This window comes from Amphiura filiformis, chromosome 12, assembly GCF_039555335.1.
Source record: "Amphiura filiformis chromosome 12, Afil_fr2py, whole genome shotgun sequence".
Lineage (NCBI taxonomy): Eukaryota > Metazoa > Echinodermata > Ophiuroidea > Amphilepidida > Amphiuridae > Amphiura > Amphiura filiformis.
The window spans coordinates 62,588,695-62,720,220 of record NC_092639.1 but is presented as its reverse complement, the minus strand read 5'-3'; the positions used below and the strand labels follow the sequence as shown (position 1 = coordinate 62,720,220).

General features: G+C 36.7%; 3 protein-coding genes across 3 annotated transcripts; 1 reads left to right on the top strand and 2 right to left on the bottom strand.

Moving 5' to 3' along the window:
• Positions 1 to 9,914: 9,914 nt before the first annotated feature.
• On the bottom strand, positions 9,915 to 70,657 carry LOC140166994 (uncharacterized). The gene is made up of 46 exons (XM_072190475.1): positions 70,559 to 70,657; positions 63,066 to 63,117; positions 60,876 to 61,092; positions 57,300 to 57,553; positions 55,914 to 56,172; positions 52,279 to 52,508; positions 50,253 to 50,591; positions 49,070 to 49,228; positions 45,057 to 45,379; positions 43,066 to 43,207; positions 42,093 to 42,173; positions 39,809 to 40,027; positions 38,933 to 39,247; positions 37,670 to 37,815; positions 36,478 to 36,622; positions 35,471 to 35,779; positions 34,531 to 34,884; positions 33,777 to 34,067; positions 32,498 to 32,812; positions 31,911 to 32,103; positions 30,868 to 31,085; positions 30,123 to 30,419; positions 29,207 to 29,423; positions 28,045 to 28,241; positions 27,364 to 27,660; positions 26,526 to 26,813; positions 25,779 to 25,984; positions 25,338 to 25,520; positions 24,854 to 24,910; positions 24,124 to 24,235; positions 23,446 to 23,577; positions 23,227 to 23,314; positions 22,800 to 22,908; positions 21,237 to 21,331; positions 20,311 to 20,428; positions 19,447 to 19,550; positions 18,331 to 18,439; positions 17,615 to 17,716; positions 16,415 to 16,533; positions 15,900 to 15,966; positions 15,074 to 15,165; positions 14,547 to 14,715; positions 13,865 to 13,951; positions 12,718 to 13,311; positions 11,398 to 11,429; positions 9,915 to 10,074 (listed from the first exon to the last, which is right to left on the bottom strand). Exons 1-44 carry the CDS (start codon positions 70,655 to 70,657, stop codon positions 12,730 to 12,732), a joined length of 8,487 nt encoding a protein of 2,828 aa, XP_072046576.1. The 3' UTR covers positions 9,915 to 10,074; positions 11,398 to 11,429; positions 12,718 to 12,729.
• A 4,780-nt stretch (positions 70,658 to 75,437) lies between these two features.
• On the top strand, positions 75,438 to 77,406 carry LOC140165454 (uncharacterized). The gene has a single exon (XM_072188746.1). It carries the CDS (start codon positions 75,534 to 75,536, stop codon positions 77,118 to 77,120), a length of 1,587 nt encoding a protein of 528 aa, XP_072044847.1. The 5' UTR covers positions 75,438 to 75,533; the 3' UTR covers positions 77,121 to 77,406.
• A 20,054-nt stretch (positions 77,407 to 97,460) lies between these two features.
• Positions 97,461 to 104,337, bottom strand: LOC140166993 (uncharacterized). Its single transcript, XM_072190473.1, has 4 exons — positions 104,314 to 104,337; positions 102,927 to 103,259; positions 97,682 to 97,872; positions 97,461 to 97,524 (listed from the first exon to the last, which is right to left on the bottom strand). Exons 1-4 carry the CDS (start codon positions 104,335 to 104,337, stop codon positions 97,461 to 97,463), a joined length of 612 nt encoding a protein of 203 aa, XP_072046574.1.
• Between the last annotated feature and the right edge of the window lie 27,189 nt (positions 104,338 to 131,526).

The window sequence follows — 131,526 nt, the reverse complement described above, 5'->3', positions numbered from 1 at the left end:
ACGTATGTCTCTTTTTCTACATTGCTGGTAATAAAGTCATAATTGGCGGTCAAATCAAATTATCTCCAAGTCAATGAGGTCCAAGAACAGTGGCGTAGCTGCCGGGGGGGCAGGGGGGCAATTGCCCCCTGGCAAAAAATGCCTGTTTGGGCCCCCGCCCCCTAGCGCAAAGTAAAAAGAGGAAAAAGGAGAGAGAGAGAGGAAAAAAGGGAGGAGAGAGGGACAGGAGGGGAAAAATGGTACTATATGTAACTATATATATATATCAAAATGTGTTGCTTTTAGGGCGCTAGCGCCTATAATCCTTTTTTTTTTCTTCACTTTTTCAAATAACCGGAAAAAAATTGGGTCAACCTTTTCGGGCTGTTGAGGAAGGGCAGCAAAATGTTTGTTTGGTGGATTTGGGCCCCGCCCCATACAGGCTTGCCCCCCGGACAAAATCCCAGCTACGCCACTGTCCAAGAATGTCCTCTAATTATTATTGTTGGTTATACTCGTACATACCTAGACAAAATACAATGCAATTGTAACCAACCACTTGAACAGGATTTAGCCGAAGCAAACAAAGACTAGAGCTATTTAATGATTAGATTATTATCCTCTTTAGCAATAGGATTATTGATTGCTTTAAATGCTATCAAATGAGAAACATGTCGCGCCTAATTGAGACACCTATGAATACGACCTGTGCGAACATTTTGCACTGTATCTCAGAATACAATTTGCCGAGTTTGTCGTGGTGTTCACTCACATATGCTTCGCAAAAAACAGAACTACATTTTTGGAAATTACACACGCCTGGATACCATTAATTGCAGCTGTCCACTCAGAATTATTTTCTCTGATTTGAGGGAAAAAACAATTAAGTTGCCCACTCAGTAAAGTATCCTTATTTACCTCCCTGGCGCCACCTTGTATTGCCCTCGTAGAAAACGGTTTATACTGCGAAAATAAAATCACTGAGTGCATTAAACTTAGCGATCCCTCATTGGCGGTGATCCATCACTGGCGGTGTAGTAAACAAACTCACTGGCGGTGTAGTAAACAAACTCACTGGCGGTGTAGTAAACAAACTCACTGGCGGTGTAGTAAACAAACAACAACAGAAACAGCACATAATGACACAGCTAATAATGACATTGAGATGCGATAAACTAGGCCCTTCTATGTGTACACTAAACGGAAATAAATCTAAAAAGAACTGCATAAAACGTTGACTGGTATCCATACCATAACACAGACCTATGCTTAAAACCTGATGGTACAGCACAACCATGGCCGCTGGTAAGTTGAAAATTGTATCATTAAGGTATACAGATAACTTGTGATTCAAGTTAATGATGATTCTTAACATAAAATGCAACCACACAAGAGTACGAAAGCGTAAGTTAAGTATTATTACCAAGTATCATGTAATTTTGTACAATCATATAATATATGAACATATATAATACCTTTAATAAATACAGAGGGTACATGGATGAACAATAACTGTAGCAAGGGGGATACAAAATGGATGCAGACGCGTATGGCAAGCTAAGCGGCTCAGAACGTGGGACTAGCTACGCGCAGCTTCTTTCTCGTTACGTGCAGCTTATTAACCAATCAGATTCGCGGTTTTAAACACGTGGAGCTGATGTAAACATCCTCTCTCACAAATATTACGTTGTTAATTTTTGTAAATGAAAATATCTGTAGTCCTATATCAGCAAAAAATGGTATAAGTGCTATTAAAGTAATATCTGAACAGAATGATGATTGTTCTATATTTAGGGGCTATCATTTTCTTCGGAAGGGATCCCAAATATAGGGGTCATACTTTTTGGAAAGAAAAATAAGGGGGGGGGGGGTCATAAATTGATAATGACAAAATGTAGGGAGTCACAAGATGACTACAGATAGTGTGTTTATTGTATTCAAAAAGACTGATTTCAATACAATTTTAGCCTGTCTAGGGGGTACGGTGTATTTTTAAATTTGTTGTAAATTTAGGAACCCCCCCCCCCCCATCAAATTGATGACCCATTTTACTCTATCCATATTTACACAGTGGCAGGTGATATCGCTTTCCCTGCAATATCTTTACACAGCGCTTTACATCAGTAGTTGTTGTTGTTTGACCTTCATATCCCCTGCACCGCTAATACAGCCCGAGTATAAAGTTACTTGCTATTAAACACGGTGTAAACTTGGAAACACTAAATAAATATGCTTTGTGTCATTTTAGCCAGGCATTAGCAACATGTTCTCTTGACACGTGCTGGGATTTGGCCTCCTTTACCCGTTCGTTATCTATGCTAATTTCGTAAATTAATTACAAGATAATAATTGTGAAAGAGGATACCTATAACTATACTACGCGCAGCTAACGACCCAACCACGTGATTAAATTTGACTATTTTGATTGGTCAAACAGCTGCTCGTAACGAGAAAGAAGCTACGCGTAGCTGTTCCACGCTTTTGGCCCCCTTGGCTTGCCATAGACGCGAGTTGTAGTGTCATCGGAATATTACAACAAAATTAATAATGATATCAAGTACTACTATTTATAAATATCATGTAGGTGTAATAAATGAGGGTCCATAATTCCAAATATCAACCTTTGAATGACCCAAATCTCTAACAATAGATAAAAACTTGCTGTACTGTAGCTGTTGCCTATTACAGCTATTACAGGTGCAGGCTAGCTAGGCCTACATAAATTATATTTCTTAATTGCATATTTCTTAAGCAACTGCATGACTTATTGACACATTTGTGTGAAGATGGTAAGCTGTTCAAAAGGAATGTTCCTTCGATTATTATATCAATAACATTTTTTTTAAATCAAAGCAAAACGCTAGACAAAGTAATACACATTATATACAAAATATCGGTGCGAGAGGTCCCGGGTTCAATTTCCGCAGGACCAAACAAATCTGATCCGCTTTCATCATCCGGCTCATCTGGTAAAGGCGGGGCAGATGACCTTGATAAAAGACCTCGGATCTGATCAGGGTAATACGCCCGATTGTTAGCTACACTTGCCTGTCCTTTCAAAATGCACCAACCAGCTATCTACGGCGCCCCCCCTTCACCAGGTCACTTGTGCCTTGCCGATGTTTCGTCAGCTATTGCGGGTAATCAAATTTGAAGAGTAAAGAGGGCTCACATGTTAGGGTCATAAAAGGAAAAGCTGCCGAAAGCTCTCAGCATTTACATAATTTTTAAAAAGAGTAAAAGTCAAAAGGTGAAAAAATTTATATGAAGTACAATTATGTATAAGATTTGGATGTTGAGGGCCAGATCTCCACAAATCTTTTGCTATTTTATAGAGTTAGTTTATAACATTTATAATATAGAATTTGTGGAAACAAATTAAATGTTATATTTTAGAGCTTTTTACTTTTACCCACTTTCACTTTAGAATGCACAACAAAACACACTGTTTGTATAGGTTAACATAATTTGAATATCATAGCATAGTATGATTGAACAACGTTCTTGACTGATGTATATCCTGTTGCGAAGTCCACTGATGACTTGCGCAATATATATCCTTTGCGTACAAAATCCTCGCACAGATGATAATTTCTAAAACGGTGCTGCTTTCATCATTCACACACTTTCTTCGGGAAACAGCGATACATCTACTCTGTTTCTACTTACATTGACAGATGTTTTGTTTCATAAGCAAGACTTCAGCTATCAACAGACAAATATCATTACAAAGATGGGCTCTTTGGAGTACTCTGAATCTTTTTGCTGATTAATAGCACATTATCATGATTATTGGATATGGAAAGTGACTGGCTCACAGGTACCTTTATTTGAAGGCATAGCAGTGATCACATTACTTCGAAACACAACATTTCAAATAAACTCTGCCACGAAATCATGTTTACATTTTGTTATACTAAATAGATGGAAAGTCCTGATTCTACTAATACCGCACTACTTCACATCCACATTAAAGCAATGATGTGTGATTTGCATGAAGAATAGAATATTTAAATGGGTGGGGTTTTTTTTGAGAATTGAAATTAAGGGTGCACAACCAAGCATATAATAATTTGGTGGTGTGAAATCTGAAGCAACGGGTTTTTTTTTCACATAATGCAATAAAATGATAAAATTGTGTCATATGGGGATTTTTCGATCCACAAAATAGACCTGACTGACTTTGTTATTGTGATGCTAGGGGATTCCCATTTTAAATAGCTGCTAATGTAAACAACGTTAAATGATAAAATTGAATTACTCGGGGCATATTACAACGTAAGGACCAAAGTTGCATCGAAATCTAAAAATAGTACTAAATTGTGAGTTATTTTGCCTAAATTTACATACCTTAAAAAGCAAGAATTTCACCATTCATTTTCAAAGACACTATATTGTTTTACAAAATAACCAAACCTGGCAAGAAGTTGGGTTTGTGTTTTTATTTTGGCACACTGTAGAGGCTGAAATAATATTCTGATACTCTATTTGTTTTGTTTTGTAGAAGGTTACAAAACTTTCAGCAATGACGCCCCATCCATTCCACCCGGACCTCCTCCTCCATATTCATCGAATAGGTATATGGTCGAATCCAACGAAAAGTGTACACGGCATGTTCAGGGCCATAACTTAAAAGTATTAATCAATTGGCATTCGTTTTTGTATTGTGTTTATTCGCCTTGATCATACGCTTTGCGCCATATATAATAAGACCCCACAAAAAAAAAAACTTAGACACAGAGACCCCAAAACATGCTATTTTTACCAATTTTTTCAAAATATTTCTTAAAGTATTTTTAAAAACATCTAAATCAGTTATGAAAAGAAGTCATTGGATGGAATCTAAATTGATTTCCTGAAAGGTGTGTATTCAAAGATTGCCTGTTCAATTTTTCACATATTTGTACATAATTATGATTTTTTGTGATACTTTTTGAGTGGTATTTTTTACATTACCTACGAATACAATTTTTCATAGCACTAGATATATCTTTAAAAATGGAAATCACTAATAAATGCGCAATTGATACAAGCTTTGATATGTCCAATACTGAAATGCATTGCATTCGGACATCTTTATTATTGTGTTTAGCTGCCAGAAATTCTAAATGGCACAAAGGTAGGTTTGGTAAAAAATATGCATTACCTCCGAATACATGTTAAAAGCTGTGACATTTCCACAAAGTGAGAGAATAGTAAACAATAGTTAAGCAATAGGTGCAGGGTAATACACTCTTTATTTCTACCAAGTTTCAATAACCTGCGTTTAAATATTTCTGAGATGTCAACAATAAAAGCAAGTATTCGTAGGTAAATTTCGGTAACCGAATGTTACCTACGAATACACTTTGACATCATGACAGTATTGTGAAACACCGCCATTCATGCCAATGCCCATATTGGTACATAACGAAGGCCTGTGTGTTTGCTATCAAATCATATGTCAATGAAAGTTGCGAATTCACATACATGCCCACCATGCAAAACTGAATATGGCTTAATTGGTGAAAAATATGTACTGAAATAGACGACGGTCTGCTCATTTGAAAGAAAAATCAGATTCAAAGAAGATTAGAAGGGACAAATACTTGGATTTGTCAACTGTCATGTGTGCTTCATTTTAAATGTTTACCGACCTTCTGGTTTCTGAGTAATTTGTGTCCAAATTGATTTATTCGAAGGTAACTTTTGACGTTTTCGCTAAGGTTACCTACGAATACCATGGAAAAAACGACTGTTCTCATTGTCTCATGATCTAGACAACACATTGATGGACCCTGGTATAAAGCTAATTGTAGTTGCCCTCAAACGAAAGGCCACAAGACGTAACTGACTCCAAGATGGACTTCACAAGTCTGCAATAACGGTTTTAAGCGATTTGTGTGCAATTAAGCAAATTAAAGTCACTTTAGTGCCTTTGTTTCTTACTTCAATCCTCTTTAAACCGCTGTGAACCGACATTATTAATACATGATAGGGTCTAAAGTATCAATAAACGCACATAAAGAAAATAATACATTCAAAGTGCTTTATAAAATGAAGTTTTGATTGCGATATCCACCAAAAGTCTAATTCTTACCTACAAATACTGAAATGTTACTTACGAATACAGCATAATACATGACATGTGTAATGAAGTGTCCCTACCAATGGAAATTAATTGTCAAAAACTTTAAGCGGTACCCCAGGACACTATTATTACCCATATACGGATTCATTCAACAATTATTTATTATGTAAAATTGCTGATTAACCACTTGTATATCAAAATGAAGTGGTCAAAATCTTGCTAAAAGCATCAAAAATTTTTGATCTAAGGTAATAGCATTTATTCATTTGGACGTACCATCTGAAAGAGATCTAAAACTACCATTTTATTAATTCATTACCATAATAGCAAAATTTAAACCTATAAACTCAATATATATATTGTTAAATCGCTCATGTTACCTACGAATACCCGGGTTTCTTCACCTTTTCATTGTATAAAGCGTTAGGTGTATGCGTATAATTCCTAATATTCTTGAAAACATATATCATACTCGTTCTTATACAATGTGTAAATTGATTCATACTCATTTGATAAATAAAATACAGAAACTGACCTAAACTTCATTTTCAAAAATAAACTAGCATAAATTGACTAAGATCATATTGATCGCGTTATAAAAATAAAACAAATATTTTCTGGTTGAGTTAGCATTTTCCTGACACCCTGTGGTCTACATTACACGAAACAAGCGTTAATGGGAATATTCCATTTGTTTTAGGTTGATTGGTATTGCGATAGTGAAAGCATCCTAGTGGTATTCGTAGGTAACATTGGGTTTTGATATCACATTTACTATCACACGTCCTGGATTTATTTTTCAAGATTAGTAATGGCACTTTTGGTTCCTATAAGGCCAATATGTCATCAATCAATGGGCAAAAGGAAAAAATTGTGGAGACATTTTTATTTCGGACTTTTATTTTTGGCCCGTGGACACTTTTGGTTGGATTCGACCATATATTTCCACTTTGTCGTTACGAAAACAAACCACGCAAAATCGTTGGACTGTATAATGGAACCTTTTAGTTAAAAATATGATTGTGATTAAGGTCTCGGATAGCGACGTTTTTACGTATTTTTTATGGGACCTGAGAGCATATCAAGACACACCAAATTGCATTTTGAATACGAGGAATGTCCTTCTGATGTCAAATGTTTTTGAAATTCACGATATAATACAAATATTATGGCAAATCATTAAAAATTTACATTTTGACATTTAACAGTAAATTCTATAAATCTAACGATATGCACTGACGGTATTAGACCTGAGATTGGGTGATAAAAATGTCATTTGCTGAGGTTTTCAGCTATCTTTTATTTTTATTTGATCAAAATTGAACATTCCGAAAAACTGTCAACAGAAAATGCGAAAATAATCCATAATGAGTGTTATCCCATATTAATACATGAATTCTATTTCTTATGTATTTTATTGTTTTCAAGCAGTGATATTTTAGGCATCATTGAATACAAATTAATTACAGATCCAAAATGCACCAGTTAAACCAAACATAATGTTGCATTGAATATCAAAATGTTACAACAGTAAAACATAATCATTCTAATCATCAAAATTATGTTAATTAGCTAATTAATATTCATTATTACTTTAAAGTCAATTTTCTCGTATTTCATATTTTCACCAATTTTGGAATTGCTAAAAAAGCTACATACACTTTAATAATTTGCCATCAATTTTTAATAATTTGCCATAAAATTAGTTCATGAATTTCAAAAACAATCAAAATTATTTGATATCAGGAGAACATTCTTTGTATTCAGATGTGCTCTCAGGTCCCACAAAAATAATGTGCTAAGGTGGGTTACCGATATGGTAACAATATAATACACTTAGAATACTGACAATTACACATTTGAACGCATCACCTGGCGCTCGGCTATAAAGAATTAAGATAGGGCGTTGGCCAGTTGGTCCCTAAAGTTCATTTTAAAACTATTCTTTAGATTAAAAAAAGTAAAAAGGCATTATTCAAAATGTTTGTACCATAATGTTTGATGACATTATTGTTCTTATTATTTACATCGTAGTTTACTGATCGATTGGATGAAGGCGATTTAGATGGCGCTGAAAGGGCAGGAAGAGCATCCAAAATGTACAGCTATATGGCTCACTTTGTATTTCTCGTTATCACCGTGATTGCTACCATTGTCATCGTAGTCTGGGCACAAAACCAACCTGACATGTGAATTGTTGAATATCTAATAACATGTCTCAGAGCGATCGTCGTGACTTTTGGCTAGCATTGCTATTCATTTTACGTATACTGCGCCAAAAAAAATATCGTTACACTTGGAAAAATAATCACAATTTCATACCTGAACCATATTGGAATAAATTTGTTTTTGTAATAGATGCACTAACAAATCCTGCACATTATGACACCATATTGAATCCAATGTGACCTCCAGAAGTAAAGTTACAAGCAATTGAATAGACGAAGGTTCAGTTTTAAAAGTGACAAATTAGCCTATACAAGGCACAAAAAGATTCCAACAAGCGCAATAAAAAGACTACACAGTTTCTGCAGTGAAACTTTATTTAAAGCAGTATTTATTTCAGTTTTTTACTTCTCTGTACTTTTCATAACTTGCATATTATTTGTCAGCTCTTTTGTTTCAGTTTTATTTTGTTCCTTTTGTTTTAAATTAAAGGCACACATAAATTAGCCAATTACCACTCTCAAACCAAATGTCTAGTCCGTGGAGTTTTGAATAGGCCAGTGTGTCACTTTTAAAACTGGACTTTCGTCTAATCAAATGCTTGTAACTGCTTCTTGAAGTCAGATTGGATTCAATGGAGTGTCAAAATGTGCCGGATAGTGCATCTATTAAAAAAACAAATTTACCCCAATATGGTTCTGTTTTGAAATTGTGATTATTTTTCAAGTGTAAGGATACTTTCTTGGAGCAGTATATTACATGCATATGCAACGCTCTGCATGGTTTATTGTTCTATTGTGTCTGATTAGAGCGCTGACATATTGGAAAACGTTGCAAATCAATATTCATGAGTGTACATTCGACGTCCAATTTTCGAAATTGGGTGACTTGTGCTTGGCAGGTGTAAAATACATCTGACTGGGGTTTTTAATTACGTAACGCATAAAGGCATTGACATCACCGAATGGCTGCCTAGTGCTGTTATAGTGTTGTGTTTGGTTTCTATTACATTTATTTATGATTCCTTTCTTTTCCTTTCTCTGTACTTTTCTTGGCCTACACTTTATTACTCCCTCGCTCTCTCTTCCCTTCCCCCTTTTTTTTTTCTTTTTGCCCCCTCTCTCTCCCCTTCTCATTCCAATCATTTCTCTTCATCTTTCTATTTATTTATCTTTATTTATTTATCTTCATTTCTTCCTCTTTCTCTCTTCCTTCAGGCCTCCTCTCATTCTCCATATCCCTTCTCCCTATCTTCCTCCCTCATCCCTCCCAAGACATCTCACAGAGGAAGCTGCCTCCTCCCTCCCCCTTGGTACGCCACTGTTTCTATGCCAATCTCATTCTTAAAATTAAATGTCAATTTGTGCAGTATAAGACAAGTGTTATCATAATTTACTGCTTGAGCGAAGGTAGTAATACGTTTTGATAATTTTGAATAAAATCCTTGGATTTACAGTTTTAATCGTCATCAGTTCAGTCATTTAAAACCATTACAAAATATTGTTATATGTTAAATATTAACTCGCCGATTATTTAATCTTTATTCATTCAAATATTATATAACGAAAGAATAAAAAACATACGACTAAGACAACTTGAGCCAGTAATGGCGTTAACACACAATAAAAACATAAAAATTAAAAAACAACCAGACAGATTGGAGTGTAATGATATTTTTGATATACTACAACTTCACCGTACAAATATTAAAACTACTATTATTCGGGCGATTCATATTTTCGTGATTGGTAGAATAGTCAGTTTTATCAGTGAAACTGTTAATAATATTCATCTTCTGAATCATCTACAGCTCCCGGTAACGGTGTGGATATTCTTGGCGTGAATATTCTAGACTTTGCCTGCAAATAAAAGATAATACCAGTATTAAATAAATGATTTTAAAGAAGAAAATAATGATCTTAGACCTGTGGTTACACATCGCGGCGTATCGCTAGGTTTCTTTTCGTTCTGTTATGACTGCAGTGGCGACGGAAGCATTAACATTTAAGGGTGGTGGGGGACGAGCATATCTTGTTCCTGTTCGACTGGAAATTCTGTTGCGCGAGGAAATCGAGCAAAAATTGTAAATTTCAGACCATATTAGCCCCAAATGAGGTGTGTTTTGCTCTTGTGTGCACTTTTATTCTATTTTGGCCCCTTTGAATCATTTATTAGAAACTAATTGTAAGCCGATTCAAATATCAAGATTGCCGCCATTTTTAAGATGGCCGACCCAAAATTACAAATATTAATGTTAAGTATGTCATTTTTTGGCACCATCTTAACAAATGGCGGCCATCTTGGATTTTAATTTGGCTAATTAGATTTTAATTTGAACCCATAAGGAGTGTTTGTGCCAATTTTGTTGTTTGTACAGGGTGTCCCAGAATGATCTATACCGGAAAAGATGGAATTTTTTAGGTATGAAGGGCATGTTTATTGGTTATATTGTTTTGCATTTTAAGTTCTACATATATTTAGCTTTCTCAGATTTTTTTTAGATTTTAAAGATTGGACGTTTTTAGTAGAAGTTATAGAAGATTGCGTAAAAATGGTGAATTCTAAGTTTTGACAATGCAACCTATTTTGAAAATCTGTAAAATTACTAAGCGTTCAGCACCAAGTTATTTGGAAAAAGTTATGCAGGTATTTTAGTTGTGTCCCGTTCATATTTCCACTAAATATCCGATATCCATCTATTATTTATGATGTTACGAATCAGTTAAAGAATGAAAGTTGTTTGATTGACATTAAATGTACATAAAAAGATCCATGAGTTGATCAAGTGTGTTGTGCCATTTTTCAAGGGTATGCGAGTCGTTTGCGCTGAAAATGAACAGCAGGTTTTTCATCGATTTTACATTATTCCATGCCACGCCAAAACAAATAAAGGTAGCGTGCTGAAATTAACAGAATAAGTAGGAGACATGTCCAAGATTATAATACAGGTATCAAAAATAGATACACTGCCTGTCTTCTATTTTTAGTTATTTTTTGCAAACACGGTACAAATCATTCTGGGACACCCTGTATGACTTTGGGCTCGATTGTATCTCAACTCTGCAGAACTATATTGTTAGATAATACACATTATACTGCGGTTAGTAAGAAAATGCCGTCATTTACAAAAATAAAAGCCAACCTGTTTTTTTTCTGGTTTTTTTTTAGAAAAAAGTACTCACCGATTCCATTCGTGATCGAGCATGCACAGACACTAAAATGAATAGGATAATCAGAAAGGGAATTATATTAAGGGATCTAGAATGAGCGTTTATGGCGTTTCGACAGTATTTGTGGGACATGAGAGCACCTCATACGTATCGAATTGCATTCTGAATACTAAGCATGTCTTTCTGATATCAAATAATTTTAATTTTTTGAAATTCACGATATAATACAAATTTTATGACAAATTATTAAAATTTGATATTTTTCAAATTTTGAAATATAACAGTCCTCGAAATAAATTTTATAAATCTAATGATATATTCTTAAAGTGTATGTAGCTGGGAGGAAAAGCCGACGATCAATTGAAAATGTTGACCTTTTATATTGAAGATATGGATTTTTCCCCAAAAGACCTATTTTTTGTGTGTTTTGGGGAAAAAAATCCATATCTTCAATACGAAAGGTCAAAATTTTCAATTGATCGTCGGCTTTTCATCCCACCTACATACACTTTAAGTATAAATCATCAGATTTATAAAGTTTACTTCAAGTACTGTTAAATATCAAAAATATCAATCTTTAATGATTTGCCATAAAATGTGTATTACATTGCGAATTTCAAAAAATCAAAATTATTTGATATCAGAAGGACATTCTTCGTATTCAGAATGCAATTCGATATGTCTGATGTTCTCTAATGTCCCACAATAAATACTGTCCAAACGTTCATACCCCTTCCCTTAATGTTTTATGGAATGAGGGACTGTACTGATTTCAACGATAGTATTATAATAATAGTGCTGCACACTAAAAACAGCCGTCTGTCACCAGGCGATATTCAAATTTTCCCGGTACCGAAATTGCCTGTGGCAATGACGTCCCAGTAACACAAGAAAAGCCTGACGACAATTGAGCACAGATAACCATGGCGTCATTGCCACAACCAATTTCGGCGCGGGAATATGAGTTTCTTTTAAATAAAGCCATGTGATTCGTGCTTGATAATTGTTTTTCTAACATATAAGGCATAATGTTGTGATTGTCAGAGTGTTCCTTTAAATTACTATTGAGCTGTTCGCAGATGAACACAAACAAAATATAACCATGATAACGGCAATAGTTTTACATTTAAATATCTTGTGTTTTTGAGGCCTTCCGTCGCTTCCAAATTTAAGCGCCCCAAATGCGATCAGACCCAGGGAGGCACGTTGTCCTCTTGCATGAAATATTGGGACAAAATATACCAAGGTTGGCGCGTATTTGTCGCGGTATAATCATTTTAGTAGCAGGTAAGATACGCATCTTATCCCCACTGCCCCTCATTCAGTACGTACCATCATCGATATCTAGCACACTTCTAGACATGAGTGAGTTCTCGCGTCCCATTGTTTCATTTGTATTCTCCTCTTTATTGCTGCAGTATTCGCTTCTACATCAAAATCAGGCCCATCGTATAACAGGTCATCATACTCAAGATCATCGTCTTCTTCGGGCTTTTCATCGCTTATGCTGACTTGCGTCGGCGTTTTCCACAGGGTTTGAGCCGGACCTTTAAGTGGAATTTTTGCTGGGGTAATAGAAGGAGGTTCAGTTGGTGTATTATTGCGAGATTGCCTTGTTGTATTTCTCGGGGTGTGAGCCGGTGTGTCAAGCAGAATTTTGGTCGGGGTGTCAGTACGGGTTTGAGTAGGCGCTTGTCTTACGTTTTGAGTGGGCGTTTCAAGTTGGATTTTGTTTGGAGTGTTAGAAGCGGGCTCAGTTGGTGTATTAGTAGAAGTTTTGTTGTCATGGTGTTTTATTGGTGATTTTTCTGGTTCTTCATTCATTCTGGATGATCTTGAAGGAGTGGGTGACGGTGCAGCAGAATTAGTATTCATCTCATCACTGACCGGTTCACCAGCCATTTTGAATACAACTGTACCAAATGCCTAAATAGAAAAGAAAGCAATTTCGCATTACAACATCTGTGACAGTTTAACTTATGGAATAAACACAACCAGGGTTGGCATACTTGTAATACTTACACATGTTCCAACTTACATCTATGAGCAAACTGTCAAATTCGCCCTATTTGTAGTAAAACGGGACGATTTTCTGTTGGTCCGACATATTATCATAATTGTTCAGATTATGATAATATGTCGGAACAATCGCAAATCTTAGTCTCCTACGAAGCCAGTTTGGTTACGCTCTCCCCACACATGTGGAGGGAGCGTAACCAAACTGGCTGCAAAGGAGATGAACTCTGAGGCCGCACTCGGCGTTCTAATCCAAACAGTGCGAGATATTTCGAGTGATAGAGGAGAAGTTTATGATGTTGATTTTGGATTTTTGAAGAGATGGGCGTTCGAACGATCGACCCTCATGAATATGCAAATATTATCAGTGCATACACAGCACGGAAACTTTCCCTGTCGGTAGATGGTCTGTATTAATTAATGGTTTTGTTTTTGTAAACTAAATAGGAAGAAATGAACTCACCGTAACCATGGCTCCCTCCGGCACTGCGGTCTTTGCCAATTCTATTTTCTGGTCTTCTGCCTTCTTTTTTCTCCAAGCCATTCGAACCTTATTCAGAAAAAACCTTATGCGATTAATAAGCAAACTTTGTCTTGAATTATTTGAGAGCAAGTCCTACGTAGAAGTAATGAAAATATAACTATTACGAAGTTATTTGGAACACGCTCGGTATATTTGTATGATTGGTTTTCCAAGCTATTGTTCTTCCAAATATCTTAAAGAGGTACTTTGTGAAAGTATCAGAAACCTACATAGGATTAACACATAATGTGTGTATGCATAACCTTTCTTGCCGATTTGGTAGTTTGAAAAAGACATTGTACAATTTGTATTTTCTACTATCTGTCGACATACAGATATTACAACACATTGGCCTATGGGGCACTTCAATTCGTGCAATTGGGCGTAACTCGCAAATTCAAAAATTGGATGTAGTCTTTTTTTAGTCTATCTATTGAGCCATACCCGTGAAAGAGGATGCTACAATCACGACTACAGAAATAGATTTTACCTAAGTTTTTCTAAATTCATTATATTTTTGTGAATAGTAAAAAATAATTCAATTTCACGAAAATAATGTTTAAAATTATTTAACATAAACAATAAGTTACCTTTATTATTTTCTTCAATTCATTATAATTACCTCGGCATTCAGAATGCAATAAACTACGAAAATGAAAACACCTTGGAGAGAGTTGAAAATGGCAAATAAATAAATGAACATGATGGTTTCGCTATTTACAGCTATTAGTCCAAGAGTCCATGTGATACCAAAAATAGGGAGAAGTACTAACACGCCTTTCACACCAGATCTGTCAGGAAAACGAAACATTCTTAATACCAGTTATGCAATTTATATCTCTAGGTAAATGTACTTATATTTGTCACTAGCTACTACAAATGTACTCTTCAATGACCAATCGTACATAGGATAAGGAGCGATACCGTATAGCCTTTAAAAAACGTGAGTCCAGTTGAATAAATAACAACCTTCACAAACGTACTCTTGCCATAAATTGTCTCCCCATATACATAAAGCCAGTACAAAAAGTTGTGTCTAGATTTCCAATTCAAATGTCATTATTTGCCCAAACAACGATTAACCCATTATTCTTAAGATTACTTTTAATTTTGTAAAGTTTATTTAAATTAATCAGCTTGAAATCATACTTGACATGAGTGAAGTAATGGGCGTCAATTTCTTTAATCTCAGAAGATTGGATTATGACACGCACGATCAGTCCCAGAATCATCAGGTTTACCTAGGAATCATACAAAACAGTACAATAATTATACATGAATACGATAAGGATAATTCACTGAGTGCAGCTATAATGAAAGACAAAGATAAAGAGAATTTATCGCGTCTGACGTCATCTGTCAATCAAACTCGAGCACGGTTTGTTTACAAGTGTCGTGATGATGACTTGCTGAACGCGGATTTATAACCGGGCGCCTTATTGTTAATTTTGCACCTTTCGACATGCAGACCATCTCAAAAGTTAGGTCTTTATAGTAGGAAACTTTCTTAACCGAAGACACCATGTCCACGATGCCTAAAAAGCTGCTTTTTGCCTTGTAAAAGTATGTAATTTTTCGCCATTTGCTGCTATTCCTTTTCTCCGAGCAGCACCAGATAGATCGGTCTTCCTTTTACGCGCTGATTAACCTGTGTAAACCAATCAAGGATCGTGATTGACAGTGACATCAGACGCGATAAATTCTTTTTATCTCTGTCTTTAATTATAGTGCATTAGTAAGATGATCGCACGCGCAGTTGAGTTATTGCTTTTTAGGTCGTATAGATTGCAGCCCACTCCCAAGGTCACTACCCCCCCCCCCCCTCCCCCATTATAATTAAACTAAGAAGGGCAAAAAGAGTTTGTATCGGAAGAAAATGGAGCAACACCCAAAGCGGGATTTTTTTTTACTGAAGCAGTAAATGCGATATGTGCTACTTCTTTTGTTTCTTTATCAAAGTAAATGATTTACCTACCAAAACAAGAAACAATACAGGTGCTGCAAATGCCCAGATAAGTCCAGAATTTGTGTCCAGCCAACAGCTGAAGGAAATATATGTAAGTTTAAGTGTAAGAATCCAAGGTGAAATTTAGCAGTAAACACACACACCCCCGCGTGAGCGAATCCCAAACCGTCATCCTAAACTAAGGCAAAACTTACCATCCTCGCGAAAGTGCTTTCAAAACACATTTGGTTATCGAATGCATTATACCCGGTTATATGTACATCTACATACTTTAGTATGTGGAATCTAATTCATTGTACTCGTTTAATGTACGTCAACCTGTACGTGAGCGTCAATTTGATGTCATTCAAGCGTTAGTTACTGCAACATTACGTGACACTGCGCGTTCACGTATCGCGTCCACGTACGACAAACGCAATAATTTGTTGCCACACAAAGGCTATATTTGTTACCACACACATGCCACACACCAATTCGCCAAAAAAGTGCCTTATTTTTATCTAATTAAATTCAGCAATAAAAACCTGTTTTCGGATCCATAACCATCATAACCAGCGCCGAAGGATATTCCTGTTATGACCAGCGGCACACCCCAGCCAATTATCAGGTATGGCATCAATTGTTTATTTTCGGCTCCAAATACCTGGTCAAAAATTAGAATAATTAGCGTTAAGGCTAGTATCATTTTATGTTTTAAAATGTTGAAAATTAGAGAATCAACAATATTATTTTTTGTTTCTACTATCGTCCATCGTGTAATATTGAATAGACAGGTCCAGTATTTGAAGTACTGTATGCTGGCGTACCAACTACGATAAACCTACCTAATTCCTATCGTTTATTCTCGTTCTTAGTAAGTTAAATATCATGTTAATAACTAAAAACTATTTTATTTAGCAAAAATAAGTTTCCGTCATGAAAGCTTCACTTGCACGTGCGCGTGCGCGTATTTACGCATGAGGCATATGCCTATATAGCGATACATACTGTATACCAAGGCTAACCAAGATAAACCAAACTCACTGGCTAAGAATTCTATTACCTCTACGACCCATTCAAAACTGTGCACTGTGATTTGTTGAACCGCGTCACGTGAAAGACTTTTAATTACAATAAAGTGGCCAGGGCAACGAACTTTATGTTCTTCTTGCATAACAGCGCACAGCATAGCGCGATGCAGTATAAGTTCAGTTACATATTCTACGCAAAGCATTACGCTTGGTTATATTCAATATTTCCACAGTACTCGCTGTCTCTTACGCTTTGACTATGCGTACGCGCTCCGCCTTGAAGTAAATAACTTAAAATATTTGGGCAAAAAGTGGATATTTTCTCTTTAAATCGCACTATTTTGTGTTAATAGAACAGAAATAAAGGGTGCAGCATTATCCTTTACACGCAAATAATGTATTTTCGGCAGTTAAAAGTTTAAATAATGGGTATTTACGCTTTTACTGCCTCGAACACATTATTTGGGTGTAAAGGATAATGCATTGAGTTTATCATTCTGACAAACCCAGATAAGTACTATAAACCGTTCCTTTGTATTATGCTGACTGTAGAGGGCGCCATTATCGTTTGCAGTGAAAATACGTTTGTGGCATGGTAACCACCAGTGGTCGGCGATTCACGCAAGGCGCAGATTGTATAGGGACAGTGTAGGCCTATATAGTGTGATAATCCTAACGATATATTTTATAAAACACTTGTTTTCGCATGCATACCCTGAGAACCTTCAAATAAAGATGTACGCCCTCCACGAGCAACCATGCAAACACAGCTAGATAAGCGAGGTGAAGTAAAACTGCTACTACTTTACACGTTTTCTGTTTTGAAAATAAAAGAAAATATGTCATTTTACATGAAATTGTAATAATCTGTGTTCCCTATTTGAATAAAGAATTAGCTGCATGCATTTGACACTTTCGATGTGAAATCACTGAATGGGCCTTTATACTGGCGTAAGCACCAAGGCGTAAAAAATCGCTACCTCTCTTCCAGGACGTGTTGCGCCCTTGGGCAAGGCGCTTTGCTTCGCTTGCCTCACCCCACCAATGTGCAATGGGAAGCTGTTAGGGGTAGTCACAGTCGTTGTACTGATGAACCCTGCGCCATTTGCAGGCTGCAAATGTGGTTCCGACATATTCTAACGACGGCGGAATAAATGTAAAGCGCTTTGAGGCTGTTTTCGACATAAAGCGCTATAAAAAAAATGGCATAAAGCGCTATAATTATATCTACATTAATTTTATCTTATTGTCTCGAAGTCCCAATACATTCATCTCCGCGAACTCTGCACCGTTACATAATGTATCTACATTTATCTAGGCGGAATCTCTACCTCTGTCGAAAAAATGTGTTTTGGCGGCATAAGGGTGTGCTAGAATTAGTTAGGTCAGACCACACTCCACACCACATAGATACAGCTTGATGTTCTTACCTCATTTTCTGGATGCTCAACCCCAGCAAGAAATATGCATTGAACCAGAATAAGTGCGAATATTAAGTTTATGTGGACGAAGGTCGCCTCAGAGTATAACAAGTACCATCTGACAAAAATAATAAACAATATTTCTGCATTCAAATAGTTTATATATATAGATTTGTTTCAGTCATTGACAGCTTAAGTTGATTGCAATCAGTTCACAAGGAGAGATAAATAATTAAGCGAATAAAATTATTCAAAAGCAACATCAACATCGATAATTCACTAATGACTTCCAATAAAGAATCTTTTATCGGACACCATCTGATCAGGGATCCTCAGAACATTTCAGTCAAATAATGAAACTATCTGCCAACGTATTTATAACTGGAGATAAGTCGTAAATTGATGGTGTTGATGAACTAAAAATATCATTATTTAACTTAGCGATTTAGTTTAGCAATTTTATTTAGCAATTTCATGTAACTATTTAATTTAGCAATTCATTTGAAGATCGTTGAGATAATTATAATCATCACTATTCTGTTCAAATCACTATATTTCCAGAAAGACATTAATCTGGTTAATTATCATATAGATTGATAATATGAACAGCTCTTTTCAGAGATATCATAGTCATTATGTATATTCTGGTCCAGGATTGCTGAAGAAGTATTCCGATTAAAAGCTTGAATTTTTTATTTCCATCCAACGTTTTGGTTTAGGCTTATTGGTATATTTTTCAAACCATTTTTTACATGGCCCACCAAACAACTAACAATCATACATAGACCTAGGCCGATTTGATCACAATATATCATGCAAATATCCCGCTCTGAAAGTGCAAATTGCTATCCTCGGCGTTTGTACCACTAGCGCCGTAAAATGCCGAATTCAGCAGCCTTGTCTTGCGATAAGAAAAAATAAATAAAGTAATAGAAGTATGGACGTACTTTTATTCTTTCTTCATTTTGATGACCAACTTTTGTCTTTATCAGATTGTTTGCCATTTATCCGTTTCAGTAGCACATTCTATGCTTGTTTCAAAAATCTGAATTGTGATGAATTTTATGGTATTCTGGTACAGCAAATTGCTGAAGATACGGCAATATATCCAAATGATCTGATTACCTTAAATGGAAGAACACCCATAGGGTTAGGACTGACATAAGAAGTGATACTCCACACCCGATATATGCTATCAACAGAATTGATATTTCTTGCGTTTTTGAAACCTATATATAAAAATAGAAACGTGTATGACAAGAGTGGATAACAGAGTGAGTAATAATACAAATTGATAATATAATTTCGGTATTCTACAACTATTAATTGCTTTTTGACGAACATAGACGGTATTATATAGTCTTATTCCAAAAATTTAACAAACAAGCAGACCAACCCAGTCTCTTCACTAAAGTGCTAATATTAAGCACTGTACAACAGCCTTAAGGTACTACTATTGAGCACATTAGAGCAGTGATAGCTCTAATGTGCAGTATATTCAAGGTTTGTTAAGGTTACGCAATGTTTGTCAATTTAAACAAAAAAACAACATTGGTGTTTAAAAATATAACGTCCGCTAGTCCGGAAGGGCTGAGCTCGCCGACTTCCATAGTAAAGACTGGCAACTAATGGAGTTTCAATATCGAAGAGCCCTGCAGTCCATAAAACAAGGTGAATGAAATGGATGACAGGTTGTCTATAAATATGAATGAAATGAGTGACGGTCGTTTGTTTAAAATATTTAATGAGTGACGGTCTGTCTGTAACGAATTGGAATTCCTTTACAGGCAGCACTTTCATTCTTAAAGACAGCCCATCACCCATTTTATATTTTTACATTTTTATATTTACCCATCAATTTCCCTTCATCTTCAGGCCCCCCCCCCTCTCAATATTAAGAATTACTTAAGACTGTTGTACAGTGCTTAATATCAGCACTTAATAGTAGAGGCTAGTTGGCTAGACAGAAAGAATTGCACAATATTGTACCTGATGAGGCCATACATGCATAAGTAGTGCAAAGCTAGTAGAGTGATTGCAGTAACATGATGTATGATATGCCGAACTTTCGCCATCTACCTTCTCACACCCATACCTAGACCAATTCCTGAAATGTAAAATAGCAGCATAATTCATCATTATGTTAAATCGTGTGACTAATTACAGATTTATCAACTATAATTACTGGTAGAGATAAACTCGGAACGTCAATCAGACAAAATATGCCACACTTCCTGCGCATTTGATCAACTAATCACGGCACGTCTATGCCCTGACGTCAGACGTAACATTTCCGAGGTTATTTTTGCAGGCGATCATAAAAAAATATTTTCATTGGAGGTGTGCTTCTCTATGCTCTCATTCTTCATCATCAATAAAAGAGTATCAAATGCATATACAATTAACGAGTAACCAATCATATTGCTGACAATCAGCTCCCAAACTAAAACGGGTATAACCACATAATCAGCGGTACATCGATACATCTCAACCCTTCGGTACATAAGGTATATTGATGATGGCGAACATGATGCATGTTAAAACTGATAAGGGTTCAAATCCGCCGTCGATGGTGACGAATTCGAAAGCTTTTGAGCTCTTCTCGTTCCCAGCAAGCATCACGTTTGCCTATCAATCGCTATGCAACAAATGATGAGAATGGCGATGATACCATGTCATATAATAAATACTCATCATGGAAATATTTTATCGGCTGCTTTTGTTTCACATACTGACGTGGTAACTATAAACCATTTGTATTATACTGATTTCAGGGGGCAACGTTATCGAGCAGTTTAGAGTCATATTTCCCATGATCGCTCGGCGAACTCCGTAAGAAATATCAGGGCTTATATAGTGACGGTTTATAGTCAATTTGCATTCGTCAGTGTGTTGAAATCACAACACGTACTTACCCAGCTTCTTCATCCCAAAATACACAAATAGATTCTTTGATAAGAGTTCCTCCTGCAACATCGTCGTCCTCTGTTGGTATACGTGTTGTTACTTTCTGTCGTGATAGATCAAGAATTCATAATGTATAAATATATTTACATTTGTGAATGTTTCGAAGCATCTTTAAATACATATATACAGGGATTTAGGAGGTATGACTTAGGCCCTATATCCATTATCTCCTGCAATGAGGATATAGGATAGGATTATGAGAAGAGGTCCGATCACAGAATTAGAGAAGGAGAACCGGGACTCCCTATACCGCCACGTACAATTGCGCCGTCAGCTATGGGGAGAAAATTGGGGGTATTCGGGTCCTTGCCGACGGTGCGCGGAGATGAATGAAAACAATTCTGCGTCTCATCTGAAGCGTTTTGGTACTCGCGTGCAGGTCGCACCAATGCGTCTCTCAAATGCGCCCATCATCCATGTCGCGCTTGCATGACAACGAATACCTCGGGCGCATTCCGAGAGAAACCGAAAACCCACAATTTTTGCTCCAAGCCTGTATCAAGATGGCGGTCGAGTCCTGGTTCTCTGGTTTTAATTCTGTGGGTCCGATATCAATAATATACAAATATTGACTGCTATGAGGGGCATGGTTAAAATTATAGGCCCAAGGTGACATCAAAACCATGACTATGCCCCGAGGCGTAGCCGAGGGGCATAGTCATGGTTTTGAGATCACCGCGGGCTTATAATTTTAACCATACTCCGAATAAAAAGCAGTCAATATTTGTTTTATATACCAAATCTTAAGATTCTTGTCATCTGTTTGGTTAAAAGCATCGATTTTGGAAAGAGAAAGTAATAGTTTCAATGCGAACGGCACAGACGATGTCCGCGTAATTATAGCGCGCGAAAACATTAACGCGTGCGTAATATCATTTTACGCTGGGAACAAAGCACACGCAGAACTATGCCCGGTTTTGCGGGCATAGTCAAAACTATGCCCGCTCTTTTAACCAATAAGATGGCGAGAATCTTTAGATGAGGCATATAATAGGCACTATTAAACGGGTCTACCGAAGTTATTTGCTTTAGAGTGAAAATATAAACGAATTCTATCCAGACTGCATCTTCAGGCCGATTGATCTAAGACGATCAGTCGGCCTGAAGATGTACTTGGGGTTGAATACGACATGGAGCCACTCAAAACCAAGAATGTCGAATGATTTAATTTGCCACTTAATGTCAATGTTATTGTGTACCTTTTTAAGATTACAAAGTAATTTGATGTGCTGTATGCAAGAGTTAAAGATATAGAGGTTACATACAAGTGAAATACCGTAAAATTCCGTCTACAAGCATAAATATGCCTCTAAACGAGGTTTTTTTGACACAAGAGACAACAGGCAGACACTCTCAACAAAAACGTTATTTGGAGTTTGAACAACTATATTTCTGATAAAGGCGGCTGTACAAAGATGTATATTTGTAAGACCAATCTATTGCAATGTTTTTGAGAAGGGTATTGGCGTTTCATATCTTTCGTTAAAATAACCTTTAATACAATACTATACCTGTTTATGTTGTAGGTTGATGTAACATGGAACCGATAGTTTACTTTCATTGTACCACATCGTAAAAGATACAGTGTCACTGTTAAGTAAAAGCTCCACCGAATCATCGCTGTGCACGTGAAAAAACGTGAAAAAATCATAAGTCAAGGCAAACTATAAGAAATCAAAATTAGTCAAAATAAAGCAAAGTATATAATATTATTCCAATTTTTTGCAGAGTACTGAATGACAGTTTGCCACACCGTCCCTATAATACGCGATTCGCAGACCCGGAGTAGCAACGAGGAAAGACGAGACTTTTCATTGTAAATCGAATTAGTAACATTGCCCTCTGTGGACGAAATTATACAATAAGGGCGGGTTATTTGATTGTAACCAGTCATCTCCACGTAGCATACACCATAAATTTCTGATACTTGAGTATTACCTCTTTTTCTTGGTTTTTGTTGCTTCAGTTGTAGGCAATGAAGGCTCTATTCGTGCATGGCTTGCCACGAAATATGCTTCGACGCCACCTTATGGAAGTAGAGAAACACATATATTATTTATTCGATGAGTAGGATGATGATGAAGACGAAGATGAAGATGAAAATTTAGATGAAGTTTAGATCACGATCAACGAAGATGATAATAATGAGAACCTTACCAACAATATCAGGCATCAATTCCCAGTCAACGCTTAGTTTATCATCATATCCGTCGCTTGAATACGATGACTCCACGCGAAATTCGAAGTACTTGAGAACATCAGGTGAATTGACGTTACAAAAGTCAGATGCTAAGGAGATATTTAGAGAATAAAGGTATTGGTTTTAGCCACTGGAATGTATCTATCGTCTCATATAACACGGGCGACATCAATATTTTATGTAAAACAACGATAGATAGAAGCACGACAGCGGCTAAATACAATACCTTTATTCTCATTCTTAAACACTTCAATTCAAATAAAAATATCCTAAGTATTATAGATTTTAATCAAATTAAATCCTATAGTTTACAAGGAACCACCTAGGGCTTAGAATCGATCAGTCGATCAGTTGCTATGCGCCTCCGATTGGTTCAAATAGCGAGCACGCGTATCGCGTTGATGCTCACGGATTGACCCGTGTGATATCGTATCATCAGGAAGGTATATCCCGACTGTAGACAAGAGATCATCACAGCAGCACCATCTGCTGAAGCCGCAAGTCGATTAAGTGAAACCGTTCCTGGTAAGCGAAAAAATAATGCAGAATTGAAGTGTAACTCTTTATTCATCTTATTTTGCCTTATTTGGCCTCGTTACGTGATTTCTGTAAATCTTTTAACAAATATAACATACCATATTTTTTAAGTCCAGGACTTCTTGCAGTGAGGCAATTTCCTGTTGGCAGCTTCTTACTGTAACCATGTAATAATTCTGCAGATTTTGACAACGTTCGAAGATTGGTTTCCTACAGTATTAATGAAAAAAGAACAGAACATAAACGGAAGTATGGTTTCATCCTTGAGCCCTGTCGCTTTTCAAACGTTAGCATCGGTTTATATGTTGTAGGGTTCGTCACATACCTCCCATATAGCAAATGTTTGCTTTTGCTTACCAGCACAAGCCGGTACCCGAATTTTACACCTGGGTGGAGAGAGGGGAAAAGGGCAAAGGATCTTCCCAATGTGTAAAATGATGGCACCGTTAGGTTCGAACCCACAACATCACGACTTTGGGGCTTTCACTGAGCCCCATTTCCTTCTAAATAACCAACTTAGCATTTTAAATCATACATGGAATGACTTTAACTCTGTTTTAATAGTTACTTTTTTAATTGATAAGATTGTACAATAGAGGTTATCCATGTTCTATAAGCTGCATATCCTATCAGCGACCTTGTTTAGGATTTTCAAAAGAAGTACCTGCATGTGCAACCATGACTGTTTCAAAATAGCCCGCCAAAGTCATGCATGTAACTCCGAGGTCGTGCATTGAATGGGTTTGAATGAGGAATACTACGGGAATCAGCGTCTTTTGTTAGAAATCACGCATGAGTATAGTGGATAACCTCTATATATTTACTTACAACTGCATCTTGGTCTGATGGTACGTCCAGTAAAGTAGAAGATAATTTTGCTACTTCCTGAGAAATATATTGCGGAAGGAATGAAAACAAACTGATTCACCTTTTCGGTAAATCTTATAAGCCTTTGCGAGTCGACTTCAGATGTCGTCATTTGACGTCACGCCGATGCGCACATCGTTTAGTGAACATCGCTACTGCGCATTTCAAAGCCGGGAAAACGTAAAGTGCGCAGTAACGATGTGCGCATCGGCGTGAAAATATCACAGGTCTACCCGCAAAGGCTTATGGGATTTACTGAAAAGATCAACTGGTTAAAAGTAGAAGAAGCATAAGAACATATTTCAATATTTGATAATATGCCTATCAAGTAAAACTTATTTAATTATTTTAGAATAACATCAAAAAACAGTCCAAGTGTGTACAGCATATTGATCTGGATTCAAGTGCACATTAATACGGGATTTAGTGCCCCACTTGCGGATACCTCGGATGCGACTGCTGCTGCTTCAATGTCCCCTGATTCCAATATGGGAGCATCGTGGACGTAATTAAATACTTCGTCTATTTTGTCGGCTGTAAATAGTCCATCTTCTATCTCTTGCATAACAGCTCTGTTGGTTGACCTTAGGAAATTCGTATGCGTGATGCAAATGTTACGACCATTGACCTATTTGTGAGAATAGTGTTTAAAATGTGAAGTTAATCGATGGAAGAATATTGGATCATTGTTTGAACAAATGAGGCACATCGTATTATTATAGCTCGGGTTCGTGTTGCTCGGGCCGAGAATGGGCAACGGTACAAGGGTGCCATTCAGCGCCTCAAGTTTCAGGAAAATGATACTTTAAAATAAATTATATAGTTGTAATATGACTTTGTGTGTTGCTCCTTTCTTGTGAATCTTGATAAAAATCATTCCACCTACCCGAAATTCTAAATCGTCAATTCCATCAACATCCATGCAGGGACTGAGAGTAGTTGTCCTTTGCAATGTCGTCATCGTCGTTGTAGGTAAAGTTGTCGTTGGTAAAGTTGTTGTAGGTGGCGTGGTCGTGGGCCCAGGTAAAGTTGTTGGAAGTGGCGTGGTCGTTTGCTCAGTTGTCCTGCTCGCCATAGTTGTAGGAGTTGATGCTATGATGACATTAGCAAATATTAATTTACTTGGTGAGAAAAGTGTACAAATTAAACTCCAACACACTAGCCTACTTACTTTAATTTCGCATACCCGGAGCACTTTTTGCGTCTGCGTCATCAGCCGATGTTTTAACTCTTTTAACGATTTCTTGAAAACGGCTTTGGGGCCAACGTAATCAGATGACGTCACACTATGCAACGTTACCGAAGTTGGCAAATTTCTGTGTTCTTGGTGAGTTTTATGGTTTGATTAGGTTGTCACACACAGGATCCATTTATTTATTTATTTATTTATTTATTTATTGTGATATTTATTATATCAAAAGCACTCGGTTCATATCATTATTAAAATAAGCCTCAAATTTATAAGCCACAGATCTTTAATAGAGCTAGCTAATGTTTTACAATAAATCCTAACTGTTCGCTTCCTATTCCATAGTCAATAACTTGTGGTTTTGTATGTGTACGACTTTTATTGTCAAACGCGGAGCCCTTCGGGTTATTTTTGAAAATGAAATAAGGATTGCAAATATCTTACTACAGTTTTGAATCATCAGGCACTCTTCAGCGAACCCGACAGAATACTGTTCCTGCTCGCTCGCCCTGCAGAAGACATTCTCGCCCTCGTATCCAACAACTGTTAACCATGAAGACAGTGTATTCCCAGCTCTAGTTTCAGTTACCGTAAAGGAAACATCGTTGCTATCAGCATCTAGCCACGACTCGGCGGTGTACCACTTAATCACGGGGTTGAAATGCGCTGAAGCTTGACACAAAACTGTGGTTGTGTTTTGAAGACATGTAGTTGAAACGATGTCCACATTTACTGCGAAAAAAATCATTACAAGTCGGAATCATAAAGAATTAGGGACCAATATTGACAAGATCAGTTGTATGTATTTCTTTAATGATTATTTTTTATGATGTGTTGATTTTGTCCAGTTTGCCTATGGTCCCTGAAATCAAGATAGGCTGGTCGGCGATCGGATATTAAAGTGCAGTAATATCATCACACAAGGGTAAAAGAGTCTTCTTCATTCATTGGTCCGGTTGCCTGGCCCGCAGGTCAACTTGAATAAGACGTAATTGTTTGTATAATTTGTATTATTAATTGCGAATTTTAAAGAAGTACAAAGATGTAATTTTCTGCTACTTGTCAAACTTTGCTGATAATTTATCCCTTCTGCAATCAAGCAGCAACAATAGAATATACAAGAGAGATGGATATATGCCTACGGACAGATAAAAAGACTTCAAGATTAAAAAAACACGTACACATGGAAGAGTGTAAAAGAAAGAATGAATGAGTTTTAACATGGCGCAGAAGAAAGACAGAGAAAGGGGAAAATAGAAAAGCGTGCGGGAATTATTCTTACCCCAAGACACGTTGACAGACGCCATTGCATGAGCACCATTTGTTAGATTCGCATAGCATGTGTATGTTCCTATATCCTGCTCGCTGAAACTCTCCACAAGCAACGTACTTACGATGACCCCTTGATCAAAATACGCAACTGGTTCCGAACCCTGCTTACTGGTAATATCTTGGGAATCAAATGCTCTAAACTCCCAATGAATTGACGATGTACATGCTTTATTTAGTGTACAAGCGAGCTCCATTCTACCCCCAAGGGAAACTGCAGATGACTGTGAAGCTAGTCCAACGGATAGAACTTTGTAAAAAACAATTAAAGTGCTAATCATTAACAACATTTAGCATTACTATACAATATGATTTACATGGGTCTGGTCTGTGGATATTTCATGGATTCAAAAACTAACACGCAAATAAATCAGTTCATATCGCAAAAGCAAAATGCATCATAATCATTGGATTAAAGCACGTCATGAAACACAACTGCGTATAAGTGAATAAATAAACGTACATGCGCAATGACGTCTTTGCAAATCTTCAATTGTTTAAAAAAGTGTGATATATTGGTTAACTACTATTGTTAAAAACTTACTTGTTTAGTAGTGTTTGTTTTGGTGGATGGGTGTTTGTTTGTTTGTTTGTTTTTTGTTTAAGTATTATTAAACGCTTTGGAAGCACTCACCATTTTCATATTTGCATACGAAACCTATCTGCGGCGTCGAACAGTCAGCATCAACAAATTTTCCCGGTGCCACGCTGAGTGCCACGCAATGGTTATCATGAGCTTGAGCGTTCGCCCAGTTTAAGTAAGTTTGTATGGTGCCATCGATGGCTCGCCATTCACTGGAGACTTGCCTTATTCCTACCCACACAGCTCTCCTGTTAAATACACACATTAGATTACAAGAGTCTTAAAAATAGAGAGTTTGCGAAATGAAATTTACTTCAACTTCCACGGCAACTGCAAATATATCGATTGAATGTCTTGTCGTTTAAACTTAATGTGTATCAATAGGCGATCAAGAAAAGGGTATGTGTCAGCGACTGCATCCCCGGACTTCATCAAACTTTCTCCCTCTTGTTTAGTCAAGTGGGTTATAGGTGACACTTTAAGGGGAAGGGGCGGCCACGGTACGCCACTGTAATTGGTCTTTTATCTAGATAATACATAAAAGGTAATTTTGTAGTCTATGAGGAAATATGGAACTATTGTTCTTAGATTGACGTATTTTCGTTAATAATTTACAGCTCACTATATATTTTTGCGTTCACTTGGATTCTAAAGGCTGTAATGGCAGAGTGGTTTTAAATACATAATCCTCTACAATCCTCTCGACGTTGTAGTTTGTGCTTTTGAACCGCATTTCGCAAACTCTCTAATATGTAACATTTCACATTGATTCAACTTGCCTGTAGCATACCCGTCCAGACAGAAAAATACCGGTAACGTCAATGTGCGTAGTGAGGTTGACTTTGAATAGGAACAATTTACACATCTTCGCGTCTACGTACACTTATTCGCGAACCAGTTTAAACAACCATAGATACGCGGCTTCACCTGACACTGTGGTCAGGGATGGGTGGGTCAGAAGTACGTCTATACCGTTTTTACCCCAGTAACGCCAATGTGTATTTCATTAGACGCAGACTCCCCGGCAGACTCAAACCACTAGCGTTCACATCTTATATGACAACCACGGGCAACAATAAGTGTGACAGAGGCAACAATTAGTGTGACAAATTATACGGACACCAATGTGAAAGTCATTTGTGTGTGACATGAGATAGATAGCTCTCTCTTTCTTATGTTTAGCATATCTCTTTGTTATGTATAGCATACTTACACTGAACTACCAGGACCTGACTGTATGCCATCGAAATCGTTCGATGCAAATGTATTTAAAAAATCCAGTTCAGCAACATTGGAAACATCAGTCAGATGTCCATTGTATACAGAGTTACAATAAGCCTCGCCGTCATCCCATGACACACTCTGTGCAATAGATGCGTAACACATGTCTGTTTCAGCGAAGAAGTATTCACACCAAGTTTCCTGCCAAGCTATCAAAGTATAGGAATATTTTTTTATTGTTTAAAAGTAGCCAGGTTGACGGTTTCTATCATATCGGTTTGATTATCGAATACTGACGAACGGCATACATCTATAACCCGTCCGCATCCCATCCATTTGCTTTATATTGACTATATAGGTGGCGACGTTGTCGATGTGACACGCATTTTCAATACCTATCCCAGAAAATCAATGGCGTAGATTTCCTTTTAACATTAGGGGGATGAGGTTGGAAAAAAATTATAGTGAATCCAGTACCTTTTTGCGACCAAATAAGTTTATGGCACAAATGCACAAATTAGCCATATTGAAGCTAAATGAGGATTTGGGGGGTTTAAATGGCCAAATATGAGGTTAATTTGGTCAGAAACCCACATACAGGCATCAACATTGGGGGATGATTGTATGAACCATCCCCCGGCAAAATATGGGGGTATTTATCCCCCATCCCCCATCCCCCTCCGGGATCTACGCCTATGCAGAAAATTCATGGTTCAGTTGAAGTCCCGTATCAATGTATTACACAAATGGAAACACTAACTAAATGAAACCATTCACAATTATTAGGACAAAAAATGTAGAATAAATTAACTTATTACATCACTTATTATTAAACAAGTTGTGCAATCCATGACTTCTTTATTTTGACAATACCTCAAATAATCAAAAAGAACAGAATCACCACTTACGACAATCCACGTCAACTCTTCTGGTGTCGCCCTCCAAGTGTTCGTTTACCAAAGCAACACATCTAAAGTCAGCATTCATTTCATTCAAGACATCTAACAAAACCAAAGTGCTGCTGACACTTATGTCTGTTTCGGTAACTGTTTGTCCGAGTTGGTATCGCTGAGGAACGGATGTTGTTATGTTGTCACCATTCCGTGTCCATAATATAGTCGGAACATTTAAACTAATCGCATCACAACGAAGCATAAACTGTCCGTTAAACGTATCAAGTGTACCTATGACTGAAGTGATTTTGACTAAGAAAAAAATAACACAGAAAAATGAAAATAAAATAAACATTTTTATTTAAAATTCCAAACTCTTATGTATAGTCTATATATTGTTTTGATTAGGCACAACATCAACATTTGGTACTATAACGCTATCGGTGCTCGATAGGTGCCGATGACTATTTCTATCGTACCCTGTACATTTTCATAGTGCTATCATTTTTTTTATCTTAATGCAAAAAGATAACACTATGTTAATGTAAATTCTTATTCTTGATACAATCTATTACATCACCAGGGTATGATAGACAAGAGCTATCGGTAACCAACCGGGCATCGAGAGTGATATAAGATGTGGTGCCGGTGCCTAAGCAACTAAGAAAATGTTCTATTAAAGATGGCTTTAAAACCCGAACCGCCGACGACGTAGCAGAACCAACGGCGTATCCGCTTAGGTTTTGAATCCATGCCTTACCTGCGTTTTGATTGTATTTGCAAATATATCCAGCCAATGTATTGCATGATTTAGCAACTGCAGTGTCTGATCCAATGTCATGAGCCATACAGTCCCTACCAGAAGCTGTAGATGGTTCTCCGCCACCGAAATAGTCGTAGGCATGTACACTGCCATCAACCGTGTAAAATACTTCACTCCCCGATTCGCTGCGTTTGGCTCCTAACCATATGATGGAGCTGTATCAGAAAATATTTAATATCACAAGGTTTAATATATATATAATGCTTTTGATTTGTCCGTCACGCAGTCGATGCAACGTATTTTCTATAGCATTATACTTTAATGTTATTAATATTGTCATTGCAATAGTGTATCGAAATCGAAGTCAGCTATGTCGACAATTCGCTTTGTTGAATAAATATATACAACAAGGTTGATTGTGTGTTATTTCAAAACCGTTGGAGTTCGACAACGAACTCCACTCTAAGTTTTCAATTTGTTAGTGATAACCGTATATTGAACGGGCTTTCAGCCTTGTAATTTCGTCCGTCTCGAACATCACGTGACGCGCCTCCTGTATCGTCTGGTCATTTGAATACTTTAAAGGTCACTTGTCCCTTATCAGCATCACAAGCGACAGCGTCACCAGAATACCAGAAAGGAAATAGAAGACTGCCCACATCACTAACGCTACGATCTTCGCTATAATCTGAGACACAGATAAAAAGACTAGTTTGCGTCTGACGTCAGGGCAAAGATGCGGCATGATTGGTTGCTGAGCTGCCCTGGTTGACTAGTCTGTTTAATTCGGTTTATTATTGTACAGTGAGGCCGAAACGTCAAGGTGGGAAAGAGACGACACTTAGTCCCGTTAGCTCTACTCAGACCCATGATCATATTTCAGAGATTTTGATTTTTACCAAAAGGACTAGGGGCTGTACCTAACCCTACCTCTAATATTACTCTGCCGTGACGTGAAATCCGTGGCGCATGATCCGCAAGGCGCGTAAGCAAGACATATTGAGTAATCACAATACCTTTTTGACATCACGTGCCCTTACCCTGGATATTCCGTTAGATCTCTCTGCATCAATTGTATGATAAATTCTTTTTCTTCTTGGTTTTCGACAAAAACGAGTATCCCGTTATAATTTTTCTCGCACGATACTTTGGCTGTTTCCCAGTCAACTGTTTCTTGGACTGCTACATAACACGATCCATTAAGGCTATCATTACATGACAGAAGAACTGGTGCTGTTGAAAAGCGACATTCAATTAGGCCTACATTATGAGTGGGTATGGTTTTTTTTCACTTAGTTACTGAAATAATCGTTGTCGTCGTCGTCAGCACCACAATCCCCTCCACCACAATCACAACCACAGAGACAACCACCTCTCCATTACTTCTACCAGCATCACCACCACCACCACCAGTACCACAACCACAACCATAATCATTTCCACCATCACCTCTACCACACCACCTCACCACCTTTGTATCAACACAACCACAAAGACAAACACCACAACCACAACCACAATCATAGAAATACAAAGGTAAGCTAACTGTGGATTAAATACACACAATAATATCGAATTATCGCACTTTTCAATAATAAAGAAATATTGTTTTAAAACTGGTACTTACGAAAACGAATAGTGGTCATTTTTTCCTTGACCGTATTATCTGATACCATCACAGAGCAGGTGTAATCTTTATTACTTGGATTGTACTGAAACCCTGATAATTGCAAAGTCGAAGTAAGAATTTCAAATTTAGCCATTGGAGAATAACTGTCCATCCTAACGTTTGTTGAAATTTGATGGGACCCGCCATTGTCCACAATCACGCCTTGTCCATTCACCCAGGTTATGTTCGGTGCTGGGTTCCCAATGACGTCACATGTCAACGTGTAAATGTTATTCAAATGGTCGTAGGAATCAGATGTCGTAGAGATCCGAGCTGATATAAATATGAAATTAAATATAAGCAATCCAAGAAGGGCTAGAAGGAGATGATCTCAATCTTAAGTTAAATGTGATATAGCTAAACCATGATAATACTACTATATAGTGTCCCAGCAAACACACAACGTTTTCGACATCATTCGCAAAAGGTTATAAAAGGTTGTCAGAAAACGTTTAAATGTCGGTTATATAAAGGGTATATTAAGAGTATAAAACGTTTTCATAACATTAAAAATCATTTTTTGATAATCTACTGCTCAGCAAACAAAAATGTTTTAGAGAAAACGTTTAAATGTCGGGTTATAAAAAGGGTATAAAACGTTTTAATAACATTTCAAAAACATTTTTGAAAACTTGATACAAAACATTCTAAACAGAATGTTATTTTGGGGTTGAAAAAATATTTTGCAAAAAATGTTTGCCCAAAATATTTGCAATAACGTTTTAAAAACGTTTTCATGACCTTTATATAACCCGACATTTTTAAATAACATTTAAAAATGTTATTAAAACGTTTTGAAAAAAACATTTTAAGAACATTTCTGTGTTTGCTGAGTGCAAATATTTTAACATAATGTTATTTAAGTGTTGACAAAATATTTGGCAAAAAAAAAAAAAAAAAATAGTTTACAATAACATTTTTGAAAACATTGTAAAAATATTGTTGTGGTGTGTTTTCATACAAAACGTTTTAAAACGTTTTCATGACCTTTATATAACCCGACATTTTAATGTTATTAAAACGTTTTTATGTAAACCAAAAGCCAAAATATAACTTATTAAAAACGTTTTTAAAACGTTTTTGTGTTTGCTGGGGTAGACTATTTAGCTTTGAGACCATTTTGAAGCTGGTCGTGTAATTTTTAGGACTTTCAATTTCAAAATAATCATGTATTTCTAAAAAAATGAAAAATAAAGAATTATTGAAATGCTCTCCAGAAATGTGTAGAGTAACTCACGGGCAATAACAAGCGTATCTGGTGATACAATGGTATCATTGTTCATCTTCACGATACAATTATAGATGCCTTCGTCTTCTTCGTCATAGTTTGCAATGATAAGTGATCCGTCTTGGATTGCCTCGTTTTCAGTTGTATCTCCTGATAGCTCTGTGATGGAAATGTTACCATCTAAAAACGACTGGTGTTGCCATGTGATTCCAAATCGTGCGCATGCGCCAACTACATGACAGGATAATGAGACATCTTCTCCGTAAATAGGAGAAGTCAGATTCGACGTTATTTGGACAACTGTCAATTAAACAAAATGGTAACGGTATTGAAATAATGTGTGCATGATCAATATGAATAGTGGTAGAGTCGTATGCACGCCTTTGCAACCGAATATGGCAGTTTTCCAATACGTTTGACTAGTTGCTCTACCAAAACCAGTTTCTCCATCGATATTTGGGCTTTATAACCCCTGTCTATTACCCGCTTTCTTCTTTCTACGGCTTTATCATCCCATACCACAAACTCTCAAATATAGTATTAAGCATTTGAGCTAAGTTGCGAGATCGTTGTTTGTGCTAATTTTAGAAGAAAGCAATCATTGCCCTACCACCTTACTACAGGGCCGGGGAAAGGCCGACCATCACACTTTGGCGGTACGGGGCCTTTATTGGAATTCAAAAATTACATTATAATGCAGATGACCAGCAGAGAGCAATGCCCTCACCCTCAATTCCCTCCCAATATCCTGGTATTTACTTACGTTCCTTTTCGCACATGAAATGAATAGGTCCACCGCACCATCTATTTAACCACTTATGGTCATTATCCATAACTATCTTAAAGCAGCTGTATGTGAGGTCATCATTAACATAATTGGTATACAAAGGTAGGGAACTGTCGTGCCATTTTGGAACGGGGTCTCTAAATAGCCCAATCCAATATCCAGTCGGGAAGTGAGAATTTGTCGCTAGAAACTCTTGTTCCCGATGTGATTCAATTGCAACTACGTGAGCATCTTCATCTGCGCAATGTCTTTCAGCGTCTTGAAACGTTTTGATTTCATCTACGTATTGGTAGCAGGAACCACTCCAATAGATATAACCAGTGTCACATTCTGAAATGATAAAATAGTTACTCCATGGTAGTATAAATGAAGACGTGTGGGACTGGACGGTTTAGTGTTTTTTTTCTTGCGAATGGTTTGTTTTCTTCATTCGGACTTTTTTTCTAATTCTCCATCGTTCTCTGTCTGTCTCTGCAGTTTCTGACTCTATTTTTATTAGGTATGGGGGTGGATGCGTGTAAGTAAATAAATGGGGGAAAATAGTAGTGTACGCAACGGGAGAGCCATGTCAACTACTTATGTCAGTTAGTCGAAGAAAACACCGATGTATAACGAGGACCTGGAAGGATAGTCGAAGCGTAAGTCCTCTAAAACATCAGAAACGGGGTCATATACCTACTTCCCCTCTATTATACCCACCGTCTTCTGAGCGTTGACCTTTCGAGTGAGGACTTGTATTACCGATATTGTGACGCCTTAACATGGCAACACACCGACAAACAGAGTACTCTTCGGCTTCAAAAATGTTTCTGGTTTTCGGAAGGTGGGTGGGTAGGGTGCACTTGTGGCGTATATAGTTGGTTCATTTTATTGGATCACTTTTACTGGGACTGAATTCATGCATAAAAAGACTCACCACATCCTACTGCAATACACTGCCGATCAATTGTAGCATCTGTTGCGTTATCCATCACAGTACAACAGTATTCCGAAGAATTGTCATTTTGCTGAAAATTAGAAACAATCAGTGTTGTCTGAGCGTGTTGCCTGAGCCATGTTCCATTGTCAGATCGTACACTTCCAGTCTGTGTTTCTTGATAAGTTGGTGAACCATGTTTATCATTTGTTTCCCAGGACCAGGTTACTTCAAAGGCAGGATATCCCTGGGCGGCACAAGTCAATGTATAATCATTGATATGTGTCCTCGTGACTGACGTTATCTTTGCTAAAATGTGACGAAACAAAGCAATATTAAAACAATACATTGGTACTATTAATTAACTAATGGTCAAACGATGATTTGCATGATGAATACTGCCAAATTAGGAGGCGATATTTGGAGTTTATTTACAATGACATTGCTTGACTTCATATGATAAACCCTTTTGCTAATGTAAAAGTCTGAGAAGTAAATATTAGAAAAGAAGTAAAATGTAGCTAGGTGCTCTCAACGTAGAGTACTAACATACAAATAAGATAATTGTGTCGCGTAGCCAAAGTGCTACTGTTGCGGTAACTGAACGAAGAAGATTTTGAATTACGTTAAAAGTGCGCATCTTTCCCAAACAGGGAATTAATATTGGTATTCTTTTGACATACTGAAGTATGCTGTATAAAATGACACGACTGTCAATTTAAACGTAAGTGGAATCTGTTCCTGAAGAAAGGAGTGATTGGGGCAAGTAACACCGTTTGGGAGATTGCCATCTGTGCAAGAATTTTGCACGTAAAGGATAAGCCAGTTGAATATTACTTCTGAGAGTCATGTGGGACTTAATGAACAAAACTGATGAGCAACATGAGACAAATATTTTTGTTATTAAGTATCCAAGTTAAGGTAATTTCGGCCTTCGGTCTTGCTAGATCGTAATGTTGACTACATATTTTAAAGATGCAACTATACAAAAAAGTTCAAACACTTACGCATTTCGAAAAGAACACTTTCTTGATCAACTGTGAAATTAAATGCTTCAACATTACACGCGTAGCTCCCATCGTCAAGATGAGGGTCATAATTATTAATAGTTAATGTCGAATATAATGTTGATGCATTCACGGTGTTGGTAACCTAAAAATGAAACACAAAGACACAAGAAGTATAATAATATGATGCAGAATGTTTACCACAAAAAAGGCTTATGTCGAATAAATAGCAGCCAGGACAGATACAACCTTTAGGAGTCTTTAGACTCAGGGGCGTAGCTAGAGAAGGGCCACGCGCCCGAAAGTTTTCATCCAGATCGGAGGAAATTATCTGTTATGACCTATTTTGGAGCGCAAATGTTGATATTCGACGTATAAAAGTCAAACTATATTATTTTTAATCCTTATTTTCTTAATCTTTATTCCTTATGGGAATAGTTGTAATGGGATTGTAAGAATGACTAATTTTGGCTGACGAATTTTTCCTAATAAGTGACCCACTAGTAGAATTTATTCTGTTGCTTGTATCACCTTGGGCTCGATTGATTAGCACATGATCTCGACCTTTGCAGGACTTAAACCCCATTAAAAGCTATTAAACCAAGATAACACTAATTGAAACAGCTCAACTGATTAAATCGGATCTTCTCTGGTTGTGCACAAGTATCTGTTTTCATGTGCGATATCGCAATAAAGCTGGTATTATAGCTTCAGTTGGGTAACCGATTATAAAGGAAACGAAAGGAAACAATGGTATGTGTACCTTTGTTCACGAAATGAGACAATGGCGTGCTTTTTGTAAACCAGCATTCTTGAAAATGTGCAACATAATGATTGTTGACTTAACACGGTTTGGAAATAATTTCTTCATATTTTTGGTGTTATCTGTCGTTTACATATCCTTCCTAAAACACAAAAGTGCGACCCTCTCCAAACACCTAAATTAGCTAAAAATTTAGGACATGTTAAAAACTATATTTTCTAGAACTTTAGAAGAGTACTTTTAATATTGGCCGGTTATTTTTCACACAGCGACGTTAACTAGTCATATCCCCATACTTTTAACGTAGGGCTATTTGTAGAGGTCACGCGTCAATGGGAAAGAGCACTGTGTATAATTGTGTATAGGAAAACGGACAGTAACTGCAGTATGATCGCTAATCTGCAGCACTTAACACTTGAATACACATACCGTGTACTTGTCCAACTGATCATCAATATACGTGTCATCACCAAACGTCCAGCGTACTTGTGGTTGGGAAGTGCCGATGACCACACATGCTAAATGAAGCTGCATTGTAGAGGCATCAAACCCACTGTCCAGAGACAGAACTTTGCCTGCAAAAAAGTCCAGAATTGTACAAAATCTTGTTTATTGTTAGCCGATAAAGAGCACACTGTCATCAAATGTCGGCGTATCTTACACAAAGCGGTCGTCTTTCAGCGGTGGTGTTGCCTAAGACTATTTGTTTTAATTGCCATACTCTTAAACATAAGCAAGGTCAGCTTTAATTGAACAGATGTACACCATTCTGCTATTTAAGCATGGTTAAAATATGTATAGAAAGATTCTAACTCTTGATCTCAATACAAATATATTTACCTCCGTTATTTTGGGCTGTTGTTACTACAGCCTTTGTCAGCGGCATGACCTTAACTCCTCTCTCAAACCATCGGGTTCCCTATCCAAGATTTTGACTTCGTCCAGGTCGACACATTTTCGCGATTGTTTTGAACGGAAAAAGGAACGTGAATCTCGCAAAACTAACAATTCTCTGGCGTCCGATTGCATCAGTAAATGGGTGAAGAACTGTTCTCAGTGTTTACTGAACGATTCTGAGCTATCTGTGTTGGTAAAAGGACTGCATTACGCTGTTGCACCAACAGAGATCCCCGTTGTTGATATCATTACCAGCAATGAATCGGCGTGTCGTAAGTTCCTGAACGTGATGCTAACGAACTGAGATCGAAAGCGTCTGGTTTATTGAGTTGTCCAAAGAAACTTGAGTACAATTTGAATGCAGATTAACATAAAGCGTTTAAACAAGTGAAGAATGATTAGGATATCCAGATCTTACTGGCCGGCAAAGGGAGAATTGTTGCTGTTTTGGACACACCAGATTATCAACAAAAGGGCCAACCAACCATCTCCAAACAAAGACGGAGGGCGCTACAAGTTACCAAAGGTGTATGACCCGAATATTACGTCACACTTCAAGAGTGCACGATCGAGTCATTCCGCTGACGAAGGCTGTAATAGCAACAGCTAAAAATTACGGAGGTAGATATATTTTTATTGAGATCAAGCGTTAAAATCGTTCTATTATGGATTATCAATACAGATGTACTTTCATGCTAATAGTTGAAATATTATTACCTTCGTCAACTCGAAAGCAACCGTCGCTCGAAAACGTTACGATTAAATTAGTCGTATGTTTCCGGTATCGGTACCAACCTTTTTCAATCATCAGACTCCTATATCCTTGCCAGATTTCAAGGGAATCTCTCATGCCGCATACTAATGTTCCGTCATCAAATATACTGTTGATGAAATCTAGAAGAATAATTTCACTCTTCCATCTGCACTTCGAGATTTCTTGGGTGCTGATCTGGACTATGATATTACTATCTAAAGATAGTACAGTCTGAGTAAGAGTATTGAACCAATACCATGTTATTGGAAAGTCGTGTGGGTTACGTGCGTAGCAATCTATACCGAGGTGTCCAGTAGCATCATCCGGTGATATCGTCAATGGAAACACTAAGTCGGCTTGAGGTAAAAATTTAAAAAAGAAGTTTTCTCTAATGACGTAACTAAAAGAGGAATACACGAGGGAGGTCTTAGAAATATTAGATATAATGGCCTTTTAAGATATCAGACGCTTAGGCAATGGAACCAAATTTGTTCGATCTTTCCATCGACTACCGATACTTGGTCGATCCTTAATTAACCTGCTTACTATGAAAATATTTTTAGTATTTTGTATGTATTCACCAAACAAAAGTTTACCATTTAATTCTGACTAAATATACCATTCGCGCCTTAATGTGGCATTGATGTCAACGCGTTGAAGAATATGTTTCACGCACGCACGCATATCGTAAGAGCGTGCTTGTGTACACCAGCGCATTGAGATAACGCCAGCGGTTTGAAACTGCGCCCAATGAAATGTACTGCAATACGCAGTACCCAATACGCACTGACGTCACTGCCACATCAGGGTGAACATTTGTATAGTCGAAAATATATTAATAATAATTTTAAAAAGGTACCGATGTACGCAGCGACGGTCGGTCCCGAGATCGATTCAATTTGGCTGCGGTGCCTTACCTGCACTATTTTCACACATGTATGCCTTTACTTCACAGAGTGCCAAGCGCTTATCGAGAGGTAATTCAACACTTAGGTACCGTCCCTGCAGGTTGCATTCAATTTCGATGATCTGGGAACCCTGGATTTGTTCAGATGACACGCTGCTTTCACACTCTAGGTTATTTTCGAATGCAGAATTTGAACCAACTCGTATTACGGCTCCATCAAGCCTGCTCGCTGGTGAAATTAAAAAATAATAAAGGAAATGTTCATAATATTAATAACTGAATTTACTTTGAGGACGGGCTTACATTTTCGTCAAGGTATTCGCATAGAGGCCAATGGCGGTGATTGGCAGCCGTAGGGAGGTCAGAGGATGTAAAGGTCTAATGGCCATAATATTCCTCTGGTCATCTCTTATAGATGGGAGCTAGCACCATCGCCTTTGCATTCCCACTGGATTAAACCAAAACAACTTTTTAGGTTCCTTAGATGGACCCAAAACACATTCAGGATGTGGTGCTAATCGCGGTGTCAAATTCAACCATACCAAAACGTTGATATGGTTTTAAATCTACTTTGAAATTTGACCCATGTGTTGACCTTTGATTGACCCATGCGTGCTTAAAGCCACTTTTTAATGTTGGCAACATCTTAAATGGGACCATTTAAGTAACCTAACAAGTCGGTTTGGTTCAATCACAGGAAATCCAAAGGCAGTCGTGCTAGACTTATTGTTCCGGATTTGTGAAAAAAGGTCAACATTTAGGCTCCACATGAGTCAAAATTGCCTGCGATTTTGACAATAGTCTTGTATTAATAGCAACCCCAAAACAGAATAGCAGAAAAACTAATAACTTCGAAGCGATAACCCAGCAAACACAAAACGTTTTCGACATCATTCGCAAAAGGTTATAAAAGGTTGTCAGAAAACGTTTAAATGTCGGGTTATATAAAGGGTACATTAATGGTATAAAACGTTTTCATAACATTAAATAACATTTGTTGGTAATTTACTGCACAGAAAACACAAATGTTTAAATTTTTTAAATGTCGGGTTATATAAAGGGTATAGAAACGTTTTAATAACATTCCAAAAAACTTGGTACTAATCATTCTAAACAGAATGTTATTTGGGGGTTGAAAAAATATTTTGCAAAAAATGTTTGCCCAAAATAGTTACAATAACGTTTTTAAAATGTTTTCACGACCTTTATATAACCCGACATTTAAATGTTATTAAAACGTTTTGTAAAAACATTTCAACAACTCCTCCTATACCTTTGTACAGGAGCCAACCGTTGTTAATCCGTGATGAATCCACACTTTTACTGTAGCGTATACGCGAACGCGAGCGAGACTACGCGTTACGCGAGAGCACGTAAAATTCATCATGCCTGGAACCTTTGTGCGTGTGCAAGCTTACAAGTTGAATTCAGTATTTTTCAGGTAGCAGCTAAACTTTGCCTTTTTGTAAGGCTTAGTGACAATGATTAACTGACATTTCCTCGCGAAATAATCGTGAATTCTCGGTATTCGCAATAAGGGCGCCGCCAGCGGTTTGCGATGTAATCGTGATGTATCATGGGAAAAGGTCGACATCCAAGTCCGCGTAATACGAATATTACCATGCTATTACATAGAACACGTGACAATATTTTTTTTAGTTATCAATATAACGGTAATACCGCGAATCGGCAAACTCAATAATATTATCACGTGTTTGAAATGTAATAGCATGGTAATATTCTCTATTGATTTGCGGGCTTGATGTCGACCTTTCCCATGATACATCACGAATACGTCGCAAACCGCTGGCGGCGCCCTTATTGCGAATACCCAGAATTATACGATCTTCAGCTTCTTTTCGTTGTTGAAAGGGATTCAATCATGTTTCACCGTTGTTCATCACCGTTTAACAACGATGCGGCCGCGTCGTCTGCGTGGTTTACTTCGCGAGGGCAGCTTTAGCTGCCCGAGCAAAGTCAACCACACAGACGCGCCGGCCGCGCGTTGTTAATGGGTGATGAACAACGGGGAAACATGATTGAATCCCTAATTTAAGAACATTTCTGTGTTTGCTAGGTGCAAATATTTTAACATAATGTTATTTAAGTGTTGACAAAACATTTGGCCAAAAACATTTTTTTTTAAATCCACCCTTTTTTAGGGGGATCAAAAAAATTTTGACGTCCGAGGTTCCAACTTTTCCACCCCACACCGAAGTATTTATGAACACTCCCTAAGATAATTTCTCGTTTACGACAAAATTAGGAAAATAAAGAGCCACATTCACACTTACAGCAGCAGTCAACTCTGTTGTAGATGGCTACTTTACCTACGCACCAACTTTCCTCCATGTCAACGGTCCACCATTGCCTATCTGTTGTATCAAAACATAATACCAATATATAAATGTATGGGAATTTATAATTCGTCATTGTATTCTTATATTGACGAAACCGAGATAACTACAACACTTGTTTTTAACATCTGCCTGTAGATGACGACTGGTCCATTTCTGTTGCTGTACAAAGCCGATCATGCCAATTGGTAGATTGTCAACCTCAAGTTGCCTAATTTAGACGGGACGTAATAGGGACGTCGGTTTATACTATTGTGACGATAATTTGTCACAGCCTGCTCGATTTCTATATTTCCACTAATTTTGTAGTACAGTACAGCCACTTGCACAGGTTCGTTAACATTAACATTGGGGTGTTCACATATTTGAGTTCAAAGGTCACTAATGTGCATTTCATGTTCATATGGGTCAAAGCTTGCATAATCGGCTGTATTGGTATTCGTAATCTGCGATCACCTCATGCCTATCGGCAGTGAACAGAATAAATTAGAGAAAGGCAAAAGAAATGACGTAACGATCCAGAACATGTATCCTAGAACTAAAGAATAGGCGCCATATTGCAGGAGAGTTAAAGGTCATAGGGCAAACGTTAAAGGTTTAGTAGATTAGGTCACCCAGGCACTGTCTCTAATTATTATTCACGTATTTTTAAATACTGGTAGGTAAAAACATTGATTTGTTAAAATTTTCCCGATTCCCAAATACTGAATATAAGTATAGTAGGCTACTTTACTTTTCTTTGATAAATCTATCCAATATGACGGTGACTTTTGAGATATCCAAGTATCACATTTAAACGTCTTCCTGATTTATCTAGAATATGTTAATAATTACAAAATGGCGAAATATGTAAACCATGTTTACAAAATGGCGAAATATGTAAACCATGTTTAACGAAAATGAATCTTACCATTATCGCATCCAACGACTTCAAAGCGTAGTGCTGCCCAGTTATGCCACTGGGTAGGTAGAATACGCAGGAACTTTGCGCTAATTAGCTGGGGGAATTCGATGTAAACGACGGTATTTTTATCACTGTTGGCATCAAATGTCTGCAATACGAATTGAACATTTAAACTGACTAGATATATGTCATGTAAATACCATTGTATAAACTTTGACCTCAACATTTTGGAATTAAACATGTTTTTTTTTTTTTTTTAAATAACCCACGTTTCTTTCCTAATAAGTGACCCACGAAGAGTGTATACCGTAAAGCCTCGTCTACAAGCATAGAAACCGAGGTCGGACTGTATAGCGTTTTTGATGAAAGCTTAATTAATATGAAACAAGCGTGAATATGCCAATACAAAAGATTGGTCTTACAATAATACTTGTTTGTATATGCTCAAAAATTTATTTGCTCAAACTCCATAATGGCGCCTGGACTAATTTAGCTTTCATCAGAAGCACTCTATATGCTTGTAGACGAGGTGTTACGGTATGCTTATTGTGCTACTTGTATCACCTTAGGGACTCAAACATTAATTAATCTGCTTACAACACCATGAACATGAATTTTGGCGTATCGTTACTGCGTCCCTTGTTCCTAATGAGAGCATTTACCCCGGCATTTATGTGGGAGCATAGTGCACCGTTGACAATTAGGTTGTCTGGGACGGCAGTGGTGTAGTTCGCCCCCTATTGGAAATTGTTTACTATGGCCATGTACTATTATAGTACCCAGCGAACACAAAACGTGTTCGACATCATTCGCAAAAGTTTATAAAAGGTTGTCGGAAAACGTTTAAATGTCTGGTTATATAAAGGGTATATAAAGGGTTACATAATATTAAAAAACATTTTTGAAAATCGTTTTTCCCGTAAAATTCGGCGAAAATCAAAATACCATAAAAAAGTCGGCAATAAAACAAACGCATTTCGCATTTGTTTTCAAACCACTCGTGAGCTTTGAGACAAACCTTTTTTTGCCTAACCTACTGCAAATATTATTTAATTGTTGACAAAATATTTGGCAAACAAATGTTTGCAAATAAAAGTTTACAATAACATTTTTTTTAATTGTTGTAGTATGTTTTTAAAACGTTTTCATGACCTTTATATAATCCGATATTTAATGTTATTAAAACGTTTTTACCTAAACCAAAAACCAAAATATATCTTGTTAAAACGTTTTTGTGTTTGCTGGGTAGCTTCTTTGTAATTGTGTATATTTACAGATATTTATTGTAGCAAACTACATGCAATTAAACTATGCCATATAGAATATAGCAGTATAAATTGCTTTACTTTCATATCGCCTAACAACAATGCAATACAGATATAATTAATATAATTAAGGTGACAGTAATGTTCACCCAACAGTGGTTCATCCCTGCATATGTTTAAAACAAAACAAATATGTCACCCCCTCCCCGGCCCAACCAAGCCAACCTTTTTAGGTTCCTGAGATGACCCGAAAATATTATCAGGATGTTTCCAAATATAAAAAATGGCCCAAAGGTTGTTTCCCTTGATGGCGTCCAAAATAGCCGCCAAATGCAGGTAATCACTATAAATGACCATATATGAATACTATTACTCAACCAAACTAACTTTTGTAGCTTAATTAAAGAGCCCAGCATAAACTTAAAAGATGATATATAGAAAAATAGTCCCAAGAGTCAGTGTATTTAAAAATAGCACCCAAATGGCCTCCAAATGCAAGTCATCACTATGACCATAATATGAAAACTATTTCTAAACCTTTTTGTTTCTTACGTCGAATAGGGGCGTGACCTGGGGTCCCGGCATTGCCCTTATGAACTCTCACACTCCCGACTCTACCTGGAAAATACTGTCTCTAAGTCTGACCCCAAGAATCTGTCGTCATACACAAATCAAGTGGTCATCATGCCATTCAAAATTTTCAGTGTCACTTTGTCACCCCCTTGGCCATACCTTAGGTGCAGAATTATCCATAATGTATTCCAGTGAAGCTTCTGTATTACCATATTTAATCTGTAGCTTTTCGACCCATTCATTTTCCTGCCAGCCACTACCTTGTATGCGTATCCCTACTATGGTGTCCGTATTTTGTAATTCAACTTGAATCCACGAACCAGCTGAATTTTGGTGTTGCGTTGCCCAATAATCAGCACCGTTGAGTCTGCCTTCATGTGCAGGTAAGCCATTGAACGAATCAGAGGCTGTTATTTTTCCATCTGGAATGACTTCACTTGCCATACCAAGGTCAACAAGAGCATCACTATCGCAGACCGCATCTGTAATGAATATTAAAAGTTGTTATGATACTAAATGTGAGTGTTACTTTATATCGAGTTTCGAGTTTCTAGTATTGAGTTTCGAGATGAAGTTTCGAGTTCGAGATCGAGTTTCGAGTTTCGATTTCGAGTTTCGAGTTCGGGTTTTGAGTTTGAGTTTCGTTCGAGTTTCGAGTTTGGGTTTCGAACTTGAACTCGAAACTCGAACTCGAAACTCGAAACTTCAAACTCGAAACTCGGTAACTCGAAACTCTATAAAAAGTAACACTCTACTAATGTTTGGACATCTTTGTATAATAAAAAACCACAAGCTTGACTGCTGCTGACCGCATCTATAATATACAGTATGATATATATACAGTATGATCGAGTTGGTATCATATTTAAGTTTGAACATTTTTGTATAAAACAACCATGAATGCAATAATCGTTAAGTTAACCTCAGCAACTTCACTTGACACCGTCACACTTTATACAAACAGCAAAAGTAATATGATACCAATTATTTTCACCCTTGTATATCCGAAACAAAGACAAACATGTAGAACCAGTGGCCAAAGGATGCATCTTTTAGCTGAGATTTCATTCATTGAAATCGGTCAAAAATAAAGACACGGTGATCCAAGACCCCAAAGAGGATGCAAATTCAATAGTTCAGATTGCTGCTACAATAGATGCCCTATTGATTTGTACGTAAAGCCAAGCGAGTCACACTAAATTCACGGTTATTCTATTAGCAAAGCAAACCTATGAAAAACCTTGCTGGTTTGTCAGCTAGAAAATGAATTCAGTTATCAATCCGTTATGAATAATTTATAGTCGACCCCTTGATCATGCATGTTACCTTATGTTGGCAACGACGCCGTTTAATCTCCATTGTATACAGGGGTAAACAAATTAAAAACTCTCCCATTTCGATCAAGGTGGTCTCAAATTGTTCCGCTTGGAAAAAATTTGAACCAAAGAATAGTTTGCCATATCTCAGGTGTTTTGTTACTTGGGCAACAGGAAAACAAATTCAAAGCGAAACTATTCTTTTTTTTAAATTTTGTTCCAATCGGAACAATTTGAGACCACTTTGAGCGAAATCGGAGCATTTTTGAATTTTTGACATTTGACCTTTATGCCTATAACTCAGGAAGTATATATACATCGGAGAAAGGTCAAACTAAACTTTTTCTGAATCCTAATAATGAGAGGAGTCAAATTAGATTTTTTTTATCCATATTCCCCCAATTTTGGAATTTGAGGCCTGCATTAGCGGCCATTTTGGAAACATGCAAATTAACATTTTTCCCCTGTGCCCTTTTTTTGACCGTTTTGGATATGTTGTTTAGGATTGTGTTTAGAGTCACTAGCAAGCAAAAACATTGGTGTTCCATTTTTGTCTATACAATACCTATAGCTTTTACTGGCTTGATTTTTGCACAAAATCAAAGCATTAGTGTACATTTTTGGTGATGTACGGTATACCATATTGAGTCTCACCATTACAATATGAGAGAACCGTTTAATTATGCAATTGAATTGAATGGAGACAAATTGGTATAGATGTTGAGAGGAGGTAGTGGATACTTAGGATCCAAAAATGTATTGTAAAATTATTATTGTATGGTTTTAGTGTAATATGCCCAAATGGTAAACCGTATAAATTTTTGTATTATGTCTGTAGTTTTGTATGTCAAATTTGGGGTCAAAATAATTGCACGAGTTTTACTATGCAAAGACACCTTCATGTTTATTGTCGGTTGCTGAATAATGTACAAGATGGTATCAATTCTTTTGAGACCTCCTATATTGCAAAAAATATATAAACTCCCTACTGAAATAATTATATTTTACTGAAGGACGAATTCAAGGTGGTTGGCAGTTGGGCATGACAGACGCGCTTATATCTGTCGTTTGAGGCGCCCTCCAAACTCATTGAACACAGGATAAATTCGCTAAATTTGCGCCAATTTTATTACTTATCTTAATCACTGTTTATGAAATGGTTCGATTTGAATCAATGAACTAATCGATGGCTTGCTTCGTTTGGTAATAAAATAGAAAATCATGAATTTAGTGTCAGATGCGGATCCGAGTGCCGTGTAGCGTGTAGACAGTATACAAATACTACATAGTTTGAAGGAAACTTTAATTTTCGCGAGGTACTGGCTACTTCAGCCAGTACCGAGGCAAACTTAGTGATCCAATTTCCCTAAATAGATCATGTAGTATTTTTCTTCACACTTCATACATATATATGTGAGAGAGAATCGGCCAACTGGCACTGTTCCACTACTACCATGGCTACTTCTTGAGATTTTGATATATAACTGTAAAAATACAGCAAACCATCTAGAATCGCCAATTATAGGTGTGGATGTTGCTTCTAAAATAAATATACTTATATAAATATAGTTTTTTTAATTAATTTATTTTCCCAGTGATTTAGAAATAATTTATAAACAAAATCTCATATAAAATGCGTCCTGGGTTTTGTGGGAATGCATCACCTGTGTGTCTGTTTTGATAATTCAGCTCAACACTACTCAAATTTATTAGCCAATCGCAACTTGACACAACCCAAACAGATTGACCTATCCCCAGAATGACCGGTCGATAGTCCTCCCCCCCTTTCATGACATCATAATCCTTAGAGTATGATCTATTTTACCGGTCGATAGTTTTTTCCATATCATGATATCATCATTCTTAGAGACAAAAGTTCGTACTTCCTTTCGTGAGCATGTTTTGCCTATAGCAATAACAAAATGTCAGCGTCCACGAAAAGAAGTGCTTCGCTGTGCAGAGGACAAAGCAGTTTATCAAATGTATAGTTTTCATAAATTCAAAATGGTCGCTTATCCAAGGGCTGAAATTTCAAAGTTGGTCCAATCTTGTTAAAAACAATACCTATGTATTGTTCTCGTCATAAGGATTCAGAAAAGAAAAATTACAGTTTGACCTCCGAACTACTTTTTGCTGAATCCTTATGATGAGCGGAATACATTGGTATGGATTTTAATCGAATTTGACCAACTTTGAAGTTTGAACCGACCATTTTTTATTTATGCAAATTAGGCACTGCTCCACGACCACCACTTACAATTTCCGGGACTTTTGTTAGGTTTTGCATATTATTTAAAAAACATAAATGTAGACATTTTAATATTTAGCACTTTATGCCGTAACAGCCTCAAAGCGCTTTAGATTTATTCCGCCGTCATTAGGATATGTCGGAACCACTTTTGCTGCCTACAAATTTGGCAGGATTCATCAGTACAACATCTGTGATTACCACTAACATCTTCCCATTAAACCTGGGTGGTGTGAGGCAAGCGAAGCAAAGCGCCTTGCCCAGGGGCGCAACACAGTGGTGGGACGAGGACTCGAACCTACTCACGTCAAGCAAGCTCCCAGATTATGAAGTTCAATGCTGTAACCACTGAGCTACCGAGTCCTAGCTAATTGTATGGGTGTATGTGGGGTGTGGGGTGTAAGTATGTATTATATGTGGAATGGATTCTGTTGTGTTATTAGTGGTAGCTTAACGTAGATTTTGCCGTAAATAAACTGAACTATTATCTGGAGACAGAGCCAGTCCACCGGTGCACCGATAGCTTTTTGGGTATTATTTGGATGTCTTGCCCAAGTGGTACTGAAAACAACTTTTAAACATTTTCAAAGACAACTAAACTTTCTTACTTGTATGTGTACAGCTGCCAGATTGATAAATGCCATCCGTGTTGCCATCCACTGCTTTTTCAGAAGTGCCGCCATTCTGGATGTTAGAGCTCTGAGAGGTAGGTTTCCCTTGCAAGGGAATCTCCAGCATAAACGCCTCGGCGGGAATCTCAGCGTCCCCTGCTTTATCAAGATAGATATGATCTTAATTATCCTTTGGAATTATTACAGACAGATTTATATTTATATTCTTAAGTAATTCAGGAAGTTTCTAATGCTTTTTATCAAATATTCAATAATGTATATACTCATATTTTATGCCTTTTACGTCAACGTGTCTCTTAATCATGGTTTTATGGATGGATTATATATGTTTATGTAAATATTTATTTTCTTTTAACATGTAAAACTGTGTTTTATACGTTAAGCAGGGCCCTGCTGAAAATCAGTTTTTATTGAGCAGGTTACCCTGTTGAAATATTGTGAAATAAATAAATAAATAAATAAATAAAAAATAAAAAAATAAAAAATAAATAAATAAATAAATAAATAAATAAATAAATAAATAAATAAATAAATAAATAAATAAATAAATAAATAAATAAATAAATAAATAAATAAATAAATAAATAAATAAATAAATAAATAAATAAATAATTTAGCGATTGCAATTTACAAATCTAGAGTTACGTCTCGTGTTTTTCTTGAAATCAGGTTACGGTGGAGTGAGTTTCAATAAACACAGGACAGATGGATCACGAAATGCGAGCACATGACCCGGCAACCGATTACCTATGTCATTTCTACTGGGCATGTTACCCGGCACTGCACGGCACGGCACGGCATGGCACGGAATTTTACCCTCAGTAGAAACACGCAGTTAGATGAACGACAATGAAAGTATGGCGATATCGCGTGTAAAAACGCGATATCGCCATGAAGCCACCGTAGCCACGTGTTCACGTCCGATTACGTAATGCGTTCACGTTCGTTTTCCCTGTGGTGTCTAATCATTTCAGGACCTAATTTATGAATAAGAGTAAGCATGGGTGTCAATCCTAGTGAGGGAGAGACGGGTCCCCACCCCTATCTTTTGGCAAAATGACCTTTCTTTTCAGCCACTTTTTGACAATTCAAGCCGAATGTTCCCCTCCCATTTTAAGACAGATTGACGGTAATGAGAGCATTATGAACACAACCCTACCTTGCGTATCCTCGTAGCACAATTCACCCCTAGCCTGCTCAGAACCTGCAGTTGCGACGCAGCTGTATACACCACGAGGAGGCGTCGATCCTGTTGTTGAAAGAACGGACGTTGTTTGGCACCAGCTTGTTGATGAACTAACGATGGACACCATCACTGATTGTGAGTATTCATTAGTGTACGTTCCCTGGTCAACAAGGGTGTTCAGGTTCTCACCATTGACATCTCTGTGGGTCCACGTTATAATATCGAGATTGTAGTCTGTGATCACACACGTAATGCTATACGTATTTGCATTAACATTGATAGCTGTTGTTATGGATGTGACTTGAAAATCAGCTGTAAGAAATAAGTGTGAATAAGCCCAATCGGCATTGGAAGTTTGCAATGCATTGTGGGACAGTTTTTGCAGTTTTGGGACACTTTGCCCTCTGACCTTTTGGGAAAATTCAGTAAAAATAGGTTTTGTGCGTACAATATATAATCTAAAATGTTTTAGAAGAATGAAAACAAAGCCAAAAAACATTATTATTGAATAAATAAATTATTTAAATATTTTTAATGATACCGTTAAATTAATAATAATTACAGCAATTTTCCCAATATGTCAGAGGTCAGAGTGTCCCAAAATAACTGGAAGTTACAATGGCGATTGGGCTTATTGTTTTCTCAATTCTCGTTACCGTGTAGTACTTTTAGTAGGCTATGTTACTCTGGTCACTGACTAAATCAGAGATAATAGAATACGACACTCTGAACTGACCTCATAGAAACTTGGAGGACGCACAACATGTCCAGAGATGACTTCTGATTGGTTACAATCGGAATCAGATAAACATATTTGGGCCATCGTGCTGTCACATTTTTGTACCATCAACAAGCCAAGGAGACGGTACAAAAAGGTGACGATAATCCAAATGTGTGGTGCTATTTCATGTTGTCCTCCAACTGGCGATCGGAGTATCGCGGGCCTGACTAACATTGACTGAAAGTCGTTGTTTTCTTCTTGCTGAACTCTATTAACGAGCCCAGGATTATGATAGACCTTTCCTTTGAATTATTCCGAAGTTGTGAAACATTTGCGGGGCAGGGTTGTTTTTGTCACTGTCTCTATCCGTGCTCGGTTTGTCGCGTAAAACACTTCACTTATGGGGACGGTTTGAAGTAATCTAATATACGCCATTATGTGAAAACTACAACCATTAATACTAACATTGCACTCCTCCTTTACATAAAATCCCATGATTGAACTACGATCTAGTTCTTTACATCCACTTTTCCTAACTTTACCGTCCTTTTTCCAATGTCTCTTTGGTCAACTTTTTTCTGTATTAGTTCTCTACGTGTTTACTTCAAACACCACATGTTCGAATTTTCAAATCAGTTGATAGATTACAATCTGCCATTGGTTATAGTGTACGCCTGTGGCTTGAGCATCAATTACTTATGTTAATTATCACACACATTGCTCCTGAGTATTATATTTCTTCAAATTTTACTTTCACTCGTTCTAGTTATTCAGACACAAGGGGTCAACCTCAAAACAATTTGGTTGTTCCAATACGATAAACGTCTTCTGGAAAGAAAAACTTTCCTTTATAGATCGTCAGTTGCATGGAACAAATTTCCTTCCAACCTTCGTATCAATTTTAAATCTATGAGCTTGGATGAATTTAAAATGTAATTGGTCTATATGTTTTTGTATAATAATTTATTAAACCTGGGGTCCAATTCACTAAACTTTACGAATCAAACTGACTTACGATCGGTACCTTTCGTAAGTAATAGGGATTTACCACAGGGAAGCCTCATAAAAGTATGTCTTGTTTGTAACTTAGGAACGGTTACATAAGTTACGGGTTTTACTACTGGCCTGTCACAACTCGCTAACCCTAATGGTTTAACAATCAAATTAAAATTCGTCCGCCGGTTGACCACCTGTTCCGGGCGATTACCGTCAGTTTCTGCCGGAAACCGGCAGTCAACCGGCGGTCGAGTTTTGAATTGATCCCTTGGTTTGCCTTACGTATTGTCATTTCACACATTGTATAGAAGCTGATGCTGTTGTCATTACATGCATAATCTGTCATCCCTACGTCTGCACGCATTGCAATGCAGTCTTCATCATCATTAACGGTAATATCGTTTGGTTGGATGAAATCCAGAAAGACAGGTGCACAACCTACAGGCTGGTTCAAGTACACCCATACATGTTCCTCGTCTCTATCATTCTGTCCTACATAGTAATAGATAGAGCTGAAAAACAGATATCCAGGCGGTTATAATTAAGAGATTATACAATATATCACAGGATGATCAATACGTGCAAATGAATTGGTCATGATAGTGGAGTAAATTTTTAATTAATTTAATTGGCGCACGTGTGTAAGTAAGAAATCGCACGGTGGACAGTGGTACGGGCTCTGACTCACTCAGGAGAGTTCGAATCACAGCTATGCTTTCGTGGTATGCACTTGTGCAAGGCGTTTTCCACCATTTGTTTACTCACCCAGGTGTAATGGGAAGCTGCTAGGGTATCAAAGTGCTGAAAGGAGCTGGGCTAAGGTTGTAAAAGCAAAATGATTTTGATGTATCTCAGAATATATGGTCAATTCCAGCGAAAGCGGGACAAAATTCTCTCTATGTTAACTTTCCACTTTAAAATGCCATTAATAAAGGAAATCACGTTATTGATGGAGCATATCATGTCACGTCCAATGTGCCCTCTTTGTGCATATAGGCCTTTACTATCAAGTCATACCAGGGGACAAGTTATGATGGCTTAAATGAATTGGTGTTACCCACGAATTCAAAGATAAAGCACCATATATGTCATTGAATGTCCTTCAATCAAAATGAAATTATTACCGTTAGAAAGACGTTTGCATGATCTCTCATCCTATGTAAAACGATTGAATTCCACCAAAGTTTGTGGACTCTAGTGGACTCTAGAGGCCATTAAGTCAATTTGGCTAATAATTTTGTTACCCGCGTATCAAAAATAAAATGATCGTTCTGAAAAATACTAAGTGAATATGCCATAAATGACTATATCATGAAACGAAGTTTCGTTCTATAATTCTGAGGTCCAAGTGATTATTTTATGCAAATACGTTTTACCCATAAAATTCCATAAAATCAAATTTGACGTTACCCACGTATCAACTGTTACCCACGAGTCCAGCAAATATAATTGCCATAACTTAAATTAACATTTAATGAATTTGGACACTGAATTTAGTTTTACAAGCGCTTAAAATTGTAAATCGTAAAAATAAGTTCACCGCTTTAAAAAAGAATCTACGACGGTTTAAACTTTTGTTACCCACGAATCCCGAATAGATGCTAACCTTGAAAAACAAGGAGATTGTTTATTGTAAGTTTAAATCAGCACATATTCAAGCCATGGGTATGCTATAATTTTTACAGTACGTACAGTTTATGCACCTAAGAAACGCAAACCCCAAACGGTACTACAGTACTTATAGCTTTACCCACGAATTCGGCGTTACCCACGAATCCAAGGATTTACTCGTAAATTATATGTTTCTTATGCATCTTAACATTTTGAAAACATGCGAAATAGGTTCCAAAACAGTCCTGTTTAATAGCGTCCTCTTGAAGATATACTGAAGCTGCATTTTTTGGGTAAATGCAATTGGTAAGAGAAACGGGAATCATTGAAACACAATGGAGGAATAACCGCATGATGGTTTCCAACCTTCTGTAATATTTTCTATTTTGCCGCTTACCAATACATACCTTCAAATATATGTTACCCACGAACATTTTGGTTACCCACGAATCCCTACTTAAATTATAGTTAACAATGTATTGATAGTGTTTTAGTTCATAGGAACTGTCAAACACGAGTTAATAGAATATTGCTGCATGAAAATGTGGAATTATTTTACTAAAATAATAATATAAAACTGTTTGCTCTGTCTATTTGAATTTGGCAACTTCATTATTCTCAAAATTTTTATACCCAAAATGCCATAATGATCCATTCTAAATATTCCATGTAGTTTGTATTTTGATTAAAATTCATTTTAGTGCCATTTCAGCCTGAATTATTGACATACGGAAAAGTATTTTTTATTTTTATTTAAAAAAAATAATAGGAATTGCTATTTTCCAGACGCTGTTACCCACGAATCCATCCGAGATCCTCATCCTGCGACGAGATACAAAATCTAACTTTATATTTATATGAAGCATTTATTCTAATCTTTCGAAATAATACAGTAATGTTAAATGACAGCCACTTTGGAAAGAGTTCGAAGAATTGAAACAATCTTAAGTGTACACCTGGTTCTTTCTTAAAATTTGTAATAACCAAAATATTTCTTTGTAGATATATGTAATAAAATTCTATTTTACGTTCAAAGTCTTCACCGATTTCTAGTGTATATGAGCCACGCATAAAACATTGAAAGATATTAAAGAAAGTGAAATTTTAATGCGTACAACAGGTGAAAAAAGGCTTGAATTCGTGGGTAACATGCATATGCGCATTTAACACTTTATTTGGTCTGGCAAGAAAAGTTATTTTTCAATCCGATGGCACTTCCACCTGATGATTCACTAGATATGATCGTCTCATTTGATAAGTCTAGAATTGAAAAGGAAAACATTTTCAAAATGGCCCCCAGAGAGAATTTTGTCCCGGTTTGGCTGGAATTGACCATATACAGAATAAATTGTAAAGCACTTTGAACAATGATGTATATTCATATGTAGCGGTAAACGGAAATAGAAAGCAAAATTATACTTCTACGCTACTCAAATTTGGTACACTCACCGGAGCGCTTTCACCAGGTCAACTGTCGTCTTCAGCAGATGTTATTGCTCTGAAGATTTGTTGTTGCTAGCGATGTGGTTGAAACATCCCTGATGAGGTAACAGATGTACACATCTTCAGAGCAATAACATCCGCTGAAGACGCCGGTTGACCCGGTGTAAGCGCTCCGGTGAGTGTACCATACTTGAGTAGCGTAGGAGTATAAGTTTTTTTTTACACTTTGAACAAGTTAAAAAGGCGCTATTTATAAAGGCTGACATCCTATTTCATTTATTTAATCCATGAAATGTTTATCCTACGTATTTTCCTCAAAGTTTACTGCGAGGTACCGGCTAATCCGCAAACCACTCTCAAGAAGTTTTTACAGAATTATAATGTTTGTAGGTGTATATTGAAGGTGGTGTCTGACTCAAATAAGTGATATATACAACATTGTTTTTACAAATTTGTGTTGGAATCTTATACAATAACGCTTGTATGATATTTTATTCGTTGACCTTTAGTTGATAAAGTTATTGATCAACATCCAAGTGGTTTATTTATTTGCCGGCTTTAATATTCAAGAGATATTATCATAAGCGCTTGTTTTTAGATCAAAACCTTCCGGTCCTTTGCTTGATTAAAAAAAACTAAAAGCCAACCATAATGACGTTTTACAGTGTTACAATGACATACCCAGGTCGCTCCTATCCGGATGCTGGAGAAGAAGTAAAGTTTGCCACCCCCTTTAACAGCCTGAAAAGGTTGGCTTAATTTTGTTGATGGTTTGAAAAAATAAGGAGGGGGCTCGCACCCTTAAATCCCCCCATTTACCTATATGCAAATCATACAACAAAAATTACTATCCAATATTTTACCTATCGAAAGGCAATCCAGCGCCACCATTTGCAGTCGTATCTCTAAGAAAATTGACTTCAACTAGATCTCTAACATCTGGTACCGCCCAATCCAATCCACCTAGCGCCAAATTACTGCAGAATGTGACAGCCTCAGTGAAGGTTGCTCGAACGCCAGTTTGTCCTAAGTAAGAGTTTTTGGCGATGTAACACGATTGCGGATCTCCTACAGTGTTTGGAATTGCCGCCGCATGCAGAGATAAACAGTGGCTTGGAGAATCTATGTATAAAAGAAAAAAACTTACTCAATATGGCAGATACATTACATCTGGTATGACAGGAAGCTATAAGTTTCTCGTCATGGGAAAATGCAAACGGATGTGGCCGCTGGAATAGACCAAGTATGGTAAAATGAGAAACGACAATCCCGATAGCTTCCATACGTAACGCTGATGCGTTACTACGTAATCGTTACCACGCAGTCACCGTGCGCATTAACGATGGTCGCTAACGTTGAGTGTAACGTCGTGGCGTATGTAGGGTGAAAGCCATAAAGGGGCTGTTCAAGAATTATGAGTTATGCACAGAGGAGTAAGATAAAACAGAGCGCGTACCACAAGTCAAAGTCTCCGCCTCATCCGGTAATGAGGGCCGATTGTTCCATGAAATGCGACAGGCGAGACTGCTACGCAATTACCGCGTATTTTCATGGTTTGCCAAAAAATCTTTGCCCCGCACTATGCATAGATAAACAGTGGTGCAATACAATGAACATTCTAGATAACAGGGATCCCCAACAATCCAAAATTATATATAATTCTATATATAAGTTTTTGATCAACTTGATGCATGAGAGGGTGATTCCCCAAAATCTCAACTCTCTCATGAAATGAATTTTACTTGTAATAAAAGATAAATGATCAAATCAAATTACTCAGGGCACATATATCATAACCCTCCTGCAATATGGCACCTTTTGACAAGACCTAAGATACATAATCTTGAATCATGACGTAATTTCAGTCGCTTTTCTCATAATTCAATTTCACTGATAACATTCACAGGAGTGGCGTAGCCAGTGAGGAAACGCCCCCACCCCCACCCCCGACCGTCTGTTCATCTAAGGCCGTCGGTACACGAAGGACGTTGGTAAAAATATGGGGGTCAAGAATAGACAATTTTGTGTGCATTGCTTATGCATCGTGAAGAAATAGATGTAGTACATGTAGCCGAAATACTTCAAATCTTGGATGCGGCCCTTCCGTTTTGATTTGAAAATGTTTGCTTTTGGATCAACAATGCACAACTTCCGTCGGCAAAAAACACACAATTCCATCGGTACATTTACATGTTGCCCCCCCCCAACCCCCACCTCCGATTCCGAAAACCTGATTCACAGCGGCTTACCTGTAGCTGCCTTGCATAGCACACCGAAATTATGGGTACAATCTTTGTCTTGTAATGCACGGTAATTGTCCATTTGTTGGAAAGTAATACAATCTTCATCTGCTTGGCCATCAATCCCACCATTAGGTTGACTCTGAGAATTGATACGCCAGTCAAGAAATACACCAGGACACTCTTCTGGATCGTTCAGATTTTTGAATACTAATTCACTGAATCGATCATTCTGACCAATCCACCATTCTGCTGGAGATGTGCTGTGAAGCAAGAATGTGAGAATGTGATTTCACTATGCAACAGGCAGTTGGAAGCCATAGTGATTTGCTCCAGAGCGACGCCCTCAATTTTGCTTTTGCTCGCATTTCTATTCTGTGCATGTTTTTAATGCCCAATGTCAATCAAATTTTTTGTACCTAGTCTTAAAATGTGCCACTTGTTAAAATATTACCCTCCACAAAATTTAAATTCATTCCGAAGTCGTCTATGGGGTCCACCGTGGGCCTAAAATTTAAGCGTTAACTCCTGTAGTCAGCTATTATAAATTACATATTAGAGTTCACAGTATTAGCTGCCTTATGTTTTAAACTACTTGTGGTGGTATAAAATCATGAAGGTAACCCAGACAATCCCTGTCACAAAAGGCAGCTTTATACTGAGCCAAGTTATGGCTACAATAATACGAGGACTGGTCAATAAGTTCCCGCAACTATGGTGTATCTCCTCCGCTCATACGTTACTTACGCTAAATGCAAGTTTGTACTTTTGTCTTTCAAAACACATAATGTATAGAGAGTGTGTAATAAACCAACCGGAACCGTATAATAATTGAAATGGCAGCCATGCTGGAGGACAGTTCTAAGATGGGTTAAGATGACAGAGGGACAGGTCTCTAGATCGAATCCATAACTATTCATACCTATCACCTGTTTTATTGCATTATCATGCGAATTCCCCCGTGTTACCTTATGGAGGACAGAATTTTATTTAAATGAGATGACTCTGTCATAAGTGACGTAGTATTGAATACCCTCTATTAGCGATGTTCAATACTTGATTACGTAATTACATGAGCATAAACACAGTAGCGTATGGACACTATCTGATTTATGGTGAAAAATAGTCAAGAACATCTGGCGCCAAATTGAGGTGTTGTTACATATTTCCAAATATCTCGAGAACAAAAGTATGGAGTCTGGTGCGGTTTTTGCGACTTTGTAGACTGATAACATAGAAATGATGCTGTACTCTTTTTAGACCTATACCATTTTTATTAAAGATATGGGATCATGTTGAATATATCCAATTTGAGTAGGCTTTATCACCGATTGTTCTTTACATAATAAGAGAGAGAAAGATTAATCGATGACAAAATTTAACAAATGGTACCTGGTTCGATTGGGTATCTTCTGATTATTAAAAAGGGAGGTCCCAGTGGTGAAATCACAAACATTTCTTTCTTAATGAACCCTTACTTTTCAAAAGGTTTGTAATCAAAGTAGCACACCATAGAGAGGCACTGAAATGAATATTAAATTTCGAAAGGTATGTCTAATTGTTGCGGGATATTATTGACCAACCCTCGTAGTTGCCATATTATCACTACTAATTATTATGCACTGTACCAATAATTTAATGATAAAACAAGCACAGAGTGAACAGTATTAAGTGGAAGTTTGGAATTGTGATGGTTCCATTTGTGGAAATTACCAAATTTATTTTGCCGAGTATTGCAGGACGATAGAAATGGTGCTTGATAGGCCGAATTCACACGTGTTTCTACGGGACGCTGAATAAGTGTTGCGCCCCCTGAAAGCCTCTGCACATTTACCTATACATTACAACCGATGCGCACATCCTTTAATATTGCACCGTGCGCAGTAACGATGTTCCAATCGACATGACCTATGAAGGGTTATATTGCAAAGGCCTTCCCAAAATCATATCCAGAGATATAATCAATAAATATGTTTATTTGTGTTGTTGAAGTTCGAACGCCTCCTGCTCAACAGACTGGCACCTGTGGTAGACGAACAACGCATTCCAGAACAAGCAGGTTTCCGCCCTGGCAAGTCAACAACAAGCCAAGTTCTCAACCTTACCCAGCACATTGAGGATGGATTTGAGGAAGGATTGGTAACCGGAGCAAAATCCTGGAGCTAACCAAAGATATCCACCTGACGGATGTTCTTTGTTCAGCTTGGAGACAAGAAGAGCCGGTGGCGAAGACTCGGGAATGGGCTACCGAGAAGTGAAGACACCCAACGCTTCATATATGCAGACGATCTTGGCATCAGTGCACAACACACCGACTTCACTGTTGTGGAACAGAGGCTCCAAAGCCCTGGATGAGGTCACGCCATACTATGAGGAAAACTACCTCCGTGCCAACCCATCCAAGACACAGGTGTGTGCTTTCCACCTCCGCAACCGTGAAGCTAAACGTCAACTGAAGGTGACCTGGTCTGGAACCACACTAGAGCACTGTGAAACGCCCGTTTATCTGGGAGTCACTCTCGACCGCACACTCTCATACAAGACCCACATTGAGAAGACAAGGAGCAAAGTTTGTTCACGAAACAACATTTTGAACAAGCTCACTGGATCCAGATGGGGACCTCGACCAGACACTCTCAGATCAACAGCCTTGGCCTTATGCTACTCTAGTGCTGAATATGCCTGCCCAGTGTGGGGAAGATCAACTCATGCCAAGAAGGTGGACCCAGCACTCAACTCATGCTGCCGACTTATCACTGGATGCCTTCGATCAACACCAACGGAAAGTCTCTACACCTTAGCTGCTATAGCCCCTCCAGATGTACGTCGGCAAGTGACCAGCATGCGAGAGCGTGAGCGTCAGACCACTGGTATGAAGCACACCATGTTCAACCAGACTGCTGCACCCAAACGCCTTACATCCAGGGGAAGATTCCTAAGCAAAGTGCATCCTCTTGGGACAGTCTCCAAGGAAGCGGAAAGACTCACCCTGTGGAAAGAGAGATTTCCCAATTCACCAGCTATGGGACTGCAACCCAGTGAGCAGCTACCACCTGGAGCTGATTCCACATGGTCTGAGTGGCGGTGTCTCAACAGACTAAGATCAGGGGTCGGAAGGTGCAAGGTCGCTTTGCAGAAATGGGGCTACCTACCAGAAGGGCAAAACACTACCTGTGAGTGTGGAACGGTTCCACAGACTATGGAACACCTGTTGGTGTGTCCACAGATGGGGCAACACTGCACACATGAGGACCTAGCTGAATTCAACGATTCTGCTCGTCACTGCGTCAGCTATTGGCTCGGGCGCATTTGACCCTGCGCTTGGACACGCTAAGAAGAAGAAGGGAAAAAAGAAGAAAGATAATGTTATTCTTCATTAACCTGATATTTAAGTGAAACGTCATAAATGGAAAGTGTCACATGTATACGTGGGTATCTAGCTATTAGTCGTTTAGTTATATACGACTTATTAGAGCTGGGTGGTGCATGATTAGGCTCTATTTTCTTGCAGGTCATCTGAAAATGATGCTATAAAATCACATCTGAGTTTCGATAGTGGTAACCTAAAATAGGATAATTGCTTACGCATATTCCGTGAATTTGGTCTTCAGGAGTCCATTTTCATCGTTATTTTTCGGGTTTATAAGATGCCAATCATAGCTGTGTAGATTTAGATTCTGGCAATAAGAAACAGACTCTTCCCAAGTCCTCGTCTGCGTGAGATCAGGTAAGTAGCATTTGGTTTCATCTGCGTTACTGAAAGCTGCTGCATCGAGTAATGTACAATCAAACGGTGGAGGCTCTAGTTTTGTGATAAAAATATAGAGGTATGTTTAGACCGGGGTTGTAGAAAGTGACCGATGTGGTACAGGGCGTTCTTGAAAGAACTTACCGTCGCAACCTTAATATTGGGGTATAAAGTATGCGATAGCTTGAACATCAATTATTTAAAATACTGAAAAATTAAAAGTTTCAGTCTGGTTCTTTCAGGGACACTCTATAGATGGTTCGTGTTCCTAAGAAGCCTTTTAAAAATAGAGAGGTTGCGATTTCCCAAACTATTTTTCACACAAGAAAGATAGAAATAACAACTTTTACCCCATGACGGGACAAATCGACATAACTAGCTACCTTCGACTATAGATGATGTGACTTCTGACGTCAATGCCTGACAGTATGCGCACGCATCATCACAATTTCCATTGTTTTTTCCTGGCAGTAATGTATGCGTGCGCATCATATTTTATTCAGGGCTCGTGTTTTTAAAACTCCCGCCTCATCACAATAAGGCAATTGAACAGTGTAGTGGTTGCATGGGGTTCATTCAAGCATAAAGATATACCAGTCCCTTGCCTTTGTTGATAAACATTGAGGTCACCTCATCTATATTTATACGTATTTATAAATACGCACGTGACCCATGGGCACGACATATTAAGACAAGCAAGCGTGATCAAATCCTCATGCCATTGAAAACTATACAGAAAAGGATAGGAACTCTTCATCAAATTTAAGTATTAATTAAGTAGCAAAATTATTTCACATGGGGAGATTCCGAATTTGTAATATGTTATCACAAAAAAAACAATTTGAAAGTACTTGCCGACGGAAAAAATATTTATCGATGAAAAAAGGTTTACAATAATAAAACAAAGTTGAAAAAATACACAATTTTGCTGCAGAGACTGGTGTTGTTTACCGCCTTTGCATTAAAATGTACAGGAAGACCACCCGATGTGTCGAAGGCACTTCCAGACCTACTGTCTACAAGCTATTATGGCAGCGCGGAGGTTGTCACGTACGTATTTATAAATACGTATTTATACATATAGTCGAAGCACACTGGTAACTGTGACAAAAATAGTTCAATTTTGATCTGCGTAAATTTCTTTTAATACAAAAATGACGAAGTATGTGTACATTATCTGTACTTATTACTTCACTGCAAAATATCTTTTGATAAATTGTTTCCGGTACGGGTCGTGTAGAGGTTAGTTTCGTTTTGTCACTTTTTCGAAGCATGTGCAGCCAACTGTATCAATGACCGTATAACACAACTTCACAATAAATAGTGTGGCTATTTTTTTTAATGTGCTTTTCATGATCCCTTATCAGTACTAGCGCGTTCAAAGAAGAAGAAAGGGTGAATCGGATTATGATTACATGAAACTTTCGTGGACCCTCCATTTTTACAGCTCCCTGCTTTAATTGTTACCGCCCATGAGTATCATGACGAATATTTTCAATCGTCTAAGCTATCACTGTTTAATATTACAAAATATAAAGTCTGCACAAAAGGTAACACAGCTGTAATAAATACGACTATAGTTTCAGAACTAATAATTGTTTCCACAATATTTCTACAAGAAGGATGATTTATTTACGCGCATTTTGATACCCCGTTTGTCAAATGTCGTTCAATATTAACAAAACAGTAGTGCCTTTAAAGAAACATACCCGGATTTAAAAGTTGCAGTTTACAGCGATCAATGGTTAATTACGCAAGCATTGTGGCACGTAAAACCGTCCATTTATCGTCGCGCTGACTTCAAATCAATACAAATAGCTGCAACTTTTTAATTCGGGTATTTATCTTTAAAAATGTGCTGCGTTGTTAATATTAAACGAAATTGTACAAATGGGGTATCATAATGCGCGTAAATAAATCATCCTACTTTCTATGTTGAAATATTATGAACACACTTAAAAGTTCTGACGCTATAGGTGTATTTATAACAGCTGCGTTACTTTTTGTGCAGTCTTTAGTTTTCTGACCTGAACAACTTGCAACTCCTGGTGATGTTACAAACTCGACATTTTGTATAACCTGCAAATCAAACAAAAGTTTGGAATTGAATACATGAATCCAAAACCTACCCAAGTCCATGGAAAGTGATTTTGAGAAAAAAAACCTGTGTATCATTTTAATTCCTTCAGTTAGATTTACTTGGTCAATATGGTAAGTTGTACGTGCAAATGGGTGGGTTAAACTGTATTAGGTATGCCGATTAGCATTTCAGGGACTTCGTGGGGTTCATTTTAAATTCTGGACTTGGGTGATTTTTTGAATCATATACAAAGACAATAATGTTGGAATGAGATTACCACTAGTAAGATAATACAAAATAAAGCACACAGTTATGTATAATGTTGATAAGCATTCTGCCATGTAATATAAACCACACACTTTCCTTGATTAAACCCCTTTTTTTTCAAAAGTCACTCTCCAGCAATGAATGTGTTACAAGTGGACTTTTATACATACTGGATTTCAATCAATGTGCTACAAGACTCAAATCATGGACTTGGGTTGATTCTTTCATACATGCTATTTTTCACATGCTCAATAGACACAGAGGATGAATTTTAGTTGTTCTTTCATACATATGACAGGCCTATGTAAAGCAACACTTTCCCATGCTTAACTCAATTTGGCCGAAGTATGGACTTGGGTGGGTTTTGTATTCATATATTCAATTTTAAGGCATTTATCCTATATTTTATAACTATCTAACGTACTCAAAATATTTTGTTTTAATGATATGTAAAAACATGGCCTCAGAGGTTACCTTCAGGTGGTACTACACTCCTGACTAATTTTGTTTGCATTTTTCTCAAAAAATAACTACAGACTGGTAGCAAAAGTTATGTATATTATAGGGGCAAGGAATCCAATTACTTCACTGACATTTCAGTGATTCAAGACATGTGGTTCATTTATGTTAAGAAATGAGGTACATTCTAGCGGTACCTCTTTTAACGTACCGCTTGTCTTGGGTCACTGAAATTCCAATGTAGTAACTGGATTCCTTGCCCCTATTGTTACCTGTGTGTTATTATTTTTTGAGAAAAATGCAAAAATAGTCACAAATTTATCAAGGGCTGTAGTACCACCTTAAGATTTGCCATTATTCGTGGCTATAAGATGAATCAAATATGTTAATATTCTCACAACACTTTCTTTAATCAAAATGATATGCTTTTAACTTAACTTGAACTTGAAACTCTGAAGTAAGATAATGGTTTTAAACACCTATTATCATCAGTATATTAAATTTCCAATATTAGCGTTCGTTGCAACAATACTTTGCAAAGAAGTTTGGAAATGCACCACCCGATAGGTAAAGGTATGGTGTCCCGTGGTAATAAATATGGCATTCTGGATATTCTGTCCTCTGAAGTATATCATCAATGTAAACAACGTAGTTTATATCCCGTGTTCAATACGGATACTCACACGTGAATCCGATACACAATGGCTCAGTTGAAATATTTGATTTTGGTTTCATAGTTAGTTCTTTTATGTATGAAATTTATTCCATCTCATTGTCAACATCCATTGTGTCCCTCTATGTTTTCAGTATCGGATTAGTGTCTGATCACTTTTTTGTAACTCCAACAAAAGATTAGACTACTCCGTAGTCCACTTGCCCATTGTTATGATTGTGCATACTCTGGATATTGCATTTAAGCTTAAAACTCCGATTTAATTAATTTGTGCACAATTGATAGATTTTCACAACTGATCATCTTTTCAGTCACCATACTCCCTCTGTATGTTAGCTTCCCAAGTGGACTACTGACTTTGGATTGCGGTTAACATTTTTAACATGGCACTCTATGGAGAGTTAGGCCAATTTCTAAAATTGGTCATGATGTAATGCATCTTTAAATGAATCTGGCTTGTGATTGGTCGCCCACATCTCGTTATTGTTTAAATCCTCCCGACACGTACCATTACCATTAACTATACATGGTACACATCTATCTTTGCAATGCGGCGCTTTTGTGCTGGCGCGAAAGTTGGTGGATGAACGTACGCATCTAGCGCGTATTGTACCACCATGCTTAGTCTTTTGGTTAGATAAACAAGTTGATTGACAGTGTGTTTTAGAGAACGAAGTCCCTGGGTAAAGTTCTGCTTAAAAGTGAAAGTCCATAGTCGATTTTTAACTCGTTATAAACTGGCAGATTCTAAAATTAGAATTGTTCAGTATTGAAGTGCCATTATAAATTAGTTATGCCATTATGATATGTTGCATTCAATAATATAAGCCTACGTATACTTTACTTTTACTGTCACAAATATAATTATATAAACTTTTTCATAACCATTTTATACTAGTATTTTGATGTAATAGATATCAGTATAATTTCGAGTTTAACTGAATGCGTTCATCATGATTAATAACGTATTTTTATTTATCAAAAATCGACTATGGCATAGGCTAACAAAAGATACGAATAGGATACGAAACCAAAACGCCTAAATGTTTTGGTTTCATTATTTGTCAACAGGATTGTCAAACAATCACTGCCAATTAATACTTGTAACTGGACAACGGGCATTTACGAACATTTATTAATTTTCGAATTAGCCACTGTTAATTTATGTATCACAAACGATTGGAATCGCCCCAATGTACAGGGTGTATCAAAATGATTGGTACCCGTCACCTTTGATGTCTGATGAAACACCTGCATCTTCCACATTCAACATTAGATCCTCTTGAAATGACTACAAATTACAGTTTTATGACCTTTTATAACATAAGGTGGATATTAAACTGAATTTTGATGTGGGAGTCTTGCTCAGTGGATATTGATGGGTACCAATCATTTTGATACACCCTGTATTGGTATATTGTTTTACTACCTTGAATGGGTAAATGAAGTGCATAAAGAAAAGAAGAAAACCCTTACTGATGTAAACTAAGGACAGAGATGAACACACACGTTCTTACGACGTAAGTTTGTATTTGATTGTATCTCGAGTTTTTAAGTTCATTGTACACGGCCCTGCATGGTGCTAACAATTCAAAGTGTTCATAGTTCTGGTCGCTAGGGTTCAAATCCCCGCACAGGCATGGAATCTTACGTAATATGTATCATGTTCGCTTCCATCTAGCGATCAATAACCTGAATAACCATTGTGCAATTCAATTCAATGCACAAGCTCATACACATGTGGTTCTTTGATGTCAATCGCATACAATATAACCCGTGATCAATAATGAACGTTGGTCAAAAGACGAGCTTACTGAAGTGAAAAATTATGTACATGCAGATTCATCATTTATGCATAATATTGCCTTGAAAATCATAAAAAGCAACTGCTTGATCAGCCCAAATGATTTTATAAGCGTTATTTCTAAACCAAATTTCAAAACCACAAAGTGTTTTACCTGACTTTTGATCCAGAAATGTATGAATTTGATGAGAAATTGTGATGAAAAATAATATTTTACAAGTCAGATTCAGAAAGAGAAAATCTCATTACACACGTTAATTACATCACAAACATAGATGGTTAAGTTCATGGAGAATGTTACAAACTGTTGTATGTTTTGCCATATTGTTTTTCTATAGGGAATAATGTTTTATCGTTAAAATCGGACATGAAAACCTATCAAAAACACAACAAAAACGTGCATCGCTATTTGTATGCATGAAACAAATTATAAGATTTGTACAGAAGTGACCTAACACTTTCTTGAGAAAGCGCATGGTCCGATGCAAGAATCTTGGCAAGGACACTCTGGTGAAATAAAGAAAAATATATGTGATTGATTTTGTGTGACTTTTGAGCGTTAAATGTTTCAAAATTTAAAAATGAACAAAATGCGAGTAACTATGATGTCATCAACATGACAATAATATTCATGATAAATAATTATTGCTCCTTAAAAAGAAATGGTTAACAAATGGTTTGAATACATCGCACGACCTTATAGTAACTGTATCTAGAAATTTGTGCAAGTTACTTGTCAATTTTCGCCAGAAACGAGCTTTTTCTACGGTTACTGCCCAGCTCATTAGCGCGATATGTGATATTCTTTACCTCGAGTTTACTGCCCTCTGTTGACGACAGGGCTTCGAACTCTTATCAAGGCGATCTAAGAAGTGCAGGGCCGTGTGTAATGCCAAAGTTTAAATTAAAGCACAGTACGAGCGTAAAAACACATTTTAATAATTGTAGTATAAATAAATACATAATTTTAATGACGGCGTGTCAAACGAAATAAAAACAAAATACATACCAGGCCGACGATGATGATTATTATATCCCGGAGCATCATCACATGTTCCTTTCTCCTATATCTACTTCTCCGTCAAGTACAAATAAAATTTCCTTGTTGATATATTTTTTTTTCATATTATGGTAATATCACATTTTCTTCACATTTAAACAAAACACGGTGGATGATTCAGAACAGCGCTTCACCCAGGATGAAGTTTACCGACTAAAGACTGAGAATATATCCAGCTGTGGCAAGTACAACTAAGAAAATGTATGTAATAATAATAAGGTGGTGAGTGGTCCCTTAGTTACTATTGTTAAATAATAGGTCCCTTAATTGCGCTTGCCTTGTTACATGGATTGTAAATCAATTAAACATTCCTACAAGTTGTGCATTTCATATTTGATAAATCAACCTTAAACAGTATGCTTCGACTATATTTATAAATACGTGTTTATAAATACGCACGTGACCACCCCTTCTACATAGCGGGTGGTCTTTCCATACATTTGAATGTAAAGGCGGAACAACATGAGACTACTGTGCAGCAAAATTGTCTATTTTGTTCAACTTTGTGATTATATTGTAAACGTTTCCGTCGTTAAATATTTTTCCGTAGTCAAATACTTTCAAAATGTTGTTTTTGATAACATTCAAATTCGAAGTTCCCCATGTGTTATAATTTTGCTATTCAATTAATACTTAACGGCACATTCAGTGATTTGCTCATCCGGACGATCATAAAGATCATCAAAATTCAGATTTTGGTACATTCGTCATTGTCATAGATGTGCTAACATAGACTGCTAGTGGTCCAGCTGAAAGCTGTGTATTTAAGACAAAATAAGGAATATACATATGAATCTGTAATTTATATACTGGCAGTATATAAATATTATTAGCTACATGTATTTGAATAGGGCTTCAACCTCGTCGATACTGCTGTTTTCTTCGTTTTTTGCCAAATATTTCATTCCAAAAATACCAAATGACAACATGAATGACTTATCATTCATTGTTAAGCATTTTTTTTACATTTCCCTGGGATCAGATCTGAATGGGTCTTTAAAGTTGATAATATTTATCTACAGAGTTCCTTTCCTTTTCTGTATAGTGGTCAATGCATGAGGGTTTGGTCACGCTTGCTGGTCTTGGTATGTCGTACCCATGGGTCACGTGCGTATTTATAAAAACGTATTTATAAATATAGTCGAAGCATACTGCTAAAATAGTTCGTGATGGTGTAATAGTGTACACTATCATCACTCGTATTTGTAACACTGCATATTGATAAAAAATATTCTAAAAAATATGTTGTTTGTCCTGTTATTGTCTCACTTAATTGTTGTATATTCCCTGTCGGTGGGTTTGTGGTTTCTGTGGGTGGTGTGTATACGGAAAGTGGGTGGGTGGATGCGTAGGTGTTTGTTAGCAAACGAGGACACACACCCGCACTTCACATTTAAACCGTGGACCATCCTGCAATTTGGGACCGTCCTCGGTTTCTGGAGGTCTGCAAACGGGTTTGGGATGTACGTTAAGGTGTGTATGTTTGGAAAAACAATAAAAGTCCAGCAATGAACCAACATGGCTTTGTGAAGCTGATAGTACCACAGACTAATGGATAGTACCATCATGGACCAAATGTTTACTTTAAGGGTATACGATGTATTGTTGATCGAAACAGCAAAAAAAAGTAGTTCACAGCATCTCGCGAATTTTAGCGAGCTTTAGCAAAAATTGCATTGCTCAATTATTAGCGAGCGTGTAGAAGAATCATCCTATACAGACAATAGTACACATTGACCAATAGGTACTACATACAAATAGTAACAATTGGCCAATGTGCAAAATTATATGTTCCATATACTGCCGTGTATGCAGTACCAATTTCCCAATGTTACTAACATTTTAAATAGCGAATGTAGTGAATGATTATTTGAGATAATGTGCGACACTGTGGAATATAAAGAGGAGGATATGGGTATGTTAAAAATCGAAATGAGGTATGGGGCTGGCTGGGGGTGGCTACGGGGCGTTATCTCAAGGACAATATTATTCAAGGTTGCGCCGCAGGCTTACAAAGAAACAATATTGTTCAAGGTTGCGCCGCAGGCTTACAAAGAAACAATAGCAATCAAGCTTAAACTTTAAATTAACACCCGATAGAGGGCAGGGCCTGAAGAATGAGGGAAATTATGGGGTAAATATAGCCCTATAAAAACAAACTCACTTACGGCGGTTAGTTGAAGATGGAGCTACCGGCCTCGGTCCTTCGGACCTGCGGCCTTGTGGGGAGCGGTCTCCGGCCTTCGGCCTTGTTTCAAAAGTCGCCCAATTGGGCTACCAAATCGCGGGTTTGGCAACCCTGCTTGTTTTGATCTTATTTTAACTTATCAAATTACTAGTTTTTATATTCTATGGTGTCAAATATTTATTCACAACGTTGTAAATACGTATTAAATACGATTAATAACAACAGAGGGCGCTATCACTTTTTCTCATAAACTGCCGCATATGTTAGTAACATTGGGTAATGGGTACTGCATACACGGCAGTATATGGAACATATAATTTTGCACATTGGCCAATGGTTACTATTTGTATGTAGTATCTATTGGTCAATGGTACTGTTGTCTGTATCGGGTGCATCCAAGAATTCAAATGTCACAGATATACTTTTGCAGGTCCTGTGGTTCTTGAGTTATGTTGTAAAGAGGGCTGAAACAACAACACTTTTGTAAAACGTACATAACTTATTAACAACAATAAATTAAACAAGTTTTCAAAGTATATGATTTGTAGAATGACCTTTTGCAAAACACCAAAGTGTAATTTTTCAATAATATATTGATTCAGATAATGAGGATCGATTTTTTGGCTGCTTCGACCAACAATACCTCGTATACCCTTAAGAACCTTAAATTCCTGAAACAATGTACCAAACGTTTCATTCAAGACTGGGATCAAAAAGAAACTTTTTACAAGGCCATATCTTAAAATCCCGTCCATCAAAAAGAACCAAAATTACACTCTAAACACATGTCAGTAACCAAGCAGTTGCTTAACTGACACAACAGCAAAATACACTGACATGAAACAGCTTCCTGGACCACATGTCATAGCCCATTTGATGCGTGTGTAAAGCAATTGTAACAGCAATAGGAACTTTCCTGTCTTGCCTTCCAAAAATAACACTCGTACCCAACGAACATAAACGGCTCACTCCGACATAGGTAAATATACGCCCTTGCGTCCCAACACTCTCTCATGAATACCTTCATTCATTTGGAATTCTTCACGTGCCTTAAACTCTATGTTGAAGACATTTCGAGGCTGTGACATTATGATACAACAAGCGGTTCCATGCCAGTGCATTTTTCAGTTGTGTCAGCCATGGGAAGGTAACCGTTTGGATATGGACATGTCATTAGAATAGAGTATTGAAGTAATCCTGTGTAATTTTGTTCATTTTGATTGACAGATTTTTACGATATAACCATATGAAAAATTGTAAGTTTCTTTTCGAGCCCAGAGTCTAAAGGTCCGTCCATACTACCACCGCATTTGCGATGCGTTGCTTTGCGATGCCAATATATCGATTACTTTTTGCTGCAACTATATCGATTACTTTTTACCGCGTCACATTTACAAGTTAAAATGTATTTAACTTTATTGCGATATCGCAATGCAGTAGTTTGCAGTATGATGCAGTGCGACAACGCACCACATCGTAAAGCAACGTCTCGCACTATTAGGTGGTAGTATGAACGGACCTTAATAAACATTAAAAGTAAAGACCAAGGCTACTGACGAATTCACAAAACACGTTTTTATAAACAGGCGACGAACGATAAAGATTCTTATTGTTTTAATCAATATTCTTATAGCTGTAATACAAAGGCAAATTTATCACACTACCAATTGCATAAATAAATAATAAGGTAGTTTAAATAAGTAATTGACACTGTATAAATAAAACGAATTAACTCGTTGTCATGGTGGAGGCGCTAGAGGTATTGGTGGTACGAGCAACTAAGCTCAGCTAGATCACCAGTGAACAGCGCCTTTGATAAAATCAAGCATTTAAATGATGCTCGTGAATAAGTAAGTAGCTGTTTTGCAATCCTCGTACGTTTTATATGCATAGTTTGGCTATATCCCAAATTATGAAATCCGCCTCTTGTCACACTTTCATATCCGACGGGTACCTAACCAAAGAGGTTTTAAATAGAAATAGTGTCGCAATAGATTATATAATCTTTTGTTCGTTTGATGCCGATTAGAAGTTGCGACAGGCTATTCATAAAAGTGGTACCATTGTTTCGAATAAAGGGTTCCGCCATTAAATTGGTGACTGATCCGGCATCATATTAACGCTCTACACAACAGGCGAGTATCAATAAGTGACCACACTACAGTCATGTGTAAGGGCAGTCATGTGTAAAGTGGTACCATTGTACTCATGTATTCCAAATGTGTGCTTGTGTGGGTCTGAAGTAAAGACTATAAGGAGGCTTTAGCTGTCGATGCAATCATCTTTACCACCCACCTGACGATAGGTGTTTCATTTAAATAAATTGAATGCTCTTGGTGATCGATTACACATTAGAATGTATGAAGGCTGCCATTTCCAGTCCATATACATTATCTATATTACACCGTATAATGGTAATCGCTATACGTATACATGTAAGTATAAGTATAGGCCTATAAAGGTTGTTTTTAAGAAATTTCCATTTAATTTTATTTTAAGAAGGAGATTGGTATAGAAATAGTGGCGTATCCAAAGAGGGGAGGGGGTTGGGGAGGGACAGATTCACCTCTGTGAGAAGTCTTGGGAGGGGGAGGGAGGAAGAGGAGAGGAGGGGATATGGAGAATGAGAGAGGGCTAGACGTTCGCCTTTTGTATCTCTTTCCTTGTTGGAAAGGTATAACGTTGTGGAGATAGGAACATGTACGACCATCCGGGACCTACTCTGCCATGTTTGGCTGAGTAACGCTACGTTGAACACGGTCTTTTGTGCCTATGTAAATTATCCTCTGACAGGTATTGTGTTGAGAAATTACCTCACGACTTTCACGTGCTTGGAATTGTACCATTGACATTTATCAAATTTTGACGTTCGGACAACGATCGGATCTTTCTATATAATGCAGATCATATTCGTTAGCCTGATATCTGGCCTTTAAACTTACCAATATTCTTCAGAAACTTGCTCATACTTCTTTACGGTATGAAATAGACGACATTTGTGTGATATTGGCAATGTCAAAGGTTACGATAATCTGGACTATTCTACTTTACGGGGGAGTCCGAAAATGAATTTTGGCAGGGGCTGAAATGCATTTTTTACTAGCGCAATCTCTGTTTGTAACTAAAGTATTTGGAGTTCCAAGACAATCCAGCGTGTATTTTTTATTCCAACGGGCGGCCGGCCGGTCGGACATGCGTGAGTTATTCTCGTTTTATACAGGTGTTTTACGTTTCATGTTAATTTACTATTCCTAGTCCACTACTCCGTCATTTATCCACCCCACAAGTAAAATGGACATGACGACCCCGAGATGTGGCGAGGTCAGATGCGGTTGCATGATGGTATAATTGAAGACCGAATTAAAAAGACTAGTTTGCGTCTGACGTCAGGGCAAAGGCGCGACGTGATTGGTTACTGACCTGCGCAGTACGGCATTTTTGGTCTGGTTGACAGGACGTCATACGCAAACTAGTCTTTTCAATTCGGTCTTCAATTATAGGGAAGATTTCGCATCAGGTCAAGAGGTCAAATGATGCCAATGATGTAAATAACGGAAGAACCGAACAATTCCTCCAAGTAAATGCAAGCGTTTTCACGGCAAATCAACAGGGATCGTCGAATTGAAGGTAACACAAATGGGTACAATATGATGGTCAATATTGAGGTTCATTTAAATAGGTAGGAAAGTGTGCATAAATATGAAAAATATGTTTTTTCAAATGGAATTTTACAGCTCTTGCGGTGACCCACGAACACAATGAAAAGGTCAATTTTCATCATTTATTTGTTCTGTTGCGTTCAACCATCTCCAACAATTTTTTCAATGTAAGTGCCTCTGGCCCTAGTGGAAGTAAAAACGGATACTATGGCCAGAGTTCTAGGGCTAGAGAGGTCTGGAGGAAGGGATAATAAAAACAAGTAGATAAATAGAAATATAAGGAAAATGATGGGAATGAGAGAGGGAGGGTGAGAGGGGACAATGAGAGCGAGGGAGTGATACAATGTAGGCCTAGGAAAGAATAAGTACGGAAAAGAAAGGAATGATGAATACATTTAATAATAATTATTAGGCCTATATAATAACTAAACACATAACAGCACTGGGCAGCCATTCGACGATGTCAATGCCTTTATTCGTTACGTAATTAAAACGCCCAGTCAGATGTATTTCACACCTACCAAACACAACTCACCCAATTTCGCAAACTGGACGTTGAATGTACACTCTCATGAATATTGATTGGCAACATTTTCCAATATGTCAGCGCTCTAATCGGAAACAATAGAACAATAGACCCTGCAGAGCGTTGTACCTAACGAGCTAAAATGTGAAAACGGGGTGATGAAATATTGAGAAATTCATTGCTGATCATAATTGAATGAAAATTCCCTTTAAAAGTGAAGCCAGCCTCAATGTAAAAGAGGTCTTGTAATTAGTTTTGGTCAATGTGAAAGACATTTTGAGGACCACGCTTACATCCATGTTACATGACAGTCCACCAAACCATCAACGATGAGAACATGTACACTGAAACAGCAGAAAACATTAACTCCTAATCTCCTGTCAACTCTTCAATTCACTATTACTCCAAATTATTCTGTGTTGTTGGTGTTTTTTTTGGGGGGGTTATTTTTTACCCATGCTTGTTATTAATAGTAAGGAATGTGACGTATCATGTTAAAAACAGACACTTTTGGGCAAGTTGTCAATTGTGAGCTTTTTATTGAGAGCTATTTTGCTCCATGGTATTATAAAATTGGAAATTGAGATATCAGCCTTTAAAAATATTATTGACAATGTTGAGAGTAGGAATAACCTTGAAATATGTCTCAAAAATACAAGATGCCAGTTATTATTCCGGTCTGAAACGATCAGACCATGAAGGTAGTAGACATGGCATCTCCATTCTATAATAGTCTGCCTAGTGTGTTTTCTCTTCAATCATTTTATTTTAATTTGTGTTTGAAGCTATTGTAATACAGATGGATTTTAAAGAACAATACAGTGTTGTTTCATAAAATCGCGAATAATATTTGTAAAGTTAATATAATAGACAGAGATAATACTCCTGATAGATATAACCCCGCGGATATAACATGCCAAGGTAACGGTTACGTAATGAATTTCAGCTATTGTCCTTTCTCTTTTCCTGATTGATCACGCAGAACAGATTAGAGAGTTGCCACGCTACAGTTTTATCAACACAATTCGGCTACTTACATGAGTTTCATCATGCATTGTAAGTATAATAATCTCAGTCAGAAAAAGAAAGAAAGAAAGAAAGAAAGAAAGAAAGAAAGAAAGAAAGAAAGAAAGAAAGAAAGAAAGAAAGAAAGAAAGAAAGAAAGAAAGAAAGAAAAAGAAAGAAAGAAAGAAAGAAAGAAAGAAAGAAAGAAAGAAAGAAAGAAAGAAAGAAAGAAAGAAAGAAAGAAAGAAAGAAAGAAAGAAAGAAAGAAAGAAAGAAAGAAAGAAAGAAAGAAAGAAAGAAAGAAAGAAAGAAAGAAAGAAAGAAAGAAAGAAAGAAAGAAAGAAAGAAAGAAAGAAAGAAAGAAAGAAAGAAAGAAAGAAAGAAAGAAAGAAAGAAAGAAAGAAAGAAAGAAAGAAAGAAAGAAAGAAAGAAAGAAAGAAAGAAAGAAAGAAAGAAAGAAAGAAAGAAAGAAAGAAAGAAAGAAAAAAAGGAAAACGAAAGAAAGAAAGAAGATTCCACTTTCAGATTGCTATACATTGAAATATGGTGTTTGCCGCGACCCGCTATTGTGTTAGACTTGGCAACACTCAACAAGGTGAAAGTATTTTAAGTATTTTAAAAACATGTTAAAGTAAGCAGCAAATAATATGCATGAATAAAGTTACGCCCCTGTGTCAGTATTCAAGAATTGATTCCGTGGTTTTGGACGTATACTGCCAGGAAAGTTGATCTTTAATAATCATCTTCTCTGGTACGGCGTCCCGGTGATTCGAAATGGCCAGTTTTAGAGATTCTGCGGCGACGAGACCAATGGTGGTCGTGTCTTTTCTTCTAATTGCGTTCCTGCAATGCCTTTTTCATGTTACTAATGCTACCGAACTTAAGATGAAAGAATCGAATCTAGTTAAAAGAAACTATGATGACAACCATGCCAAGGTACTGATATTAGGCGCTGGTGCTGCCGGACTTCAAGCTGCTAAATACTTGCATGATAAAGAAATGGATGATTTCATTGTTATTGAGGGTGCTGATTACATCGGGGGTCGTGTCCATAATGTTCCATTTGCAGGCGTCGAAGTAGAGTTAGGTGCAAACTGGGCACAACCCGGAGGTACAACCGTCGTCCAACAAGTAAAAGATCTCGGCATGGAAACACATTTGTCTGATTGGGAATCAATGGTCATGATCAATGATACTGGTAGTGATGTCACCGATGAATCCGATCCAAGCTGGGAAAGACTAGAAACTGCGATAGAAAAAGCTGCAGAGATTGCTCAAGACATAGTAGATAATGACAAGCCTGATATGTCTCAAAGAGCTGCCTTAAGACTTGGCGGTTGGGTACCAAAAACGCCCATAGATCGTGCCGTGGAATGGTTTGATTATGACTTTGAATGGGCTGATATACCTGATGTAACCTCATTACAGTCAACAGCATTGCTTGATGACTCGGAGGACGTTTTGTTTGTAACAGACCAACGCGGCTTTTTATACATCTTCAACGATATAGTTGGATTCATGCAAGAAGATCCATACTTAAATCATATTCGTCTTAACCAAACTGTAATGTCTATTGATGATTCTGACGATGATGGAGTAACTGTAACCTGTCAAGATGGGACTGTGTACACTGGCGATTACGCGTTAGTAACTTTCGGACTAGGTGTAATGCAAGAAGGGTTGGTTGAATTCAACCCACCTCTTCCTAAATGGAAAATTGAGGAGTTTTCCCAATTTCTCATGACATCGTTCACAAAAATCTTCGTGAAATGGCCTTCTAAATTTTGGGATGACGAAGAATGGATCGTCCACGTGAATGAACGTCGTGGCTATTACCCTGTTTTCTTGAACATGGAAGCAGAAGGACTTTTTCCAAATGGGACAAACATTCTAGCCGCTTTTGTTTCCGGTGACGAGGCTCGCCGTATTGAGGATCAGTCAGACGCAGAAACCAAGGCGGAGATCGAGCAGGTTTTACGCAGTATGTTTGGTACACAAGCAGTTCCTGAGGCTGAAGATATCTTGATCTCAGGATGGAACCGCAACCCTCTTCACCGCGGTGCATACTCCAACTGGCCTGTCGAAGTGTCTTTAGAAGACTTCGAGAAAATGCAAGCAAATGTCGGTCGCCTGTTTTTCGGTGGGGAACACACCGATGGAGTTTATAATGGTTATATTTTGGGTGCTCAGCTAAGTGGTGAGAGGGAGGCGGAAAAGTTGTTGCAGTGTTTAGATGGAAAATGCCCAGCACCAACCTACCCAGGATCCACAGCGTCAACTCTGTGTATTTCTACTTTCTTTACGTCTATATTAACCGTAATTGCCACGCTTTATCCTTTGACCTATTCTTTTATAAATTAATTAGTTAAGTATATATTTTTAATGATAACATTATGACAATAATAAGTAAATTAATAATAATTATGTCAATTTCCCCGATATGTCAGAAGTCAAGGTGTCCCACAACTACTCTCAAAAACCGGAAGTTAGAATGGCGATTTGGCTTATTGAGAATTAGTCAATGTGTTTGTAGGAATCCAGCATTTTTACAACAATAATACAACAATATAATTATTGTCTTAAGGGGGAATAATACCCTGATTTTCATCAGTACCCCTCTTCTTTTTTTTCTTGCAAATTTATAAAGTACATAAATTCATTTTAGCCCTATATATTTTTTGTTTACTGTATCCTAGTAACTCAGACTAGGATGTTTCATAACAACCCATAATTTATTCCATTCAACATGTTCAAGTAGGGTACATGAATAGAATACATTAAATCCTTTGTTATACTCTCTATAGAAAATCCAGTGGTGCATGCAAAATAACAGTTAACATTAACACTGAATAAATTAAATAAACACTTACACAATGGATGCATAGTCATTAGTCAATTTAATACTATATGGGTTGTTAGGAGAAGAAAAGGCTATTAGGTCACCGTATGTCAGGTTATAGGTCAATTGGTTCAGGTCAAATGTGATATCATAATGAGGCATAATTTTGATATTCTGTCTTTAACTGGATATATATTTTTATATATTTATAAATCTGATGATTTCTACCTACAGTGTATGTAGGTGGTATGAAAAGCCGACGATCAATTGAAAATTTTGACCTTTCGTATTGAAGATATGGATTTTTTTCCCAAAACACAAAAAAAAATTAGGTCTTTTTGGGAAAAAAATCCATATCTTCAATATGAAATGTCATAATTTCCAATTGATCGTCGTCTTTTCCTCCCAACTACATACACTTTAAGACTATATCATTAAATTTATAAAATTTACTTCGAGGATTGTTATATCTCCAAAATGTGAAAAATATCAAATTTTAATAATTTGTCATAAAATTTGTATTATATCGTGAATTTCATAAAATGAAAATTATTTGATATCAGAAAGACATTCTTCGTATTCAGAATGCAATGCAAGGTCTGATGTGCTCTCATGTCCCACAAAAAATGCTGTCGAAACGTTCAAACCGCTCATTCCAGTTCCCTTAAGTTAAGTCAGTTTCAGAGCTGGTGCCTTTATCGTGCATTGTGTGCTTTCATTCAAAATACATGGTACCTCGTGGACAAATAATGAAATTGGGTATCGCAGCAAAAGGACTCATACAAATTAAACAGTAGTAGCGAGTCACTTCATTTTTTCACAGAAGGCGACTATTGAGTGTGGCACTTATAGAAACTTTCAATAATGGCAAAGTTCTTTGCTCGATTGCACTTTTTTTACTCACCCTGTATCATAATGGTGGGAAATGCATAAATTCAACTACCGGAAGTCAGTGGCGTATCCAGTGGGGGGGCCAGGGGCCGGTGCCCCCCGCTCGTCATGGCCGTCGGTTCATGTAAGGCCGTCGGTAGACGGAAGGCGTTGGTGAAAAAAAACTGGGTTAACAATAGACCACTTTTCAACCAGGGTGACAGAAAAAAGGGTAGAATTGTAAAAAAAAATGCAATAGAGCAAAGAATCGATATTTATGTAGGAACCACGTTGAACTTTCCCATTATTGAAAATTTCGATAAATGCCACACTCAATAGTCACCTTCTGTGAAAAAATAAAGTGACTCGCTTCTACCGTTTAATTTTTATGAGTCCTTTTGCTGCGATACCCAATTTCATTATTTGTCCACGAAGTACCATGTATTTTGAATGGGAGTACACAATGCACGATAAATACACCAGCTCTGAAACCGACTTTAAACTTAAATAAGGTTGATTTTTGCGCTATTTTTATTTCTTTTTTTCTGCTTAAACAAACTTTCTAACATTACTTTAAGTCCTTCATACCTCACTCGACTCCAACTCCAGTTTTATTAATCCCAATATGTCACAACTTACTGGATATTTTGAAATTCACTCCACTTCAATTTGCGCGCATTTCATTTCGACATTTGAAAAACCTGCCTACAAATTTTTATGGTTTTGATAGAGAATAAACATCTTTAAAATAAAGGGAAAATGAAAATAACAACAAATAATGTTTCTTCTTCTTAAACAAGACCAAGAGCAATAACACTTTGGGTGCTCCATTTTATTTCAAGAAAATGGCAGTGGTTCCAAATCTACCTTGCACAGAGTGGGCTGACATTCAAATTTTAGATGTCTCTTGGACAAACATTAAAATTTGATTTCGATATAATGTGTCATAAAAACAAAACGGTAAATGCTAATTCCTTGATTTTTTTCACACAAGATCACTAATGGATATATTAATTATAAAATGTTTTAAAACCTAAAAGGTTCAACTCGGTTCTTAAATAAAAATGGATTATTTTCTCTATTGCACTTTTTTTTACTCACCCTGTATGTAGCTTACTTTCAAGATACAACATATATTCTTGGAAAAGTAACTGCAAGGTCTCCACATTGATAATAAAAGGCGCTGAATCACTGGCGTATTGCCTGTGAGTAAGTTTTATTGTGTGTGTGTGTGTGTATATTGAAATGCTGAAGTCTGGTTTACAAAACAACACATCTGTCAATGTATAAAATGGAACTGTGCAGCAAAAGCCTGCTTCCTGGAGAAAGTGAGTGATTGGTGAAAGCAGCACCATCTTGAAAATTATCATCTGTGCAAGGATTTTATACACAAAGGATATATATAAAGTCAAAATTTCAGTGGAGTTCGCTTAACAGTGATCTTCGCAGTCGTCCGGAGCATTGAGTGCAACAGAACTTTGTAATCAAGAAGAATACTGCCGGTTAAGTAGTAACTCTTAGTGTGATCTATATTAAAAGTATATCCTTCTATGTTATGTGCAGAATCTTTGTCAATCATATTATATTTTTCATTAGAGATTCAGAAATTGTGATCTTGAACAAATAGTGTGTTTTGTTGTGCATTCTGAAGTGAATTTGGGTAAAAGATGTTTTGGCCTTGAGGCATTTACGATTCGTAACAAGATTGGATTCATAAATTATTCATCAATTACATAATTTATTTCTAATATATCATACAATTCATCAATTGTTTATAAATAACATACAACTTTTATATACAACTTACAATTGTTAAATACTACTTTGCTCCTGACCAGCAGCAGTTAAGTTAATCAAAAGTTCAAAATATTTGTGTCATTGACAACGACCAGTGACGACTTGGTAGCACTTAAATAGCTCACTTTCGCAAGATCGAAATCGATACAATATAAAGCTATATAATTATTGACAGAGAAACGGATTGGTTCCGGAGGGGCGTGAAAGAATCCATTCACATCCGGACCAGCAAAAGTGATTTGAACAAGGATCAGGGCCGCCACAGACTTTCCGGAGCAAACAACTCTGCGTCAGAGCATGTCACGTGACTCACGTCACGGTTCGACGGTCTCTGACCAGTAACAAGCATCTTTCACCAGTCCATATACCGAGTGAACAAGGCATAGTGCTACATTCCGAAAGCTCTCAGGTGAGCAAATTTCCGTTTTGAGTAATAGTTGAATTTTCTTCATCTTAAAGCTATATACTCCATGACACATTAATATCATACATTTAGTACACAAGATTATTTAGATTAAATTTTGGTGTTTTGGGGAAAAAATCTTCAATACGAAAGGTCAAAATTTTCAATTGATCGTCGGATTTTCATCCCACCTACATACACTTTTAGTATATATCCTCAGATTTATAAAGTTTACTTCGAGTACTGTTAAATATCAAAAATATCAATTTTTAATATTTTGCTATAAAATGTGTATTACATTGCGAATTTCAAAAAATCATGCAATTCGATATGTCTGATGTGCTCTAATGTCCCACAATAAATACTGTCCAAACGTTCATACCCCATCCCTTAAGATATTGATAATTTTGGATGCTTATATTCTTCCATACTTTATGGTGATATTTTGTAATATTTTAAACCAAAAATAGCCTTACCAATTGGACAAATGCGTTCATAAGTTTATTGGTAGTTAATTTGTTATAAATAGACCTGTAGACAATACAACTAGGCCCTGGAACTACGCCTATTGCCAGTCGATTTATCTTACAAAAATACTGTATACCTGACGACAAATTCTGTTTTCCTGCTTTAGATAATCTCTGTTGCCTTTCTTTCGTGATCTCCCTCTCTTTCTCTCTCCTCTCTTCCCCCTCCCTCCCCTCCCCTCTCTCCCCTCTGCCTCTCCGTCTATCTTACCTCCCCTGTCTCCCTCTCCCCTCTCGTCTTCTTTGTCAATTGACCTAGTACTTCGAATGTATTATATTCTATTCCATAATTTCTAATCTGACGCCACGAATTGCTTGTATTAAAACTCTCTTCCTTTGTTTCATCAGCATGATCAGCATATCATTCATTTCTATGAAACACGTGGTCTTGAACACACACAGGCAACTGGAACCTCTTCGTACTCCTCCTCGTGTTCCCTTAAAAGAATAATAAATAGAATAATTTAAATAACGCAGACAAAGATTCTTGTCATTTGATGGTTCAATTCTCGCGTTTCACAATACGATGCGCCTCCAGCGGTCGCTGGATCGAGACCAAAATACGCAGAGCATCATGGGAAAATGAGTCGACATCCAAAGCCTGCGTAATACGAAAACAATACAGGAAGATGCATCATTGTGGGTTTAAATGTCATTATAATGATGTTACATGCGATCCATTTTCTATTTATTGATCACAGGGAATCCTTCGTGGAGCTGTTTTCAATATATTTATTATCACACTCGCGTGAAAATTCAATAGCAGCTATATAGAACGGCGATGTCGACTCTGGATTCAAAAATTTGACTGCCAAAAGCAACCGCTGGCGGCGCATCGTATTGTGAAACGCGAGAATTAATATTAGATATTTTGCTATTTTAGCTGCAAAAAGGCTATTGCACTATTGGATGAGACGACGCTTTATTATTCGCCCGTTGTTTGTTGGCTTGTTTGTTTGCTTATTTCTTTACTTTTTATTTTTTGTTTATTGATTTTTATTTTGGTGGGTGGGGAACCAACGAAATCTACTTCTAGTATAAAAACCTACCCATATTGTACTTTCACTTTCATTGTCACTGGTGTACATCTATAGCCTTGTGTATAAGAGGAATTATCATCGATGATGCAATGCGCGCACTCGCATTTTGCAAACATTATTGATTGAGGAATCCTGCGAAGAGAAAGAAAGATACAACAAAACAAATTTATCTCATAACAAAACAAATTATCTCATCCTCGAGTTTTGAGACAACGTAGTCCAAGATATTCTGATGATAGTAAAAATCTTTTTTGGAGTAAAAGGTAGGATAAGGCTGTGAATCACGAAATGCCCCTAAAAGAGCCTGATTTAGAAGCCTTCTCATTTTATATAATATTTTACCTGCATGCATTGAAATCTTCCTCATACGTCCATGGACACAAACTCATGCCGTTTAGAGGTCCATCGTTCCTTAGCAAGACCTCGGTCGCATTACACTCTCTGACACCGTATTGATGGGCCCTAGTAACATCGGTCGCATTGCACTCTCTGACACCCTGGGTCCTATTCACATATGATGAAGAACTATGTTGTGGATGTGGAATTGTCTCATTACAGATAAGATGAATTGGATAAGTTTCTTCTCTACTTGTACTTGTATTAGCCTTAATGTAAAGAATAAAATGAAAGCAAGAAAAGGAATAAGAAGAAAATGCCATACACGCGCAAAACAGCATGGATATATAATGCAATAAAAACCACCCCTTATTCAGCTGGTTAAAACAAAGTCACGTTGCCAACAAGAATCTTTAGGTGTGTACATCGAGGGTTCACAGGGTTTCGAACACCAACTGTCCTATAATAACCCGTTCCTTTGTTGTTTGGATATAGATATAATTTTATGATGACAATTTTACGTGATTATCACATACTGATGAATAGCAAACATCTATAATCCGTCAGAATCCCGTTTTTGACTTACCGTCGTAGAGGGAGTGGTTGTTGCCACGGAATGTTCACTTATTGGACGGGTATAATTTAGAAAATTGTTATCGCGCCGTTGTCGTTGTCGTCGTCCTTGCTGTTGCTGATGTCGTTGCTGTTGATATTGAGACACTGTTCTTGCAGACGCTTCGTGGGCATCTTCCTGTGTAAGAGAGTCTAGTTGTCGCCGTAGTCTGGGCAATATAGATCGTTCTGCAGTAGCTTTGTCATCTCCTGTCGTTAGAGTAGGTTCCCCATTTGATCCTCTATCTGGTACTTTTTGTTTGCTTACTCTTTTGCAACCAATCACAAAGCTAGTAGATATACTATTACCACAGTAATGAACTGAAACAAACGATTATGACATAATTTACAACATGGAAAGGGGTAACAGAAAAATCGATTGCTAATATCTACTGTGCTATTTATTTACTTGCAATATGTTTCTCACAATCTGGTTTTATGTATTTGCTAGGTCAATAAACCTACAATATTGCCTGAATTTGAAGTTGATAATGGAAAAAAATTGGAAGATTTTAGTCATTTGCAGACGATATGTTGTAAATGCCGATTACTGTCAAATGGTTAATAAGTATAAAACTATTTGTGGTATACAAAGCAATTGTATTATTTCCCAAAATAAATGAAAAAGATCTTCATAATTCAGCGCCCTTTGCAAGCTACCATTTTCAATGAAAAACTAAACAATAATATGCAATCTTTATAATATCGCTGTGATCACGGTATAGTGCCGAATAGAATCCAAGTATAAATCTTTCACTGCTAAAATATCAGTAACATCGTTCTCTGAATAAAACAATACAAAAGCCTGATCGCTACTTGCGCTCATAGGGACGGTTTATAGTCAACTGTTATTCGGCACTATGTCGTGTTCATAACGATAGGATTGGTATCCGCCCATCAACCCCTATCCAAGTGGCGTATATGGCACGTGCCCCGCGATCGAATTAAACATTTGAAAAATCCTATTAAAATTGCCGAAAATGACCAGTACCCCATGCCCATCACGCTATGCCATGAATATCCATTGTAGTTTAATTAAGTGATAGGAATTTCTGGTCCCTATTGCATTTGAAAGAGACTGGCTTCCTAAATAATTGACATCAACCTGATAAGTACTAGTCAGTTTGATACTACCTGTATGAAATAAAACATTCTCAAACATACATACAAACTATAGATTATTATTGAGAACAATACCTACCAATTGTTTCAAATATGACGCCATGTTGTCTAAAAAAATCTTGTAATTTGGCTTTTTATAAAGATTTCAAGTATAAGTGTTTCCTTTATTGCTATTTATACAAAAGTATTTATACAAATGTATAACACTTTCCTCTAAAATTAGAAATCACGTGCTTTAGCAAGATTTTCAGACTAATCATTGTCTCTTCAATGTCCTTATAATGACACCCATTTAGTAGTTTACCCGAATAAATGGAAACTGCTTCCGTATTCGACCATCCACCGTTCGATTTCTTACACTTGCCATGCTTACAGTTCAAATATATAATTTTCAAATATGTAATATAATTATGCTCTTGATATTGTCATGTAATGTTTCACGAAGAAGAAAAGAAGAAGACAAAAAGAAGAAGAAGAAGAAGAAGAAGAAGAAGAAGAAGAAGAAGAAGAAGAAGAAGAAGAAGAAGACGAAGAAGAAGAAGAAGAAGAAGAAGATGAAGATGAAGAAGAAGAAGAAGAAAAAGAAGAAGAAGAAGAAGAAGAAGAAGAAGAAGAAGAAGAAGAAGAAGAAGAAGAAGAAGAAGAAGAAGAAGAAGAAGAAGAAGAAGAGGATGAGATGAAGATGAAGATGAAGATGAAGAAGAAGAAGAAGAAGAAGAAGAAGAAGAAGAAGATAAGAAGAAAAAAAGAAGATGAATAAGAAGAAAAAAATAAGATGAAGAATAAAAGCAACAACAACAAGCAACAACTTAAAGATAATAGAATAAAGAACAGGCAACACCTTAACATTAAGAATTGACGATTTTTTTTTCTCCGTTCATAATTTACTGGGAAAATCGTTTACTAACAAAGTCAATCTTAAATTAGCTCCACCCAACTACTTGTGGAAAAGAAAAGTAATTACCAGGTCGATCCCCTTTTTAATAAGTTTTCCATGTCTATAGTATTGTGTTGTGGTTTGCTTATAAAAATATTCCATTTCAATGACAGATATAGATATAAACTTCTTATTACACATATTAAATTATACAACTTCCTTTTTCGTGAACATTGCGAGGAAAGAGCTACTTATCATAAGAACACGCGTCTTAAACACGGGTAATATATATGTTTTGTTTCCGAATGTCTTCTATGCCTCCTTCCTTGTTTTTGTTTTGATTTGCTTCAGCGGTCTGCCGATTTGGCGCTGTTTACAGCGTAAACACGGAAGTTGGCTAACTGAATAACGACATAATCGCATCGGTACCTCAATCGCCGATTTTTTTCACGCGATAATCTGGAAGAACAATTGGAACAAGTCCAGCAATTATATTCAAGATAGCTTTGTGAAGCTGAGAGTGCTTTTAAACCGTTTCGTTATATCATTTTTGCTCTATGTATTTTTATGTTTACTGTTAGGAGCTGTTAGGCTGCTATTGGAATTATAGTAACTCAGATGTGTAACTCATAACAAAAGATCTCTTTCACAATGGATGCTAGAAAGTGGAAACGCTTTTCAAAAACATACCACTTTTTTTCGGGCAATCGCTGAAACCGAAATATGCAATTCTGGGCCATCTGTAAAAAAACAGCGTGAGCACATCTTACTATGAACTTGGGATATCACAACACATGTTTTAATTGGTGTCAGACCTATTATAATGATACGATAATTATGCCCCCAATAATGGCTTTCGTTTTAACCATTATTTGTTAAACTGCTATTTTTACTTTTTTTACTTTTTGAGAAATTACTGAATTTATCAAAAAACTGAGAGTACTACCTTTATGGTCACATGCCTTAAGGGAAGGGGTATGAACGTTTGGACAGTATTTATTGTGGGACATTAGAGCACATCAGACATATCGAATTGCATTCTGAATACGAAGAATGTCCTTCTGATATCAATAATTTTGATTTTTGAAATTCGCAATGTAAAACACATTTTATGGCAAATCATTAAAATTGATATTTTTGATATTTAACAGTACTTGAAGTAAACTTTATAAATCTGATGATTTATACTTAAAGTGTATGTAGATGGGATGAAAAGCCGACGATCAATTGAAAACAAATTTCCCAAAACACCAAACAAAATAGGTCTTTTGGGGAAAAAATCCATATCTTTCAATTGATCGTCGGCTTTTCCTCCCAGCTACATACACTTTAAGAATATATCATTAGATTTATAAAATTTATTTCGAGGACTGTTATATATCAAAAAATATCAAATTTTAATAATTTGTCATAAAATTTGTATTATATCGTGAATTTCAAAAATGAAAATTATTTGATATCAGAAAGACATGCTTCGTATTCAGAATGCAATTCGATACGTCTGAGGTGCTCTCATGTCCCACAAAAAATACTGTCGAAACGCCATAAACGCTCATTCTAGATCCCTTAATATATTGATTTCTATATAAAAGTAAAACACACAAATAGCGCATGGCGTTATGGGATGATTTTTGAGTTAGCATCTACTTTTCCTACTTTAGTGGAACCAATGTTTTTTGGCATCCATGCACCTCAAAGGATAAAACTAGAATTAGTTCCATTTTTTTCTATGACCCATATGGTACCTATAGGGAAAATACCCGGATGGTCTCCAAATTTGACTAGAATATACCTATTGGTCGATACTATCGAGTGAGTTTGATATTTTTATGAATGAACTGTAGTATGAATGGCAGCACGCCGTCATCCACATCCACATTCGCTACGAAACTGTGAAATGCTTGGCTGAAATCACATCAGATACCTGTGTTGGTTTGTAAATTTTTTTGAAGATAACATATTCAAATCAATATTAATTGTTAGCAAGATACGGCTTTTGAAAGTGGAGTGGATACGTGCAGTTGGCCTATACCCTTGAGTGTGTGATTATTAGTCAATTCACCACACACGGGTGAACGGGAGATGTCCTCTAACCTTTTCAAATGTTTGACATTGGACCTATTCATGAACTAAGCACCGTAGAAAACTATGACAATTTACTTTTTCATTCCATGTGATGAGAGGAACAATTTGAGATACATACATTACAACATGGTGGGGCTATTTTTAGGTTTTGGCCCCACTGTGACCTTCGATCCCTCGTGGGAACCACAGTGGGCATAGAAAAAATGGAACCAATCAAATTTTTATCATTTCAGGTTTAAGAATTGCCAAAAAAATCGGTTCTACTTATGTAGGAAAGTAAAATCCCAAACCCATAGCGCCATGCACTATAATACCTATTTCAATGCATACAAACGGGAAGTATTATCCAAGTAATAAGGTATCACTGGCGCTGGAATAGATTATTGTACGAATTCACACTCACAGTACACGTTTTCATAAACAGGCGCACACCGTCATCATCCCTATATCTTCGTGTTAAAAATTGCCGTGATAGTACGATGAATCCTCACGTTTTTCAACAACTACGCATGGTGATTTTACTCAAGATAGGCCGTGCAACTCAGGCTAAGCATACAATTTGAGATTTTGAGCGCCTGCCACACTGTTTCTATTCTATGTTTTACGATTTTCGCATGATCAATATATGGCTGGCCGTAACCGCCACAACGTGGAGCTGCTACGCGTAGCTTACTTTTTCGCGGAGCTAAATTGACCAATCATGTTAGATCTTTTCATTACGCGGAGCCAGTGGATGCATCCTCGTTCCAGAGAGAAAAACTCTTGCCAAAATTAATGTTTACTATGGGGATTTTAAATGAATCGATTGTAAATAAACCACGACCAGTTGTACAGGATCAATACCATTGTTTGATTAGTGTATAGTCAATGTTACCTTGCATGCATGTGTCATGTGTGTGGCGTGTTTGTTTGTCTACTGTGTCAGGCCAGGATCACTGACACCCACGGTACTGATACTCTCATACTATCACGGTGATCATATTGTTGAATGTTGTTGACTTAAAAATAATCATGATGCAGTCATGTCTACAGTAGAACTCACCACGACCTTTGAAGGACTTAAACCCTATTAAAAGATATTAAACCAAGATAACACTCAATGAAAACGGCTCAACTATGTTACATCAGATCTTCTCTGGTTAAATACACACTGCACTTGTGTCTGTTTTACCTGTGCAATGAGCAATGAGCTGGTATTATAGTTTCAGTTGGGTGAACGATTATAAAGCGAACGCAAGGTAACAATATTGTGGGCTTTTGTTTACGAAATGAGACAATAGTCTGCTTATTGTTAACCAGCGTTCTTGAAAACGAGAAGCTTAATGACTTAACACGGTTTAGAAATAATTTCTTCATATTTTTGGTACAAAAGTACCAATATTTCCAAACACCTAAATTAGCTAAAAATTTAGGACATGTTGCAAAACTATATTTTCTAGAATTTCAGAGAATACTTTAAATATTGGCCGGTTATTTTTTACACAGTAGTGACGTCAACTAGGCAATGGCCTATACTTCTAACATACACTATTTGTAGAGGTCACGCGTCAATGGTGAGCGCACTGAGTATTGTGTATAGGAAAATGGACAGTAACTACAGTATGTATGGCCTACTACTAGTATATAAAGTAAATCCGAACTGGTTTGCAGTTTGCTGAAGGTCGAATTCCGCAGGGACACCGCGCAAGTTATACAAATTAGCTCCCGGCGATACACTGCAGATCGCAGAACTGTGTGCATAGTTTACCACCACTCTGCCTAGCTATATAGTTATGTACAATACTGTATGAGTTTCTTATGAGTGCATGTCCATCTTAATAATAAGTCAGTTCGTACTTTTCATAAACTACTTTTTGAATCATAACTTTCGTGACCGAGGATATCTTGCAACTACGTGACGCTCGTCTGGCAAATTCTTAATGAATAAATTCGCTTCACGTAATGAGTAAGTCGTACTTAATTAGTCAGTTTTACCTCCGAGTAATGAAAAACTCTAACATGATCATGATTGGTCAATTTGGCTCCACGGAGCAAAAAGTCAGCTACGCGTAGCAGCTCCACGTTGTGGCTGTTGCGGCCTACCATATCAGTATCCCATATGATATTTCTATTGCAAGAAAATTTTATTTGTTGTCATCTCAGGTTTTATCTTAAATACACTAACTGGAAATTAAATACACTAATTAGTGAGGACCGGTATTTTGCTGTGGATATGTTTAACTGCAATTTGCGGGTAAAAATTTGAAATCCTGAGTAAAAATTTTGATCATATTCAACTCTTTGAGAAAAAATTGATATAAAAGAATGCATGTAAAATCCAGCTGCAATACAATGTACATTATTGACACACTATCACTCTCTTTATTTACGGCAATAATAGAATATCGATTTCAATCGAATTGAATACGATGCTCAGTTTTGAGTTTGTAGTTGACTACTAAGCGACCTAAGCGATCGATTGCTAGCCAATCAGATAGAACTCCTTTTCTTGCGTTCGGTGAAATACCAGTCGCCCGTCGCTCACCAACGGAGTATTAAATTTATATTTATCGAATAGGAAGTCGACACTGTGAGGCGTGAACGATAAAGATTCGTATATGTTTGTTTTTAATCAATATTCTTTTAGCTATAATACAAAGGCAAATTTGTCACACTACCAATTCCATGAATAAATAATTTGTAATTTTCAATAAATAATTGAAATTGTATAAATAAAACGATGGAGCCCAATATGTATGCTAACTCGTCGCGTTGCCATGGTGGCAGTGTTAGAAGTGTGGAAGCGAGTAGGGTGTAAAGCAAAGATGTATTCTGGGTCAACACTGAAATGTACTAAAACAAAACTTGGGGGTTGATGTTGTCGTTTATTTGCGGGGTTTTGTTGTTGTTGTTTTGATTTACTTTATGGAGTAATGGTTTTGGTTGGTGTTTTTTTCGTAGTATAGGACGCGCGGGATGCTTGGTCCTACTCATGATTCCAACAAAATGCAGCACCATTTTATGGGATCGAAACAAATGACCATGTATACTGTTTTGCTAAATAAAACATAGCTATATCCCAATATCTCGAGTTAAAAAAATAAATCACCAGCTTCCCTTTGGAATTTCCATACACCTTTCGAGTCATGTTAAATAGATACCTTTCTGAACATAAATGTGATGTGAAGTTTCGTGCTCATTTGATGTATTTTTCACCTGATTTCAACCCCAAACGTTTTCTGATATTTATACCATTTACACTGACTTGCTGCTATACACGCACAGGAGCTGTACTTTTAAAATACGCGCCTAATCAATAATGAGTCTTTCACTCCATTGTTAAAGTACTGTTGCTCCCTGTAGCATTATGGAGTGACCAGGTCCTTGTGTGATGGTTTTGAAGCAGATGACAGTGTTCATTCAAGCCTATCAAGGTCAGTTATTAGCCACTTGCTGAATGGCTGGGCATTATCAGCTATCAAAGAGATACCTTATGCAGTTGCCAATCAAAGTAGAGGTTAAACATTTTGTTAAAACCCCAAAAGTGATATCAGGACAAAGCTGTGCATGTTGGTACTTGATTGTTTGGATTCCTATGTTGAAAATCCCTTGTAGTAGTATTTTTTATGTGCAGTATACTTTATATTGTTGTGGAAAAAAAGTTCACCTGGACTTTTGATGTTGTGCCATTTCAGCCATTTTGGATGATTTTTAGCAAATGTTTTCTAAAAGCATGATTTAAGTGCCTCGATTTGAAAAAATAATTTATGCTATTGACTAGTAAAGTGCCATTTCATAAGAAACCCCTATGATACTTTCACAATATGCTTGTTTCATGTTTGCATATATATTAAAATAAAGAAATATAAAAAGGTAAATATATGCTTATACCAATTTTGCTCCCATTGCTATTTTTGGACTTTGTCATTTTATTTCGTTCCAATGACCGGTCAGAATGGGAAACTTTGAAAATTCATAATAAAAGCTAGATATATGGCCAAATTGTTGACAATATTAGGCTAAAACATGCGTTTTGTTGGTGTTTATGGTACGCTATGACTAAAAACGAAGTCTAATTACAAATATCAGTAGCCTATACATTCTACTTTTTATCAAGGGCATTTTCTCTCCTATTTTTATGACCAATTATTAAAAATTAACATAGTAAGATTGAGAGTAATATACTCAAGAATCTGAATGCTTTGATTTAAGTTAAGGGGGTACTACACCCCTGCCCAATTTTGTGCCTATTTTTGCATTTTTCTCAAAAAATATAGAGCATTGGTGACAAGTAAGATATGTATATTATAGGGGCAAGGACTACAACTGCTACACTGGAAATTTTATTTCAGCACAGATAACAGTTGTGGAGCTACAGTCAAAAATGAGGGAAAACCAATATTGGATCAATACATCAGTAACTACTTGCCTTGAGTTGCTGAATTTTCAGTGCAGTAGTTGTAGTCCTTGCCCCTATAATATACATATCTTACTTGTCACCAATGCGCTATAATGTTTGAGAAAAACGCAAAAATAAGCAAAAAATTGGCTAGGGGTATCGCCTACGGTGTCATGCTCAGAACTCCTTGAAAATGATATAGGATGTGTGTATTGATGAGAAAACCTTACTTGCCAAGTTTTAATTTTTTCCAACAAAGCGTTTTGAGTTACGCAATTTTTTGTCATCTCAAAATCCCATTGAATTACTACAGGGAAGGGCTTTTGGCACTTTGCCAATTTCTCAAAATAGCAACATTTTTGAAAACAAAGATTTTATTAAAACTGATTTTTCTCTCCTTTATAGCAGTTGTATATAAAAGTTGTAAGTTTCATTATGCTGCCAATATATCACAGAATAATACAAACCAAGTTTATTTTCTAACTTAGTGTTACTTAAGTATATATTTAACAGGAATGTTGGTACTTTTTTATGATTTTTTGATTTTGTCTAGAAACACTAAATTACCTAAATTCTAGGATTTTTTTAGCCAACAGGGAAGGGAGCTATGGCTACCAAACTTTTAGGGATGGTAAATAAGATTAATATCTAAATTCTCTCGTCAGTTTTTTTCCAATTAAGTGTTTCTATTTTAAGCTACAGTGTTTCTAACATTCCCTAAAATTAAAAATGGAAAAAATAATTTTTTTCATAAAGTAAACTTTTTATCCAAAAACTGACGAGAGAATTTAGATATTAAGCTTATTTACTATCCCTGAAAGTTTGGTAACCATAGCTTTTTTCTAAGTGGGCAAAAAAAATCAAAAGTCAAAATTAAGGGAATTTTCAAAAAATAAAGAAAAACATAAGAATTGTTACAATTCTTATAAGACTCTTAAAATAGGTGAAGAAAATACTTTTCTTTGTTATGTTAAAGATTTAAATGAATAGACCTGATTGATCAGACACAGGAGCTATTTTTCTGCAAGGGTGTTGTATCCGAGGCAGCTACCTTATGGCTTTGAATTTTGTGACCCGGGGGTTCTTGCCTAGCAGCTAATTTGCATGGACCGTTGAGCGTTTTTGGGTTGGGCAAGGATAAAGGCAGATTCCCTTCTAAAAACCAATGGCAACTTTATATACATATATACGTCTAGCCCTTTTCTATTCACAGATTATCCATTGTATTCCTTTTGTTTGAGGTTCGTTGCCTCGACCATTACCTAGAGTAATGGAGGTAGCAAGCTGCCCAGAGACCGTTATCAACACAATAGCTCAAGATAACGGTCTCGGCAGCGAGCTAAACAAAAGGAATACCATGGACATTCTAGAAACACTATGGAAAGGATCACAACATACATGTAGAATCTGAGTTGGTTACTATTATTTGGAAAAAATTCATTTACAGCTCGATTTAAATGCAAATGTTACATGGCAAGATAAAATTATAGAGGGCTCCTGCAGTCCGTATAACAGTAATTAAATTTTAATTAGCATAACGAAGTAAATATTCATAAATAAAAAGTAACCGTTTCGTTGAATGTAAACTCAGTACGAGAGGATATTGTCACTTCATCCGCGATATTGTTGCTTGCTTTTTAACATGAAATGATGCACTCATTTTCACATTTATTGCAATGTTCTACCAAATTGGCTGCATGAAGATCATACACTAACAAATAGCATAAACATTTACGGATTTATAAATTGTTCAAAATAACATATTTTATTTTAATCTGTCATATAATTCATCAATTGTTTATAAATTAGATACAACTTTTATAATACAATTTACAATACCGAACTAGATAAATACTACTTTGTTCCTGGCCAGCAGGAATTAAGGCGCGGTAATTAAAAGTTGAAATACATCATTTTTTAATTGACAACAAGTGACGACTTGGTAGCACTTTAGCTCACTTTCTTACTCATTCGCAAGATCGAAACAGAGGCATTTTTAAGGGAACAGATAGCAACGTTTGCACATTATGTTTTGCGGGACATCAGACATCGACTTGCATTCTGAATACGCAGAATGTCCTCCTGATATCAAATAATTTGGACACTTTCAAATTCGCGATATAATAAATTATTAAAAATTTGAATTGTTTTATATTTTTTTATTTAACAGTCCTCAAAGTAAACTTTAGTAATGTAATGATTTGAAGCTGGGATGAAAATTCGACCATCATATGAAAATTTTAACCTCTCGTTTTGAAGAAATACATTTTTTCCCAAAAAGACCTAAACATTTTTGAGAAGAAAATGTAATTCGATGAGTCTGATGTGCTCTCATTTCCCATAAAAAATACTGTGCAAACGTTGCTATCCGTTCCCTTAAATTCACACACCCCATGTCACATTGATATCATACATTTTCTCACGCTCTCAATTCTCACAATTATTCAGATTAAATAAATACACAAAATTTTACAAACAGTCGCTTCTTCCTCTTTTGCTATGAGCATATTGTTCTTACGCTTTTATGATACCTTTTATAACGCGGAAATCGTTAAATATACACTGAAAGATTTGGCTGTACACTCATAGAAATGACTTGTTCGCCTTGTTGGCGCAATTCAAAAGAAGTAAGTTTGGACAACTCAAAAATAGTGTAAAACTTGCCAAAACAAAATTCATTTTAGTTATCCGAACTTTAAAAATGCTGAAAAAGCTCAAAAGTTCCGTCAACTAATCAACTTTGTTGGCATTACTTAAAAAGTTGATGTAAGTCGTTGCGTCAACTTTTTAAGTAATGCCAACTTCTGAATTCAAGTTCAGGGAACTTAGAAAAATAAACAAGGTTCAAAGAACCGATTTGTTGAGTTATTGTAACTCAACATGTAAGTTGATGTAACTCGTTCATATTAAGTTAATGGTACTTATTGTTTTTAGTTATTCCAATTTGGTACTTTGTTACTTAATTCACGTAATTGGATCATTTTCTGCACAATTAGCAGTATTCAAATATTTATTTTTGTAATCAGTGCAAAATTTTGTTGAGTTGTAACAACTCAATAAAGTAAGTGCAAATGAGTGCGACCAACATAATTATATCGAGTCAGCGTTACTCAAAATTGTACGCGTTGGCATTACTCGGAAAGTTGACGCAACGACTTACATCAACTTCCTGAGTAATGCCAACGAACAATTTCTATGAGTGTAGGGTTGATTATGTTTCTGAAAAAAAGAGTAGCATATATTTTTACTTATCAAACCTCCCCGGTCCTCCAAGTCACTATTCAAAGGTGCAACACATAACCGTTCTGAAAATTCAAAATGACCCGTATTGGACCAAATTTCATTCATGTCATTCAGCTGCGCAGATGTGTTTAGATACATGTATATTGGAAATATACCCTATTTTTTATTTCCAGTATTTTCTTGTTGAAAAATACCTTTTTTTTAAACAATATTGCGAACTTTAAATGTTTGCAATATCGCGAAATTTAGAACGAAGAAAGTATAAGACTGATGCAACCTCTATCATGTCGATGATATTTTTATTTTGCTCTTTAGGATTTTGATAATATGGGTTAACATTCTTCCAGTAGAATACTAGAAAGTATATAACTTGTAATATTTGTAACCAAAAAAGCCCTTATTTTGTGGACAGGATTTATCCATTTGATTTATCCACTTTGGCATCAATGGCTATGCCACCTACTACTAGGCCCTGGAACTAGGCCTATTGCCTAGTCGATTTATTTTACGAAGAAACTGTATACCTGACGACATAGAATGTTTTCTTGCTCTAGATAGTCTCTGTCGTCTTTTCTTTCGTGATCTCTCTCTCCCTCTCCCTCTCTCTCTCCCTCTCACTCCCCTACTCTCCCGTCCCCTCCCTCTTTCTCCCTTTCCCTCTCGTCTTCTTATTTGTCAACTGACTTTTTACTTTGAATGCATTCAATTCCATAATTTCTAATTTGACGCCAATTTCTTGTATAAAAAATGTCTTCCTTTACTTCATCAGCATGATCAGGTACATATCATTCATTTCTATGAAACACGTGGTCTTGAACACACACAGGCAACTGGAACCTCCTCGTACTCCTCCTCGTTCTCACTTCAAAGAAAAATAAATAAAACAATTAATATAACTAAGACAAAACTGTCTTGTCATTTGATTGGCCAATTAATATTTTCATATTTTTGTTATTTTTTGCGTCAGCTGCGAAAGATTGCGCTCGCGGGACTACATTTTGTTAATGTTCATGTTCCACTGCACACTGCGATCCCAGAGTGCATTGCGGGTTTATGGTACTATGTTCAACGATGCATTAGAGCCACAATGAGATGACATTTTCTTGTTTGCCTGCTGTGTTTGGGTTTTTTGGGGGGTTTTTTGTGGGGTTAGGTTTACTTTCTTCTTTGTTTGTTGGATAGGTGGATGGTTTCGTTTGTTTGTTTGTGTGTGTATGGAATAATTTGAAAATTAATAACCATGCACCCAAAATTTATTCAGGAATGCCCTCACTGAAATTAAAGAAGAACAAAGAAATCTACTTCTAGTATAAACCTACCCATATTGTACTTTCACTTTCATTGTCACTGGTGTACATCTATAGCCTTGTGTATAAGAGGAATTACCATCGATGATGCAATGCGCGCACTCGCATTTCGCAACCATTATTGATTGAGGAATCCTGCGAAGAGAAAGAAAGAAAGAAAGACAAAACAACATGATAACATCATCCTCGAGTTTTGAGAACATGTATCGTTTGATTCAAGTCACTAATTTACCATTTTTAACTCACAGATACTCAACGTGTTTATAGTGGGAGCAGATGTACGGTACATTAGTGTGTAATTTCTATCAGGTCAGAAATTGTCAGGAAACTTGCTCACTATAAACACCAGCCGTATTTGTATGCATCGATATCCTTCTAAACCAAAGGATATTGGCGCGAGATATTTGCACTATTAAGGGCTGGGGTATGAACGTTTGGACAGTATTTATTGTGGGACATTAGAGCACATCAGACATATCGAATTGAATTCTGAATACGAAGAATGTCATTCTGATATCAAATAATTTTGATTTTTGAAATTCGCAATTTAATACACATTTTATGGCAAATCATTAAAAATTGATATTTTGATATTTAACAGTACTTGAAGTAAACTTTATAAATCTGATGATTTATACTTATAGTGTATGTAGGTGGAATGAAAAGCCGACGATCAATTGAAAATTTTGACCTTTCGTATTGAAGATATGGATTTTTTATTTTCTCATTTTAGATCCCTTAACACAAGAGGATAAATTGTGTGCTGTATTACCGGAAGTACATCTTGTACAATATTCCTTGTACGTATACCGAAACTCTTGCTGTTTATAGTGAGACACCTTTACCGCACAAATCATGTACCAATTAACATTACCATACATTTGCAATGTCCCCGAAGTCACAAGGGGAATGTGTAAATATTTTGGCGCTCGCTATAAACAACCCGTTCAACAGTGTGATCATGGCGGCGCGGTGAACATTTTTCGTAGCTTCTGTTTTGATATCTCTTGGGAGTGAGAAGTGTTCCGAATGTCCTGCGCGCATCCAACGCATCATGATGGAGCTGCTACTTCCTGTAATACAGGACACGGTTTATCCTCGTGTGTTTATAGTGCAAATATCTCGCGCCAATATCCTTCAGTTGAGAAGGATATCGATGTACGGTACATATAAATACGGGGACACAACGTCCTGTGCAGTCAAGTCAAGTCAAATGACCAGTATTGCCTTAAAAATTGACGGATTGATTACTAATGTCTACACTGTCAGTCCAATTCCCTGGTCAGTCTTATATAGGCCACAGTGTTGTAATTTCTGTCTGTCGGATATCTACAAGGAAGGTTATGCACACAAACATTATGTCGTAGTTTTCTGATGGTATAAACATCTCAACTCTGTTGGAGTAAGATAGAAGATGAGGCCCGTTTAATTAAAGAGCTCGATCTACGAGCCTCTCCCTTTTAAAGGGATTATGTAATGTATTTACCTGCATGAATTGAAATCGTCCTCATACGTCCATGGACACAAACTCATGCCGTTGAGAGGACCGCCGTTCCTTTGCAAAACGTCGGTCGCATTACACTCTCTGACACCCTGGGTCCTATTCACATATGATGAAGAATTATGTTGTGGATGCGGAATTGTGTCATTACAGATTAGATGAATTTGAAAATTGTCCTTCATGCAAAGAAGAGAATTAAACAAGAAAGTTGATTGAAAAAATAGGAAAATGCAATACACACGCAAAACACCATAAATTGTTATCAAACCACCCGCTATTATATAATAAAGTTGGCTAAATAAATTTAAAAAACCTTTAAAAGGGAGTGCTCAGGCATGCTTGAAGCACATAGTTGTTTAATATAGACAAATCTGATTCCACGCATTCCTACACCTCAATGGCAGCGATTGAAGTGGGCCATCCCAACTGAAATGTGAAATGATGCGGGCTATGCTGGAATTTTCAACTGTGTTCCATCACCCGTGTGACAAAAGGATCCTGAAATTTTACAATGCAATACAATATAAGATTGATTTTGAAGCAGCGCTTTTCGACCCAATTTTTGAATAAATTGCCGTGCACTACAAGCAGATTGCACTAATCACCTGTGTATGTCTGCAAAGATAGATTGAAAACAATACCGCTCTTTTCAAAAATACTAATCTTACAGGTGCGAGTGATCAGCCTTCTATCAGACATCTATGGTTCAATGCATAGGTACCGGGTGAACGTTGTAGTGCTGGGCGATCTATTCAAAAATTGCATTCCTCTATTGCTATGGCAATTAATCCTGTTACATCATCCCTTCGACAGCGTATTGGGCAGTTACAACACCAGTTTGGTGAGGATGACCACCAGTAATGGCCGAATGTATTCTGACCATCACTTGGCTCGTCGGATTAGTGTTAAGGTTCCGTTTCTTATTTTAATTATGTGAAGGAACTATAAACCATCCACTGAATATACCGGGACAAAATTGACCACAATTTGCATTGGGCATTTTCCTTTTGCCTGATTTGAGGCTATGTGTGTCATAATTTTGACCCATTCTACATGTAGCCTTTAAGTTTAAGGCGCAACCTTTCTTACACTTTGCACGCATTTGTGAAGAAAATTAAAATAATACGTGTGAGTATAGAAGAATAAACATGGTAACAACAGTTGAGTTGGATGATATTAAATTACAACTAAACATGCGAATTCATTTAAAGCCATATTATAACATTTCTGTAAAAATAGATTAGTATTTTTTTTCATAAAATGTTAGCTTTTACTGTCAGATATGTCCCCTTTTAATTTTGAGCCGAACAAGTGAAGCATAGAAAAGTGGAATTTACTACTAGCGCCCATGCATATTACTCCCGTGGTTGTAATACGGTGCGATTCTCGGGGTGTGTGTGTATGTGTATCCCGCACGCCGTGTACGTACTGTGCATACGTGTTCGACTAATATTTCCATTGTAATAATAAAACGCCGGTTCCATCGTTTTATTCAAAATCTCGGATTTTGACAAAACTACAGCACCTAAAGTCTTGATTTTTGCAGAGTATCTTTATTGACTAAAGTACATTACAATCGTGTCAAAACCAGAATTTGAAAAAAAATTGAGGGCGTTCTCTTCAGGAAATGTTATATATAATATGGCTTTAACATAGTAATATTTAAACCAATTACATCCACTCTCCAGGCGCTACACCATCAATCTATTCCTGGTTTTATTTTCCTGGTAAACCTTTCAAGAAATTTTTAAAATTCAGCATACTATATTTTGATGATTGATCATTATGTTTATAGTTATAGTCCAATTTTGCTACGAAAATGGAAATAAACTTGTACTCCTGTTGTTCTCTACTGCTAAATTGGTAACAAAGGCTTGGAAATTAACTATTAGGTGATCAGACCAGACAGTGCAGGCATAGTCAATGATAGTACAGGGGCCTTAATGACCATCACTGATTGATGTGTGGGTTGGGAGTACCACTAGTCAAGGGGTAATTACAAATAATTGCGCTAGATTAGTGGTATTGGTTTTATTCCTTTTTCTTAGAGCAATTCACTCACTTGTAATGTTTAATTGTCATTATGATAGGGACATAGTGTTCAAATAGATGCTCACTCGTTTAGATGAAACGTTTTCTTATATTTGAGAGGAATTCGCATTTATGTATTAATGATGCATATCACAGTACTAAGTTACACTACACTCACATTACCAAAACATTATACATTGTTTTACGGAAGTTGTTTTGCATAGCTATAGTTCTCGAGTTGAAATTCAGTGGCCACTAATTTGTGGGTAAAGACGTTTTGGGTAAAGAAGTCTTGAGGCAGCCGTTATTTTTGTTATGACAAAAAATATTTAAATTCAGAACATATTATACTATATGGGAGTGGAAGGTCCTCAAAGTATTGTAAATACTATAGTACTATATCATTGAGCTTTCTTTGCAAACTTCACCACAGTCATATACTAGGCACTTGTATTTCGGTCCAGTGTTTATAACAGGCATGTTAATTTAAAGCAATAATGTGTGATTTGCATAAAAAATAGATTCCTATCTCCGGATTTAATGTAAAACCTTACATTTTACTTTAATTAAAGCACTTCAGGCTTAGTCTTTCACGTGGCATTTTAATATACCATTCATGCCATTGGGCATTACAATCATGCAAAAAGTAGAATTTCGAGACAAATTGAGGGTGTAGCCGTGGAGCAAATCACACATCATGGCTTTAAGTAAGTGATTGTTAGTAAAGGTGGACAAGAGTTTTGGATTAAATTTTGATGATTGACTGATGTAAAAATTATAAGTGACCACTGCACTGGACTTCAACTTGTGTGAGGGCAACAAGGTATAAAAGTAGACCTGATTTGGTTAATTTTGGAGAATTCATTAGTGGCCACTGATTTCGGGTCTTTTAAACTTCCAGATCACTTTGAATCTGTCAACACTCATGTCGAAACTAATTATCGTCCCTAGGTAAATACCTCCCCTATTGGCTACTGAACAAAGTTTCAGAAATAATGTCATGGGAAATGAGGCTACAATTTCATCTCTGCATCAAGTCACAGAGTTCACTGTTGCATATAGATATGAACTAAGTCATGGGGAGTGAGGTTACTTTAGTAGCTGCCATTAGACAGGAAATCCATTTATACTGAGATACCATGCATTCTCCTGCAAAATTGTTTTAATAAGGACGAAGCAAATGCATTTGCAGAAGTAGCCTACTTGGAGCTACTTCGGTTCAAAGGTCGAAATACTTTCAAGGTTCCAACCCAATGTATATATTCACTCAGGTGTACCGAGTGAAAAAAAAATCTTACCAACTGTTTTTAAAGGGCAGATCTATTGCAAAAACAAGTTTATCTCCATTCGAAGAGAATAATTATTACATTACAAGTTGACACTCGTTGCAATTTTTTATGCGTAGTTTGTGGACTTAACACGGTTTATAGTCTCAGATTGATCACGCTGAAATTCCAAGCTCAAAATATTTTTTTATTTTTTAGTCCAAAAATTTCTCATGATATTGATATACATATGAATTGTAATATCACAATTTATTAATATATAAAAAAAAGAAGCGGCTGATTTTATCCATATGTTTAAAAACCATTAAATTTGTAATACTAAATTCTGAGATTTTTTCTGAGAACAACAACAGTATACGTTCTGTGCATTGAGAATGTTTATAGTCCCTTCTCTCAAAGCAGGCACATCTCATTTCATGACGTTAACTTTTTTCTAAGTCAAATCTGTCTCGTTCGAAGTAAGTCATCGCTTAAGTTGGTTTTTGCGGAATATTAATTTTAAACGTCTTATTTTCTCAAAAAAATGAGTCATTTTCATTGTCTTCATAATATTAGCATGCCAATGATATTATGTTGTCCGAGCAATTATATGACCTTTAAATAAAGTAGGCTACCCATCAGTGGACGATCAATTCAGGCAACATTTATTGAATTGAGCAGTACAATATAGGGTCAGTCCATGTTAAAACAGACTGAGTGTACACCCACCCTCTTGGATTATGCTCTCCTTTGGCTCAGGGGTACCTTTCATGGACCCCTAGGTGAGGTCACAAGAAAAAAAATTCAAATTCAATTTCGTTTCCGAATGGCGGGCCATCTAAGTTTGGCGACCTTGACCAAAATTGGGAATTTAAGGTGTCCAAATGACAAAGTGCTCTCTTTGAGAGGCATTTTCTTCTTAATTAAATCAGTTGTGACCCTCTTTTTGAATGTGGTCACTCGCTGGCTGTGTCTGAAATGCCTAATGCCAAAAAAGATTGATTTCGGAATTTCGTTGGGATTTCAGAGGGGGTCAAAATCAGCACTTCATACTGTTCAATCAAATTATCTTTGATTTTGAAGGACCCATGATAATGCCACAGTGCACTTATAGGTCCTAATTATGTTCAGAATGGATTAACCATGTGCCAATGTCTATGAGCAATTCAAAAAAGAGACATTTCTAGACCCCCTACAGAATTTTAGGCCCCCTAAAGTGGTTCAGCCACAAATGGCGCTTAAAATCGGCAAATTTTGACACCTAATAACTTTAGGTGTACACCAGATATGAATTTCTAGTCTTTTGCATCTGAAAGAATGTAGTCTAATGTCACTAGGAACATAAGATTTGTTTTGTATTTTTTGTGTTTTTGCTCTAATTTGGAAAAACCCATATACGTTTATCAGCTGGACAATTGGACACTATTAAAGCTTTTCAACAATCGTTGAGTTCTTTGATGACGATTTGTCGTGATGTATTGCATACGGGCGAATATCAGACAACTACGCACCTTTGTATTGATTACGGAGGGTAACGTTAGCGATCTTTTTACAGTACAAAGCCGTTTTTGCCTTGCTCGCTCCCGCGCACGGCGAATCGTCTGATGCGCTCCAAAGGTTATTTAGAGATGGTTCATAGTTATCTGTGATTCGTCCGTATGAGATGCTCGCGACAATAAGCTCCGATTTTTCATTGCATTATAACCGACAAAGTTTAAAAGCTGATAGAGAATAGGTCTATTTACATGAAGGCCCAACACAGAAGTGCGTCATAGCGATGGCCACGTTTTATTTGTAATTAAAATGCGTACTAAGAGCACTTTTAGACAATTTAGTAGATCATTACGCCACAATATTTATATTTTGTCATTTGTGTAAATTTTTATAATTCCAAATTCGTATATTCTTTGAAGATTGTTTTGAAGTTGACTTACCGTAGTTGGACGGTTATAAGATCGCGGCATATTACGTCGTTGTCGCTGCTGTTGCTGTTGCTGTTGCTGTTGCTGTTGCTGTTGCTGATGTCGTTGCTGTTGATGTTGAGGTACTGTCCTTGCAGACTCTTCTTCGGCATCTTCACGTGTAAGAGAGTCTAGTTGTCGTCGTAGTCTGGGCAATATAGATCGTTCTGCAGTAGCTTTGTCATCTCCTGTCCATAGAGGAGGTTCTCCATTTGATTCTCTATCTGGTTCTTCAAGTTTGCTTACTCTTTTGCAACCAACCACAAAGCTAGCCTGAAGTAGATATACTATTACCACAGTAATGAACTGAAACATACAGTTAAAATAATTACAACATAAAATGTGTAACAGACAGATCGACACTACTTAATTACAATAGTAGAGTCTGCTGTTAGAATAGTAATTTATTTGCAATGTTTTTCACAATCTGTTTTATTTCTTTGCTAAATCTATAAACCTGTCGGAACTTCAACTTGATAATGAAAAACAATTTGTGTCAAAAATGTAGTTATTTGCAGACGATTAGATGTGAATGCCGATTGTTAATGAGAGATATTTAAGATGAGGTTATTCATGGTATTGGCCTATATGCGGAATACAAGTACAATGCCATTAGTTTTTCAAAATAAACGAAAACAATCTTGAGAGTCTAGCGCACTTTGCAAGCTGGTACCATTTTTGAATGAAAAACAAAATAAGAATATGCGATCTGTATCATAATGATTAGTACCCATCAGCATCAAAATTTAACGCAGATCTGTTCAGATGTTCAGTAGCATAGCGTCCCTCCCTGCCCTTCCAAACCAGAATCAAAGAGAATTTTTTGAATAATCTTATCAAAAATTGCCGAAAATGACCAGTGCCCCGTTCCCCATCGAATGACTCACGCTACGCCATGTAGATCCATTATAGTTGAATTAAGTTATAGCATTTGCTAATTTCTGCACCCTCTTGCATTGAAAGCAATGCAAACACTGCAAACAACAATAGCACAAATATAGCACCTAATAATTGTGATGCGATCAAGCAAAATCAGTCGGAACTCGGAAATATTGATTTAGAGATATAGCCAAACAAAGGAAATATTTCCTTTTGTTTCCTTTTGTTTTGGAAACTCTTTAATTGCTCATATCTTTGGAACTGGTTGTTCAATTTCAATGGGGTTCTCTGCGAAATGCAGCTTTGTAAATGCTTTTTACTATCCTATCAGAAACTGGAAAATTAATATTTCCGAGTTCCGACTGATTTTGCTTGATCGCATCACAATTATGTAGTTAATCAGTTTGATACTGACTGTACAAAATAATACATTCCCAAAGATACACACAAACTATAGATTATAATTAAGAACAATACTCACCAATTGTCTCCAATACGAAGCCATGTTGCATTTAAATAATCACGGTTTCTTCTAGTCGTCCTCGAATGTGTAAGTTGAAATGATAAAAATAATCTTCGTCGGCTTTTTATAAAGATACCAGGTTTTCATTTTTCCTTTTTTACTATTTATTACAAAACAATTTATACAAATGTGTAACATGTTCCTCTAAAATTAGAAATGACGAATTAACAAGATTTTCAGACAAATCATTGCCTCCTTATGATGACACCAATTTAGCGGTTTTTCTGAAGAATGGAAACTGCTTCCGTTTTCTACCATCTACCAGTCGATGGCCAAAGAAATGTTCATCATTATTATGTTTATCCCAAGTTCCTAATTAATATTTTCAATTGATCAAACATTTTTTTTTTTATCTCTTCCATTTTTCAGTGAAAATGTATAACAGTATGAAGTTGCATAGGCATAGAAAATATGAAAGCTTTGCCAATCATATTGCTCTCTTTATTATTATTAATGACTACGAAGTATAATTTCTAAATACATCCCTGTATAAGTGTTTTAATGACGTCCTATTTAAAGTAAAGAAGCTGAAGTAAGTAGGATCTCAGCCAAACCACATACTTGGTTTATAAATTAGAACAGTGGAACATTACTTTCCTGCTGTTTTGCAATATTAGTCGTAGCTAGTTAAAACATTTGCAACATGATTACAGGTATAGTATTTTTTACACGTGTAAAGTAAAAATATTCGACTTTCCCAATTGTTATATTTTTGCAATTGTTATTATTTACTTGCATTTACCTAAAGCAAGGTTGTTGTGGTCCATTTACGAGAAACAAAGACTTTTCAGCACAATTTAACCGTGTACAATGCGAAAACGAGTTTTAATATAATCAGTGATAAATAGTATTACAATTATTTGAACAACAATTCTTTTTAAACTTAACAATTAAAGGGCAGGTCTATTGCAAAAACCACATCATATCATTGGCAAGCTAATATTATGAGGACAATGAAAATGACTCCTTTTTTGAGAAAATAAGACGTTTAAAATTGATATTCTGCAAAAACCAACTTAAGCGGTGAGTTCCTTCGAACGAGACAGATTTGGCCTAGAAAAAAGGTGACGTCATGAAATGAGATGTGCCCGCTTTGAGAAAAGGGACTATAAACGCTTTCAATGGACAGAACGTATACTGTTGTTGTTCACAGAAAAAACTCCAAATTAAGTATTACAAATGTAATGGTTTTTAAACATATGGATAAAATCAGCCGCTTCTTTTTTTTATATATTAGTAAATTGTGATATTACAATTCATATGTATATCAATATCATGAGAAATATTAGGCCTAAAAAATAAATACATAATTTGAGCTTAGAATCTGAGACTAGCATATAAACCGTGTTAAGTCCACAAACTTATGTATCTGATTTCCCTGTATATTGCAATGCTATAGTTTCAGTTGGATGGAATATTACAAAGCAAACACATAGTAACAATACTGGATGACTTTGTTTTTGAAATGAGAATAATAGTCTGCATATTGTTATGCAGCATTGTTATGGTAAATGATAGTACAACTCATTGTTGCTAATGTCAAACTTGTCAAAGTGATTGTGATTGTATGATGACAGCATGATATAGTATACAAATATTGACTGCTATGAGGGGCATGGTTAAAATTATAGGCCCAAGGTGATCTCAAAACCATGACTATGCCCCGAGGCGTAGCCGAGGGCATGGTCATGGTTTTGAGATCACTGCGGGCCTATAATTTTAACCATGCCCCGAATAAAAAGCAATCAATATTTGTTTTATATACCAAATCTTAAGATTCTTGTCATCTGTTTGGTTAAAAGCATCGATTTTGTGAAGAGAAATTAATATTTTCAATGCGAACGGCACACAGATTACAATCTGCGATTTCTGCGTAATTATAGCGCGTGAAAACATTAACGCGTGCGTAATATCATTTTACGCTGGTAAAAACGCGCAGTTTGGTCGTGACGCACGTGACCGGTCCATAGTTCATTTCCATGGACCGGTCCATAGTTCATTTTGCGGGCATAGTTAATTCAATGACTGCTTTTTCAACCAATCAGATGACAGGAATCTATATATGAGGTATATAATGTCCGCTTCATTTACCTACGTCATCAGCCAAACGGGGGGAGAATACGTACGCTTCAAACGGGGGAAGAACACGTACGAGGCTGAACTTTACCCACACAGTTTCTCCTTTTTCAGGAGAAATACGCATAAAAAAATTGCAACAAGCGTCAACTTGTAATGTAATAATTATTCTCTTCGAATAGAGATAAACTTGTTTTTGCAATAGACCTGCCCTTTGAGACAACATTTTGCCACCAAAAAACGTGTAAGATTACACGTGTAAGATTGCATCTTCACGTGTAAGATTGTATCTTATACGTTTTAGATCTCATCTTATACGTTTTAGAATCTAGCGGGTTGCTTAAATTGACGAATCATATATAAAGAACCCATATTTAAACCTCATACAACCAATCATCACACGCGTATTCAACTTCGACCAATGAAATCTCGCCATAGCATTTCTTACACGCGTAAGAATTGTCTATTAGGGATGGACAGTATTCCAATTTGACTAGTACATACGACGAGCGTCGAATAATCTCAGCCTCCATATCGATATGTACCACGGTAGATTTCGCAAACGTGATCATATCACTTTCACCTCTTGAAATTAATTGATATTGAGTACAAATTGACTCCAGATAACTGAAAAAACCAAAAGCGCAGTGATTTATAGTGCGCTATGCAAAGGGAAAACGCCTAGACGTTGATCCACAAGCCTCAGCACACTTTACAGGTTGTCGCTGACCACTATGGCCCCACCTCATTCCATAAACCATTTAACAACAATGCAGGGACTGAAAAGGGGTAACCAGAAAGTGAGATAAATCGAGCTCTGACCATGACGGTCCAACAATCGGAACAATTCCTGACAGCGTTTCGGCATACAATACAGGACATTGTAGCACTCATACAAATTTAGGAAATACCTTGTTTACTATGTTGGTTACGAGCTCTACTTATCCTCGGTACGCCGCCAATAATATCGCGTAACGTCCATCACTAAATTCAAAATCTTACACGTATAAGAAGTCGTGGTGTTACAAATCTAAAACGTCTTTACATATTATTGGTTGAAGTTTGCAACGCGTAAAATGATTGGTTGTTTGTGATTTCTTACTCTGTGATTCGTCAACTTTAGAATCCCACTTCATTCTTACACGTGTAGGATGCAACCTTACACGTATAAGATGCAATCTTACGCGTGTAAGATGCAACCTTACACGTGTAAGATGCAATCTTACACGTGTAACCTTACACTTTTATCTTTTTTAATCATTTGCCATAAAATGTGTATTACATTGCGAATTTCAAAAAATCAAAATTATTTGATATCAGAAGGACATTTAAGAAGAAGAAGAAGAAGAAGAAGAAGAAGAAGAAGGAAAGAAAAGAAGAAGAAGCAGAAGAATATGAAGAAGAAGAAGAAGAAGAAGAAGAAGAAGAAGAAGAAGATGAAGATGAAGAAGAAGATGGTGAAGAAGAAGAAGAAGAAGAAGAAGAAGAAGAAGAAGAAGAAGAAGAAGAAGAAGAAGAAATAATAAAAAAGAAAAAAAAGAAAGAAGAAAGAAGAAGTTCACAATTTACTGGGAAATCGTGAATGCCTCACGAGGTTTACTAACACCAATCTTAAATTAGCTCCACCAAATCCACGAATGGAAAACAAAAGTAATTATCAGGTCAATCCCCTTTTTAATTAGTCTTAATTATACAGTTACTCCCATTCCTATATGGTTGCGTTGGTTATTCAATTACAATGACAGATATAGAAATGAACTTCTTATTACACATATTAAATTCTACGACTTCCTTTTTCGTGAACATTGCGAGGAAAAAATAGGCCCTCTATTATAATAATATTGTTTCCGAGTGGTGCCTTTCATGCCACTAGGCCAAAAAAAAAAAATTTTGTGTTGCCCTCAACCGTCCTACCCTAAATCCTGAAAAATCAGGGTCGCAATTTTTTTTTTTTTTGAATGATGATTTTACAGATTTGTTCAAAAACTCAATGTTTTTCACTTAAAATTAATATTTTATTGTAAGACTAGTCTTTAATTGTTGTCTAACAGGTATCCAGAAGTCAAAATTGACAAATGTCCCTAATTGAACAATTATTATTTAATATTTGAGGGGATTTTAAAAAACTGAAGGTTTAAAAAAATAATAATAATAATCCGACCGTCCTACCCAAATTTCCCATTTTTCCACTTGAGGGCAACACAACAATATTTTTTTTGGCCCTATTTGGGGTTCAATGTGAACCTTTCTTTCTATCATCCCAAACATTTGTTTGTTGTTTGTATTTTTGTTTGTTTGTTTGTTTTTGTTTTTGTTTGATTAATCAAATGCACCATCTTTAAGTTTGCACAGTATTTTTGTGGAACATACGAGCATCAAAAATATCGAGTATTCTGAGTACTAGGAATGTGCTTCTGATATTATATAATTTTAATCATAGTGGCTGATCTTCTTATCTTTCTGTAGATTATTCATTCAGTTGATAAATCAAAAATATAGAAATTAAAACAAATACTGGAACTTACTTAGACTCGACGTTTCATCCAAAACCATCGGACATCACCACCTGAAAAATACCCAGGATTTTGTGAATAAAATCAAGGACCTTACTCTGGATGATAGCGAAATAATAACATCCTACGACGTGAGTGCTTTATTCACATCTATACCACCGGACGCCGCTATACAAGTTGTAAGGGACAATTTAGAAAAGGATTCCAATCTTAGCGATCGCACTGACCTTACTGTTGAACAGATTGTGGAATTAGTTACGCTTAGGGGCGCACCATTAGATTTCCAGGGGGGGCATGGGAGTTTTTTGAAGAAAAAAAACTTTGCCCACTAGTGAGACGAAAAAAAAACTTTGCCCACTAGTGAGACGAAAAAAAATTTTGCCTCACTGATGAGTAAAAAAAAACAATTTCCCCCACCCAACTTTGTATAAAAATCTACATTAAAATTGAAAAAAAAATACTTCGCCGCCAAAGGCGGCAAAAAAAAAAAATGAGAATCTAATGGTGCGTCCCTTAGGTGTCAAAGCCACGCACCTCTCACACAATGGCAAATTTTACACTCAGCAATTTGGTTGTGCAATGGGGTCAAGTGTTAGTCCATTTGTTGTGAATCTGTACATGGAAGCATTTGAACAAGAGGTTCTGAAAAGCTAAGGAACTTAATCATATCCAAAAATCACTTAGCACCTGCGATTGCCCAAACTGGGCTTTCATGAAAGCTAAGACAAAGAAAGATCAGACCTTGGCAAGTACCGCACAAAACACCAATCAGATCACCAACTCAAAGCACGTCACCACACCTTATGTTGCTGACCTTTAACTCTTAAAAGAAGGCTCTGAAGACCTTTGGCATCAACACATCTTTCAAGCCCACTAACACACTCCGCGGTAAATTAGTCAAGGTCACGGACATCGACAAACCTCCAAAAGACAAACGAAACAACGTCATGTATGGTATCTCATGTGCCGAAAAGGACTATAAAGACTCTTATATTGGAGAAACTAAACCATCCCCTCGAGCTAGGATCGGCCAACATCACGAAGCCCAAAACTCGACGACGTCATCATTCTGAACAAGGAGGAACGCTGATTTGAAAGGGGTGTCAGGACCGCGACACTCAGGCACTTGTTGGAAGACATCTAGTACAGCAGGCAGTACATGTACAATGTGATTTTCTCATTTATAATTAGGATTACGTCATTGCCAGAGCTTGTTTATTTGTTCATTAGAATGATTGACAGCGGTGGGCGGACGTATACTCTTTGTTTTGTGAGCGGTACAAAAATGTGATTCTCTAATTAATTATAGGTCAAGGTAGGTCAATTCGGACCGTCTCTTCCTCAGACCTCTATGTAGGACTCTATGGTATCTTCTCATTACACGTTCGTAGTAAGACTTGGCCGGCGACGACTGCGGTATAGCATGGTATAGGCAGTTTGTAGTTTGTCTCTCACGTGACCAATCGACCTTATCAGTCACCTAAACGTAAGTTCCAGTATTTGATTTAATTTCTATATTTTGGCTGATCTTCTTGCTCACCTGTAGATATAAACTTAGTTTACGTATATTTCAATGGGAGTTTATTTAGTGATGTGCCCCTGCTAACATGGCTAATGCCTGATACAAATCTGTCCAATTATAATGACTTGGCGGTTACCCGTATTTTCGCCCTCAATTTGAAATTTGACCTGACCTTTGACCACGGATGACCTAACAAACGCAAACCTGTGCTTACTTGGCCAAAGTTACACCCACCCACAAAGTTTGAGCTCCATAGAGGCAATTTGAAATTTCTACCTTTTTTGACCTATGACCTCTTAACCGTAGGTCTGACAAAAAGGTTACCGTGGAAACTTTTATTTGTTAGTCCAAGGTCAACACATCCACCAAGTTTGAGCTCTATAGGTGCAATTTGAAATTAGACTTCAATTGGACTTGACCTGTTCGTTGACCTTTGACCTTAAAAAATATAAACTGGTTCTTCCTCATATCAAGCTGCACCCACCCACCAAGTTTGAGGAACGTGCGACCCCCAGTCTCCGAGGAAAGATATTGACACACAGACAGACAGACGCCCCGACACACAGACAGACAGACAGATTCCGGTGAATTATATAGTAAGATTATGACTCCAGGTAATATAAACCCGGGAAAGATAACAACAGAGAGGTAGTCCCAGGTAATTGGTCTGACTGTTATTTTTTGCCCATCGTTCTCTATCGTTCACATAATTTCACATACACAAAGTATTATGTTATGAGCTGCTCATGGTCGTCGAGGTCTTTTTATGATCTAATTTTGGTCAATCTTGATGCTTGGACGTATACAATCTTAAACGTCTAATAATTATTGAATACGCTTGACATGACTGACTTCTTACGACGTCCAAAATTGCAACTTGGATGTCCAAGATTGCATTTTGGACGTGCAAGGTTCGGTATCCATGCGCGTATTTTTTTTGGGGGGGGGGCCTTTGGGGGAGCCAGCCACCCGGGATCAAAGCAGGGGGCGGCCAAATCGAAGGGGCGGCAAAAGAGGGGCGGCGGAAGAAGAAAAAAAAAAAAGAATTAGTACAGAAAAAATAGTGGAAAATGTGAAAAAATTGTACTATACATCAAAATGTGTTGCTTTTTTATAAATCCTTTTTTTTTTTTAGCTCTTCAATTTTTCAAACGACCGTAAAAAATTGGGTCAACTTTTCGGGCTGTTGAGGAAGGGGCGGCAAAATTTGATTTTCTTCAGCACCCCGGGGAAGGGGGGCCACAGTACGCCACTGTAATATCTAAGGCGTCTTTTGAAGCTTCAAGCCATATAATATAGTGCATATTGGCTTGCGTCTTATTTATACGTCCCAGCTGCGTGAAGCTCCGCTCAATAATACATGAACGATCGGCGAACTAATACATGCATTGTAGGTGCTGGAATGAAATAGCAAAAAGATGTTTAAAATGGCGTAAAATAGGGCTGTGTGCTATCACCAATTTTGTTTTGCATTTATATTAATGAACTCGCCAAATTAATCAGGAACATGGGCGTAGGGCTTCGCATTTGTGGAACAATTAGGCTGCTTATTCTGGGCAGGTGACGTTGTTCTTATGGCTGACAATGCAGATGACCTACAAAAGATGTTGAATATTGCGAATTCCTTTTCCCAGACATGGAAGCTTGATATTAATCAACAATTTTAGTTGTTGGGAAAAGGGTAGATAAGGAAAAGTTATGGTATTTAGGTAATGAATGCATCTCTGGACGTGATAACTACAATTATCTTTCGGTTTACATTTCTAGGAATGTGTCTGATCATTTTCATATCAATGAAATTTTTTTTAAAAAGGTAACAAATTAATTGCATAAATCAATTATTGATCGTAACGGTGATTTCAGGAGGGTTTATTATGGCGACTTATAATACACTCAGAACTTTAGTCAGCAGTATGCATAGTCGCGCTAAAAGTCGATCGATACATGTTGAAATCAGCACAGTTCAGAAATACACCTTTTTGTTATGAAATTAATTTTCTCGGTCAAATATAAAGCAATATTTTGTTTCCTTCAGAAATGTCTGTTAAAAACATAATTCTTGGATATACACTTTTTTTAAATCCTGGTGTTAAAATTTACCCGTAAAAACGTGGCGTGGCTGCCAGCTATAGATGCGTTGACCTATGATGTCACATGTTTACATTCAGAACGCCCTATGGGGAGTCTATAACACGAGGACCACTTAAACTCACCCAATATAGGCCCTGCATGAAATTATTGACTGGCTCCAAACAAAGGATTTGAGCCGGTGTCCTTCACCGTAGTTATGCCGGAGTGCAGTCCATTCAATCAAATGTTGTCATAAACCTATTTGATCGTAGTGCATGCAGGGTTATGTGTGTGAGACGAACTGTCACGGTAGATTGCAATCATGCTTTTGTTGAATGCATTTGAGTAGTAGTCCGCCATATTTACCGGATGATACGTCACATGCAAGGCCTCTATAAAGCTATTGACCAATTTCTAGGGGTCCTCGTTTTTCAAATTTGGGGTCCCCGTTTTACAGATTGACCCAGGGTAATCTGTAAAACGGGGACCCTGAAAACGGAACCCCTATTTTTCTTAAAATTATGACCGATGAGTGTCTAAATCTCGCCAATATATTCACCATGGCGTCATGATTAGATCAATAAAATGAGTAAGAAGGGAACCTCTTTAAAGTTCGTATGAAGAGATTTTAAGTGGTCCCCGTCAGATTACCCTGGGTCATTCTGTAAAAAGGGAACCCCAAAAACAGGAACCCCTAGAAATTTGTCAGTAGCTTTATGGGGTGATTTTAAGGTGTCTCTGTTTTGGGGGTCCCCGTTTTACAGATTACCCTGGGTCAATCTATAAAAGGGAGACCCTAAAAACGGGGACCCCAAAGCTTTGTATGTTGGACAAATATATAAGAAGTCCTTACTACTTTCAGAAATTAAAATTGATCTAATTATGACGCCATAGTGAATATATTTGCGAGATTTGGACACTCATCGGTCCTAATATAGAGAGAAAAATATGGGTCCCCGTTTTACAGATTAGCCTGGGTCAATCTGTAAAACGGAGACCCCAAAGTTGATAAACGGGGATCCCTTGAAATTTGTCAGTAGCTTTATCATGTTTATGGGGTGATTTTACGGGGTCGCCGCTTTTGGAGTCCCCGTTTTCGGGATCCTCGTTTTACAGACTCCCGTGTCTATGACAGACCACATAAATCTTTTCAAAACCCAACTTTTAAATTTCCTTGTTGTTTTGTGTGATATTATGTATAGCTTGATGCATTTGTAAACAAGTTTGAGAACATTTTAAGTTCTTTATAATTTGCTTTCAAACCAAAGTTCTTTATAATTTGCTTTCAAACCAAAGTTCTTTATAATTTGCTTTCAAACCAAAGTTAATGGAAAAAAAACCTTCTACCACGTAGGCCTAAACTATACTGTTTTTTGCCTGGCAGTTTTTATCTCATACCAACAGAGGGCGTATCAAATGTAAATACATGTCAACTCATCTATAGGTCCAGTGTCTATCTGACGACGGTGATGTCACTTTCTATCAATTAACTATTTCGTCGTATATTTTAATTATTCAATAAAGTCAAATGGACTTTTTTTATATCACGAATATCCATATTAAAAATCCAGGGTAAAGTTAGGGAGTGAGGGTGAGGGGTGAAAAGAGGAGAAAGGCGATCGAGAGGGGGAGGGAGAGGGGATCAAGACAAAGAAAGCAAGAAGGGGAGAGAGGGAGAAGGAGAGAGAGAAGAAGTGATAAAATGTGGGCCTAAGAAAGTGCAAAGAAAGAAACATGAATTAATTAATTAATAATCAAATATAGAAATTGAACACATAACAGCACTAGGCAGCCATTCGATGATGCCAAAGCTTATATGCGTTATGTAAGATTTTGAGGGTTAAGAGCCAGGAAGCCTCAACTCACAATCACCTGTTTACACAAAATAAGCATAAAGTCACCAGGGCATTGTAGAAGATACAGTCCATTAATCATGCCAAATTTCAATAGAAAACAAAAGACATTGTGGAGGAAATATAGATTTTTGAAAACCAAAGCAAGGAGCCAATTAACTTTATGCTCATTTCGTGAGAGCTGGACACAGTGAGTTTCGGCTTCCTGGTTCTGAAACCTCGATTTGTTTCACAACTTAAAACTACCAAACACAAGTCACCCAATTTTGAAAACTGGACGTTGAATGTGCACTCTCATGAATATTGCCGGGGAATATTGATTGGCAATATTTTACAATACGTCAGCGCTCTAATCAGACACAATACAACAATAAACCCTGAAGTTCGTTGGTTGAATGGATGAAAAAGTAAATAAATTTACTGTTAATTGTCTCACTCTAATTAAGTCTCTAATCGTACGAAATTCGGGGGAGCTGGTCCTGACTGCGTTGGAAATTGTGCAAGGTTTCCCAAAGTTCCTTTACCATTTTAAAGTCAGGCTACATATCTAGTGAATAATATGAATGGACATAATTGCTTTGATACCTACCTTGATCAGTTTCTTGCCAATGTAGATGCAGAAAAATTCCATCGCATAATTAAGGGCTCGGATAGCGACGTTTTTACGTATCAGACACACCAACTTGCATTTTGAATATGAGGAATGTCCTTCCGATGTCAAATAATTTAGATTTTTTGCAATTCGCGATAATTCAAATTTTATGGCAAAGTGTAAATTGTATAAATCTAATGACATGTACTTAAAAGTCTATGTAGCTGGGATGAAAAGCCGTCCATCATATGAATATTTTCACCTTTCGTATTGAAGATATACATTTTCTTCCAAAAAGACCTAAACTTTTTATTTTTTGGGGGGTGAGGGGGATGTATATCTTCAATACGAAGGGTCAACCAGTCATCAAATATATTTGTGGAATGCTCTAAATCATGTATTTACTTGACTATCAATAATATTAAATTGTACTATTGCAAAAATTATAGGCCTCTAGTACACGTATTCTTCAGTGTCTTGCTGGCCAACTGTAGGATCTCTACATCATGGGTTTGGACATGTTTCGGTACTGACCTTGTTCCACAAGACCATCTTGACATAGGTTTTAGAAGGAAAAAGAGACATTTTGAAATGTTAAATCAAGTAAACGATATTTATCAAATTTAATTCTAAAATAACAACGACCAACACTCTTTGGCTTTACCTATGTAGCGCCACCATATGAAATTTTTTGTTAATATGTAGTACTTTCCACAATAGTCAAATGGTGGCGTGCTATTTGACATTATTTTGTCAGACGGCATAGGACACGCAACATGTGACGTTTGAGGCTGGCGAAAATGCAAGACTGACAGCCCCATTCAAAATAGACGCTTAGCAGTTATAAATTGAAAAACAACATACTTACAGTGGGGTATATTGTCGTACCCCCAACGGTTTTAGAGTAAGATAATTTTGCTTTGACACCACATAACAAATTTAGAATTGTTTGTGAAGATTTCATGATTATGTGTTAATCCAATGGCGACATCAAAAATGGCGATATCGCATCCACCATCATCTGATTTGGTCTTATTCTATTTTATTTACTTATTAATAGAAGTTTGATTGTTTCAAATAATACTTACCTATATTCTTTAAAGGAAGGTTTTATTTCAAACTTTAATGGTGACCCGCAGGTCAAATTGCTAGAATTGTACATTAAACACATCTAAACAGACACAATGCAATTTGCAGGCAGCAGCTTAATCAGCGCCAATATTGCAACATTGAAACAAACAACTATACAAACATCCAATCCAACCCAACCCCATCCCCAGTAGGCAATGAGAATAAAGTGCCTTGCCCAAGGACACAACACGTTGGCATGAGCGGGGCTCGAACTCGCAACCTATGGATTATGAGTCGGGCGCCTTATCCACTCGGCCACACGTGCTCTTGACTTATAATCCAACAGAAAATAGTTTAGTTATTACTTTTATTCCTCAAAAACATTGTTGTAAATAGCCATATTTGGCCTTATAAAATTATAATTATTTAAAATAAAAATTTATTGTTTTGGTAGGTAGGCCCCTCTAATGATCACAGAACCTTCCAGAGGTGTTTCTTGTATATTAGAAAGGATTTGGTTTAGAAAGCATCTCAAACATCCTAGATGTCTTTCTTAAGTAATTGTGGTAATAATGGCATGAATTCAAAACAAATTGAAGCGGTCTCAAAATATAAAGCAGAAGGGGACGAGAAACGTGTTTTATTTTTTACTTGGCCTGAATAATGCAACACATTTACCTATATCGTGTTTATCTTAGCAAAAGGTGATCACTTTATAATGGCAACACAGACAACTTGAATGATCTATTATATTATTGGGAGTTATTGTTAACATTTGTAACTTTTTATCTGAAGGAAATCCATTTGTATAACACGTTTAGGTTCCTTATCATTTTGTGAAATATAAGCTAGTGATACGAAAAGTCTCTTGATGACGTAAGGGCATAGGCGTATGTTTATCAAAAGTCAAGATCATGAAGATGGGTCGCTCTTTCGCCTCTCCTGATGGACTTTCCTAGTCCCAGGTTTCCCTGAGGGGTAGGTAGGTAATCTTTGTTTTCTCTCTTCCTTCGTTTCTCTTTCTTCATGTCTTTATTCGTTCTTTAAATTAAAATAATCAAAATTACTTCTTCAATCGTCTTTCTCTATTTCTTTCCTTTCCTTTTGACTTTATTCTGCACTTCTCAAAACAGCTATATGTCGTGTCTCTTTAATCAAAGTATCATGTTTTCAACATTTCATTTTACATAATTATAATTTATTCTTTTCCTGCAATAAATGATATGACAAGAAGCATTTGGTGCCAACTATTCCTTATCATGTTTATTGAGCCAATGAATCATAGTAATGCTTCATATATCACCAAGTTCCACATCGACGAACCTTGGGTATGTTAGAGTCTGACAAAATAGAAAAATGCTTCCGGATCATTAATTAAACGTTTTGCGCATTTCGCATTTTCGTGAAAGCCCTTATCATTGCTTATAGCACTACACGAACTTATTTTGAATTGCGGCAATCCGGTATCATCACATCATATTTCATCTTATAGTTGAATAAGACTCCATTCCCCATTTGTGAAGTTTCGGTATTGTAACTAAATGAGAGGCAATGTTAATATGGATTACAGGGTGACCTAATAAAGTTGCAACCCTGAAACATTTGCCTTTCTTTTCTTTTTTTCAAAAACGTGATCTGTGAATTTCCATGTACAACCATTGTCAAATAATGAGTTGGACATGTTGGATATCTTGTCAATTTGACGGGCAATTTGACTAGTTTCTTGTTAAGATAAAACGGAAACTTCATTTTGATAAGATTGTCGGTTCAACATGTTGAAAGTGATAATATACCTGATCAAAATTGAACATTCTATTACCCCCACGACCCATTATTCAAAATCGCGCACTGTGATTTGTTGAAACGCGTCACGTGAAAGACCATTAATTAGCAATAAAGTGGCCAGGGCAACGAACTTTATGTTCTTCTCGCTTCACAGCGCACAGCAAAGCGCGATGCAGTATATTAGCGTCGTTACGCATTCTACGCAAAGCATTACGCTTGGTTACGCGTTCTGCAATACTCGCTATCAATTACGCTTTGGCTACGCGTAGGCTCTCCACCTTGAGGTAAACAACTTGAAATATTTAGGCAAAAAATGTGATATTTTCTTTTTAAATCGCACTATTTTGTGGTAATAGAATAGAAATAAAGGGTGCAGCATTATCCTTTACACGCAAATAATGTGTCCGAGGCAGTAAAACGTTTAAATAATGGGTTCGGCTGCGCCTCACCCATTATTTACGTTTTACTGCCTCGGACACATTATTTGCGTGTAAAGGATAATGCATTACCCTTTATTTCTTAAGTATATCTCGTTCTATAAAAAAAAATGAAAAGTACAAAATTAGAGTGAATATATACTTTTCACATTTATGTAAGTGGCATTTTGAATTGTGACAGTGTGACAATTGTGATTTTACCCTTTCGTTGTTAACTAAACATATCTAGAGATTAAAACAAACAAATTGAACAGAACAAACGGCTTTTAAAAGCTAAGACTGCGCCCTTGACGTTGATGTAAGCATCATGTCACAACAGTATTTTCTAATTTCCAAAGATGGCGCTTTCCACTTGGACACTTTTTTTGAGATAGGCTGTATACATAATTGACATTTTCGCAGCGATATGAATATGAGCGATATATAACTTTCAGTATTTTCCAGTAAAAAAAAAATCAGTTTTAATCTGACACCCATAATATGGAAATTCACACATTCTGGTAAAAGGGGAAAGTTTCAGTCTGATGCTTGTATTTTTTTTGTAACGGTACATGTGAGTGATTCATTTATAAGACGCATTTTGTCTTAAGATCCCAATGAAGCAGATTTTTTTCCAGTTCTAATATTACACAAGATCAATGGCAAGATCTCCATCTTGATGATAAAAACTGATAGGAGATAATGAGGGGATGCGGCTGTAAATCGGCTGTAAAAACAAATGTGCACGTTTGGAAGACCCAAACCCCCTCCCCCCTAAATACGGCATGGGTAAAGCATCTGAGGTAGTATGATGGTTTTGCTCTATTCTATAAAAAAATTATAAAAAAGACAAAAGCCAACTAATTAGTCATTTTCTTCTCCACTTGGCTAGCCCTGTATCCCTATGATGGATTGCACCCTATGCGATGTATAAGATACTCATCAAACCCTATAAATAACTTTCCCTAGAGAGTTTGGCCCGAGAAAACTGCAAGAAATACGCGATTATGAATCATTTTCATATAAATTCAAGATAATTTATTTACATGTTTTATAGTCACCAATTTCAAAGCATATTCAACCCATAGTTGTGCTTTCTTAATTCTTGGGATCATCATTGAATGAAATCATTGCATATTTCATAGTAAATAGGCATATGCTATATTGAATAGTCAAGCCCGTTACAAATCCTTCGATGATATGAGACTTCAAACAAATTAATACGAATAGAGGTGAAGCGAATCGTATCACTTTTTGCTTGTCTATTTTTGATAAGCCATGATCGATGACCGACTGGCAATACGTCTCATTGCCAAAAGCAGTGAATTGTTGTCAACTTGTCAACAGGAGATCGTCCCGAAGCCAGCGATAGATAGTTCTCAGTTTGTCAAATCATAGAGTTGTCAATTCAATGCAATAGGGAACTGTCCATATCACGCCTTCCCAAAATGCCTTATTTCGATGACTTTACATGTATAATACTTTTTTATTAAATATGAGGAAGAAAAAATGGTATTGCCTTTTCGAACTGACAAAAAAATTGGAAATTCTATGTTGACGTTTTTGTTTTTATTATTTAATTAATTAATTAATTAATTAATTAATTAATTAATTAATTAATTAATTTATTTATTTATTTATTTATTTATTTATTTATTTATTTATTTATTTATTTATTTATTTATTTATTTATTTATTTATTTAATTATTTAATTATTTATTTTTATTTATTTATTTATTTATTTTCATAATGGAATTTTTTTACTTTAACCTATTTCGCAAGTAATGACAGTGACAAAACGTTAATTTTAACCATAGTCATCTCCCAGCAAACACAAAACGTTTTCGACATTATTCGCAAAAGGTTATAAAAGGTTGTCAGAAAACGTTTAAATGTCGGGTTATATAAAGGTTACATTAATGGTATAAAACGTTTTCATAACATTAAACAACATTTGTTGGTAATTTATTGCATAGCAAACACAAATGTTTTACAGAAAACATTTAACTGTCGGGTTATATAAAGGGTATAAAACGTTTTAATAACATTCCAAAAACATTCCAAAAACATTCCAAGAAAATATTTTGCAAAAAATGTTTGCCCAAAATATTTACAATAACGTTTTTAAAATGTTTTCACGACCTTTATATAACTCGACATTTAAATGTTATTAAAACGTTTTGTAAACAACATTTTAAGAACATTTCTGTGTTTGCTGGGTGCAAATATTTTAACATAATGTTATTTAAGTGTTGACAAAATATTTGGCCAAAAATGTTTGCAAAAATAGTTTACAATGACATTTCGAAAACATTTTAAAAATATTGTTGTAGTGTGTTTTCATACAAAACGTTTTAAAACGATTTCATGACCATTATATAACCCGACATTTTAATGTTATTAAAACGTTTTTACCTAAACCAAAACCCAAAATATAACTTATTTAAAACGTTTTAAAAATGTTTTTGTGTTTGCTGGGCTTGCAGGTGAAAAAAACGACCTGACTGTTCAAAGATAGTGTTTTTATTAAGAAGAGTTTTATAGCCCTTTAAAATGATAAAAAACCTAAAAATCATGCGAAATGGATAATAGTGAAATATAGATTAAGAGGTTTCCCGCCCAATATGACCGTGTTCAATGAGGCTATTCCAGTTGAAATCCATACACCCTCTGTGGAAGATATGACATTAATCTTCCACGCAGGGAGGGTGAATTTCAAATAAAGTTCATTTCATTCAGTAGGCCTAATCCCATCACACTCCCTGTGTGGGAGATTAATGCCATGTCCTCCATAGGGGTGTATGGATTTCAACTGGAATAGCCCATTATAAGCAAAGCATCATGGGACAATTTGATCGTCTGTTGTGGGATTTGTTGTTTTATTCCTGTTTGTGATTGGACTGGTGCCAGTGACAACCACCTGAGAATATGATGACGTCAGGATCATCTTCACATCGACATTTCTTTGACATATCAACTTGATTTATCAGAGATGTCAACATAATTCAGTATTGAGATGTCAGTTTTCAGTTTGTCACTGAAACCATAGTGTATTTTAACAGTGACAGGCCTGTTTAACCCATATCCATTTATTGGGGTTGCAGCGCGGCGGGCTCAAAAGTGGACATTTTGTAAAATTTTCCTTCAAAAGAGGGCCGATTTGAACGTTTTTACCCAAAAAAGTGGACTTCTTGTGAATTCTTACTTCAAACATTTTCAACATTTTACAGAAAAAATCCTATTATTCGGTTTGGCATTTCGTCGATAACACCCCCCCCCCACCCCACACACACACACGCCAACCACACCGCACCCTCCCCACGGCGTACGGCTTTGGGCCTACTATTCTGATCAGATTCAAAGAAACTATTAGGAGGATAATTTATAACATCGGGAAAATGATAAGCGATATTGCACAAAAACATTGTGTCAATTTGTGTGACTTTAACGGGAAAACCGGTAAAAAGTCGCGAAGATGCCAAAATTTGGCATACAATGCTCAGTTGCGAAGATAGTGCACTCATAGAAATTGTTCGTTGGCATTACTCAGTAAGTTGATGTAAGTCGTTGCGTCAACTTTCCGAGTAACGCGTACAATTTTGAGTAACGCTGACTCGATATCATTATGTTGGTCGCACTCATTTGCACTTACTTTATTGAGTTGTTACAACTCAGAAAATGAAACTAGGTTAGCATAATTTTCTAGAGGTGTGCTATATTATACAAAATTTTGCACTGGTGCAGAAAATGATCCAATTACGTGAATTAAGTAACAAAGTACCAAATTGGAATAACTCAAAACAATAAGTACCAGTAACTTAATATGAACGAGTTACATCAACTTACATGTTGAGTTACAATAACTCAACTAATTGGTTCTTTGAACCTTATTTATTTTTCTAAGTTCCCTGAACTTGAATTCAGAAGTTGGCATTACTTAAAAAGTTGACGCAACGACTTACATCAACTTTTTAAGTAATGCCAACAAAGTTGATTAGTTGACGGAACTTTTTGAGCTTTTTCAGCATTTTTTAAGTTCGGATAACTAAAATGAATTTTGTTTTGGCACTATTTTTGAGTTGTCCAAACTTACTCCTTTTCAATTGCGCCAACAAGGCGAACAAGTCATTTCTATGAGTGTGAATATTGCGCAGAGGGAAAAAAATAATTGAAAGGGGATTATTTCTTGGACGGGCGGCGCTCTATATTCGCCTCGCTTTAAATGATCGTCAAAATTGATCATTTTATCAGTATTTTTAATTACAAAGTCATAAATCACATGAATTTACGCCACAACTTATCAATTACTTCGATGACTTCTAGTGAACTGTGATTGACTCCTGAGATTGATTTCGATTATTCAATAGATCATTTCATCATAGAGTTGGCAAATTATTATGGTATAGAATTGTAAAGATTTCAGTTGGTCATTAATTCTAGAAACGAAGAGTGGAAAACCACTAAAATATTAATGATGTGAAAAACATTCTCCATCGAACTTTGACACCGTGCCTTAATACTTGAAATAAGATTTAAAAAATTAAATGTGATGAATTTATATATTTATTTATTTATTTATTTATTTATCTATTTATTTATTTATTTATTTATTTATTTATTTATTTATTTATTTATTTATTTATTTATTTATTTATTTATTTATTTATTTATTTATTTATTTATTTATTTATTTATTTACTTATTTATGTGTTTCTATAGTAAAATACATTGGTTAATTTTAGTTCGTTTTTGTCAAAAGTCATAAGTGAACGAACGCCTATCAATTTGTCAACAAGAGATACTTTCCGGTTTTAAATCAAATTAATCCAATTTCGTTTGCCGATTACTTGTAGATTTTCAGTTTTCCATTACAAACACAAGTAAAAAGCAATTTGAAAATACCAATGACGTAAGTACCCGGGCGTAAGTATTGAATTATTGGCATTTCAACGTAATTTTATTCGAAATGTCCTTGTTTTCTTTATGTGTTTTTTTTTTCTGAAGAGGTGTCTTTTGAAATAGAATCATGGGATTTCCATCACCACGGTGTAAATCTACAAAGGTGCCAAAATTACACTGTGTTAGCTTGTGATGAACTTTGTCTGACTCTGAGGTGTTAAGCTTTTTTGATTCGCTTATTGTATAGATATGGGATTGGCACATTATCTATTGTAGAATTGTCAAGATGTCACCTCGTCATTAATTCTGCAGTCGAGAGATCGTCTCTTTTAAAACCACTAAAAATAATAAAAATAACATAATAATGACATCATTTATCGAACTTTGACACCAAACTTTGTTTTTCTTTGCCAATAATGTGTTGACTTCTGATGAACTTAGTTTTATAGCTTTACGATGATTGTTGCAGTTTAACTCTAAATTGTTGGTTAATGCATTGGTTGGAGTTTATTCCTCCCTTCTTTTCACCAAATGGCTTTATACAATGATGTCATCATTCTTTCTATTAAATCTTATTCTCTGTTTTTTATTTTAACCACCGAAGTATGCGAATGTAGATTTAGGCGATTGTTCGTTGAAACAAAGTCTTTTGTATGCGTAATGTCAAACGCAGGTCACACTATTCGCGTGCCCTGAAAAACGCACGAACGATGATTAATTGTCCTTAAACTGCAATTAATCATGTTAATGTACCTTGCATTTTTAGTTTCTAAAAACTTTTTCCTTTTCCGATTAATTGCAACTTTAAAAGATTTTTCATTACGGTATACTGGAATCGTGGACAGGTGCCTGCTACAGAAATTACAAATGGATTTCTAACAATTAGCTGCGCCGGAAGCTTCATCATCACTGATCATCACAGCTGTCCAATGCTGTCTTGAATATGTTGGACTTGCAGTGACGATTCAGGCTTCTGAATCCCGGGTTCTGAATACGAGTCATCGGGGGTAATTCCTGCAAGTATTATTGATGACCTTACCTCCATGTTGTTAATACTCTTCTACCTGCTATTCTGCTATTGCAAGTTAAGGCATTGAGTCCGTTAATGCTTTCAGCAGTGGCGCCGCCACGCGCCACGGGGGACACAGGGGACAAACGGCCTTCCCCCAGTTGATCCCTCACATACAAACCAAACAATACAAGAAATTTACAATTTTGTGGATATTTCAGGACTTACCCCCCCCCCCCCCCTTCACTTTGCCCCCTTACCACTTCTGGTTACGCAATGGCTTTCCGTAAGCTGAACTCATCAGGTTATTTCAGCTGCAGCTGCTTCAGTGTCTTAATTTTACTACGTAATGATTTCTGTTTATGTATTCGTTTGCACGATATATCAGGACCAGAGGCTTCGAAGGAAGACTTTGTCTCTACCAAAATAAAGAAACGGGTCAGCCTAGGCTGATCTGTTTGTCACTTCCACAAAAGATGGTTTTCACACTTGTCAATGGCACTAGCTAACAAACAATTGGGAAATCGCAATAAGAAATCAAACTGCAAAAATCCGTAAAAAGTTTTGATATAATTATTCAAATACGACAACCTTAAAAAGTAAAAGTCCTGAACATTGTATACGTATACTCTCTAAAACTCTCTTGTTCTGAAATCCTACAAAGTTATTTTTGTCAAAACATTTAAGACTTATAAGTATTTAAGCAGGCCTTGTCTTTTTGAGGAGTGTGGGTGCCATCACACCCTTCGCACCCTTCGCACTCCTTAAACGACTCCAATTGGGATTGACCACACTCCTAAATTCGTGGATTCGGAGAGTCACTCAACCAAGCGTGTTTTCTAACCTTATTTAAATTCTAACCCACCCCAAACCTTACCAAATCCTTTAACCCAAAACCTTTGCCCTTACTCCCAAAAAGGAATATAATACTATTAAATGCATGAATGTGTTAATAACGTTGTATTTGTAATTGCTTGGAAATTTCAACAAAATAACCAAAATTCTGAAAAATGAATCCTTAAGTTTTTAAGTCTGGGTAAAAGAATTTTTTCTTGCGTGCAACAGCTTTATTCTTGCGGGTTAGAAATTTGATTACTAGGTCACCATATACACAATTCACACATGGACCTTTATCAAATTTCTAACCTGCAAGAAAAAAAGCTGTCGCGTGTAAGAAAACATTCTAGCCCAGCAGAAAATAGCTTACGCACTCAAGCTTTTTTTTTAATCTTCAGAAATTTAGATTTTGTTTATTTCCAATATTCATTGAAAGGTTTCTCCTTTCTCTTGAAACAGATTCATAAGGATCGTTCATAGTTCAATAAAGTAGAAAAGGTTCTTTTTCAGATCTAGTTATTCTGGTACTTACTCAGAAATATTTCAATTTCTATCTTGATCACTCTGTTGTGGTGTTTGTATATGTTTCTCCTTTCTTTTATTAGTAATAAAAATAGCAATGTCGATGAAAAGAGGCAGAGTTAAATAATTAAAATATTTATAACTCATTCGTGCATAATAATACTAAAAACAGAGCAGAGCAGAAATCTTGTCTTCTAAGCCTCTCGATATTTTGATCATGTTCAAAGATAGCCGGCTTCTACCGATATGAAGCCATTGACAATGCACTGGGCTCCGAGGCATTTGGCAAGACTACTAGCGTGTACTCTGACAATGTTTGATGACCAAAACCTCTGCACGTTGCTTTCAAATCCCAATTTTGCTAAGACCACTGGAATTTGTTATTATAGGTTAGACAATTGCAAATTTAAGCAACTTCTTAACCTATAATCATTTTGATAATGTCAAATTCGTTTCATTCTTGCGTGTGCTAGACAAGTGATTGATTGAAATTACTTTCCTTAACTAACGTGCATTAAAATATTGGCAGCAAAAGATCGACTTATGTCTATTACTGTGGAAAATATTTGGCCATTTATGTTGTTATTGGATATCACTGGATATGAGTACCCCTGCTACACTGATCACAGCAAACCCAGTAACCTTCCAGATAATCGGAAGCTTCGTCACCAAAGCTGTGCATCAATATTGTTCAGGGACTGCAGGTTGAACCTGTAAAGATGTCAGACAAGCTTTTGATTTCGAGTCATTGTCATTGAAATGTGCCACTTTGATGACCAAACTCTTCCATTCACTCAATAATTTAGTAAAGTTAGTGAAGAACACAGAAGTTTGTTACTCTAGGCTAACACGGTAAAGCCATTTCTAATTTCTAATTGAATATTAGGGAATTCTACATGAAAGAATTCTATCGTGCTGTATCTCTTTAATTATTGATGGCATCTTAGCAAGTGTTCATTCTTGGATGGATGCACTTTGACTCAATGACCACAGGTATATCTTCTGAATTCTGTATCAGATATCTTGTCTTCTAAGCCTCTCGACTTTAATGAGTTTGCAAAGATACCTCACTGCTGGCTTCTGATATCGAGCCATTGGCAGTGCAGGCTGAGTCGATCCAGGGCATTAGGCAAGACTCACCAGTGTGTACTTCGACAATGTTTGATGACCAGAAGCTCTATACTTTGCTTTCAAATCACAATTTTGCTAAGACCACTTATTGATATTGTAGGTTAGTCAATTGCAGATTTAAGCAGCTTCTTTACCTATAATGTCAAATTCGGGTTATTCTTGCGTGTGCTAGGAATAAAAAATGACCTATGTCTATTTGCTCGTAGGAGGTATAGCATGACCAATATTTAGCAATATGTTGGTGATGGATACGAGTACCCTTATCACAGGTAAACCCTGCAGTAACCCTCCAGATAATCGGAAGCTACGTCACTAAAGCTGTCCATCAATATTGTACAGGGACTGCAGGTTGAACCTGTAAAGATGTCGGACAAGCTTTTGATTTCGAGTCATTGTCAATGAAATATGACACTTTGATGACCCAACTCTTCCATTTACATTCTCAATAATTTAGTAAAGTTCGTTAGAGAATTATATGAAAGAATTCTATAAGTAAGAATATTAGGGAATTATATGGAAGAATTCTATAGCGCTGTATCCCTTTAATTATTAATGGCATCTTAGCAAGTGTTCATTCTTGGATGGATGCAGTTTGCCTCAACGACCACAGGTATACCTTCTGAAATGTGCAGATCAGAAATCTTGTTTTCGAAGCCTCCCGACATTATTAAGTCTGCAAAGATATTTCATAGCTGGCTCATGATATCGAACTATTGACAGTACAGGCTGAGTCGACCAGAGGCATTGGGCAAGACTCACCTGTGAATACATTGACAATGTTTAAGGACCAGAACCTCGGTACTTTGCTTTCAAATCACAATTTTACTAAGGCTGCTCATTAATTTGTTATTGTGGGTTAGGTAATTGCAATTTAAGCAACTTCTTTACCTACAACGGTCAAATTCGGGTCATTCCAACGTATGCTAGGAATTAATACTGCACGTAATTGATTGAAGTTACCTTCCTTAACGTGCATTTAATAGTAGCAGTTAAAGATAAACCAAGTATAGCATGACCAATATTTGACCATATGTTGTTGATGGATGTCACTGGATAGGGGTGCCCTTGCTACCCTGATCACAGGTAAATCCAGCAACCCTCCAGATAATCGGAAGCTTCGTCACCAACGCTGTCCATCAATATTGTTCAAGAACTGCAGGTTGAACCTGTAAAGATGTCGGACAAGCTTTTGATTTCGAGTCATTGACATTGAAATGTGCCACTTTGATGACCAAACTCTTCCATTCGCATTCTCAATAATTTAGTAAAGTTCTTAAAGAACACTGAAGTTTGTTGCTCTGGGCTACCACGGTAAAGCCCGGGGGGGCACTCCAACTTTGGAGGTGACGCGTATGTAGGGCTGTTAAGACCTCCCTTTTTCAGCATCGCTGTCACTCAAAGACCCCATATTTTTTTACCAACAGATGCTCTGTCACCCGAAGACCCCCTATTTTTCCATACCCTTACAAGTTCAATTTGAACAGCAATTTTCATTTATCACTGATTTTGTTGCCTATAATGGCAAATTCAGGTGTGTGCTATGAATTAACCCCCACCGATAACTGATTGATTGAAATTACCTTCCTTGTGCATTTAATGATATTAATAGTAAAAGATGACCTATGTCTATTAGATATAGCACGATATTTGGCCATATGTTGGTGATGGATACGGGTACCCTTATCACTGCTTATCGCAGGTAAACCCTGCAGTAACCCTCCAGATAATCGGAAGCTTCGTCACCAAAGCTGTCCATCAATATTGTACAGGGAGACTACAGGTTGAACCTGTAAAGATGTCGGACAAGCTTTTGATATCGAGTCATTGTCATTGAAATGTGCCACTTTACTGTCCCAACTCTTCCATTCGCATTCTCAATAATTTAGTAAAGTTCGCAAAGAACGCTGATGTTTGTTGCTCTGGGCTAACACGGTAAAGCCACAGGTAAAGCCATTTCTAATTGAATATTAGGGAATTCTATGGCACCGAATTCTGTTGCGCTGTACCATTTAATTATTGATGTCACCATTGCGATTTACCACGATGACCACGACAAGTAGACTTTAGCTTTTAAATCTGCAGATCATCGTAAAACTTGTCTTCGCGAAACTACCTGACCTTATTGAGTCTACAAAGATAAGAGGCTTCTATCTTTCTAAAGCGCCTTTACCTGGGGATTCAAAGCGCGCAAATATTTTTAAAGACTATGCAAACATAAGGTCTCAACAGTGGGATCATTGGGTTGTGAATGAATATGAATGTTCCTGAGGATTTGTCTCCAGCCTTACATGTCTTGTAAACCAGAAAGATGTTTACTGATCACTGGTGATATAAGTTCACCACTGCACCAGACAGTCGTTCATGTATTGTGACCGAACCCATTTGGTAACTTATGTACACACAATCATGTCAAGAGAGCACCATATTGACAGTGCAGGTTGAGTCCGAGGCATTGAGCAAGACTCAGCAGTGTGTACTTTATTGACAATGTCTGATGACCAGAACCTTTGTACTTTGCTTTCAAATCCCAGTTTTGCTAAAGACCACTGGAATTTGTTATTGTAGGTTACGCAAATCTTTGGTCAAATTCGGGTCATCTTTACGTGGGCAACAGTATACTTTGCAAAGACCCTACGCGCTGCCCGAGTTCGCGCTAATAAACATGAAACAAGGACTGGGCCGGGTTCTGATTGGATAATTGAATCAGGTCATCACATCGGCATCTCATTCGCCGTACGTAGCATTGCCACTCCACTAGATCTGCATCCCAAGGTAATCTTGTCCCTCCAACTAACAGAAGTGCCTCTGCCAAAAGAAAATTCTCCTCCAGAGGTGCACTGTCCTTTAATCTTCTTCTTACCAGAGCAAAAAATCCGTTGCCAGCTACAGTCGGTTATTTTAAATATGCTTGCAAGTAAATTTCACCTTATGATGTCCTATGGTGCAATATCACTGCTTTTATATATCATTGTTGTTTGTATGCAAATTTTATGCCTAGCTGGTCTAGTTTTAGTATTGTTTTTTTTTCATGTTTTAAGTTTGACCCCTGGGCCAAACTGAAAAACAGTGTTTACACTGAGTTTTGTTATCCAGGGAAAAGAAGTTTTAATAAATAAATAAATAATAAATAAATAAGCGCGTGTCCTAGTTCTTTATTTTACGTGATAATCAGGACAAGCGGTCGGCCAGTGCAACAGTTCTTTATAAAATACTGCCATGACTTTTATGAATTGAAGTTAACTGTCTTAAAGTCCTTGTCTATGTTGTTACCAAGGTTTAGTCTTTTGTTGCAGGTACCTTAGGACATTGTACCCGCATTATTAATTTGAAACTCGTGGTGGAAAACGCATGACCAATATTTGGCCCTAATATTGATATGGGTATTCTTGCTATATGATCACATACAGACTTAGTAAACGTCCAGATTATCGGAAGCTTCGTCATCATAGCTGTCCATCATTAGCATAGTACTTTACAGGTTGAGTCTACACAATATTGCATTGTAATCAATAGGCAAAGTTTTATTTTTCCACTTCGATGATCCAGCTCTTCTATTTGCAACTTGAAAAGATTGATCATTAGTATGATTATAGAAGTCTTGGGTGTTTACTTTTGGCAAGATCACAGCACATGTAGACATGTATTAATTCTCCAGATCATCAAAAAGTTGAGTTACCAAAGTCTAGATTTATATTTCGAGCCTTTGACAATGCGATTAACAAGACGGTGTGTGTGTTCTTTTATTACTCATAACTTTGTCCAATTTACTGATTTACTTTAAATTCTCAGGTTTTGCTTCATATAAAGCTATATTGATTTTGATACTGTAGATGTAATGAAACCAATCCTTTTGTACCTTATGATGTCAACTCGGGTCATCCGTACCATCGTAATACTTGTGCTAGGAATTAACACGACAAGTGATTGATCGAGTTTACTTTTTCAATGTGCTTTTGTATTTCCAGTTTTTGTGTCTTCAAAAGCTAATATTGGGCATTGTTTTTGTCTTCTCGGTCTATTGCTTATGCCAGCTGATGTGGCTGAAGAAGACTGAAGTCAAAGGTAGCCCTGGGCTGCGCAGGTGGACAATGATGATCATTGCCTATAGATAGGTCAATGAGACCAAGTTGGTGAAGATCGAACCCATACCATGGAAATTGAAGTCTAATAATGTCCGAATATAGCTTATTTTTCTGTCAATATGTAACTAGAACCATGTAAGGATATATACTGAAGTATGTATGTAGGTAGGTAATTGTTGATCAGAACAAAATATTTAGGATTGATATTATTATGTCAAACTAGGGTCAGCCTGACAGAAGCGCGACCAATGATTGATTACATAAATCTTTCTTAATATACTTTTCCATTTTCAGTGAAAGGTCTGTGTTAATTATTGATATTGTGACTTAAAAAGATTGGTCAGCATTGACTTCCGCGACTTCGCGGTTGGTTGATGCCAGTACAGGTGATGCAGAATTATGTAAAGTAGCCTTGTACAGCTGGCCAAAGACTACTCAGAGTCTCTGTTTTGGTTATATTCACAAAACCTCACATGTTTCACAAGGTACTGCACGACACACCCCTTGGTCAACTTTGATGTCTCAGACACCTTTTATAATATAACTTACTTTCTGTTTTTGTGAAGCTCACCGAAGTATGTGAATGTAGGTTTAGGTCATTGTTTATTCAAACAAAGTCTATTGTATTTTAGTGTCAAACTTGGGTCACCTTTCGCGTGCCGAGCAAAGAGAACAAACCAATGATTAATCGGAATAGACTTTGACATGTTTGGTATACGTAACTAGTATATTCGGTTTCTAAAAACTTTGTCTTCATTATTGCTGTTATAGGACTTTAAATAGTGTGTCATT

Bases quoted from the DNA above. Each gene is read 5' to 3' on its own strand.
- LOC140166994 (XM_072190475.1), bottom strand. From the start codon at position 70,657: ATGTCACAGCCTCGAAATGTCTTCAACATAGAGTTTAAGGCACGTGAA. The intron at 19,551-20,310 runs GTACAATATTGT...TTTTATATATAG, and splicing joins TGCATGTATGGCCTCATCAG to GTTTCAAAAACGCAAGAAAT. The intron at 18,440-19,446 runs GTAATCAGATCA...TATTTTTGTCAG, and splicing joins TGGGTGTTCTTCCATTTAAG to ATGGTACTTGTTATACTCTG.
- LOC140165454 (XM_072188746.1), top strand. From the start codon at position 75,534: ATGGCCAGTTTTAGAGATTCTGCGGCGACGAGACCAATGGTGGTCGTG.
- LOC140166993 (XM_072190473.1), bottom strand. From the start codon at position 104,337: ATGGCTTCGTATTGGAGACAATTG. The intron at 103,260-104,313 runs GTGAGTATTGTT...TGTATGTTTCAG, and splicing joins CTTCGTATTGGAGACAATTG to TTCATTACTGTGGTAATAGT. The intron at 97,525-97,681 runs GTAAATACATTA...CCTTCCTTGTAG, and splicing joins GACGATTTCAATTCATGCAG to ATATCCGACAGACAGAAATT.